The sequence below is a fragment of the Pygocentrus nattereri genome, chromosome 9 (assembly GCF_015220715.1).
Source record: "Pygocentrus nattereri isolate fPygNat1 chromosome 9, fPygNat1.pri, whole genome shotgun sequence".
NCBI classification, from domain to species: domain Eukaryota; kingdom Metazoa; phylum Chordata; class Actinopteri; order Characiformes; family Serrasalmidae; genus Pygocentrus; species Pygocentrus nattereri.
This window is the reverse complement of record NC_051219.1, coordinates 3,163,137-3,300,636: the sequence shown is the minus strand read 5'-3', so window position 1 is coordinate 3,300,636 and position 137,500 is coordinate 3,163,137. Positions and strand designations below refer to the sequence as shown.

Genomic DNA, 137,500 nt, shown 5'->3' with positions numbered 1-137,500 from the left:
TGCCGAGCCGCTACCATCAGCAACGGAGGCATCAAGTAAAAGAACGAGGGTCGTCACCAAGGTTACCAACATCTTCGCCCAGCGTTGTTTTTCCACCCAACCTACCAGATTCAGCTAATCATCCCTGCTGCAGTGAATCCGGAGTGTTAAAACTGGGAAACTCTGAGCTCTGAAATGTTCCACAACTGTCCAGTTCAGTAAGAATCATAATAAAATCCAGAGCTATACATTTCTCTCCGACTTTATGGAATTTTTATTTTTTAAAATGTACAGTAACAGTGATGCTAAGGCGTATGTAACGTTACAGATCCAGCCAGGTGCCTGCAGTAAAGTCAAATAATGAGGCTTAACTTATAAAGCGTTTGACAAGAATCGTAGTCGGTCCATCCATCCATCCATCCATTTTCTAAGCTGCTTCTCCATCAGGGTCGCGGGGGGGGTGCTGGAGCCTATCCCAGTGGTCATCAGGCAGAAGGCAGGATACACCCTGGACAGGTCGCCAGTCCATCGCAGGGCAGACAGACAGACAGTCACTCACACCCAGGGGCAATTTAGCATCTCCAATTGGCCTGACTGCATGTCTTTGGACTGTGGGAGGAAACCCACGCAGACACGGGGAGAACATCACACAGAGAGGACCCCGGTCACCCGGCCGGGGAATCGAACCCAGGCCCTCCTTGCTGTGAGGCGACGGCGCTACCCACCGCACCATCATCGTAGTCGGTGAACAGGTCAAATCCGAAAAAGACAAAATACACAAAAGATCAAACATAAATGAAAGACACGAAAGGCAAAAAGGCAACGTGAGAAAATCCAGAAACACAGTCAGAACGCAATAAGAGAAAGAAGCATACAGGAAACACTCAGTAGCTCTACTATGAGAAGCAATCTAGTCTTAAGCCTGGGCTTATAAATTAAGCTAGATCTAGTCACATGATACACAGAGCAGGTGAACCAGGTCAGTGAATAAACACTGATTTCTTGTATAGCTGTTTTATCACCTGTCTGTAAAGCACTTTGAGCTGAAAAGTGCTATAGAAATACAAATGATTCTTATCATATTAGTATTCAGGTGACTGGGAATAGTGATGGGTGGATTGCGGAGGTTCTACAGTCACATGATCTCCCAGGAGATTTTGAATAGACTCTCTTGGTACTTGGCACTTACCATGTAACCCAAAATAATTACAGAAGACTTCAGTTTGTACCGCACACTTACCTGGTTAATGCACAGAACCTGATTCACATTTCAGTGTAATTTGATTAAACTGTATTGGAACTTGCCAACATGTTACCCCACAATCGAATCCTGGATTCGATCCTAATCTCACAAGCACTTCAACTCAAATTCCGCTCTGTCCCACTGTTTTACAGTTTACAGCAGTGGTCACCAGCCTTCCTCCGGGTGTCCTACCCACTCAGTGGACGTTAGGAAGATTAAGGTCACTCATCAGGCTGTTAGAGGTGGCATTGCTAGCCTGACCTAAGGAAGGACATGTGGAAACACTGTGAAGAACGCAGCACCTGTCAGAATATATACACCGAGGATTATCTCAGTAACTACCATCCACAGCAGAACCAGAACCAGATCTTTTTCACAGAATGAGAACCCATTACACTCCTAAAACTGAAGGTTCTTGGCTTAGATGTACAGTTCTAGGACCACTGAGTTGGTTCAGTAGATTTACGTGATGGTTCTTTAAACTCTAGACAGATCCTTTTTACAGATCAGCACTTGGAAAACTTGTTTGCTAAAGAACCGTCCATTGAGAACCACAAGCATTCTTTGTGGTTCTTCCAAAGAACCTTTTCTGACACCTTTATTTTTTTATTTTGTGGTAACACACTCGGCTAACTTGGTAGAAATGTTTCTGGCTAGCATGGAAAACACCTCAAACCACTGTTCTTTGTCAAAAATGTAAATGTTTGAGGATTTAGAAGTCTAGTTCATCGTTTTCTTATCCACTCAGTGAGCAACCAGCGGGGTCTTGTTCTAAAAGGGACCCCTGCCCAGACCACTTTAACAGAACTTGAACGACACTGAAAGATATCTCCCAATGCCCAAGAGAACCACCAAGACTGGAGCACATGGGATTTTGAGCCTTGTTTTTCCCCGGAGGAGAAAACTTGAAGGTCCGATAAAGCAAAATGTCTATTCTATCAAACTTCTTCTCCAGATGATCATGTGACCTTCACTCTGAATCAGACTGAACTGAAATCCATTGAACTCATTATTTATCCCAGTGGCTAAAATCACTGAGTGCATCCAGACTAATGTGGAAAAGGCTGCTGCTGCTTCACTCCCTGGTAGTAGCTGTAAATCTTTCAGTGGAAAGCTTCCATTCCTCCACTGACAGAGACAGCGCTGCACCTGACAGCCCTCAAGTCACATTCCATATAAAAGCCCGCCAGAGCCGGCTAAAGGCCCCCCGAAGCTCAGCTAATCCTCCCGGAGCAGATTTGATCCTGGCTGATCTCGATGGAGTTAGCCGAGCTGAGGGACAGAAGAAGAGGCTTCTGTTGGGCAGCTGGAGAACAGCCTGTGAGAGCCCAGTCCAGTGCAGTCTGGAGCTCGTCGCCGGGCCATTATCCCCCTTTCATATGTCTAGTCGTTTCATGCATATATCCTTAGAAATAATGAATATGATCTTCTAAGCCGCTTCTCCTTCTGGGTTGCGGGGGGTGCTGGAGCCCTTCCCAGCGATCACTGGGCAAAAGACAGGAAACATCCTGGACAGGCCGCCAGTCCATCACAGCGCAATTTAGCACGTCCAGTTGGCCTGATTGCATGTCTTTGGTCTGTGGGAGGAAACCGGAGAACCCAGAGGAACCCCCACGGTGAAAGTAATTTAAACATATGTATGTAATTCATTTAGTAATGGAGCACGGAAGTGTGAATAGCCGAAACCCACACTCATAAAAATATTGTCACTGCAGTGAAATAACGACCGTATAGTTCCAGCTTCCATACAGCTTGGACAAAGACATCAGTTCAAAAAGCAGCGAGTATCCCGTCAGAGTGTTACGGAAAACTGTTGCTACATCCGGCATCTGTCAGTGTATGAACTGACGCTTGTTAAGATTTAATCTTCTGCTGTTTTGGGATCATTTTGGTCTAAAATTTATAAAGCTGAATCTCCAAAGTGAGCGGTGTGAGCCACGGTGAAGTAATCCAGCCTCTGAGCCAACAAACAGAGTGAAATTAAACCCCAACAAAGAGAATTAGACACAAAATGCCAAGTCACCAGACGACTAGACGTCAAAGTGTCATCATGGGAGAGTAACCGCCCTCTACTCACAGTATAGATAATAAAGGTATTATGTAGCATTGCTTTTTTATCTCTTCAGTATATGAATGAAGAAGTGACAAATATGACTGAGTGCAACTGTTATTTGTTTACTTAACTGCATTACCTGATGTGAATTAATCAACACGCTGTGTTGCCAGTTTTTTTTACCATTGTCCTATTAATGATCAATATTGATAATGAAAGGTTTTGGTCAGTGGGGTTGGAGACGTAGGCATGATGGTCAGTGGGGTTGGATGTAGGCATGAGCATGAAACCTGCTCAAACTGGAGAAATAAACATGCTTCTGCTTCTACGCTGACTATAGCAAAATATATATATAGTATATAAAGCACAGATTATTTTCGTGCAACTTAAAGCCATTTAACTTAAAGCCATCCTGGTATTTATATCATCTAACTCGATAGATTCAATCGTCTGTTTGTCCCTGCTGGGCCAGGGGGGTTACATGGGATGTGCTTTAGAGCATCACAGATCACCATCCATTGTGTGAATATACTGCATATACCCAAAGAGGGTAAGTGATTAACTTATTGCAGTCACTGCAGTTTGCGGGTTCTCCAGTAGCTCAGAGAGCAGTTCTCCAGGTTTAGTGAGCCTCAGATGCAGTTCCCTCTGATGCGACGGGAGTGGAACAGGTGGGCATTTGAGTTCTGAGGTCTGATGAAAGGTCTATTCAAATGATATTTCAACTGAAATTATATCAAACCTACTACCAAAGGCACCCTGAAGCTGAGCAAATCCTCTTGGAGCAGATTTGATCCTGGCTGATCTTGCTGGAAGTAGCCTGGTAGAAGACCAGAAGAAGAGGCTTCTGTTGGACAGCTGGAGAACTTCCTGTGTCAGCCCTGTCCAGGGCAGTCTGGAACCAGTTGCAGGGCCTCCACCCACCTTTCATGTAACCTGCCTGGATGATAGTCCAGCCACTCAGCCTCAACCTGAACCAGCAAGAACCCAACAGAATCCCAATCACACCTTCACTGAACTGGGCAGCTCGAACTTTGACTATGGTGAAAAATTCTAAGACTGACTGATGTTCACAGCTGAGGTTGAATATAAACCCAGTTTTCCATCCCTGGTCTCTTTGTCTCTGGGCAAGGACTCACTGATTAGCAACACTGTCAGAGGGAGCCCCTAGTGGTCAGACTGGGTGCTGCCACATTTACAGTGGAATAAAAACACTGCGCTGGGCTTTTTCACTGCTTTGTTTACTGAGCTCATCTGTATATCTTAGACTGGACTGTTCTCATTGGCTGAAATGGCTCTGCTGTGGGTCCTTTAAAAAAGACCCAACAAAAATTCAACTCAAAAGTGCATCACATTCAGGACTTCAGCTGACAGGACTAATGTCCTTATTTCCATATAAACACAGGAAAACAATAAATAAGTCAAATATTTCACTTTGATCCACAAGCAGAACATTCTGCCTTTGTGTAAATTGATAAAAATAATTAAAAAATAGGATTTTTGAGCGTATCTGCTGGAGATTCTGAAGGAAATATTCTAATGCTTTGCATCCATGCTAATAATAGCAGAGTAGGACTGGATAGAGGAAACGTAAAGGCACAGTATGTGACTGTAATGTCATCTTTTTGGCACATTTCCAGTGCATGAAGGAGATTTTATCAGTCAGATCCCTTCTTTATCTTTAGTATTCAGTAACATTAAGTAATACTAGCAGCCTATAGCTAAGTCTAATGTTCTGATAAGCTGGACGAACTCCACTACGCTACAGAGCCTGTGAAACGATGTGAGTCTATAAATTAGTGTTAATCTTATAAAAGTGTTACATTGGTGAAGCTCTCAAGGCGCAGTGTTTTCTCTGTGATGTTTCAGTAGATCCAGCTGTGCAAGCTCTCATCGGGCTCAGAGCTGAACTGAAGGCCGCTCTATGCCGGGGCTCTTTATTGAGAGAGTTACCATCAAACTGAATTATCCCAGCTCAATCACATAGTATTGCCTATTACAAGCTTTAAGGATCCGTATTTCATCTGAAATAGCTAGAAATGTTTGTGTGAATATTACTATTACTATTACGATCACATCGGAGTGTTTGCCCAAATGAGCAGTGTAGAGGTGTTTTATTACCTTATTTGCCTTTTCTGTTTTAGTTGGATGGAAGAAAACCAAGCTAGTTGGTCAGCTGTGTTCTGTAAGTGCAGACAATATAAACGCTATGCTCAGAGAAAAGTACTGTGGTGCAGTTCCTAACAATGATGATGAGATACTGTCACATTTCTCACTCCTACTATAATACGTCTCTTTAAATAGTCTTTATAGTCTGACTTTGTCCTCTTTGCATTTCTTCCTCGGCCTTTCTGATAGCTTGCTTACTTTGTTTGTTTCACGGATCTAAACTGATTCAAAAGACAATATTCCAGAACACTGGAATGCTGTACGGATGCTTTTAATGTTTACATAGTTGAATTTATTTCTCCAGAGGTTTTATCTGATCTGGAGGAGGTCATCAGGGTGATGTGAAAATGGATTGTTTTTGGGCTTCAATTCAATTGAGTTTAATTAAAAAAAAAAAAAGTGGGACTGAAATCTTCTCAATTATTGTTTTAATAAAATATAATTTTTTCATCTGGCAGCACAGGCATTCCTATTTGTGCACACTTCAGCTATTATTTATTTAATTAATTAATTTATTTATTTATTTATTCATGCATGCAAAAGTTTAGAAAGATCGGTGCAATTCCACTTTAAGAAAACCAGACAGTCATTAGTTGTATCCGTACACATTTTAATGAAAACAAAGGACTTTCCTTATACAGTGTTAATAAACAGCATTCCATTACAAAACAACAGGAGTAAATAATCTTATAAATTACTAAAGCAAACAAAATGTCTGTCTATTTACTATGTTTAACTGTGTGCCTAAAGCAGGGCTAAGCTTGGTTCTTCCTCAGCGGTTGTACTTGGTGACCGCAGGCCAGCCGGTGTAGAAGCGGATCCATTCGAAATAGTGGGCCACTTTAGTGTAAACGCCGGGGGAACCAGCCTCCCCACACTTCTGCCCCCAGCTCACGATGCCCCACACGTACGACAGCCCGCTGGCATCCTCACACACCAGCGGACCCCCAGAGTTGCCCTGACACGAGTCCACATCACCTGAGCAGGTAAAGACAGGACAGATTGAGAAAGGTGAGACTGAGAGACACACCAAATGTGTCCATTTAAATAAATTTATTTATTTATTTTAGCCCATTTGAGAACCTTAATGACAATCGCTGTGTTTAAAGTGACATGAAACCAGACCCCGGAGGGGCGCAACCATCATTGGCATTATTGTCAGGAGATCTGGAGAGAGACCATCTGAATGGCAGCACATATTACTCTAAGACCTGTGTATATATATTGTTCAGCATTAATGGTGCCTTCATAGGTGTGCAGGTCACCCATGCCATATGCCAAACGCACCCCCATACCATTACAGAGGCTTTTGACTTTTGAACCATGTGCAAGTACAACTTGGATTTTCCCTCTTCTCTTTAGCCCAGAGGTCGCAGCTTCAGGAATTTCCACAAACAATTTCAAATTTTGATTCGTCAGACCACCGCTCATCCTTAACGAGCTTGGGCCCAAAGAAGGCGGTGGCGTTTCTGGATCCGGTTTATATATGATTTATTCTTTGCATGGTAGAGTTTTAACTTGTATGTGAAGATGCAGCGATGACCTGTTTTCACAGACAGTGGTTTTCATGTGGAGTCCATGCAATGATTTCCACCACAGAATCCTCTTTTTAATGCAGAGCCCGAAGCCATCCAGTATTGGTTTTCATTCTTGTCCCTTGGCAGACAGATATTTGTCTCGATTCCCTGAATCTTCTAATGATATTATGCACTCTAGATGAGGAAATTCCCAAGTTCTTTGCTATTTTATCTTGAGAAACATTATTCTTGAATTGTTGCACCATTTACCCAGGCAGTCTTTTACACAGTGGCGAACTCCTTCCCTTCTTTACTTCTGAAAGACTCAGCCTCTCTGAGATGTTCTTTTTATATCCAGTCATGTTCCTGACCTGTTGCCAATCAACCTAATTAGTTGTGAGATGTTCCACCTGGTGAGCACACTTGCCCGCAGAAGAGGGCAGCCCTATCCATGGAGCCTGGGGAACGGTTGGGGGTGAGGTGCCTTGCTCAAGGGCACTTACAGTCATGTCAGCTCAGGGGATCCACCTGACAACCTTCTGGTCACAAGGCTGGTCCAGCCTACAGCTGTTTAGCCCCACTCATTTAGCTAATAGCAGCTGAGCTTTTGGTACACAAACTAAACACACATTGAAATAAAATTCAAGAGAAATGTGGAATTTAGGCCCATCAGAGTGCAAGTGAATAATACTGAATTATTGCTCAGTACAGGCTGACATCATCATCATCTCCAAATGGAAAAACAGTAAAAACATCTGAAATACACACACAGCAGACCCTGCTAACCCATACCTGCACATTCCATTCCATCCAGGAACCTCTCCTCATAATACGTCTTGCAGTTTCCAGTAATTGTCACATTGGCCCATTTCAGAGCACCTGTACTGACTCCCTCTGTAAGAAACAGGGAAACAATGATCAGCTTCCTCAAGTCCCTCAGATACGTGTACACAGTTAACATAATTCACCCCCGGAGCATATAGTCCATACCTGGAAACTAAACAGCAAAAAGTGTTTTTGTGATGTCACAAAAAACAATGCATTTACATATATAGCCATTCCACCTACAGACGTGCAGCCTTGCCTATTCACACTTTCAGCCTAAAATGTCAGCCTAAAATTTCATTTGAATGAAACATTTGAAGACAGGGTCAACCAGAACAGAGGTCATTCATAAGTTTGGGTGCTCCTGGTCAAATGAGGTTTTGTTGATTTTTCTGAGTGAAAATTCATGTGCACACATTTTACTGCACAATTGCCCTTTGAAATTTAACATATTGGGAAAAATGTATCTTTTCAATATGAATGGAACATTTTATATTTTATGCTTTTTACATTTTTTTACTTCTTTTCACGTAGAAAGTTAACAGAACATGTAAGGACGTTCAAACCTCTTGTGTGAACCTTAAAGGCAGAGTAACAAAAACAGCCTGGTTAATTCCATGGAATAAAGAGAGTGTGGAAAATGGCCATTTAAAGAGGAATTCCAATTGGTTTTGGTGAATAAACCCAACTAGACTTCATAAGAGGACCTTATTGATGCAAAGTATAAAGTTTAGGGGGGTCTTTTAGCTATAATACTGGTTGGAAGACATAGAAAGGAATGTCCTATTTATACATATTTTATAGCTCCATAAATAAAACTATGTTTTGAGAGCTTAATCTCCTTATCCAAAAATATCATTTAACATTAAAAATGTGAGGTTGAGGTCAGATTTGTATTTGCCAGCTACTTGATTTCATTTTCACCATTTAAGGTGGAATGGGAAAATCTGAACAAGAAGCCAGCGAATGTCTTATCACGAAATGTTACCAGCATTAAAAGAATAATTAGGATATTTTGATTAGTAAGGGGGTAAATAGTAATATTGTGCTGTGCTATGAATAAAAACACAACAAAAGGTTTATGTTACGCTAATGATAAGCTCAGTAGGACCGTTTGATGGGTAGGATACCTTGTTAGCTAGCCATTTTGTGTTTGAGAACCCAAATTTTGACAAATGGAGGATCACACTTATTATTTAGCGCAAATAAATGCAAGAAACGGTGAATCCTCATCATCAAAGAAGTGGAAACAAACAAAACTGGGACAGGCTATGGTAGAAAATAAAGATGAGCACTGGTGTGGCCTTTCCCAGGTGACAATCACTGACGAGAGACAAATGTTTTCAGAGTGACACCAAAGTAGCATGTTTTCTTCTGGACAGGTAATTTATTGTAGTGGTCTACCTGACGGACACCATAGGTCCTGCTACATGCTTAGAAAGGGGGGGGTGAGGGAGGGACTATTCATTTGATAGAAATCTGCAACCTCACCGCATGATACCACTAAAGATTACACATGGCTCCTTTAAAGAAAATCACATAATATACTAAAAATGTAAGTTGTGTTCACGGCAGCTGCTGTTTTTAAATGGTGCAAGGACTAAAAACAGAACAAGGTATAAAAGCCTCGCTGCTGTTACCGTACCTTTGTTTCCTCCCCAGCCGGAGATGGTGCAGGTGTCTCCATCCTGGAACTGCAGAGTGGACCACGGCAAACACACGGGCCGAACCGCAGGGTTGGGCTGTAAACACTCATTCGACTGCCTCAACTCCTCCAGCTGCACCAGCGCGATGTCGTTCTGGTAGGTGCGCGGGTTGTAAGCATGGTGGATGATGATGTTCTTCACTGCAGCGACGTCTGTGGTGCTCAGCAGAGGATGCCTCTTCCACAGAGAGAACCATATCCGGAATGATGCAGGTTTCGGACTGCAAAACAAATAAAAAGACAGTTTTCCTTCCATAAGCCAACAGTAACTGACCAGCCAAGGCATTTTTAGTGTCTGAAGTTTCCTTCCTAAATGTAGGACTAGAGCTATGATGCTAAGCTAGCTAGCCTGTAATGCGAGACCATACCCAGCCAGTTGCCACAGTGCTAACTGCATGCCTAAATTGTTACCCACCCTCATGAAGCTGTGTAGAGTTGCTCAGTAATGACTTCAATATGTATTTCTGACAGAGTCTTTTATTTGTAATAAATGTTTACATCAACATTTTAAGTGAAACTGTCATTACATGCCCTAATAAGCAGTGACTTAATCATTAACTAATTACCAATAAATTTATATTATATACCAATGCATTACTAAATGCTACCATTTGAATTATTAACCAGTATTTGATAATATGTATATATAACATATTACACAGTAATAAAATTCATGATAGTTATGATTTAAACGTTTACGTCTGTTGTCTGTGTCTAAACGATTAAGTTATTTACTGTACTACTGCTTTATTACTCAAAACTCTTCCTTAATGCATAGTTAACCATTATTACGTTGTTAATAAAACTTTAATAACAATTAATAATCATTCATGTAAGACATTACATTTAAACATTATGCATTTATGAAAAGCATTTACAGCCTTATGATGATTTGTGTGTCCCTAAATGGTAAAACGTATTCATACAGTAATCATTGTGTTTTATTATTAGTGGTGAAATTATAGATTTTATATATTTTTATTTTTTATCCTTTACAAATGATTAAATAACATTAATAGGGGCTCCTTATGACGTGTTCCTCTATTTTCCAACCTCTCCTTAGAATTACACAGCCTGGTCTTGTTTCTGAATCTTTTAGACTGATATATGTAAATGAGCCCTGTTCTGATTGGCTATAAAGTAAAAGTTCAAATGACTTACTTTTGGAGTAAGAGTGGGAAAAAAGGCCAAACTATCGCTTTAAGGGTAACAAAGGGACTTTTTCGTACCACAGAACAGATGACACATTTATAGTTCTGCTCACTGGCTGGTTACCTGACGCAGTGGGCAGCGGTCAGAACCCAGCAGCCCCCCAGGTATACCCCCCCACAGCGGAACTTGCCCTTCTCTTGCACTGCCACCTGCCACTGGAACTGCCACTGGAACCAGAGGTTTCATGGTTATCAGAGGTCAAAAGGCAAGCTAAGTGTATAAAGTCTGAGTCTATAACGCCTGTTTGCAGTTTAAACACTACTGTCCAAAAGTTTGATATTGATGTAAACAGTACAGAAACAATTTCAGATGAATGTTAAATATTTTTTGGGATGTAATTTCTGAGTAATTTCCTGTCTGTTTCTCTACAGCAGATCTTAATGGGTTAACAACCATTATTGTTGCTTGATAACTGCAGACCCACTAGTGGCCACAGGTGTATAAAGCCGAGCCCCTCGGCCTGCAGACTGCTTCTACAGACATTAGTGAAAGAATGGGTCGCTCTCAGGAGCTCAGTGAATTCCAGCGTGGTACCGTGATCGGACGCCACCTGTGCAGCAAGTCCAGTCATGAAATTTCCTCACTACTAAATATTCCACAGTCCACTGTCAGTGGGATTATAACAAAGTGGAAGCGATTGGGAATGACAGCAACTCCGCCACAAAGTGGTCGGCCACGTAAAATGACAGAGCGGTCAGCGGATGCTGAGGGGCATAGTGCGCAGAGGTCACCGACTTTCTGCAGAGTCAATCACTACAGACCTCCAAACTTCATGTGGCCTTCAGATCAGCTCAAGAACAGCGTAGAGAGCTTCATGGAATGGGTTTCCATGGCCGAGCAGCTGCATCCAAGCCTTACATCACCAAGCGCAATGCAAAGCGTGGAATGCAGTGGTGTAAAGCGCCGCCACTGGACTCTAGAGCAGTGGAGACGAGTTCTCTGGAGTGACCAATCACGCTTCTCCATCTGGGAATCCGATGGATGAGTCTGGGTTTGGCGGTCGCCAGGAGACGGTACTTGTCTGACTGCATTGTGAGTGTAAAGTTTGGTGGAGGGGGGATCATGGTGTGGGGTTGTTTTCAGGAGTTGGGCTCGGCCCCTCAGTTCCAGTGAAAGGAACTCTTAAAGCTTCAGCACCAAGAGATTTTGGACAATTTCACGCTTCCAAATTTGTGGGAACAGTTTGGGGAGTTTGGCCCCTTCCTGTTCCAACATGACTGCACACCAGTGCACAAAGCAGGTCCATAAAGACGTGGATGAGCCAGTTTGGTGTGGAAGAACTTGACTGGCCTGCACAGAGTCCTGACCTCAACCCCATAGAACACCTTTGGGTGAATTAGAGCGGAGACTGTGAGCCAGGCCTTCTCGTCCAACATCAGGGTCTGACCTCACAAATGTGCTTCTGGAAGAACGGTCAGAAATTCCCATAAACACTCCTAACCCTTGTGGAAAGCCTTCCCAGAAGAGCTGAAGCTGTTATAGCTGCAAAGGGTGGGCCGACATCATATTAAACCCTATGGATTAAGAATGGGACGTCACTCAAGTTCATGTGTGTGTGAAGCCAGACGAGCGAATACTTTTGGCAATAGTGTGTCTAAACCTCAATGACTTACTTTCTCACTTGCAAAGACAAAAATCTAGTTTGCTTCTGGTTTTGTAAATCACACAGCTGAAGTACTGTGTTATGACAGCTTTGAGAAGGTTTTGGTCTAAAAAATATATTAATGGCAGAATGATACCTGCAAAGAGCATGGCAAAGAAATCACTTCACAGCAGACCTCTCAGAATAACTCTGTTTACATCTGAACACTGAAATTAGTGCAGTTCTGTACTTTTATGCAAATTATGTTGCTTGAACATAAAGCAGGTGTTCTTGACTCGCTCTCGTATACTAAAAATGGCATACGGTAAGATCCACCCCTGCTGTGAATCTGTATAATGTGTGTGTTCTGACCGGTAAGGCCTCCTGTCCTCCCACCATCCGTTTTCTGCGGATTGGTCGGGTCTCCTCCTCCTTCCTGTAGACATAACTGAAGTTCGGAATCCCACATTCCAGCTGACTCTCAGTGTAGTTACGAGCCTGCAGGATATCTAACACACACAGAGGCCCACAGCCAGTGAGTTAGCACCGATTTAGCATCTCTGAAAACCTGGACTGTGAAGTTGAAGAGATACGTACCCTTTCTTTGGCTCCGCCACACAAGCTCTGAAAATCAAACAGGACATATTAGAGTTGCTCAGATGCTGGAAATTGGTGCTTTATAAATAAACTTCACCAAATTCACTATTTATTAATCTTCTGGTTCATCCAGGTGGTCTTTAGGAAACTTTAACCAGGCTGAAATGTTCTTCTTGGAGACTAGTGGCTTTCTCCAGATGTCCCACAGGTAGGCTGTTCATATAAATTGGGTTGTTGGACGGTGTGCGTGTGATGCTGGTGGGGTTTCTCCAGAGATAACAGGGGGTTAGAGGAGCTTTAGAGCATCCACACCCAGGGGGCTGTGGGGGTCTTTATCTGGCTGTAAGCGCACCTGCACCGTATTATGTAATACTGGCTCTGCTGAGAGAGGAACTGAATCTCACCAGTTTGAGCAGGTCCCACTGCAGCGGTGGGGACTTCATCTTCTCCTCCGAGACAGTCTCTGATCCCATCCCGAACAGCGTGGCCCGGAATACACACTCCAGACTTACAGTGGAACGCCCCGCTCTGGCACTCTGAACACACAGCAGTCAGATTAGAGCTGGATAAGCAGGAAAACAGACTCTTTAGAGCAAAACTCATCAAACAGCTGCTGAACAGCTGCTTACTGTTAAAACATATTTAGGCAACAGAGCACATGAGGGAATATATTACTGCAGATTACATCACAGCTGTGATTCTGTAGCAGGCATGAGCCTCCACAGTTTTACGGATAACTCTACCAAACTGGTTCAAGGCCTTGGACTTTAAACCCTTATGCTTTGAGTGACCTTAAACCTTAATTATATGGATTTTATTCAAATAAATGGTTAGACATACCAAAACAATAACAATCCCATTGAAATGTTACAAAATGTTTCAGTGGTGACTGTTTTGATAAGGACAGTTGTAACTCAAAAATGCTAGCCTGAACATCTGGACACACATAAAATCATCATATTTTTAATTAAAACACAAAAAATTTACTTAAATGCAGAAAATATTTGTGTTGTTAATTTGTAATTTGTAATCTTTTCAGATTTTGGGGCACATTTACTTTAAACCAATGGTATCGAGCTGCTCCCTATGTGGATATGAGGGACAGGGATGCAGTCTCACTTCATGCCAGGTCTGAATACTTTGTTGATGTCGGGTTTTTTGTAAATGATGCAGTTTAAACTATTTCAGTTGAATAGTCGATAGTTCTGTAAAAAACTAACACTGTGAAAAACCCCTGAATGCTGTATCAAATGTGCTTATTGGCAGTTCCTTCCACCAAAAAAGTACCTTTCTGAGCTACAAATGGAGCCACTAAAGTGTTCCAATATCAGGTTCAGCTCAGCTTTTGTATTATTTTCCGGATGGAGCTGAACGTGGTTTTGTTCCAGTCTGTGAAGCTGGAACAAAGCCCATCTTATTTGCTGAACTGTAGTCTATTTGCAACATGCTGACAGAAGACCAGGCGTGTGCGGATGAATGAGAGGATGGTTTGATGAAAAGTGACCAAAGCAAAAAGGGACAAAACACAAATCGTAGTCAGAGTCCAAGCAAAAGATCACACACAGTTCAAAAGACAGAGCAGAAGTACCGAAGGGGAAGGCGAAAGACGTAATCAAAAACGAGGCAATAGGGTCAAAAACACGGTCGGACAATCAGAATCAGATAAAGAGAAAACTCAGCAGCTTCGGGGAAACGACGCCTCGCTCTGAGACGGACTGAAGCCCGGCGTACAGACTCTGGTCTGCCTGTCCTCTGATTGAACACAGGTGGTAACACTCAAAGCTCAGGAGATTGTGAGCGCTGATAGGAGCGCAAGCTGGAGTCCAAAGTCACATGATCTCCCAGTGTATTCTGGGAGTTGGAGTTTGTGTCCTTTCTTTTTTGAATATGTTATGATCTGCCAGGTCTAAAGTGAGCTGGTGTGAAATGATATATATAAAATATTTATATATTTGAATTGAGGCTCTAGAGCTGATAAAGAACTCACCACTGCAGCACATCTCATCGCTGTTATCTCCACAGTCATCGACTCCATCGCAGGTGTGTTTCCACAAAATACACTTCTCATTCACGCAGCGGAACTCCGGACACTCGTCGTCATCTAACGCGGAGAAAAAGAGCCAGAATAGATAAAACGAATGCATTCATTCATTCAATCATTCATTCATTCATTCTGACAAAACTCATCTCTGATGTGTTGATTAATTTGCTTTCTGACAGCCAGGAAGTGCTGGGACACTGGGTGTTGATATGGACCCTTACAACATAATTATTATAATAGTGGGTTCTGATGGGGGAACAGCACCTTGGGGTGTCTTGTAGCAGGTAAAGGCAGCAATCTCAGTGTCCTCCTCCACATCCTGAGGCTCATTGATGGTACATTCAGCCAGGGAGTACTCAGATCCTGTGCAGCTCACACTCACACACTTATAAGGCCATCGATGGCCAAACTCCAGATCCTTAAACATCATCTTCTGAGCAGAAGCTGCACCTCTAATTTGAAAGAAAAGAAAATTAGGAAAGCTGCTGCACTGATGGGATTACATGACTGTACAGATGTGATTATTTTAACATGTGGGTGGCTTTACGTGGCTGTACAGGTGTTAAAGCCCAGATGTACAGGCTGGTGTAGGTGACTGTACAGGTAGAATCACCTAATTCTACAGTTGTGTTAATTTGGCTACACAAGTGGGATTACCTGGCAGTACAGGTGGGATTACCTGGCTGTACAGGTGGGATTACCTGGCTGTACAGGTGAGTTTGTCTGTCTATACAGAAGAGATTATTCAAGTTTACATCTATAATTACCTGGCTGTACAGGTGGGATTACTTGACTGGGCGGGGGGTGTTTACCTGGCAGTACAGGTGGGATTACCTGGCAGTACAGGTGGGTTTGTCTGTCTATACAGAAGAGATTATTCAAGTTTACATCTATAATTACCTGGCTGTACAGGTGGGATTACTTGACTGGGCGGGGGGTGTTTACCTGACAGTACAGGTGGGATTACCTGGCAGTACAGGTGGGATTACCTGGCAGTACAGGTGGGATTACCTGGCTTCTGCTTTCAGGCTGCGACAGAGAACATTAGCTGCAGCCATGTCCCACGACTTAGCTCCACAGATCAAAGCTCTTCCTTTTATGGTTTCCACCTGAACGACATCTCGATCACCGGATTTCTTTAGCTCCGCCTTAAAGGCATCTGTAACACACACACACACACACACACTCACAGTGACACACACAGACACACAGACACAGTCATTCTTCTTTCTCTAAATCTCCAACACACACTACCACTCAAAGTTTGGCATCAATATTTTTCCCACATGTTGGGTGCAGACGCATGAAGTTTTAATAAAATGAACATCCAGAACGTCTCGTATTCCATCTGTCTCTCACCTTGGTCACAGGAGCCGTAGTGAGAGAACACCGCTGTGTTGCTCCTGCAGGCAATGGCTTGTGCCTGACAGTAGGAGATGTAGGACCGTCCATTCAGTCCACAGACAGATCTGCCCAGGCGTGGACACTGATAGGGCAGCTTACAGACGCACTTCCCGTTGAGGCAGCGCCTCCACGGTGGGCAGAACACTTTAGAACAGGACAGGCGTGTGTACTTTTCTTTCAGACACTCCTGAGACAAACGCTCAGAGCTGGGCTGTAGATCAGGGCCTGGTTTCAGGGGCTGTGGATCTGGGTCTGGTTTCGGGGGCTGTGGATCTGGACCTGGCTGTCCTGCAGGTTTTGATTCTTTGGGTTTGCCTACAGGTCCACTAGGAAGAGAATCCTCTTCTGGACTTTCCTAGATAAACAGAACATGTACAGTTTTCAAAGAGCAATAAAACGGTTCGTTTCATCTTCACAAAGAACTTCCCTAACTGCCTCAAAAGTTTGGGTTCACTGAACCCAAAGTAGTATGCAAGCAGAACAATCCCGGGGGCACCGTTAGAAGGGACAGATCAGGGTCTCATGACGTCTGTCTCCACACTCTGATAATAATGCAAAAAATGACCAACCAAAAAAGTAACTTTAAAGGGCCTGTTTTGCTTCAGGGATGTCACTGAAACAGTTTATTTAATATATATATACACACACACACACACACACACACACACACACACACACACACACTTATTCAGTCTATAGCAGCTTAAAAGAAGCAGCCCAGAGCACTCTTTGGATGAGGCTCAACACAAGACATCCAGTCAGAAGAAGGCATTACATGCAAGGGCTGTTCGTTAACTGGTAGTCGGAGGCCCCACTGGCCCGGTCAGTCACTCATCCCGGGCGGAAGCCGGGGTGAAGGCTGATTAATTTTTTAAGCACTCAGGAAATGATCAGCAGAAAAAGAGTTATTTATGTTAGTTTTCGTTGTCATAATCACTATTATTGCTACAATCCATGTAAAATAATCAAACTGATGTTAAGGCCAAAGGCTTTTCCATTGTGTTTAAGGTAAAAAGGGAGGAAGGGCATAAAAATGCCATTTCTTTTACATTTATGATAGATTTAAGCTGCATTTGGGAGAACTTTAATGAACCTCACTTTGATGCCTTTACAGTAATTAATACCTGTGATCAATAAGAGACCAAAGACCAGATTTACACTGGCTTATTTTCATTATTTCCTCGTAAAGATTTAGCATAATCACTCTCAACTGTTATCTAATGACTCCAGCTCAGTAAATTAGGAGTAACTTGTTTAACTTAAGGTCAGAGTTTACCACAAACTGCAGAGTAAACAGAAATGACCGCTTGTCCAAACGAAGAAACCAGCTTATTGACCACTAAAACACTGACATTCACAGCATTTTGCAGACGCTCTTATCCAGAGCGACTTAAAATTTGATCATTTTTACATAAGTAGGCCAAGGCGGTGTTAGGAGTCTTGCCTTATTGGTATAGTGTAGGGTGCTTGCCCAGGTTGAGGATTGAACCCCAGTCTACAAGGCAGAGGCGATAACCACTACACTAACCAACCACCTACTTACAGCATGTGCACACCGCTGGAGGAGCAGAACGAGGAGAAGGACGAAGGTGGTCCTCATATTTGGTATGTCCTTTATTTCCTTCTTTCTTGCCTTCTTTTCTTCTCCCTTTTTCTTGTGAACTCTTTCTCTCCCTCCCTCTCTCCCTCTCTTTTTTTCTCTCTCCCTCTGTGTTATCTAACTGGACGCAGCACATCTGGACACTGTGATGGGCTCCAAAACTGGGTTCAACAAATCATTAACTCTGATCAATACAGACCAAATATCACCTACAGTGTGTGTTTGCCTGGAACATGCAGTCAGATATTCCAGCAAAGCAGACATTAAAGGGGCCTCATGCAGTGATGCTGTAGTCGTCTTGAGTGTGAGATTGCACAACACTACAGAACAGAAGAGTCCCACCCAGTCAGCCAATGAGCCTTTCTACCAGCTCCACACCCAATGCTCCCCCGAGTACTAACACCTGGTTCATGTTACACGCTCACCTGCCACTCTGTAAAAGCTCACCCCCCTCAGCTCCTCGTGCTGCATTGTCCCTACTCCACGTTCTCTTGTTCTGCCACAGTCGTGGGGGGCAGTCGTGGACTGGAGGTTGGGGAACTGGCCCTGTGACTGGAAGGTCGCCGGTTCGATCCCCAGTGCCGACAGTCCATGACTGAGGTGTCCTTGAGCAAGACACCTAACCCCCAACTGCTCCCTGGGCGCTGTGCATAGGGCTGCCCACTGCTCTGGGCAAGTGTGCTCACTAGTGTGTGTGTGTGTGTGTGTGTGTGTGTGTGTGTGTGTGTGTGTGTGTCTGTGTGTGTGTGTGTCTGTGTGTGTGTGTGTGTGTGTCTGTGTGTGTGTGTGTGTGTGTCTGTGTCTGTGTGTCTGTGTGTCTGTGTGTCTGTGTCTGTGTGTCTGTGTGTCTGTGTCTGTGTGTGTGTCTGTGTGTGTGTGTGTGTGTGTGTGTGTGTGGTGTTTCACTTCATGGATGGGTTAAATGTGGAGGTGGAAGCAGCAGCTACTTACCTTCCCTGCCAGAAAGACCAGCATAGCTGACCACCATCAAAACAAGTGTATGTTGTGTTCTAGATGCAGAGGTTTAGAAACTGAGTTTGTTCTACCTGGTTCTGAATGCTCTGGGGGGCTCTCAGGCACACGAGGTGGCACTGTCAATGCCAGGGAAACTCCACACCTGCCAACGCTGCTGCCAAGTGTTCCAGAGGGCACCAGTCGAGCAACTCCAGCCTGGGCTCATCATCGCATGACAGTCCCGCTTCTCTACCCACGCCTCCTGGGCTTAGACACAGCCACCAGATCTAACTTCATCTTTGACCCTCATGGCTGTGTTGTAAGCGGGGCGCTGCGGCAGTGGAGAGGCGGAGCCTGCCCCTCCTCTGATCATGTACAGCTGTGCTGGTATGGAGGAGGAGCACAGATGCCTTCATCTTTATCTGTCCTTGAGTAAAGCTTGCAGCCTATAGCTGAGCATAGTCTGATCGGATCATTTAAAAATGGCTAAAACAGCAAACCTGGCCTGAGCAAGTCCAGCTCGAGACTACATGCCATTTTCTGATTAAATCAGTTGTGCACCTCCTGGCAGTGATGGTGTGAGGGACAATGCAGGGGGAGTTCGGGAGGCCTGCTACTACGTTATTCAGGAGAGACAAATACAGCAAAAGATTCTTTTTATAATCAGACTACAGTGGAGCTCAATATCTGCTAATATGTTGAGTGAACATTATTAGTCCCACAACGGGGAATTTTCACCTCCACATGTCAACCCATCCATGCAGTGAAACCACATAAACACTAGTGAATACACACACACACATTTTTATTTTATTGAAAGAAGCAGCCCAAAAGATGACAACTGCTCACAGCTCCTTGGTGCAACTTTACAGAATAAAAAGAAACGGACAGTTCAAGAGACATATTTCCTAAAGTATTCGCTCGTCTGGCTTCACACACACATGACCTTGAGTGACATCCCATTCTTAATCCATAGGGTTTAATATGATGTCGGCTCGCCCTTTGCAGCTATAACAGCTTCAGCTCTTCTGGGAAGGCTTTCCACAAGGGTTAGGAGTGTTTATGGGAATTTTTGACCGTTCTTCCAGAAGCGCATTTGTGAGGTCAGACACTGGTGTTGGACGAGAAGGCCTGGCTCACAGTCTCCACTCTAATTCATCCCAAAGGTGTTCTATGGGGTTGAGGTCAGGACTCTGTGCAGGCCAGTCAAGTTCTTCCACACCAAACTGGCTCATCCACGTCTTTATGGACCTGCTTTGTGCACTGGTGCTCAGTCATGTTGGAACAGGAAGGGGTCGTCCCCAAACTGCTCCCACAAAGTTGGGAGCATGAAATTGTCCAAATCTCTTGGTGCTGAAGCTTTAAGAGCTCCTTTCACTGGAACTAAGGGGCCGAGCCCAACTCCTGAAAAACAACCCCACACCATGATCCCCCCTCCACCAAACTTTACACTCGGCACAATGCAGTCAGACAAGTACCGTCTCCTGGCAACCGCCAAACCTAGACTCGTCCATCAGATTTCCAGATGGAGAGCGTGATTGGTCACTCCAGAGAACACGTCTCCACTGCTCTAGAGTCCAGTGGCGGCGCTTTACACCACTGCATTCCACGCTTTGCATTGCGCTTGGTGATGTAAGGCTTGGATGCAGCTGCTCGGCCATGGAAACCCATTCCATGAAGCTCTCTACGCTGTTCTTGAGCTGATCTGAAGGCCACATGAAGTTTGGAGGTCTGTAGTGATGGACTCTGCAGAAAGTTGGTGACCTCTGCGCACTATGCCCCTCAGCATCCGCTGACCGCTCTGTCATTTTACTGAGTTGCTGTCGTTCCCAATCGCTTCCACTTTGTTATAATCCCACTGACAGTGGACTGTGGAATATTTAGTAGTGAGGAAATTTCCCGACTGGACTTGCTGCACAGGTGGCGTCCGATCACGGTACCACGCTGGAATTCACTGAGCTCCTGAGAGCGACCCATTCTTTCACTAATGTCTGTAGAAGCAGTCTGCAGGCCTAGGGGCTCGGCTTTATACACCTGTGGCCATGGAAGTGACTGGAACACCTGAATTCAGTGATTTGGATGGGTGAGTGAAAACCTTTGGCAATATAATGTACGTTGATGAGTCAATCTGAAAAAAATACATTCACTTTGGGGAGTACTTTGACTTAGAACATCCTTTTTGTATCCCTCTACCAGGAATAGTTGAACATTAATAAATTACATTTAAGACTGAAATCCCAAAACTACTGTAAAGCAGTGCCTTAGACAACAGGACGTCAATTCATAACCATTTCCTGTAGTAACGTTCTGTGAGGTTCCTATCACCACCACTGTGAGCAGTTCTGACTCTGTAGGTTTCTCTAGAACAGAGCATTTCACCCCAAACCGCTCTGAATGAGTGTGTTGATATGTTAGACATTTAAATATGGAAAAATTGGAAAAAATTGGTGGAGTTGCTTGTAGGTTTACTTTAATACATTTAGCTCATCTTTACAAGTTTATTAGTCATCACCACAGTTTCTGACTTATTATTTACTAAGAGCTTGACCATTTGCATGAATTTGCTTGGTAAGTTCAACTTTTGTTATTAAATTATTTTCCTATTTTATTACTGAGCACCGCTAAAATGACTAACTTCTTATTTATGAATCACTAACGAATGTGTGTGTCATTTTTAGGTAAATACAACCTGGAACCATTGTCTTACCATCTTATTACAAATTCATCCCTACAAACACCAGCTCATTATTCATTATGAAGTGGAAAACACACAGGGAATATTTTGGTAAGTCCAACTTGTTACCATGATTTTACCATTTTATTCCGGACTTGTTAACGCTACAATTACAATTTCATTATTTCATAACAACTATGAAACTGACATTTAATTTATGGACAAATACGACTCGTTACCACGATACTACCCTAACATTACCCGCTTATTAGCGATCTGTAAAGTAAGTGCTACTTGTATGTTTTTTCTCAGAACAGAGAATTTTACATTAAACCTGTTATGTATGAACCTAGAGATGTCCCACCAATACTTACCACCAGGGGGGCAGACCACAACTAGGGTATAGGGATTCTAAATGTAACCATAGCCACCTTTTAGTCCAATAAACCAGTGAGTGATCCAACAAGAAGTTTGTGCTCTGTGTGTCGAGTAATAATGTTTACTTAGTTACACTATAAGGAACATAACAAAACCTCTCTGGAAGGTTTTAACGATTTAATTAATTCAACATTTTAACAATTTCATTCATACTTATTAATGTATTCGTTCAAAATTTATTCAGAAATTTAGAAAGATCAGCGCGATTTAAATGTAAGAAAACAGGGTAGATTCTTCAGTTGGTCTGTGAACATTTTAATGGAAAGAAAGAATTTTTTCAGTTTTTTTTAATACAGTGTTAATACAGTGTTAATAAACAGCATTCCATCCCAAAACAAGCATCCACAGACGTAAACAGCCTCATAACCTACTAAAGCGACACGTCACCTCCGCCTGTTTACTGTGTAGATCTGTGGATGAAGAGTAAGGCAGGTGTGGTGGGCTCTGGAGACGCCTCATTCTTCCTCAGTGGTTGTACTTGGTGACCGCAGATCTGCCAATGTGGAAGCGGATCCATTCAAAATAGTGGGCCACTTTAGTGTAAACGCCGGGGGAACCAGCCTCCCCACACTTCTCCCCCCAGCTCACGATGCCCCACACGTACGACAGCCCGCTGGCATCCTTGCACACCAGCGGACCCCCGGATTCACCATGACATGAGTCTGAATCACCTGAACAGGTAAAGACAGGACAGATTGAGAAAGGTCATAAGGAAATACAGCCAAGGCTTTTTTAATGAACGCATCTTTATCTTCACTACTGTAACCCCTTTAAGAAAAAAATAATAATAGTATTAACAAAATAATAATAATTATTATTCCAGTGAAGTTGGGACGTTGTGTAAAACATAAATAAAAACAGAATACGATGATTTGCAAATCCTTTTCAACTTATATTCAACTGAATACACTACAAAGACAAGATATTTAATGTTCAAACAGATAAACTTTATTGCTTTTAGCAAATATTCCCTCATTTTGAATTTGATGCCTGCAACACGTTCCAGAGAAGTTGGGACAGGGGCGTGTTTCCCACTGTGTTACATCACCTTTCCTTTAACACTCAATAAGCGTTTGGGAACTGAGGACACTGATTGTTGAAGCTTTGTAGGTGGAATTCTTTCCCATTCCTGCTTGATGTCCAGCTTCAGCTGCTCAGCAGTCCGGGGTCTCCGCTGTCGTCGTATTTTGCGCTATTCAGCCTACAGCAGTTTAGCCCCGCCCATTCACCCTACAGCAGTTTAGCCCCGCCCATTCACCCTACAGCAGTTTAGCCCCGCCCGTTCAGCTACAGCAGTTTAGAGAAAATGTGAATATTGTTGCATTACTGCTCAGTACAGGTTACAAACTGACATACATAATCAGTCAATTATCTGCAAACATGAAAAGAGCAGAAACGTCTCAGATACATACACACCAGATCCTGCTCACACATACCTGCACACTCCATCCCATCAAGGAACCTGTCCTTGTAGTGGTCCTCGCAGTTTCCAGTAATTGTCACATTGGTCCATTTCAGAACGTCCGATCCCACTCCCTCTGGAAGAACCACAGAGAAACACAATAATCCGCTTCCTCAAATCACTGGAAACCGTGACAACAGCATTACAGAGACACCAGAACAGCCTCCATCCACTCCTTCATCCCTCTTGTGGAATATCACCTAGTAATGGTCTAAATGGATTTTACATCTTGAGATTAAAACATATGGCTAACATATGAAACTCCCATCACGTCGCACCAACAGGTGAAAAGTACATTTACTTCGTTTTTTTAATAAAATCGTTTGTTTTTCTGGGAAACATAATTAAAGTTTCAAAACATGTAGTTCACCCCCAGTGCATATGGAAACAAAGCGGAAAAAGAGCCTGTTCTGTCACAAAATCCAATGTATTTACACACATCTTCCCATTCGACCTGCAGTTTAACCCATTTACATGCAGGTTTCAGCCTGGAATTCCATTTGAATGAAGCATTTCAATGCAGGGCCACTGAGTCAGCTGAAGCCATGAACTGATCCAAGAACAGTTCTCTACCAACCACAAACTTCACACTACCGGTAACCCACCCCCCACAGACCCACCCCCACAGACATATTTTTCCAATATGCTAAACAAGTAGATAAGCCACTTGATAGAATTGAGCACTAAAAATGCCATATTCAACTGAGCCTAACTTATTTACACTTAGAAAATCAAAAGAGCATGTTGTTTGACCAAGGATGGTCAAACGTCTTGTATCAGCCTTAAAGGCAGAGTAACAAAAACAGCCTGTTTAATTCCAAGGAATAAGACAGGTTGGAAAATGGTCATTTTAAGAAGGAGTTATGGCTGCTTTTTCTGGATAAACACACACAAACATCACAAGAGGGCATTAAGGTAGAAAAGCCTTGCTGTGGATGCTGTACCTCTGTTTTTGCCCCAGCCGGTGAGGGTGCAGGTGTCTCCATGCTGGAACTGGAGAGTGGACCACGGCACACACACAGGCCGAACTGTAGGGTTGGGGTGTAAACACTTTTCAAACAGCCCTAACTCCTCCAGCTGCACCAGCGCGATGTCGTTCTGGTAGGTGCGCGGGTTGTAATCTTTATGGATGATGATGTTCTTCACTGCAACGGCTTCTGTCGTATCCAAAGGTTTAGTCTTATGCCACAGAGACAACATAACCCGGAATAACTCGGGTTTCGCCCTGCACACAAACACAACCACTCAGAAGGAATAAGTTCATTAAGAGAAAAAAAGCTAAGACATAATGAAATTTGAGCCACGATACACGCAAAGTGACCGGTGACGATTTTCCCATTTTCATTTGTTCAGCATTTACATCATTCACAATGCACCATGACAAATTTCACGCAAATGGCCGGAGTGTTGACCCATCACATTGCTTGTGGCGGGGTACCTGACTGTGTCCAGCCCACAGTCCTACGCTGAGATTTAACGCTGGAAAGCACACAAAGCAGGAGATAATACATTAGATACCAGGTTTAGACGGGTTTGGGACACTGAACTGGTCTGTAAGTCAGCATGCACCTCTTCAGTTTTAGCAGTTCCTCACTTTCATGAAAGTGCATTCTTAACTTCAACTAAGCATGGCTAGTTTTGAAAATAGAAATATCTAATAAAATAGAAAAATCTAAATTCAAATCCAAAACAAGCACAAGTGGGTCTTTATTCTTCTCTTTTATGTATGTTTTTAAAATAAATATTATTATTATTATTAATGTTATTATTGTTATTTTTAGCAGTTGCAATCCTGAAATCTGGGGGGCACCCTCAGCGCCCCAACTTCCCCCCATCCCTGCCCATGAATGAATGCTGAAGAAATAATAACGTAAAATAACATTTCAAAAACATTTCCTGAACATGCTACAGTATTTATACAATAACATTACGCATTTATGAAAAGCATTAACAGTTCATCCATCCATTTTCCAAGCCCTATCCCAGCGGTCAGCGGGCGGAAGGCAGGATACACCCTGGACAGGTCGCCAGTCCATTGCAGGGCAGACAGACACAGACAGTCACTCACACCCAGGGGCAATTCAGCACGTCCAGTTGGCCTGACTGCATGTCTTTAGACTGTGGGAGGAAACCGGAGAACCTGGAGGAAACCCACGCAGACACGGGGAGAACATGCAAACTTCACACAATAGGACCCTGGTCACCCGGCCGGGGAATTGAACCCAGCACTACCCACCGCACCACCGTGCCACCCTAGCATTAACAGTGATTTTTTTTCTGCTTTCGGAAGAAAACCTTGTATCTCCAAAATGGTGACTTTGCAGGAGAAGGAAAAACCTACTTTACTTTTAATGTAAGTTAATGGAACCAGATTTTTTTATATGTTATTTTGGGCCATGTCCTTTGGTTCATTTATCATGAAATGTAATGTATAATGTAATGCAATGTAAAGGACAACAGGCACTTTCAAATTATGTCAAAAACTGAAAAAGTAAAAAAATGGAGATGCAAGGTTTTGTTCTAAAAACAGTGATTTGTATGTTGCACTAAATAAACAGTTAGTAAATAGTACAACTTAGTAATGCAGTAAGTATAAGACAGTTATTAACTATCATTAACAAATAATTAATAAAAGTTACAGGGGCCTGTTATTATGAGGTGTTATTTTCCATCCTCTCAGAATTACACAGCTTGGTCTTGTTTCTGTACCTTAGAGACGGGCCGTTTACATATAACAGTATGTAAATGACCAGCCAGTAAACGACTGGCTGGATTGGGTCTCATTCATTGCATTTGGAGTTAGAGTGGAATAAAAGGTCAAACTATCGCTTTAAGGGTAATGAAAGATCACCACACCACAGAAAGAAGATGTGTTGATAATTCTGCTCACTGGTTACCTGACGCAGTGGGCAGCAGTCAGAACCCAGCAGCCACCCAGGTAGACCCCCCCACAGCGGAACCTGCCCTCTTCCTTCAAAGCTGCCTGCCACTGGAACTGCCACTGAAACCGAAGGTCGCCAGAGGTCAAAATACAAGCCAACTGTATAAAGTCTAAGCCTATAATGTCTGTCTGTAGTTTAAACACTACTGTCCAAAGGTTTGATATGTATAAATTGAATTCTGTGAGCATCCTCTGTATAATCTTCGGTTTGTGTCTTCAGCGGAGATTTTAGTTATATGATAACTCACATTATTTGCTTTTTTCTGCAGGCCTCCTAGCGGCCAAAGTGCCATCAGATAGAAACTAATGTTTTTAATTAATGAGATCAATTCCCTGTAACTCTGGCTTCCGATGAACTAGTGAACTGTTGTTTTTCTGTGTGAATATTGAGCTGCTAGTGGGCAACGAGGAGTGAAAACGGAGGGGTGGGAACCCACTGCTGTGAAAAACAATTTAGACCACCGGGCCAGACTGAAAAGGAACAACTGCAGCTTTCTTCATATGTAAACATCACTGACGTTCTATGTTGTTTGACATACATTTGCATGTTATATGTTTAAGGTATATATTTTATTTGATTTGTTGCTGCAGTAACAATTGAAAGCTGAAATCCAAGCGGCTGATGTTATTTTTCTGCCCCAAACCACAGACTAGCGTGCTAAACACTACTAAAAAAGTGCATATATCATTAGAAGTGCACTCATTAGTGCAGTAGGTGTAGTATAGAAATTTGAGGTTTGAGACGCAGCGCTAGATCAGCTTCACAGTCGCCAGCGTCTTGTTTGAAATTTGTTCTATGCTTTAAGAACCTCAAAGTAACTGCAGGAATTCAAATAAGAAGCTGGTTTTTGTAAAATTTTACAGATGAGAATTTTCTGTGCAGGTTATAGGATCTAGTCCACCAGAGTCCACATGTTTTTTTATGTTTTTCGTGGTCATTCTGGTCTACTGTGCGTGGTGTTTCTCCACATGGAGCAGTGTTGATCTCTATCAGAGACACAGCGCGCCTACCAAAATGGTGCGGGGTGTTATGGGATGTTCTTAGTGGCCTAATTGAATACTATGAATAGCATGTGCAGCTTCTGACCGGTAAGGCCTCCTGTCCTCCCACCATTCGTTTACTGCGGGAGCGCTCTCTCGTCCTGTGCACGTAATCCAGGTTTGGAATACCGCATTCCAGCTGACCCTCAGTATAGTTCCGAACCTGCAGGATATCTAACACACACACACACAGCAGGGCATCAGTATGTTAACACAGATTTACACAGTTCATCTCTGAAAACCTGGACTGAAAAGTTAATTAACAAGATATTTACCATTCTTTGGGCTCCGCCAGACAAGCTCTGAAAAAAAGGACATGTTAGTGTCTTTTTCCTCTATGTGTGTGTGTGTGTGGGTGTGGGTGTGGGTGTTTGTGTGTGTGTGTGTGTGTGGGTGTGGGTGTTTGTGTGTGTGTGTGTGTGTGTGTGTGTGGGTGTGGGTGTGTGTGTGTGTGTGTGTGTGTGTGTGAGTTTTTACCGGGGATGTTTGTGCGCAAGTTTATTCAGAGGCTGCTCTTTTGTGGAATTATAAAAGGTGATTCTCCTAAAATCTCACACAACATGAAAACTATGCATCAGAACTGAGAAGCTCTTAGTGTTGGATGAGAAATGGTTCCTATAGCTCAGTTCAGGGGTCCAAACACTACTGAAAACCCTTACTTAAATAAAAGTACTGTTACTTTAGTGATAACGTACTTGAGTACAAGCAAAAATATCAATAAAGGAAATGAGTAAATAAATTTGTATATCCGCAAACACAATCTGAGAATATCTCTGAATGGAAGAAACTAAAGCAGAACCTGAGAAATCACATTTACACCATTCTGTGAACTGTGTAAAGAACAAAGTTTACATTAACCTGCATACACTTCATGATTAAATGAGGCTTCCTAGTTTCTGTTTCCAATAAAAAAAAGGTTTGGAATCCCTGAAAGGCTGTGCAGACTTTTTGACTTTCCTTTTGAAAACAATTACTGTCTGGGGACTGAAGACACCGAATGATTCATTTTTAAAGCAGAATTTCTTTGCAGTTCTCTGTCTTCAGCTGCGCAATAGGACGGGCCCTTCATTATCATATGCTACACTTCCTAATGCACCACACTCTTTTAATAGTAAACAGGCAGGGAAGTCCAGCTTCTGCTCTCTCTGACTATGCATCCATACTGTTGTAACACTTGGTGTTGTCCTGTAGAAAAAACATGGATTTCTGAAAAAGACGTTGTCCAGAAGGCAGCGTATGTTATTCCAATATGTGTATACATCTTTCAGCTTTAATCCTGCCTTCACAGCAAGTTGATCCGATATACCATTCCATGACAGACCCTGGCTTTTGAACTTTATGCTGGTAACAATCTGGATGGTCCTTTTCTTTTTCTTGGTGCTAAACAGTTTTCACTGGATCACAGGAATATACAGATACTCTCTGTATGGTCTATCATACAGCTAGTATGAAATTAGTTTTAGGCTCCCACAGTATATGAGTATGTATGTAAATATATATACTCATATACATTGATTTAAATTACTAGCCAATATCTGTATGACGATGAGTTGAGCCCATTCCCCCTTACAGAACTCTTTTATCTTGGTGGGCTTTCCACCAAGTCTTCACTCCTGCCACAACTCAATTCTATAAGATTAATATCTGAAATTTGACTCAACGATTCCAAAATGTAAAATTTCCTTTAACCATTCTTTGTAGGTTAACTAGTGGTGTTAGAATCGCTGTCCTGCAGGACTCAGCTTCTGTTGAGGCTCAAGTTAATGGGTAGATGCCCTAACATTTTCATGTAGAATTTATTGATACAATGCAGAACTTTATAGTTATATAAAATATATAGTTGTTGGGAAAGGAAAACGGCAACGGCAGCTCTGTGACAGGGCTCTTTACTGAAGGGGTTGCTGTAAAACTGATAAATACAGACTCAAATATATTTAATTTTAGTCTGTTACAAGCATCAAATAAAACAGATGCAATGTTTTTACAAACTAAAAATGTCTGTATTTCTAGAATGGCCAACAAAATTCATGTGCATTGTTGTGAACTTTGCTGTGAACTCATGTGCATTTGCTGTTGGACTCACCTCTAAATTATGCACAAAAACAGCTGAACAACCTCATAAAGTGGCCAGCTGATTTCCCACAGATGGGCTGTTCATTAGTTATGTTACATTCATTGTAGTACATATATAAATAAACGAGATCATCAGACATGTGCGTGTGATCCTGGTGGGGTTTCTCCAGTGGTAACAAAGGCTTAAAGATGCCTCAGAATCAACAGCACCCAGGGGGCTGTGGGGGTCTTTATCTGGTTGTAAGTGCACCTGCACCGTATTATGTAATACTGGCTCTGCTGAGAGAGGAACTGAATGAATCTCACCAGTTTGAGCAGGTCCCACTGCAGCGGTGGTGACTTCATCTTCTCCTCCGAGACAGTCTCTGATCCTATCCCGAACAGCGTTGCCCGGAATACACACTCCAGACTTACAGTGGAACGCCCCGCTCTGGCACTCTGAACACACAGCAGTCAGATTAGAGCTGAATAAGCAGGAAAACAGACTCTTTAGAGCAAAACGACTCAAACAGCTGCTCAACAGGAGTTTAACTTACTGATGATCGAGCAGCAACTCCCACATTTCATATCATAATGAATAAACGTAAAAGTCTTTAAAAACAGTGTGACGAGGTTTATCACCAGTGATACCCTGAAAACTACGTCTGGGCTGATTTAGGCTAAAATTCTTTTACTTTGAGTGATTTTATAGATTCATTATGTTTATTTTATTAAAGCAAATGACTGAACATTCCGTTTTCTCACTTCCAACAAAAAATCATAACACTACCGCAACGTTACAGCAGTGACAATTCGACAATTCGGTCGTTTCTCAGGTCATCTTCAGCAGACCTCAGAAACACTAGCCAGTATGTGATCAAACGCAGCTTTGAACACACAAAATATAATAATTTTCATTATTTAAATGTAGAAAATATGTTCCAGTAGTGACCATTCTTTATGTTCCACATTGATTTTCAGACTTTGGGACACATTTACTTCAAATCAGTGAGATCTAACTGCTCATCATGTAGCCATGAGGAAGAGGGATGCAGGGGCACGGCTAAAATAAGGCTCCACCTATGGACTAACGCTTTTTATTATGATTTTTTTTATTATTGTTTTAAAAATTAATTGAGCTTCACTTTAACAGAAATACATAAATAACATGGAAAAATACAAAAAAGTAATAGGGCTTAGGGTTTGGGACAGACACCTCCCAATAGAAGCTACCTTATAAATTATGGTTTTGTGTAGATTTAGCTTATTACCACCTCAAATGCATTAAGGGTTACATAGATCATAACATAAACCTTGTAAGATCTGAATTCTTTTTTCTTCACAGTGGGGCTACAGTTTGAACTAATTCAGTAGAATGATCCATATACAGCAGGTCTGCATATCAAAGAAAGTGAAGTAAATAAGTCTCAAGTGTTGTATAACATGTGCTTTAATATTAGTGCCACGATTAGCCCCTCCCAGTCCTGTCCATGTGTTGATGTTCTGGTTTATTCCATGTGCTTTTGTTTTGGTGTTCTAGTCCTGCCCCTTGTTTGGTTACTCCGCCCCTGATTGTCACCACCTGGTTTCCACCTGTCCCTCGTTAACCCTGTTGTATTTAAGCCCTGTGTTTGCACTTTGTCTTTGCTGGTCTTTGTAGTTGTAAGTTACTTGAATCTCTGTCTGAATTGTTATCCGCTGTGGTGTTTGTACTGTTCTAGTTTATGTCATGTCTGCCCCCCGATATATCCGTGTTGGCTCATTGACCCTGGAGTGTCTCGACCCTGACTTTGGATTTGCCCTCAATAAAAGTCGCTTACCTCTGCATATGCGTCTGCTACCTCGCTCCTCGTTACAATTAGCTCTTTCTTCCACATTAAACATTACCCTTTTTAGTTACTGTAACAGGTTCAGCTCAGCTTTGTCAGTGTTTTCCAGATGAAGCTGAACGTGGTTTTGTTCCAGTGAGTCTGTGGAGCATCCACAGCCCTTCTTTTTGCTGAATTCTATTCTGTTTGTTTCTGGCTGGTTCCAGTTTCCTTAGTGGTTCAGCCACTGAAAAGCTTGTCTAGGATCTACAGGTTCAGACTCTCTCTTCTTCAGAATCTGACCGAATGGGCTGCAGGTCAAAAATCTTATAGAGCTTATAAAATGTACAGTTCTTTCTGTATATCGCTGCTGTGGGAATGAAACCTCGCAGCTCCATTTTTGTCGTTTTTCAGTTTTTAGTGTAATTTCAAAATGCGTGTTGTCCTTCACATTATGTGTAAATATCATGATGAACAGACCAAAATAAATGTCCCAGCATCACTTTGAAAAACGTCTGGTTCCACTGACTTACATTAAAAGTGAGGTATATTTTTTCCTTGTCCTGCAAAGTTACCATTTTGGAGATGCAAGGTTTTGTTCCAACAGCAGCGATATACTACTTTGTAAGGCTGCCTGAATTATTTACTATGATAGGAACTGCCAGGTCTAAAGTGAGCTGGTGTGAAATGATATATATAAAATATTTATATATTTAAATTGAGGCTCTAGAGCTGATAAAGAACTCACCACTGCAGCACATCTCATCGCTGTTATCTCCACAGTCATCGACTCCATCGCAGGTGTGTTTCCACAAAATACACTTCTCATTCACACAGCGGAACTCCGGACACTCGTCATCATCTAACGCGGAGAAAAAGAGCCAGAATAGATAAAACGAATGCATTCATTCTACCAATTAAGAGTGAAGGTTAAAACTGGTAGCCACTCACTGCATTCTGGAAATAATTAATATTATATTTTTAAAAAGGGCTCATTCTGTATTTTTCTTTAATTGAATATTTGAAGAATGTAAACACAAATAAACTCCTCTCTCATGTGTTGATCCTTTGAAAACAGCTCCAATAACTCCAATAACTCCAATAACACAGATTGACGCAGGAACGATATTCTATATCACTTCAATGGAAATGGGCGGGGCTAAACCACTGTAGCCCGAATGGGTGGTATTATTGTGTTTGTGGCATCTCAGCCATGATAAATTCAAAGTGGGCTGCTTGTGCAGCTTAGTGTCATTTATTTAAAAAAAAAAGCAAGGAAATTGGGTGTTGATATGGGCCCTTTAATTTCAGCATAATTAGTGCAATAGTGGGTTCTGATGCAGGAACAGCACCTTGGGGTGTCTTGTAGCAGGTAAAGGCAGCAATCTGAGTGTCTTCCTCCACATCCTGAGGCTCATAGATGGTACATTCAGCCAGGGAGTACTCAGATCCTGTGCAGCTCACACTCACACACTGAGATGGCCATTGATGGCCAACCTCCAGATCCTTAACCGTCATCTTCTGAGCAGAAGCTGCACCTCTAATTCAAAGAAAGAAAAAAATAGGAAGCTTGCTGCACTGATGAGATGACCTGGCCATACAGGTGGGATTACCTGGTTTAACTGGCAGTACAGGTGGGATTACCTGGCTTCTGCTTTCAGGCTGCGACAGAGAACATTAGCTGCAGCCATGTCCCACGACTTAGCTCCACAGATCAGAGCTCTTACTTTTACAGTTTCCACCTGAATGACATCTCGATCACCGGAGTTCTTTAGCACCACCTTAAAAACATCTGTAACACACACACACACAGTCATTCTTCTTTCTCTAAATCTCCAACACACACTGCCATTAAAAGTTTGGCATCAATATTTTTCCCACAGGTGCAGATAAATGACAAAATGTGATAAATGTACACAGTACCACTTTCTATGAATGTCACATTTGTAAGCCTCTATAAACACATTTATAACATGTTATAATGTATTAATAAGGCATTATAAACATGGTTATAAATATATATAAAACAAACCTCTTTATAGCCATGTTCATTATACGTTATGAACTGTTAATATAATGCATTATAAGTAGTGTTAATAACATGTTATACTGTCAGTGCCAAAGAAGTCAATCCCAGCTAGGAGAGTGTAAAGACAGATACCAGGCTAACGGTGGTGCACATTAACAGTGGTGTACATTGACTTTCCCACATTGGGTGAAACACTGAAAGCAGCACTAGTTTAGACTCCCACATTTGCAGCCTGTGATGAGCTTTATTCCATCCATCCATCCATTTTCTAAGCCGCTTCTCCGTCAGGGTCGCGGCGGGGTGCCGGAGCCTATCCCAGCAGTCTGTGTGTTTTAGTGTTTCAGTAAATCCTTCAGTAAATACTTCAACTCAAAGCCTCACACTTAACACTGGAGGAGGCTTTAGTGCAGTACAGTTCACTTTACATAGACCGGACAAATACGACAATTCATAATGCATAATAAGGATGGCCATAACATGTAATGCATTTTTATAAATATTTATAGTTATTTACAAAGGTGACATTCATAGAAAGTGTTATCATATATATATATATATATATATATATATATATATATATATATATATGGAATTTAATAGGACGTTGGTGCTCTGCAGCTTCACTTGCTTCAAATAATTAGTAGGAAACTATTAATAAAAATGAAAAAATACACATAAAAGATATAGATGATTCTAAAATGACTGGAACAGCTGAAGAACTAATAAAAATGAGTAATTATTAACAAACGTAATAAAAACATGATCCAGAATTAAACTCTAGCTAAATTAACATGCAGAATAAACCTCTAATAACATTAATATCAAGAATAAAGTTTTAAAAAAATGAACATCCAGAACGTCTCGTATTCCATCCATTCCTACCTTGGCCACAGGAGCCGTAGTGAGAGAACACCGCTGTGTTGCTCCTGCAGGCGACTACTTGTGCCTGACAGTAGGAGATGTAGGACCGTCCATTCAGTCCACAGACAGATATGCCCAGGCGTGGACACTGATAGGGCAGCTTACAGACGCACTTCCCGTTGAGGCAGCGCATCCACGGCGGGCAGAACACTTTAGAACAGGACAGGCGTGTGTACTTTTCTTTCAGACACTCCTGAGACAGACGGTCAGAGGGGGATATCCTGGGCTGTGGATCTGGGCCTGGTCTGGCAGAGTGTGGGTTTACTTCAGGCACCTCCTCGTGAATAAACAGAACATACACAGTTTTCATATAGAAACATGAGACACTCTCCACTGTTAAAAACAACGAAAAAAGATGTTTTAAACCACAAAGGAATCACCCCAAATGTCTTAAAATTTTGACCACTATTTGGATGGAAGATCACTCTCAGCATTGCAGTGATGTGTTGGTGGTGTGTTGTGCTGATACAAGTGGATCAGACACAGCAGTGCTGCTGGAGTTTTTAAACACCTCAGTGTCGCTGCTGGACTGAGAATAGTCCACCAACCAAAAATATCCAGCCGACGGTGTCCTGTGGGCAGCGTCCTGTGACCACTGATGAAGGACTAGAGGATGACCAGCACAAACTATTTACACTACACAACATTACATTTACACAAACTATTGTACTATTTACACACTAGTGAATACACACACACACACAAGGGGGCAGTGAGCAGCCCTATCCATGGCGCCCGGGGAGCAATTGGGGGTTAGGTGTCTTGCTCAAGGACACATCAGTGATGGACTGCCCGTGCTGGGGATCTTCCGGTCACAGGGCCAGCTCCCTAACCTCCAGCCCACGACTGCCCCCAAAGTTACACCGACTTATTCTCATAATTTCCTCATAATCGTTTAGCACGATCGCTCTCAACTGCAGCCAAAACTGTTATCTAATGACTCCAGCTCAGTAAATTAGGATTCATTTAAGATCAGAGTTCACCACAAACTGGAGAGTAAACAGAAACGACCCCTTGTTCAAATAACAAACACGCTTAATGACCCCTAAGACCGGGTGGTCACTACACGGCTTTAAAAATCCGAACAGATTTCTAAAACAGAGACCATCACAAACGTAGCGTCAGTTTGTCACAGAACGTCCTGTCTTTTTGTGGCGAGGGCGCTCAGAGTAGAGGACAAAGCAAAGAGAGGGTAACATGAGTTTGGGCTACAAATAAGAACTCAAACTCCCAGAACTCCTCAGATCACGACACAAACAAAGCTAAACATACTGGACCCGTCTGGACTTTTATGCGTAGCAGAGACGCAAACTAGGGATTAACACGGGTTCAGAAGTGTTGATGTCTCAGTGAGACCTGGAGAAATATCTCACAACGAACTGTCAGCCGAGCGTGCCTTGATCTCAGGATCCATCCATTATAAATATTGTAACAGCTCTTATTTGCCTGTGTTTCACATGCAGCTCGTCTGGCTCAGGCAGTGTGCAAGCTCATCTCTTCTCCTTCTTCCCCGATCTTCGAGCTCTCTGACTGGCTGTTGATTGATTCATTCACTCTGACTTCCTCACACTGCAGGACTCATGAACGTTTTGAGTTGTAAATATCAGAAATGTCTGATAATATCAGAGGGTCTCGGATCACTTCAGAGTTTGATCTGAGGGCTAAAGATTCGACAGTCGCTGATTGAGCTCCCAACGTGGAAAATCACTTCGGACTGAGCAAATCTGGGTTAAAATCGCTCACCAAATCTTGTTGGCCCAGACTAAAACACTTACAGCACTGCCACACTGCTGGAGGGAAAGAACAAGGAGAAGACTGAAGGTGGTCCTCATCTTTCTTCTGTCTTGTTTCTCTTTCTTTCTTGCCTTCTTTCCTTGCTTCGTCTTGTGGAGGCCCTCTGTCACTCTATTATCTCACCGGACAGCATGATGGGCTCCAAAACTGGGCTCCACAAATCATTAACTTTGATCGATACAGACCAAATATCACCTACGGAGTGTGTTTTACTGGAACGTGGAGTCAGATGTTCCAGTAAAGCAGCAAGAGTCATTATCACAGGACAAACAGGAACTATGTGACAAAAATAGATTTTCACACTAGTCTTTTGTGATGCCCTGGTGGGAGTATGACAGGTGACAGGTGCGCAAGGTGTTCTTGTAAAGCTACTGTAGACACAACAGTTAAACCAGTAACACGTATTTAATAACTGCATAAATGTTTCAGAAAAATGAGATTACAGGCAAATTCATTCTGAAACCATCTTCATGATGGTTCTCAGTGGAGAGTCTGTCAGATGAGATCACACCACACTCACTGTACATCGGAAACCCTACCAGTATATGATGTGCCACTGCCACCTACAGGCCAAATGGTTGTGGTCTAAATGTTCAGTAGTAAGTCAAAGCCACATTTGAGAGGTCACAAGCATTTTTATTAAAACAGACTGTGATCAAAATAAAATGCAAAGACGCAAAGATAGGGTTTCCATCCCTGTTTGGAAATATGCAGCTGCACTATATCAATATGTAAATAAAAATGAATAGCTTTGATAGCTCACATGCTCCTTCAGACTGATTAAAAAAAAACGTACATTTACAGGTTTTTCCTCTCCTGCTCAACAAACTACACAGCTGTACAATTAACAATAAAAAACAGAATAAAAATAACAGGCCAACTTGCTCTGACAAAGGGGTTTTCTACTGAGGTAGACAGGTCTTTACTGCCTTAGTTATATATAACTATACTATGTATATATACTGTATGTATAATACACAGCTACTTGGCACCTTTTGCTTTATTAAGGTAGAACATGGCTAAATAAAGCTTGAATCATGTGTTGTTTCATGGTATAAGACCATAAAGGCTTCAAGCCAAGGTTGAATCTGCGGTTTATGGCACTGTTGTAAATGCTTCCCTCCGAGCGTGTTCGGCTGGCCAATGACGTTGCGCGAGCAGCAGTTCGAAAAGAAACAGTAGCGCTTTACAGGCCTTGGAGGAAGCCGTCACCCTCCTAGCTCTGGTAGGATTATGTGATCAGTGGAGTCCTAGCTAGTGGGGGCAATTGGAGATGACTAGAAAATTCAAAATATCTCTAAATAATTTTCTTTTTCATAAACCAGATCTTTGGCAATGTAGACCAGCACTGTGTCTCCCTCCATTGTGCAGGAGAAACTGATTGGGGCTAGGATTGCATACAGAGAAAACAGTGGCTCGGCTTTATGGACAAAAGAGATTCTGTATTTTAATGCAACATCAAACTATATTGACATAAATTATATGCATCCTATAACTTGTTTAAAATGTATCTACATAGTGTTAAAAAACAATATACTGCACAGTATCTCTTAAGGTGAAATCTTTAAACACCTTTCTTTAGTTTCTTTAGTAAGTAAAAGCACTCATTAAGCATTCATATTTTCAACAGGTACAGTGATAAACTTCCATAGTTTATATAATGTGCCATACGTCCTTTCTGATGTAATCTCTATGTAGGCATCGGAATTTGGCACAATGGAACCAACAAGTGTTGGAATTGCATTTATACAAATATAAAACTCCTAGTTTTACAGAAACATGTACAGTGATATCGTCTAGTGGAACAGTCGTTAAGTCTAGTAGCACCATGTTCTTGGTCTTGGTTATAACTTTGAAGCAAACCTTGACATGTAGACCTCAATGTGGTGTGATAGTATAGTGGTTGGATAGTGTAGTGGGTAACATCTCTGCCTTCTACACTGTAGACTGGGGTTCAATCTCCACCTACACTATACCAATAAGTGTCCTCGGGCAAGACTCCTAACACTGCCTTGGCCTACCTGTGTAAGAATAATCAAATTAAAAGTCGCTCTGGATAAGAGCGTCAGCCAAATGCCATAAATGTAAATATCCTAAATTATTCAAATATGTTGTTAACAAATTAAGTTGTTTACTAGAAAAATCCACAGCTTTATTCAAGATGTCTGGGCCATATGGGAGTCACCATCATTGTGCAATGCACATTGGGTGACATCAAATTGTTACACTGGAGGTAAACAAGAAACTTCCATTTAGCTTTAAAGCTTTTCTATCAATAAGAAGAGTGGAGAAAACACCTGTGAGCAAACAGCTCAACCGGAACCATGTCCGGCTAGTGGGTAGAAGCTTTCTTTCTTTTCTGCCTTCTTCGATTTTCCCTGAGCTGTCACCGTGCGATGCAAGTCCAAATATCTTCACTGACCATCAGACTCAGTATAAATGTGTGACTGGTTATAGATCATAAAGTTTTATAGTTTTTTAGCACCATTTTCATGCTCGTGGAACCTTAAAAATAAGGAACGTGACTTGCAGACGGCACGGTGGCACAGTGGGTAGCGCTGTTGCCTCACAGCGAGGAGGGCCTGCGTTTGATTACCTGGCCAGGTGACCGGGGTCCTCTCTGTGTGGAGTCTGCATGTTCTCCCCGGGTCTGTGTGGGTTTCCTTCGGGTTCTCCGATTTCCTCCCACAGTCCAAAGACATGCAGTCAGGCCAATTGGACATGCTGAATTGCCCCTAGATGTGAGTGTCTGTCTGTCTGCCCTGCGATGGACTGGCGACCTGTCCAGGGAGTGTCCTGCCTTCTGCCCTATGACTGCTGGGATAGGCTGGATGGATGGACTTGCAGACCTGAATGTGGGATAAATATCCTAAACTATTCAAGTATGTTGTTAAAATGACACAATTGTAAACACAAGTTGTTATTTACAACAAAAATCCACAGCTTTATTCAAGAAGACTGGGATATATGTGGATCACCATTGTTTTAGATGTCAAATGGGAGGACATCTAAATGAGAGAAGCTGCAATTAAACTTAAAAGCTTTCCTGCACTGTTAGAAATGAAAGTTCTGTGCAGGTACATTTTTCATTCATCAAGGTACAAACTATGGAAATGTTCCCTCAAAATGTATAGCAGTGGTTTTAAGATCCAATAAACAATAAAAGCCTGGAGACGAGGCGGGGTGTGCTGTCAGTACAGCTTAGAAAATAAAATTTCAGTGGATTATGGTTCAGTTATGAACCCTGACTAAAGGTACTGAGATGTAGCTTTGAGGTAGCACCCCGGTGAAAGGAGGGGCACTGCCCCAGTGACAGTTTAGTAAATTAATTTCTGGGAGTGTAGACGGCAACCGAGCTTTGAGCGATTACCTGAAAATGACCTTACAATCTAACTAGTTTAGGCAGCTGAGCTGAAGTGATTAGTTTAGCTAATGTTGCTGCCTCTGATATACAGACACTGTGCTGTTTAGACAACACAATAAAGCAGGAATTATGCATTTTGTAGTGTTTGTGTATGAAACTTTCAGCATATTGGTCGAGTCTGAGTGTAAAAAAGGTTCGACCCCCTCATTTACAGCAAGAATCCTACTAAAAATGGGGATACACTCATTTAAAATTAGATGTGGGCAATACAGCAAAAGTGTAACATCTCGATACTTACTAAGCTTTCACAATGCGTTATATATTTTACAACTAATGATGACAGAAAATTACAGGTTCAGTTAGATATTCATCAAAGTATGCAAGTTTGCAAGAGGCAAAACCAGATGCTTCAGGGATGACAATATGTCAAAATAACTAAAGAAACTACTAATTATTACTAAAAAAAATCTAGAAATAAAGGAATCAAAAATGTATAATACCCTAAAATCCTACACTAAAAACAAGTAGTGATAGACGAAGTACGCAAATCATTCACTTCAGTGAAAGTAGAGATACCCAAGGTAAAATATCACTTCAGTGAAAGTAGAAGTCCTTACTCTAGACCTCCACTTAAGTAAAAGTACTTGCCTTCACTTGAAGTATTTGCCTTCAAATGGACTTAAGTATGTCACGGTTGGCTCCTCCCACTACTCGATGTGCTTTTTCTGTTCGCTTTTTGATCGTCCACCTGCATTTGTTTTTCCGTCTAGTCTGGCCCCTTGTTTCGTGACTCTGCCTGTTCCACCTGTCCCTCATCATCCCTGTTTTATTTAAGTCGTGCGTTTGCCCCTTGTCCTTGCTGGTCTTTGTTGTTTGAACTGTTGTTTGAATTGTTGTTTGATGGATGTATGTTTTAATTGTTTGTAAGCCTGTTCTGATGTGCTGTTTGTATAGTTTGGATTTGTTTGTATTTCGCCATGTCAGTCCCTCAGTCTATCCGTGCTGGCTATAAGAACCTGGATTGTCATGACCACGACCCTGGATTTGCCCTTAATAAAAGTCGTTTATCTCAGCGTATGCGTACGCCTCCTCTCTCCACGTTACAAAGTATCAAAAGTAAAAGTACTAAAAGAGTAATTCTGGCTCTGATGTCCTGTTATCATTTTTATAACCAGACTGGCTTCATGAACTCATTTCAGGTGAAAGTCCTCCAGCGTCTCTCTTGGTAAACCAGTCTTTTAATAGAACGTCATTAATTAGTGACGCTGACGTCTATTAAAATGATCATAAGCACAAAACACTGAAGGTAAACAGTTTCCATCAGGGAGAACCGAGTGGCTCTGAAATCACTTTTTACACACAAGCAAAGTTTCAGTTTCAGATTTATTTACAACTTAGTTCCAAGTTTAAGTTGAATAAAAACTGGCTTTAAACTCAGGATCACAGATGAGCTCCTTTACTATGTTGATCTGTAGGCGTCTGTTCATAAACATAAACCAGCCCAAACTCATTTACTATAAAATGAAATGGTGTTTGTAGAAATTCAGAAAAATTTCGCACCAGTCTCGACTGCATATGTGGACATATTTCTATATTGAGCTCTATTTACACAAAGTTAGGTTAGTTCATCATTTATGTTGAACAGACTCTCCCAAAGTTTTACGCTGCTGCGCTGACGTTGAACCGCGTGCTGCACTGGGTCGGTATGACCAACAGGTCAAAACCAGCTCTAAACAAAGTGACCGCTGGGCCCTGATTGGCGCTCTGGCTTTGCGCTTCTTTCGTTTTGACATGTTACGTTTTTATACACACAGAAACCAAAAACGAATGATAGATTTCTCAAAATGTAGGAGGAAAAAGTCGGATATTAGACTCTGAAATGTAGTGGAGTGAAAGGAAAAAGTCGTCCAGAATGGAGAAACTTACATTTACTCAGTTACTCAGTTACTGTCCACCACTGAAAAAAAAAACAAGGTACGGCAAATTTATTTATATAGCACCTTTCATGCACTGCTATCATTCAAAGTGCTTTACAAATGAGACAATACACTTGTTAAAAAAAGTAAACTCGAATAGAAAAAACAATTAAAGGCACCATTAAAATCAGGATTCAAACAATATGTAAAAAAGAAAAACATTTAAATTTACAAAACTGAAATTAGCCTCGTTAAATGATCAAAATAAAAAAGTTAGATTAAGATTTTTAAAAACAATTCAGTTTTATTTAAAATAATCTAACAATCAAATTGAACCAAAGCAAAGCAGAGTGAAGAGTGATGGGCTGCTCTCGACAGGCTCAGACTTCTGGGTCAGATCAGAGGGAAGAGAGTCCTGAATGTCTCCAAGGTGGTGGCTTGGTGACCTATTTTCTATGGATGGGCAGTGCCGTGTGATCAATCACATACCTGCACACAATGCAACACAAGAGGGAACATTGAAAATGGCAGCACAAGGCACACGAAGGGAATATTATGACCAGGGATCGTAAAAATTAGCAGTGCCTATAGAACTCAGAACATGATTGAGTAAGGAGCAGTTGCTTGACTTGAATAATCAAGTTGTCTTGGCTTCCAGTGTGTCACAGTTCAGGGGCTGGATCCTTCAAAGGATGTGTTCTGTGAAGACGTGTCCTTCGAAGGCAGCTTAGACCTGCGAAACTAATCCAAAATGAGACAGTCTGATCTCTGTTTGCATCACAACACTGCTCTTCCTGCCCTTACCACTGCGCCATGCGACGCTGCTCCTGTCAAGTTCTTTTAAAGTTCTTTAAAGATGGGGCTTAATTTAAGTTTAGTTGTCTGGAGATGCTTCAGTGCCAGCTACTGATGAGGCTGTATTTGTATCATTAACCATTCGCCTTAGTTTAAATCCAGTATATATATAATTTTATTTATTTATTTATTTAAATATTTATTTATGTTCACAAATTGTCACCGGCACATAATGAAGCTTGGGGTATCTTGGCTAGTGAAGGATACACCTGTTGAATCCTTCATTGCCGTGGAAAAGAAGGACACGTTTCTTGGTTGCATATGAAGGAACCTTCAAAACGGCCTAGTCGCATCACTGTGACACAATCGGCCTTCAAATGCAGCCTCCAAAGGACACAGCCCCTGAATTGGGCCACACGGTCACTCTGAAAATGCCTCTAATCATTATTTTTTATTGTCTTATTGTAAGTGAATATGTGTGTGTAAAGTCACTAAGTCATTCACTCACTGTAGTTTCTCCAGTTTACAGTGTGGATCCTCCAGTAGACCAGAGACCTCCTTCACTGCTGAATTTCCTGGTTTGTTCCACTTCAGGTTGAACTCTCTTAGCTGTGATAAGCGGTTTGATTTCAGGGCTTTAACCAAAGTACCACTTTTACCTGTAATCCTGCACTCAGACAGTCTACAGAGAGAAGGAGAAAAACACCTCACACTAACAGCTCAACAAGCACTTGAGAAAAATGGTATTACAGTGTCATGATTATTGCCTTTTGTATATTAATGTATATTTACTTAAACTCCATAAAATTTCAATTTTTCCTGAGTGGCGCAACTGTCTAAGCACTGGCCCTGTCATCAGGAGATCTTGAGTTCGATCCCTGGTAGAAACATTACACATCACATACTTTGTGTGTGTGTGTGTGGAAACCCATACTCAGTAACACAGTAACATACCCTAATTTCTGCAGTTTACAGTGTGGGTCCTTCAGTAGATCAGAGAGCTTCTTCACTGCTGAATCTCCTGGATAATTCCTGTTTAAATTCAGTTCTTTCAGCTGTGATGAGGGGTTTGATTTCAGAGCGTTAGCCAGAGCAGCACAGCCTTCACCAGTAATACTGCACACAGCCAGCCTGCAGAGAGATGCATAAAAAGTCACAAGGCTCAGGAAGCACTTGAGAAAAACGGTATGCCAGACCAAAAGAGACATTCACTGTGCACTGTTCTTTGTCAGGAGTGGTATTAACAAACACTGCTATATTAGGGTTGGGCATGCTAGCTAATTTTGATATTTACTTTAATGAACTTGAGAATGGTTTGGAGACTGTGGCTCTGACTGAGATGAAGATGCTGAGATTTTTGTTGGGAGTGACAAGGCTGGACAAGATTAGAAATGAGCAGATCAGAGGGACAGTGAAGGTGGAGCAGTTTGGAGATAAAGCCAGAGAGGCCAGGTTGAGATGGTTTGGACAGGTGTTGAGGAGGAATAGTGGATATATTGGGCAAAGAATGTTGGAGATGGAGCTGCCTGGTAGAAGGAGAAGAGGTAGACCTCAGAGAAGGTTTATGGATGTCGTGAAGGTGGACATGGAGATGGTTGGTGTAAAAGTAGAGGAGGCAATGGATAGGGCAAGATGGAGGCAGATGATCCACTGTGGCGACCCCTAAAGGGAGCAGCCGAAAGAAGAAGACTTTAATGAACTTGAGTATTGTATGTATTGTATGTAATTGGTAGCTGTTCATGGGCACTCTCAAGATGCCATTCAAAGAGGTATCCGGAATTGTCATTACACTGAAAAAAAAACATAAAACCTACCAGAAAGATAGCAGAAATTTTAGAAGAGGGCAAATCAACAATTTGGTACATTATGAAAAAGAAAAATGCACTGGCTGGTTTAGCAACTCCAAAAAGCCTGGAAGACCATGGAAGAAAACTAAAGTGGATGATCACAGAAAAAAAAAAAACCTTTCACAACATGTAGTCAAGTCAGGGACATTCTAGTGAAGGTTGGCATATCAAGATGCCTTCATTAATGTAAATCGCCTTCAGTTTTGTCTTCATTAAGTGAAAAGCATGCTCACTTGGATTGAGGTCAGATGATTTGATCGGCCGTTTAAGAACAATCCATTTCTTTGGATTGTCCTATAGATTTTGCAGCATTTGACAGAGTCTGAGTGGAAAGTATACCTTTATACATTGCAGAGCTCATCCTGCTATCTCTATCAGCAGTCACATCAATGAACACCAATGATCAAGTTCCATTGGCCACCATACATGTCCATAACACTGTCTCCACCACATTTGACAGATGATGTGGTATACTTTGGATCATGAGCCCTTCCTTTCCTTCTCCACATTTTCTCTTCCCATTAAACATTTAACAGTATACTTTATATATGTATGGTATCATGGACACTTTAAAATACCGTCAATATGTTTAAAAAAAACTGCCTATTTCACCCATAGACAGGGGACACAGCAGCTGTGCTTTAACAAGCTCCCACTGGCACTACCATGTGGCACTTTGATCATATGTTAAGGCTGATATACACAGAATGTGATATGAAAATGTGAAATATTTGGACACAATTATTTTGCCTCAAAACTATACACACCAGACAACAAATCTGCCAAATTGTTTGTGGATTGCACAAAACAGGAAAATATGAAAGTGTGATGGATGCTTTCCACTTTGGAAAAAAAAGAGAAACAAGAGTTTCTACACCTCATTTCAGGAGCTAAAACCTCATGGATTTTTCTCATCTCTCTGTAACTCGGTCTTCAAGAGCATACAAGATTTGATTTGCTTCTCACAGAATGGGCAATCTGTGACAGCGGGCAGGATGCTGACCACTTTGGAAAAGTAAGAGGAGAACATGGAGTTCCTCAACCTCAATTCAGGAGCTAAACCTTTCTCTTACAGCTCGATCACCGTAACCCAGTCTGGGCTGATTTTAGAGATGCAGCTTCACATGAGACGGAGCACAGATGGGCCAACTGTAATCAATTGCTCTCACCACATATCAAGCAAACAGAGACACTGGGCTACTTCTGAAGATTGTGATCAATGTTGTGAAAATGTTTCATTTGATGTAACAGAGCTAGTCCAGCAACTTGGTTGTTGTCATGCCAAAAGCAGAGGCAACCGTGACTGGTCGTTGTGTATGATTAAGCTGTATTTACAATGCAGCTAATGTTGCTGTTTATTGTCCTCAGATTCAGTTTCTCCAGTTTACAGTGTGGATCCTCCAGTAGACCAGAGACCTCCTTCACTGCTGAATTTCCTGGTTTGTTCCACTTCAGGTTGAACTCTCTTAGCTGTGATAAGCGGTTTGATTTCAGGGCTTTAACCAAAGTACCACTTTTACCTGTAATCCTGCACTCAGACAGTCTACAGAGAGAAGGAGAAAAACTCCTCACACTAATAGCTCAACAAGCACTTGAGAAAAATGGTATTACAGTGTCATGATTATTGCCTTTTGTATATTAATGTATATTTACTTAAACTCCATAAAATTTCTATTTTTCCTGAGTGGCGCAACTGTCTAAGCACTGGCCCTGTCATCAGGAGATCTTGAGTTCGATCCCTGGTAGAAACCTTACACATCACATACTTTGTGTGTGTGTGTGTGTGTGGAAACCCATACTCAGTAACACAGTAACATACCCTAATTTCTGCAGTTTACAGTGTGGGTCCTTCAGTAGATCAGAGAGCTTCTTCACTGCTGAATCTCCTGGATAATTCCTGTTTAAATTCAGTTCTTTCAGCTGTGATGAGGGGTTTGATTTCAGAGCGTTAGCCAGAGCAGCACAGCCTTCACCAGTAATACTGCACACAGCCAGCCTGCAGAGAGATGCATAAAAAGTCACAAGGCTCAGGAAGCACTTGAGAAAAACGGTATGCCAGACCAAAAGAGACATTCACTGTGCACTGTTCTTTGTCGGGAGTGGTATTAACAAACACTGCTATATTAGGGTTGGGCATGCTAGCTAATTTTGATATTTACTTTAATGAACTTGAGAATGGTTTGGAGACTGTGGCTCTGACTGAGATGAAGATGCTGAGATTTTTGTTGGGAGTGACAAGGCTGGACAAGATTAGAAATGAGCAGATCAGAGGGACAGTGAAGGTGGAGCAGTTTGGAGATAAAGCCAGAGAGGCCAGGTTGAGATGGTTTGGACAGGTGTTGAGGAGGAATAGTGGATATATTGGGCAAAGAATGTTGGAGATGGAGCTGCCTGGTAGAAGGAGAAGAGGTAGACCTCAGAGAAGGTTTATGGATGTCGTGAAGGTGGACATGGAGATGGTTGGTGTAAAAGTAGAGGAGGCAATGGATAGGGCAAGATGGAGGCAGATGATCCACTGTGGCGACCCCTAAAGGGAGCAGCCGAAAGAAGAAGACTTTAATGAACTTGAGTATTGTATGTATTGTATGTAATTGGTAGCTGTTCATGGGCACTCTCAAGATGCCATTCAAAGAGGTATCCGGAATTGTCATTACACTGAAAAAAAAACATAAAACCTACCAGAAAGATAGCAGAAACTTTAGAAGAGGGCAAATCAACAATTTGGTACATTATGAAAAAGAAAAATGCACTGGCTGGTTTAGCAACTCCAAAAAGCCTGGAAGACCATGGAAGAAAACTAAAGTGGATGATCACAGAAAAAAAAAAAAACCTTTCACAACATGTAGTCAAGTCAGGGACATTCTAGTGAAGGTTGGCATATCAAGATGCCTTCATTAATGTAAATCGCCTTCAGTTTTGTCTTCATTAAGTGAAAAGCATGCTCACTTGGATTGAGGTCAGATGATTTGATCGGCCGTTTAAGAACAATCCATTTCTTTGGATTGTCCTATAGATTTTGCAGCATTTGACAGAGTCTGAGTGGAAAGTATACCTTTATACATTGCAGAGCTCATCCTGCTATCTCTATCAGCAGTCACATCAATGAAAACCAATGATCAAGTTCCATTGGCCACCATACATGTCCATAACACTGTCTCCACCACATTTGACAGATGATGTGGTATACTTTGGATCATGAGCCCTTCCTTTCCTTCTCCACATTTTCTCTTCCCATTAAACATTTAACAGTATACTTTATATATGTATGGTATCATGGACACTTTAAAATACCGTCAATATGTTTAAAAAAAACTGCCTATTTCACCCATAGACAGGGGACACAGCAGCTGTGCTTTAACAAGCTCCCACTGGCACTACCATGTGGCACTTTGATCATATGTTAAGGCTGATATACACAGAATGTGATATGAAAATGTGAAATATTTGGACACAATTATTTTGCCTCAAAACTATACACACCAGACAACAAATCTGCCAAATTGTTTGTGGATTGCACAAAACAGGAAAATATGAAAGTGTGATGGATGCTTTCCACTTTGGAAAAAAAAGAGAAACAAGAGTTTCTACACCTCATTTCAGGAGCTAAAACCTCATGGATTTTTCTCATCTCTCTGTAACTCGGTCTTCAAGAGCATACAAGATTTGATTTGCTTCTCACAGAATGGGCAATCTGTGACAGCGGGCAGGATGCTGACCACTTTGGAAAAGTAAGAGGAGAACATGGAGTTCCTCAACCTCAATTCAGGAGCTAAACCTTTCTCTTACAGCTCGATCACCGTAACCCAGTCTGGGCTGATTTTAGAGATGCAGCTTCACATGAGACGGAGCACAGATGGGCCAACTGTAATCAATTGCTCTCACCACATATCAAGCAAACAGAGACACTGGGCTACTTCTGAAGATTGTGATCAATGTTGTGAAAATGTTTCATTTGATGTAACAGAGCTAGTCCAGCAACTTGGTTGTTGTCATGCCAAAAGCAGAGGCAACCGTGACTGGTCGTTGTGTATGATTAAGCTTACAATGCAGCTAATGTTGCTGTTTATTGTCCTCAGATTCAGTCAAAGATTACAAAATCTATAACACAGTGCTTCACACTGCAGATGGATAATGACCACAAAAGCAGCCCAAGAGTTCTGAAGCCAAATAAGTGGATTGTTCTTAAATGGTCGAGTGAGTCACCTGACCTCAACACAACTGTACATGCTTTTAACTTACTGAAGACAAAAGTGAAGGCAAGAAAAGGCCACAAACAAGCAGCAACTGAAGGCAGCTGCAGTAAAGGCCGTGAGAAAAGCAGCTCAAAGGAGGAAGTTCAGCATGTGGTGTGATGTTCATGGGTTTCAGACTTCAGGCAGTCAATGAATGTAAAGGATTTGCATCCAAGTATTAAAAATAATCCTTGTATTTATAATGCAAAATTGCACAATTATGTTTGAGCCTGTTAAAATGGAGGGACTATGTACAAAATGGCCATAGTTCTTAAACAGTTAATGCAGTATTTTTGTTAAACCCCTTGGATTACACTTCAATCACATCCCGACTCCTCATTTAAAATCCATTGTGATAGTGAACAGAGGCAAAATAACAAAAATTGTATCACTGTCCAAATAATAGGACCTGACTGTACCTGGATGAATGCATAAATAATGTTGAAATAAACTCATAAAATTTATAGGGCAAGAGTTTGAAAATGCACTGTAACATTCTATGCAGCATACCTACATTTTATACTGCGCATGCTACACTATGAGGTGTGGCTTGGTGTGTCCAGTGTGTGGTGGCCTTAGAGCATTCTGAACTCATTCAAAAACAGTTCCATGTGATAGGCAGCTTTAAATTCAACACACAAAATCTCACTGTACATGTGTATATGAGAGTATGTTTCAACAATCAAAATATATATTATTGGTTTATATTATTCATTTTATTTAGCATTTTGTTGTTTTTTTTTTACAATATTCTCCTGTAATGGCCAGCATGCTGATAAACATTATTTTTGTGTATGTATAGACAATAAATCGGTAACTCACTCTAGTGTCTCCAGTTTACAGAGTGGATCCTCCAGTAGATCAGAGAGTTCCTTCGCTCCTGAATCCTTTAGTTCATTGTTGTTTAGATTCAGTTCTTTCAGGTGTGTTGAGGGGTTTGATTTCAGAGCTTTAACCAGAGCTACACAGCCTTTATCTGTAATGCTGCAATCAGACAGACTGCAAAGAGAGGAAAAATAAGACATTCACCTAAGTGCTTTAGATATTTGTGCTTTCTTCACTGCTGGTCACTCTGTTTTGCAGACATTGAGACTTTGTGAGCCAGATAAAGGTTCTGTATTGGTTTGTGAACTACACAGCATCCCATATGTTTAACAGTGTTGTTGAAGCAGTTAGTATCAAATAAACCTCACATTTGCAAAAACTCCTTTACATATACATAGTTACTTAGCAATTATTAAATTCATACAGAGACTATCATTACTACTGTACAATATGTGTTTACTAATATTAAGCAATGCTAATGTTAACACAAACACAGAGATCATCTATTTCAGCAGTGCAAAGCACAATAAAAGAACAAACAAACAAAAAAAAACAGCAAAAGTATTGCTGTGTGCTATTTACAGATACATAAATAGAAGAAGTGAAGATATAAAATACAATTATACTGAAATAATCATAAAAATGTGCAATACAAAGATAAATAAGTAAAATTGCATAAATATTATGCACAATGTAGTGGTTTAGGTTCATTCTGCTGTGGTGGTTTAGCTCCTAAAAGGATTAAGAAGTTTCATTCATGAGTCACAGCAACTCAGCTATGAAGTGGAAGACCACATAAAGTTACAAAGCAGGGTCAGTGAGTTTCTGTCTGTTTGTAGCACTCTTTGTAGCACAATACCGAGAAGATGTTTGTAGCACAATACTGAGAAGTATTGGCAACCTTGTCTGTTGCGTTCTGCGCATTCTTTTCCTGATTGTATCTTCTGTGTTTATGATATTTTTTCCCCCATTATCAATTCTCTCTTTTGGACAACCCTTTGGATGTGGTCCTTAGTTTATCACTCATTTGTCTTTTGGCTGTTCATGATTTTGATCTCGTTTACTTAATGTAAGGTAAGGGTTATTGTTGTATTATTGATTGAGCATGTCAACAAATGCTTAACTTAATACAAGTAAGCATTATTATAAGGTGTAACCAATTTACACCACATGAAGTTTGAATACAAAAAATGAATGAATTTTTATCAGACTACAGAATTCTGAACTGAAATCTTAAGGTTTATAAGACAACAGTATACAATGAAATATTATTAAGCACTTTAGGCTTTACAGCTGCCCACAGAGACAAACCAGTCTGCATTATTTGACTAGTTGACTAGTCAATGCTACTATACATAATCACTCTTTTACTTACTCCGTCACATATACAAACACAACACTGAAAGAGGGTTTCCAGATGTTCTACGAATAACTCACTGTAGTTTCTCTAGTTTACAGTGTGGATTCTTCAGTAGATCAGAGAGTTCCTTCACTCCTGACTCTCCTGGATCATTCCAGCTTAAATCTAGCTCTCTCAAGTGTGATGATGGGTTTGATTTCAGAGAGTTAATCAGAACTGCACAGCACTGACTTGTAATACTGCACATTTCCAGGCTGTAGAGAGAAGAAAAACTCATCACACTTGAATCACACATCTGGCAGGATCATCTATCAGGGATCAGCTTAATCAGGCTACTGGTAGTTGGCCCCTCCCATTTTCTACATCTGGGCTGCATTTAGCCTTGACAAAACATAGTAAAATGTTTATTTAAATGGAAGCAGTGCCTACATGGAAGTATTGCCCCTCTCTGTGTCATTTCTGAAGGGGTTTTACTTGGATACTTTTTCTGTATTTTTCGGACTTTCTACCCATTTTTGAATTTGATCTGGATTTTACCCATTTGCTCTATGCTGCTACTGCCATTCTCCAGTTGTTTGTTTAAGATAGTGTTTACTGTTTGTATTTTAAACATAATTAAACTCTGCATTGTATACCTGTGTCCAAGTGTTACAGAATATCTAGCCACAATGGATGCAGCAGATTAGCCCAGCTTATTTGAGGTAGAACCTGAGCATAGTAGAGTCATACAAATAATGCAACAACTAACTCAACTCAGCTCTGTTTTTAATGTTTGTTCCCAATACCTGGATGCAGAAGTACCTACTGCACCTAGCCTTTCTGATGATGCCAAGGTCATGTTAAGACTGTGCACAATCATCCTAGATGAGGAAAGGAGGTTGGTGAACAAATTCTGAAATTAAAGCAATGCTGAGATTTTCCACAACCAGTACAAATATTTTATAATGTCTGATGACCTTGAAAATGACCCAACCATTTTCAGTCCTTCATTAATGAAGTCCTGAGATATGCTGGGGAGATTTGCAGTCCCAAATATTAATGATATCATCATATTCTCAGCTTCCTTACCCAAACACATGCAATCCATCCATGGATCCATCCACACATGGATCGACAACTCAGCTTTTTCCTCAGCTTTGTGAATTTTGAACAGGTGGTTCATCCATGGCTTCAGTTCAATTACTGTACATCTCAAGTATCAAGGACAAATTTAGTCCCCACAATACAACCAACACAAGCACCCAATTCTACCATTCGTGGTGGAAGTGGATACCTCTGAGATAGAAGTGGAAGACCTCCTATCACAACATCAGGGTGAGTCAGCTAAATTATACCCCTGTGTATTTTCTGACTCCTCCCCTGATTGTTACCACCTGTTTCCCACCTGTCCCTCATCTTGCCTCTGTTACATAAGCCCTGTGTTTTGCCCTGGTCTGTGTTGATCTTTGTTTGATCTGTTTGATCATGTTTGTTGTATTGGATGTATTGTATTCTCATGGTGTTTGGTTCTTGTTTGAGGTTCTGTGTTCATTTTTGTCATGCCTGTCCCTCTTGCTTTGTGTGTCAACTGTTTGAACCTGGACCATTTTGACCATGACCCTGGATTTACCCATAATAAAAGTCGCTTATCTCAGCACATGCGTCTGCCTCCTCGCTCCCCAACATTACAGACATCTTATCAGTGTTTCACATATTAAGATTCAGCAAACTCTCAAACTTTATACTACAAATAAAATATTGTATATTAATAATGTTACCTATATTAACTAGATAGATTAACAATACAGAAGTGTCAATACTTGGATAAGCAAGAGGGAATGAAAGTAAAACAAGCTAAGAACAAGGAGTTTTACAGCAATAAGAGCTCAAAAAAATAATTAAAAACTACAGAGAAAATGAACTGCTTCAGATTTGAAAACATCCACAGGTGTTACTTTCTACCCTTCCTCAGTGAAAAGACAACAGCCCTGGGATATACTGAGACAGTTAGTCAGTAACTCACTGTAGTTTCTCCAGTTTGCAATGTGGCTCCTTCAGTAGATCAGAGAGCTCCTTTACTCCTGAATATCCTGGATTATTCCAACTCAGATCTAGCTCGCTCACGTTTGAGAGGTTTGATTTCAGAGCTTTAACCAGAGCAACACAGCCTTCTTCTGTAATACTGCAGTGACCCAGTCTACAGAGAGAATAAAAACCCCTCAGACTTACAGCTCAACACACACACACACACACAATATTTATTAAGTGACCCTTGTTAGTCCCACAAAGGGGAAATTTCACCTCCACATTTAACCCATATGTGCAGTAAAACACCACATACACACTAGTATCCACAGCACCCGGCGAGCAGTTAGGGGTTAGGTGCCTTGCTCAAGGGCACTTCAGTCACATATTGTCAGCTCAGGGGATTGGACCGGTGACCTTCTGGTCACAGGGCTGGTTCCCTAACCTCCAGCCCATGACTACAATGATGAACAATTAGGGCAACTATTTCAGGCCACACAATAAAAAGCACATATGCTGAATGACCACCTCATAAAAAACACTTGTCGATTCCTACACCCATTGTCCATGTATCAGCACCACCTAACTTTTAGGTGCACTGTGTAATTTTATAATTCTACTGTAATTCTGTTCTACAATGGACCATGCATTTTAACAGCACGTATGTTCTACTAACATGGTCCGCTTCTACAAATAGTGAAACAGTGAAATATTTATTAATGAACATACTCACACTGCTTTTCTGGATGCTTTGACCACTGGCAGAAGTCTCAGAAGACATTCTTCTGATGGGTCATACTTTCTTAGGATAAACTCATCTAACTGCTCTTCTGAGTTCAGTAACACAAACACCAGAGCTGACCACTGAGCAGGAGAGAGTTTAGCTCCACTGAAACCACTGTTATTGCTTCTATTCAGGTACTTTTGTACTTCCTGCACTAAAGAATGATCATTCAGTTCATTCAGACAATGAAACAGATTGATGGATTTCTCTGCAGAGGGATTCTCCCTGATCTTCTTTTTGATGTACCAGACTATTTGTTCTTTACTGTGTGAGCTCTTTCTTAGTTCTGGAAGTAGCCTTTGTAAGAGAGTCTGATTGGACTCCAGTGAAAAGCCTAGGAGGAAGCGAAGGAAAAGGTTCAGGTGTTCATTCTCGCTCTTTAAAGCCTTGTCCACTGCACAACTGAGGAAGTCAAACATTTGCGGCTTTTTGAAGAAAGCAAAACATCCAGTGGCTTGCTCCAGCAGCACATTTCTGTGGTTAGAGATGAACGAAAAAAATGCATATAAAGCTGCAAGAAACTCCTGAACTGTCAGATGAATAAAGCTGAAGACTTTCTCCAGGTGCAGTGCAGACTCTTCTCTGAAGATCTGAGTACAGACTTCTGAGTACACTGACACATCTTTGATATTAATGCCGCACTGTCTCAGGTCGTCCTCATAGAAGATTATATTGCCATTTTCCAGCTGTTGGAAAGCCAGTTTTCCAAGTGCCAGGATAATATTTCTAGTCTGGTGAAGATTGGTGTCTCTATTTCCTCTGCATTTTTGGCTGCTGTGCTTGATCTGGAAGTTCAGGAAGTATGTGAACATTTGAGTCAGAGTCCTCGGGATCTCTCCAATCTCAACTTCACTCAACATCTCCTCTAGCACAGTGGCTGAAATCCAGCAGAAGACTGGTATGTGGCACATGATGTAGAGGCTTCGTGATGACTTTATGTGTGTAATGATTTCTTTTGCAAGCCTCTGATCACTGATCCTTTTCCTGAAGTATTCCTCTTTCTGAGGATCACTGAACCCTCGTATCTCTGTTACCAGATTAATATGCTGAAGAAGGATCTGACTGACTGCTGCTGGTCGAGTGGTTATCCAGAGAAGAGAAGAACTGAGCAGCTTTCCCCTTATGAGATTTGTCAGCAGCACATCTACCGAGGCCGATTCTGTTTCATCAGATAAAATCTCATTTTTTTCTAAATGTAGTGGAGGTCGACACTCATCCAGACCATCTAAGATGAACATGACTGTGCAGTCAGCACAATTTATTAAGTCTATTAATCGAAATTGTTTGGTTTGTGGAAAAAAGAGGTGAAGAAGATCCATCAGGCTGAGCTTTTTGTGCTTTATCAAATTAAGTTCCCTAAAAGGAAGTGGAAATATGAAGGTGACATCCTGATTTGCTTTTCCTTCAATCCAGTCCAGAATGAACTTCTGCACAGAGACTGTTTTTCCAATTCCAGCGATTCCTCTTGTCAGCACAGTTCTGATGGGTTTGTCTTTTCCAGGTATGTGTTTAAAGATGTCATTGCATTTGATTGGTGTTTCTTGTTTTGGTCGTCTCCTGAATTTTGTTTCAATCTGTCTCACCTCATGTTCACTATTGACCTCTCCACTCCCACCCTCTGTGATGTAGAGCTCTGTGTAAATCTTATTCAGAAGCATTGAGTTTCCATCATGTGACAGTCCTTCCTTTATACTTCTAAATGTCTTCTCCAGTTCAGATTTGTGTGTTTGTTTACACACAGTGATGTATTCTGGTGAGACGACATACAGCAAACATCTTTCAGTGTTAGAAATGTTGATCTTAAATCAAAATCAAATCAACAAGGTCAAATCTACTCATGTCACTCCATTGCTGCATTACTTACATTGGCTTCCTGTAATTCACATCAAATTCAAAACAGGTGCTTTCATAGAAGGCCAAACACGGATAAACTCCCTTCCCAATGACAATTGTCAAAAATTCAAAGCTCAAATTGCAGCTCAAGTTTCAAGTACAGCTAGGTTTGACCTGCCATTCTTCAAGACACAAGAAAGACCAGAATTAAGACTCTTCTCTGTTCTGGCATTCAAGTGGTGAATCAGACTTCTACTGGCTGTCCGAACAGTCCCTCCCTGACTGTCTTCAGTCATTGACTGAATACAAATCTTTTTGTAAAGCATTTAAAGCTTGTGTCTTTCTGCTGTAGTGTTTTCCTTTCCATGTTTCAGCACTGTCTGTTGTTTCTGGCAGTGTAATTGTATTGTTTGCATGTTAAGTTTGTACTTAAAAAAGAAACAAACTGTGTTGCACAGTATGCATTGCTGGTCAGATAGCTCACTAAGACTAACCTAGCTGTTGGTGAGTGTTTGCCGATTTAATGACTTGCTGCTTTTCTCCTCCTTTGTTTTTGTGCTGTGAGTGTTGGCTTGCATGATATAGGTAGTGAGAGTGGATGATAAAAAACAATACAGAAATAGGACCCCACCATGACAAAAAGGGACTAAGAAATCCGTGAAGGGGAAACATAACAGTTCTATAAACACAACTGCAGTATAGACTTTCTGAGGAGCCCTGGTCAAGTTATACACTTTCTTGAAGTAAAATGAGGACTGTGCATAAATATGGCCACCTATTACAATCACAAAAGGTATATTATTTAAACTTAAGAATAATCTTCTGAAATTACGTTAACATCCTTGAATATTATTTAAAAATAACATCTGGTTTAAATCTTAAACTGTAAGCTGTAAATCAATAATTACCAAGAGCAGAAAGATTGCTAGATGGCTCCAAAAACTTTGGAAGCTTTGATTTCAGGCAAAGGGATTCTTCCTAATTAAATAAGCAAAATAAAACTCAAACTTCAAAAACATGTACATGACAATTTATGCTTTTTCAATATATTAAATTCAGTAAATAGATAATAAATTGCCAGGAATGAAATCATATTAATGTTTGTTCCATACAGAGATTTAAACTTCTTTACACTTCAGTGAAAGTGTTTAATTAGACAATCGGTGCTCAAACAAACAAGTGTGTATGTATGTAAATATGCACCACGTATGTGTTATGTAAGTATGCACAATTAATAGACCTTGGCTTTTAATGTTGCGGAACGTATGCGCCAACTGTGACAATTGAGGGGGATTCTAGAAGCTTCTATTAGGGCTCTTTTTATTAGTTATCTTGGTTTATTACTCTGTACTAACATGTCTGGTAGACTTCTCAATTACATGTGTTGCATTTTTTCTGTACTTTGAGCTCAGTGCAGTGGAAAACATTACATTTACATTTATGGCATTTGGCACATGCTCTTATCCAGAGCAACTTACAATTCAATAATTTTACACAGGTGGCCAAGGTGGCGTCAGGAGTCTTGCCCAAGGACTCTTATTGGTATAGTGTAGGGTGCTTGCACTGGTATGGGATTGAACCCCAATCTACTGGTGGGGGGATTGAACCCCAGTCTACAGTGTAGAAGGCATAGGTGTTAACCACCACACTATACTATAACCACAGACATGTTCAAAAGATAAACTATTTAATAAACATTGCAGTGAACAACTAGTAAATAAGCAGTGTTATCTACATATGGACCTTCAGACTTGCCTTTAGTGAGAGCAGAAGCACCAGGAGAGCATCCAGCCTGAACTGAGCTGCTGCTGGAAGTGGGAGCTTCCTGAGCTGGAGGGGAGATAAAGAGAAAATCAGGACTTAGTAACACTTTCTGTGCTTACCATGTTTATAAAAATTCATAAATATATTCACTGGCGGCTAGATAGAGTTTTTAGAATAGTCTCTATTTATAAGTATTGGATTTATAATTGTTGTTGACTAATAATAATTATTTTTGGGGTCTGAAAAGATGATGTCTACTATATTTGTAATGGTCTAGCCACAGGAGGTGCCACAAGTTCAGGGAACTCTAATTCCCAGAAGCCATCAGGCTGATTAGGCCCAACATGGCATGCCTGTGGACAGCAATGCTTTTGTCACACCTTTGTAGAAGGGTGACTGGTACAGTACTTAGCCCAGGTGGGTATTTATACAAAAAGAAATGAATAGAAAGAAAAGAAAAGAGGGCTGAAAACAAGAGTTTGCCCAAAAACAAAAAAGGGGAAAAGACGAGGGGTAGGGGGATAAATTGCCCCAAAACTACTTAAAAGTCAAAGGCTTGAGGAAGAAACGGCTCCAAGCCATGCTAAAAGTGTTTGTTCCACAAAGAGTAAACAGGTGAAACATAAAGCTGATCTTATCTTTTATTCCACTTTCCTATCCCAGCCTTTGTTTGAGCACGCTGCTTTCAGCGTCCCCTTTGTTTGCCCTTTCCCGCCATATTTTAGCCCTATTTGTTGAGGTGTTTTTCCCAGTTTCGTCTGTGCTTCCTGGTGTAGCAGTAACTCCTTGGGCCACCTTTCAGTACCTCAGCAGTCTGGCTCTGAGCCACCTCACCCCAATGTAGACAATCACACCGTTCATGCCCAATTACCTCATTAATCCATTTAAGACCCTTTGTCGCAGGTTTTCCTCTCTGCACTTGGGTTCCCCTCCCCCATGTATTAATATGATTTGTTTTCGCTTTTTGGCAAGCACTGTTTTTTGTTTGTTTGTTTGTTTGTTTTGTTTTATCAAATAGGGTAAAATTTGGTTTGTTTTTAGCTTAATTGTTTTTGCATAGTTGTTGACCTCAATGAACTGGATAATCATACAGTTTAATCTCAGAGCTGTGATCTCAATGTACAAAAAACGAGAATGTTACCCCCACACGCATGGAACATACTTTTTTTTTTCAAAATCTTCATTCGTTTTTGAATAAACTAAAGAAAACTGATTTATTATCAAACATACCTTCCACATACATCCTGAGATCTCTGCTTACCTCACCTTCAACTTCTCTTTCATTTATCATTTCCTGTTATTCCCTTACTTCTGTGTCTGTCTGCCTCTGTTGCTCATTCTCTCCACTGCTCTTTCACTTTCTCTCTGTGACTCTGTGAAGCTGTTTAGCTGTTTTACTGTGAAATTAATTGGCTCGTCTCCTTGGTTATAAATTGCACATCTTTTTGTTTTGTTTTGTTTTTTTTGTTCACTAAGCCTCTCGTTTATGTATTTTCTTTTTCCCCAAAAAATCTTCCATTTTCAAGCAAAATTGATGCCTCTCAATGTGATTAGATGGCAATGATAAGGAAATTATTCGGATTGTTATTCAAATTGCAGAGTTAAGGTTTTCCACAAGGGGGGCTACAACCACTTAGATCACTTTGTGTGCATCACTGAAATAGAGTAAACCAAACACCAGCATGAAGTGAACAGTAACACAGGAATAAATTGTTTATATGACAAGTTTATTAATGAGACTGACATTAACAGTGGGTAAAGCTGTAGTTATTCAGAAACAATGTTCCGTATTTTGCTGATGTATGATGTTTTTATTTGCTGTCCTTCACTGGACAAAAAAAAAAATCTGTCATTGTTTTTCACATAGTCATAGGTCAGGGTTCATATATAATATAATGTGTGTGTATCTATCAGTTGATCTGTCTGTCTTATAGATAATAATATATGATGCAGTATGATTGGAAAAAATATTTTTCTTACAGCACAGAATTATATTGAATTAACTTGGTTTGCACTGATTGATCAGACTTTTCTAGCAGGTGTTAAACTGACCCTCTGTCTGTTACAGTGAAACCACCCATGGGCTAAACTGTAACACCACACCTCCAGTAATTTTTGGTGGAATTGTACATCAATGGTAGGAGCTAAAAACAAACTTCAAATCTCAGACTTCTCAGACTTTATCACTCACCTCCGTATATGTTGTTTATAACCGTCAGTGATCCTTGAACAGTGTTTCCATCGATCACAGGAGCACAGGTGGTTCCTCCTGTCTGAGCTGTGATGTTAGTCTGGGCAGGAGTTCCGTGATCTGGAGTCTGAACTTCCATTGTTTAACGGAAAGGCCTTTGGTCATCAAGCCAGAGAGTCAATTCAGGCTGGTCAGGCTTCAGTACCCATGTGTCTGACTTTTCTCTAAAAGTTGAATACGAGGTTTTCTTCACAAAACACGCTGCTAAACTGACTACGTTTGTCACCACAGGAGAAACTGCAGCACTTCCTCTGTCAAAAAATGTGAAGTGAGTATTGTTTCTTAAGCAAGAACTTCCTGTAATTTGGGAAATTTTGAAGGATGTACCATGCAAAAAAATAATAGACGGTAAAAGAATAAACTGTCATTTATACAATTTGTCCCCCACATGAAATTTGTAATGGAAAGAAAAACACATTGTAGGCTACATTACACCTGTTCGGTAACACTTTAGAATACTGGTTATATTAATGTATCATGTATCTTCTAATTCTAAATGCCCCCCACCAGTAAAGTCAAGATATGTGTGTGTGTTCGCGCATGTGTTTGTGTGTGTGTGTGTTTGTGTGTGCATATATAGTATATATACATACAGTACCTCATCTTTGCTTCAGAATATCAGAGTAAATGTTGGAATTCATGTTTCCCAGTGCCGGCAGCACTCATGCAGCTCCAGACCAAGATGCTACCACCACCATGCTTGACTGTAGGCAAGAGACAGTTGTCTTGGTACTTCTCACCAGGGCGCAGCCACACATGCTGGACACTATCTGATCCAAACAAGTTTATCTTGGTCTGACAAGAACAATGTTCTGTTCACTCTGTTTTTTTTTTTTCATTTCGTTTTGTTTTGTTTTTTGTTGCTGTTCTGTGATGGACCGGCAACCTGTCCAGGGTGTATCCTTCCTTTTATCCAATGTCAGCTGGGATAGGCTGCAGCAAACCCCACGACCACAAGGAATAAGTGGCTTAGAAAATCTGTGTTTTTTGTTTTTATGTTGCTGCTTTTGTTACACTAGACCAGGTCAAAACAAGGTCATAGATAACAAATTCAATCAGGTCATAACATGGTAACTTTAATAAAGGTCTCCAGGTGCATTTCGCAATAAATGTCACCTTTTTCGGAATTCTTTTCATATTGCAGATCAGTGTCATTTCTCTGACCTGTTGTATGAAAGTCAAAGAATCAGTAATTAAGCATTACAATTAAACATTTGGATATATTTTATTAAATACTATGACACATGAACTAAATTACATTTTAAAACAAAAACATTCGAATCCTCACCTGTGTATGAATATATTATAAAAGCATAAAAAAAACAAAGAGCAACTTCTTTTCTGACTCTCCAGGTTTGAGCTCCAGATTCAGTTCCCTCAGATGTGACAGGAGTGGAACAGGTGGATGATTGAGTTTTGTTTTTCTTCCATTGAAATAGCTTGAGTAGAGAACTTGAAATGTCTGGTCTATCAAACATCTTCTTCAGATGACTGATGACTGAATACACTTCATTTGTCCCTGAGAGTCAAGTGAATAACAACACTGAGTACAACCAGATTAATGTGGAAAAGGCTGCTGCTGTACCATTCCTTGGCAGTCACTGAAAATCTTTGAATGGAAAATGTCCATTTCTCCACGTATAGAGACAGTGCAGCACCTGACAGCACCCGAATCACATTCCATATAGAAGCAACCCAGACTCAAGCAAAGGTATCTTTAAGCTCAGCTAATCCTCCTGGGTCAGATATGATCCTGGGTGACCTCTATGGACTAGCAGAGGAACAGGAAGACAGAGGTTTCTATTGGACAACTGGAGAATTTCCTCTCCCAGCCATGTCCAGTGTAAATTGGAGCCTATTGCATCCACCCATCTACTTCTCACTGATTTCAAGTGAAACTGGATATAGAACATCATGTGTCCAAAGTTTCAGTTCCTGAAAGACAAAACTTCCCACAGATTGCATTCACTTTCCTACTAATCTAGTTTATATATTAAATAATATGTACAAATATTTTGTAAAAACACAATTTCCCTGCCTTTTTCTGAGTAAACAACTGCCCACATGTCTGGCTGGATGCTGAAGGATGACTGACTGTTGAGCCCTCCTGTTACCCGCCTCAGACCAGCTGCCCCAGCTACCGCCACCTGCCTTGGACTAGCTGCCCACCCTACATTGAAGTTTTCATAGACTCCCAGCTATTACTACTACTAATACTACTGCTATTAATATTAGTAGAATAATAACTTTGTAGGTAGTTTGACCAGAGGAGGATGGGTCCCCCCTGTGAGCCTTGGTTCCTCCCAAGGTTTCCTCCTCAGCTCTGAGGGAGGTTCTCCTTGCCACTGTTGCCCCTGGCTTGCTCACCTGGGGGTTTTTACATTCGTGTTAAAACTTTGTCCTTTCTGGAATTCTGTGAAGCTGCTTTGTGACAACATCCGTTGTAAAAAGCACCACAAATAAATTTAACTGATACATCCATCCATCCATTCGCAGAAATAACGGATTAATGGACAATGTACAGATTTGAGCAATGAGAATAAAAACACATGTAAGCGTGTAAAATCATGCATTGTGATCGTATGGGGGGTTCTCTCCTCATAATCAGCGGTGTGAGAGGGGTCTTCTGTGTAGGATTTCAGAAGCTGTAAGACAGAAAACGGTAGAATTATTGAATATTACATCTGTAAAATACATAGTTATTCTGCATTTAGATTCACACATATATACACATACATGCATACATACATATATATATATAATTCATCTAATGAGTGAAGATGCGTGATTAGCCTAAACTGTTACAGCACCTTCCCAAAAAACAACTTAAATAGAAGTTCAAACTAATGCGTTCAAAAACTACTTAAGCACTTAGTAACTCTTAGACAAGCAGTGGAAAATTTTAGTACATCCAGCATCTTTCAGTGTAGAAAATGACGTGCTACTTTCTAATCTTTTTTTTTTTTGATATTTTTGGTATAAAATACGATGGTAAAACACCAAAGTTAGAGGTGTAAACAGTTAAATAAGCCAGGAGCTGTACCGACACAGCAGAATGAACTTGAACCCAAAAAAGAGAAGTAGGTAGTAAATATTAATGACTAAAATGAAGTGGAGTAAAAAGAGAACTAAAATTTAAAACATTTTATTCTCTGAAAAGTCCATCAAAGTTTACTTGAGTATATGCTATGTATTATGTAACCTTGATTATTAAATATGAATTTATGTATGCATTGTGTGAACAAAAAATGAATGAATCATATATATAATATTTATGACTATATGATGGTGGCCTCCTGTGAAGCATGTATGTGTGTGTGTGTGTGTGTATAGACAGTAAGTGAGTAACTCACTGCAGTTTCTGTAGTTTACAGTGTGGGTTCTCCAGTAGTTGAGACAGCAGCTTCTTTTCTGACTCTCTTGCGTTACTGAGCCCAAGATTCAGTTCCTGCAGATGTGATGGGTTTGATTTCAAAGCTTTGGCCAGAGCAGCACAGCCTTCACTTGTAATACTGCAGTTATACAGCCTGTAGAGCAGAGAAGAAAAGAAACAGCTTTTTTCATGCTTACAGATACAAAATTATTAGACACAAGCAATATACCCCCATAGCATGCAGCATGCAGAAGAACTAACTAGAATATTATAAACATTACCTCCCTGCATCACATACAAACACACAGGACAGTTGTTATGACAAAGCAAATAAAACCAATGATTATACATCAACTTTGAGAAGGTGATGATCTCACCCGAGTTTCTCCAGTTTACAATGTGGGTTCTCCAGTCCAACAGAAAGCAGGTTCACTCCTGAATCCTGCAGTTCATTGTTACTTAAGTCCAGCTCTCTCAATCCTGAGGAGCTTGAGAGGAAAGCTGAGGCTAGAGCTGCACAACTTTTCTCTGTGAGATTACAACCCCACAGCCTGGCAGAGAAATGATGCTCATATCAGAAAACTGATCCATCACAAACAATTGTGTACATAGTGTGTGCTAATAGCTCCTCTTTGGGGCAATACTCGAGCAGTTATGAGTAAATGAGTGATTTTCAAAGCCAGGTTTACATGTTACATGTTACATGTGTGTGTGTGTGAGCAGAGAGTAGGTCAGTAACTCACTGTAGTTTCTCCAGTTTACACTGTGGCTCCTCCAGTAGATCTGAAAGTTCCTTCACTCCTGAATCTCCTGGTTTATTGAGGCTCAGATTAAGCTCTCTCAGATATGAAGGGTTTGATTTCAGAGCTTTAATCAGAGCAGCACAACCTTCCTCTGGAATACCACACCATTCCAGTCTGCAGAGAGAAGAAAAACTCTTACAGCTCAACACAAACGCATCAAAATAAAAAGAAACGCAGTACAAAAGCAACATTCTGTGGCTCACAAAGCACTGAATTTGTTGATGAGCTGGATTAGGTATATGGAAGCAGGGAATAGTTGAAATCATGGCATGCTGTAGGTCCCTAGGATTCTGATTATTGTCAATATAGGTAATCACATTATTTGGTTAACCCCTGGGAAGAATATATTACCATATATGATACGATATTATGATATCATAGAAACATGAGATTGTACTGATAATACAGAAACACAGCAACTAGTGTGAAATGAATGCTATTAAATTATGAGCTAAAGGATTATTTTAAGGCAGTAGTACTGCTGCTAACAAATTAAAAAAGAAGGAAGAGAATAAAATGCCCCTACAAATGAGCTAATGAGCTAACACTAGAGCTAACTAGTGCAGCATTAGATGTTGCAGAGGACTCTGCAGAATTCATATTGGGGGCAACATCATGTATTGCTTTAGATGTGAGGAGGACTTTTTGTATTATGATTGGCCATGCTGTTGTAACACATGCAGAATGTTGCTTGGTGTTGACCTTGAAATAAGTATGTACATACTCATGGGCTCTAAATACACTACTGTAACATGACAGACCTTTTTGAACTTTATCATGGTTACAATGTGGATAGTTCTTTTTTTCTTTGGCCAAAATAACACTGTCTAATAACAATGTCTTTCTACTTTTTATTTGAACAATGTTCCAGTGATTGTTGAACATTGTTATTAAAATGATGGGTTTTGTCAAATTGGGGAGCTATGACCTAGCTTTGCTTACAATGTACTAGGGTTAGGGTTAGGGTTAGGGTTAGGGTTCCTGGATTCTCCTTTAATACCCAAGTATGAATGAATTTAAGATGTTTTATTGCATTTAACAATGCCAAGCCTTAATTGATCTAGGAATGCATCTAAAAACTATAAATATTAATAGATAGAACATTAAATATCTTACATTAATTTAGTTTTAGTTTCAAAACAGGTCAAAGTGTGTTTACAAATCACAGCATTCTACATACCATTCCAACTTGAATTGTAGTTTATACAATGCAGTGTCTAAAGCAAATGACTAGAATAGAGCTAATTACTCTTTGTGTGTGAGTAGAGACAGTAAGTCAGTAACTCACTGTAGTTTCTCCAATTTACAGTGTGGATGTTTAAGTAGATTAGAGAGCTCCTTTACTCCTGACTCCCCTGGTTTAGTGTGGTTTAAATACAGCTCTGTAAGATGTGAGGGGTTTGATTTCAGAGCTTTAACCAGATCAGCAAAGCCTTCTTCTGTAATACTGCAGCCAGATAACCTAGAGAGACATACACACAAATATACAGCTTAACCAAAGATTTGGACCTGCCCTTAGATATTCATTAGGCAATATCTGTTAGCAGTGTTAAAAACAGCTCAAAATGTATATTTTACTTTAGGATTTCACAAGCTCTTATTTGACATTTTGTCGTTTGTCTAAATTTAATGAGTCACAACTGTAAAAACATTAAGTACAAGTTTTTCCTTTCTTGGAGATTTTTCTGAGAAGATAAGAATAAAAGTACAGAAACTCCACAAATACATGTGGTTTAGCATCAGTGTTGGGGATTGCAGTGCCATGTGCTATAGGGAGTTTGCTAGGTGGGGCTGCCTAACACTTGAGTAACTTTGCATTGAGATCTCTTGCACCACTAACTGGATGAGCATTAGCTGTGTGGATTCCACAAATGCTCACTGCCATTTTCTTTCTCTGTCCCTGCCCACAGTGAATTCATCCAATGCTGAATGGACCCAGAACTGTACACTCAAGAACCTGTCTCAGCCAACTCCCCCACCCTCTTCTGCCAATGCACTCCCACCATGTTCTACAGGAGGTTGTTAGATGTTTAATCATTATTTGATTAAGCTAGAGTAGTAATCATAATTTAAATTCCAATTCATCGGAAGCTTCAGTTTTCAATTCTTTTTGCATTATATCTTATGTACTCAGAAATATCTCCTGAAAACCAGTATGTATTTATGTGCTATTTTGACTGGAAATAAAATCAATCAAGGATAGCCTCTGACTTTTGCAAATTTGGGCAAATGCTTCATCTTCATTTTCCATGTAAAAAGTTTTTTTTTTGTACTTCAACTAGTCTCAACCGCAGATGCTCTTTTCCAAGAGTAACACAGATCATTTGAATGTGAAAATATCATATTGTTCTTCTCTGCATTGCATCTACACATCCTTTTAAACTCAAATGCACAGATAATGGCACAAGTGAAATGAAAGTTTTTTTTACATCATTTTAGTTTAATTTGCATGTATGTGTGTATAGAGAAAATAAGTCAGAAACTGACAGTAGTTTCTGCATTTTGCAATGTGGATCCTCCAGCAGATCAGAGAGCTTCTTCACTCCTGAATTTCTGAGTTTATTCCAGTTCAGATTCAGTTCACTCAGGTGTGGGGTGTTTGATTTTAGAGCTTCAACCAGATCCGCACAGCCTTTCTCTGTAATATTACAGTCATACAGCCTGCAAAGAGAAGTTAACTGGTTAAAACTTTCTTTGTTCCATTGAAATATGGAGCTTCACTTGTTTCACAAGTTCTTATTGGTAATTGTCTGTTTATGTAACTCTGTATACTGTTTGCATTGTATGTCTAATTTTATAAAAACAATATCTTAAAATCTGTTTCTTTTTAAAAGCAATTTCAAGCAACAATCACATTACACTATGGACACATAGCTATAGTGTAAAAAGATACAGTATGTTAGTGACTCACTGTAGTTTCTCTAGTTTACAGCATGGATCCTCCAGTAGATCAGAGAGCTCCTTCACTGCTGAATCTCCTGGTTTACTGTTATTCAAATTTAGTTCTCGCAGATGAGAGAGGTTTGTTTTTAAAGCTTTAACCAGATCAGCCCAGGCTTCTTCTGTAATACTGCAGTCAGACAGCCTGCAAAGAGACGAAATCTCAATCTCATAATATGAGTTCCAAAGCTGTTCTTTGTGCCACTTCCCTCTATATGTGTTTGCAGTGTCTCAAATAAGCTGTGAATACACTTCATTTTATTGGGGTTTGGTCAGGGGACAGGGATGAAAATGCCAAAAATTAGATTTTTTGGTCGCTGAAACATTTTTGCATGGACAAAAATGTACAGACAAGACATATGAATAACTGTCCTATAAGAAGATCCAGCCACAATGCAGATTTTGCTTTTTCACAGAGGCAGCCAAATATATGTAACCGAACATGGTTTTCAGGGACTTTGGAGAAAAAAAACAAGACCAATACTCCACCACACTGAAAAGTGGGATCCTTTCTGTATAACCCTTCTTCTTTTTTGTGCTAAACCTGTCTTGAGTTTTTGTTGACAATGTTTTATTTCTATCTCTGCTGACTAAAAAACCCAATTCCAAGCTCTTAGGTGGAAACTATTATGTGGAAAGATGGCATCAAATTGTGGTTTTGAAGACTAAATGACCCGAACATGCTACCATTGTCTGCAAATGTGTGTGTGTAAAGAGACAGTAACTCACTGCAGTATCTCCAGTTTACAGTGTGAACCCTTCAGTAGATCAGAAAGCTCCTTCACTCCTGCATCTCCTGGTTTGAGGTCATTCAGACTCAGCTCTTTCAGTTGCAAGAAAGGGTTTGATTTCAGAGCTTTAAACAGACAAGCACAGCCATCCTCAGTAATACTGCAGCTACACAACCTACAAAGAGAAGGAGAAAACTCCTCAGAATTTCTCAGCACCCACTATGCAAACCTACCATTATACATATTTCTCTTGCACACAAACATATACATATACATTTGTGGTCACAAATGTGATGTTTGGATGGCTTACTACCACAATGTGCTACCAGAAATACCCTGTAGAGAAGTGTAACTGTTTTTTTTTGTTTGTTTATTGTGTACTACCATATTATGGCATGAACTAGTATATTGAATGACACAGGTGTTATATTATTTTTTTACTATTGTTTTTAATACACAACTATTGTGTATTTCTACTTATTCGGTGTATTTAATATATATATTATTTAATTCTTATGTGTTCTATTTTCTTCTAAGATTATATGAGGTGAATGGAGGAACAGCAAAGTAAGAATTTCATTGTACATTGTAACTGCCTGTTTCTGCTGTGCATATGACAGTAAAACTCTTGAACCTGAACTTGAGGAGCTGTTTGGCTTTCTGGATGTGTCATGCTGCATCCGATATTCACAATAGTTCACCTTGATATTCCAAAGATTATATTGATGAAAGTAAATATAAAGCAGCCTCTGAATTTTTGGAATTTTTTTATCTTAATTGATCTTCACTTCAGATACTTTTCATTTTGTGGTGCTATGTTTTGACTCTTACTGAGAGTAGTTAATTTTGTAAAACGATACATTTTGTTAGCCTATATATAAATATATGCCACAGATTCTACATTCTCCTGAATGGAATAACAAATACAACACGTTTGACATTTCATAAGCTCTGTTTTGTGGTAATTTATTCCTTGTAGGGCTGCAGCAATGTTTAACAGTGTGTGTGAGAGAAATCTGAAGAATGGTAATGGAATGTGTGAATGTCTATGTAAATATGTGTGTGTATGTGTTTGCAATCTACATTCAGATGAGAAAGTGATCATTTCACCTCAGTGTTTTCAATTTACAGCGTGGTTTCTTCAGTCCAACAGAGAGCAACTTCACTCCTGAATCCGGTAGTTTATTGTTACTGAGGTCCAGTTCTCTCAAGGTTGAGGACTTTGAGCAGAGAGCTAAGGCGAGAGCTGCACAGCTTTTCTCTGTGAGATCATAATGATGCAGCCTGGGAGAAAAGACATCAGAAAGCCACAGTCTCACACAAACATCCAAAGCTAAACAAAAAAGTGGGGTACATTTGGATGCGGCGTCTCTTCACAGATGTGTTTGGGTCTTATTGCAGGAGAACAGGGAGATAAACTAAAGTCATGTGGTAGGAAATTCTTCTCTCAATCTGGCATTTATTAATAAAATACATACTCAAAGGAAAACACAGCCTCTGTTTTTGACAAACAAAAAATAAGGTTTCTTATTGATTTCGTGTGTAAAGAGTTTTCAGCAAGGTTCTGGTCACTGATGTTTTTCGGCAGTATTTCTATTACTGGGAGTGACCTTTGCTTCTAAATACATTTAACATTCTGGCATTTTCATCAATAAAAATGTCACCAGTAAAATATGTGCTCTGTGGCTGCCCCAAACACTGTAAATGGGAGAAAAAACAAATAATCTGGACCCATCAAATATAGCCATACCCATAACAAGCTGCAAACCAACATTGTGATAAGAGCCCAAGCTATTTAGTTCTCCTATGAAATTACTGCAAGGCTGCCAATGATGCTGTTATTTATGTAGGCTTATAGCAAAACAACAATAAAAATACATACATTGAAAAGAACATGGAGGCAAGAGTGAATATAGGTATGGCTTTTCAGTGACGACCTTGCTAAGTTGGCTCTAGGATTGCAGAGGGTCAAACTATAGCTAATGTTATGTAACTAGCAGCTATTGTATTAGCTTCCAACCATGTTAGCACTTCTATTGTTGAGGCAGCCACATGCCTACATTTAGAATCTGAGGCATATGCACAGGGTGATGCTATATAAATATATTTGTTTGAGTTTTATTGTCAGTTATTGTCAAGTACATTCTGCAAAATGACTGATACCAACTAATGCCCATGGAATGTATTACTATATATATATATATATATATATATATATATATATATATATATATATATATATATAAACAGTGCACTGAAACCTTTATAAATGAAAATACTTACACACACTTTCTGGACGCTTTGACCACTGGCAGGAGTCTCAGGAGACATTCCTCTGATAAGTCATATTTGCTTAGATCAAACTCAACCAGCTCCTCTTCTGAGTTCAGTAAGACAAACACCAGAGCTGACCACTGAGCAGGAGAGAGTTTAGCTCCACATAGACGATCATCACCTCTTCTGTTTAAGTATTTTTGTACTTCCTTCACTAGAGAATGATCATTCAGTTCATTCAGACAGTGGAACAGATTGATGGATTTCTCTGGAGCAGGATTCTCCATGAGCTTCTTTTTGATATAGCTGACTATTTGCTCTTTTCTGTACGAGCTGTTTTCTTTTTGTGGCAGTAGGCCTCGTAAGAGAGTCTGATTGGACTCCAACGAAAGGCCTAGAAGGAAGCGGAGGAAAAGGTCCAGGTGTCCATTCTTACTATGTAAAGCCTTGTCTACTGCACAGTTGAGGAAGTCAGAAATTCGTGACTTTTTGAAGAAAGCAAAACGTCCAGTTGCTCGCTCCAGCACATTTCTGTGCTCAGAGATGAATGTAAGAAATGCATATAAAGCTGCAAGAAACTCCTGAAAGCTCAGATGAACAAAGCTGAACACCTTGCCCAGGTGCAGCCCAAACTCCTCTCTGAAGATCTGGGTGCAAACTCCTGAGTATATATACACTTCTCTGACATCAATGCCACACTCTCTCAGGTCGTCCTCATAGAAGATCACATTGCCATTTTCTAGCTGTTGGAAAGCCAGTTTTCCCAGAGCAAGAATAATCTTACTAGAATGGTGAGGATCAGTGTCACTGATTCTTCTGTATTTCTGGCTGCTGTGTTTAATCTGGAAGTTGAGGAAAAATGTGAACATTTGAGTCAGAGTCTTGGGGATATCTCCACTTTTTGTTTCACTCAACATCTTCTCCAGAACAGTGGCTGAAATCCAGCAAAAGACTGGTATGTGGCACATGATGTAGAGGCTTCTTGATGACTTTATGTGTGTAATGATCTTTTCAGCAAGGCTCTCATCACTGATTCTTTTCCTGAAGTATTCCTCTTTCTGAGGGTCACTGAACCCTCGTATCTCTGTTACCTGATTAATATACTGAAGAAGGATCTGATTGGCTGCTGCTGGTCGAGTGGTAATCCAGAGAAGAGAAGAACTGAGCAGCTTTCCCCTTATGAGGTTTGTCAGTAGCACATCTACCGAGGCCGATTCTGTTACATCAGATAAAATCACATTTTTCTTGAAATCCAGAGAAAGTCGATATTCATCCAGACCATCTAAGATGAACATGACTTTATAGTCAGCACAATTTATTAAGTCTATTAACTGAAATTGTTTGGTTTGTGGAAAAAAGAGGTGAAGAAGATCTATCAGACTGAGTTTTTTGCCCTTTATCAAATTCAGCTCTCTAAAAGCAAGAGGAAATATGAAGAGAACATCCTGATTTGCTTTTCCTTCAACCCAGTCCAGAATGAACTTCTGCACAGAGATTGTTTTTCCAATTCCAGCAACTCCTCTTGTGAGCACAGTTCTGATGGGTTTGTCTTTTCCTGAGAAGATGTTGAAGATGTCATTGCATTTAATCGTTTTTTCCTGTGTTGTTTGTCTCCTGGATGTTTCAATCTGTCTCACCTCATGTTCACTATTGACTTCTCCGCTCCCACCCTCTGTGATGTAGAGCTCTGTGTAAATCTTATTCAGAAGTGTTGAGGCTCCACTTTGTGACACTCCTTCGTTAATATGTTGAAATTTCTTCTCAAGTTCAGATTTATGTGATAGTTTACACAGAGTAATGTAGTCTGGTAAGAAGAGACCAACAAGAGTAAAAATTACATTTGGTAGCATTCAAAGTTTCCATTTGCCAGATAATTTACGTCAAACTGCCTTTTTATTTTTCTGTGATCTCTAGAATCTCCACAACAAAATCACTAGACGAATTATTCTTAGATTCATATAAAAATAATTTTAAAATTAAGCCAGTTTTTTGGTTGTTACAAAATCTTAAAACATTGAATATTAGACATCATTAATCACTGTGCCACTGTAGTGCATCCAGAGAATCTGAAACGAAAAAAATCAAATTGACGCATTTTCTACTTACCTCAAATGCAGTCAATCAGCCAAGACTTGTTTAATGTTCAGTGTCATGTTTGCTTTAAATTACTTTTTTTTTTTTATTATTACTGTTTCTGCTTTCAAAGTCTGAGAGGCTGGTGCGCTGGAGCATCATATGTATGTTAGGAGAGTAATACCTAAGTCTTGTTTACTGTGAGCAAGTTAGAAGTTGCATATCAAATAGCAATCAAAGTATGAAAATGAAGTGTTGTGTTCCATCTTGTATAAACAGAGCAAGTAAACCTGTAGAGTCTGGTACATTACCACCAATTACCCTACACTGCATCAGTGCTCTGAATTCTCTTTGGTCTTCTTATGCAGAATGATAACAAAGGCTACATTTGCACAGCAGGTAAAAGTGGCCCGAATCTGATTTTGTCACCAAATCAGATTTTTTTGTTTAGCTGTTTACATTATCTTTTAAATATGATCTGTATGTGACATCAGTCTAAAACGATTGCATTCCTAAACCGACCCGCATGCACAAAGCATTGCTGCAGATCGGACCCAGATCGGATTTCAGTACCACGTATGAAAGCGTCTCGAATCGGAATGGAAAATGTTCACACTGACGCTCAGATGACACATCGGTGAGGAAAAAGATTCGATATGGGCCACTTTTACCACTTTTAAATTGTGCAAAAGGAAGAAGTGAATGTAGTTATCCCAAATGGCTTCCCCTTCTCTTAGCTAGTTTTAACTGTCTAGAATCATACTGTGTTCGAAACCACATCGACTTATCTGTGTGACCTGGATTTTGACCTGAATGTAGTTTGTGCTTTTTATGCATGTTTTTACAGAAATTGTTTGGGTGACCCCTGACTTGCAGTCTTTGTTAGCAACATTAGCCCAACAACTGCTGTTCTGAACTAAAAAGCAAAGTTGGACACCAAAAGACACCATCTTGGCTGATCGACTACACTTTGATGAGGGGAAAATCATATAAATTTGATTTATTTGGCCAAATTGTTCTTTTAAAGCTGTGAAGGGTTGGACAGGCGAGTGAAGCTGAATGCAAAGCGAGTAGAGATATAAACCACAGGAGAATCCAAGAACTAAACAAAACATAGATAAAAACTAGGATAGAAACAAAAGGAAAACAAGTAGTATAAAAAACAAGGAGTAAAAGAGTAAAAACAATGTTATGCATGAAACAAAGAACTTGCTTTAGTAATAGCTGGGGGTAATGATTAAAGGGTGGAGCTCTCAGCAACACACAGGAGAAGGAGAGATGCATTCACTCTTGGTATAGTTTAGGTGTAATGCAGTGTGCTCCAGAGAAAAAAAACAGCATGTTGCAGTGAATAACCATGAATATCCTGTGATAATTACACACAGCTAGTACCTTCAGTGAGTGAAGAAGCATCAGGAGGGCCTCCATTATGAACTGTGCTAAAACTGGAAGCATTCTGACCTGGAGGGAAGATAAATGGAAAATCAGAGCTTTCTCATATGGGGGATTCACCACTGTGTTTTCCAATGCAGTGCACTAAAATTGCCCCACCACAGACTGCAAAATATTCACTCTGTGGTCTCCAAAACGTCTCTTTAACGTCTTCATTTGTGAAAACAACAACTTCCTCAGTGCAATCTGGAAGGCTTGCATAGGAAATACCCCAGCAGACTAAAGGGACATATTTACATGTGAGCGTGCAGAGTGAGATACACCTACTATAAAAAGCAGCTTCCAGTATTTGAAAACTACACCATTTACCAATAACAGCTAAATGTACCACAGAGTGAACACGAGAAGTGTCGCCTACTACAATTTACCACAAAACGAGGAAAGTTACAATGGTTGAAAAATCCAGAGGTGCACCTTAAGACTGATTCTGATTTGAAAACTATCAACATTTCAGTCAAGAACACTAGCTATTATCTATAAGAATCCCTGAAAGACCTTCTGAGACAACAGTTACCAGTTTTTGGAAACAAAGGCGTGAGTAAAAGCTGGAGTGATATTTTTGCAGTTATGCATGCCATTTAATGTGCAATAGACACTATGCAAAAACCAATATATAAATATAAATATGCAAAAGTTTGAGTGCCCAAGGATTTCATGTTTTGTTAATTTTTAGTAATAATAAGGTAACATTCTCTATAAAGAACAGATTTCTGCACATTTCAATGCAGGACTACTGTTTATTTCCTGAAGTTAACATGCAAGTTTAACATGCAAATTTAAAATGCAAGCTGTAAAAAAAAGTGTGAAAAAGTTCTGGCACGTTTTATATTTCAAGTTTAACTTTTTTCCAATACGTTAAACTCAGCTAGTAGACAGAAATGAAATTGCGTTCAAATTGAAAGTGCATTAAATCCCTGTAGAGAATGTGTTGGCTTATTTTCACGTTTAACTGGGGTTTACAACTTTTGCAAAAAAGTATAATTTACACTCATGCATGCAGAAAATGTGAGCTGTGTTCCAGTTTTAAGGTTCAGCTGGACAAACAGATTCATTGACCTGCAAAGGTTTTCTCAGATGACTTCGCTTACCTTCGTATATGTTGTTTATGTTCACCGTCAACGAGCCTTGAACATTGTTTCCATTGATCACAGGAGCACAGACGGTTCCTCCTGTCTGAGCTGTGATGTTGGTCTGGACAGGAATGATGTGATCTGGAGTCTGGACTTCCATCTTCTGATGGAAAGGCATTTGGTCACCAAGCCATGAAGTAAAGTTGGATTGTTGAGACTTCAGGTATCATCTTTCTGATTTTTCTCTAGGCATGATTTATGATGTTATCTTCTCAAAACCAATGCTACTGAGTATTTCACTTTCAATTCAGCAGACTGAGTTTGTTACCGCAGCAGGAAGTGCAGCACTTCCTCCGTCCAAAATGTGCACAAAGGGTAAGCAAAACATGATGTCTTAAGCAAGAACTTCCTTTAAGTTGCTGAATGCAAAAGGATTATTACTTAAAAGAATCAATGAATGCTTACTTTCTTTCGATACTGTTATGTAATACGTTACTATTTTTACTTACTGTGTTTTCATACTCTACATTCTTCACTTACTGTCTTTTTATTTTTTCTACAGCGAATATGTTTTGGTTAACTGTTAATGTGAAAAACTAGAGAGACTGCATCATCAAAGGAAGGTTATTCCATGCTTGTGCCTGGCTAGTGCCCAAATCCTTTGGTTGGTGGAGTAACACTGGCCTTGCTAGTTAAGTACATTTACATTTACGGCATTTGGCTGACGCTCTTATCCAGAGTGACTTACAATTTGATCAGTTTATACAGGCAGGCGAAGGTGGTGTTAGGAGTCTTGCCCAAGGACTTTTATTGGTATAGTGTAGGGTGTTTACCCAGGCGGGGCATTGAACCCCAGTCTACAGCGTAGAAGGCTGAGGTGTTATCCACTACACTAACCAACCACCGTAATGTTAAACATGCTACTGAGAAGGCTTTTTAAGTAACTCACCAACACACTGATTTCTGTGGGATTTGACAGTTATACCATACAACTCAAAAGCAAACTCACAACACATTTGACTACAACTGTTGCGGCAGAGTTTCAAGTGAGTTGCAGCATGCTTTACATTAGGTTCATGTAGGTTTCAAGCAACTAAAACTGCATGAAGGCTTCACCATGTAAAGCCAGCCTCAGGGTTCAAAGGTGGAAGAGGTCCTCTAGTGGAAAGACTATGAATATGAGGTGACCTCTGTACATATTCACAATTTGCAAAACACCCCCTGGTATTTTATTTTTCTTTTTGGGGGGGGTCTTTGCTGGATGGTTTCTCCAGTGTTGTCGGGCTACTAACTCACTTGCCAAAGCAGCACTGATTGGTTCAACAATTTTTCTTCTGGAGATGCTCTTTTCTAATTTGTTAATGTGTTCTTCCACACATTATCTGAGATCTTACACATCTTGTCTTTTGTTTTTGGTTTGAGAAATGAGCAAGAATTCACTCTTTCCAGCGAAGCTTGGGTATTTGGGCAATTTTTTCAGAAGAATAAATATACAGTGGCATCAAGCTTTTCAGAGGTCACCCAGGCAGAGTTACAGACAGGTGACCCAATCTGCTACAGCGCCACCCTAAGGCAGAGCAGTGCTGCAGCTCTCGTTAGTTAAGAACACTAATTACAGATGCTCTGCGATTGTGGGCAAAGCAGCTAAACAACGACCTGTATTTGTGTTTGAGCGTCTAATTTTCCCTAATAGATTGCATAACGTCATGATAAGTTTTTTCAGGGAGGAGGAGGAGGTCTTGGATTCCCCAGGACTCCCTGTATTCAGCACCCTGTTCACAATACAAAAAGATTTGTCTGAGTTAAAAGTGCCTTATTTTTACCACCGTGATGCTCCTAGGAACCAATCACAAACCAATTGAAAGAGGGGTTCACAGTGACTCTGAGTATAGCATTGAACCTCCAACAGTTCAGAGCATTCATCAGGGGTCCCAACAGTCCAAGAACAAGGTCACTAGCATCACCAGATCTCACGCTGTGTGTCTTTTTTTTTGTGGAGGTACGTTAAGGATTCTGTTTATGTGCCACTCCCAACAACACCAGATGATCTCCAACATCGCACTGAGAGAGCCGTGAGTACAGCAACACCCGACATGCTCAATTGAGTATGGGATGAGTTTGGCTATGGTGTTGATGTCGTCAGTACAGCTGGAGGAGGTTCATGCTGAGCACTTGTACAATTACATAATAAACTTTATAGTCACTTAAACCCTTTGCAACTTACTGCATTGTACTGTAATGATTTATGATTGAAATAAATAATTTTGAAACAGGTTCAATCTTTTTGAATCACCCTGTAAATTATTGTGAGGTTTCTCTACAGTTATTACTTTTAACTTATACATTTACATTTATGGCATTTGGCTGACGCTCTTATCCAGAGTGACTTACAATTTGATCATTTATACACAGGTAGGCAAAGGTGGTGTTAGGAGTCTTGCCCTGGTGTGGGATTGAACCCCAGTCTACAGCATAGAAGGCAGAGGTGTTAACCACCAACCAACCAACCAAACTTATATACCTACTGGACACACTGCATCGCACCGTGTCAGAAAAACTTTCTTTTAAATTCTGCTAAATTTATATAAAAAGAGGACAAAAATGAAGTTGAAGTTTCTCTTACCACTTTCTTTGTGGTATACCTTTCTCTGTGATGTAGCTGTGCTTTGCAAGCAGGTATAATAACCTACACTTTTCTCAGTTAACTAAAATATATATTTATAGGTAGTAAAAATTATTTTGTTTTTTACCATAAACAAACATGTTAGGTGGGTTCTGTACGAAATTAAACCAAATTACAGTTCAATTTACTGGACAAGTGGGTCAGACACTGCTGGTTGTCATGCAGGAACACGTGTAATCTAGAGTTGCTCTGTAATTTGTCTTACATCACTGCAGCTCAACTGGAGGGGACTTTCACAATCACATAACACAACTTACAACAAACCACAATAGTACACCTGGTACCACAACTGTACCAGATTCCACAGTGCTCCCCACATCCCCTAATACTGCACAGTAAGTCCATATGTTGCTACATTTGTACTTATTCAGCAGTTATTTATATAACAGAATGCACTTTTGAATAAGTATCACACTTGACTGAGGGACAAGAGTTCCTATTAAGCTCTGAAGCACCTATTTGAAGGCTGTATATTGTAATCGCCATAGAGCACATGCAGTGGATCAGACAAAACACTACACGCTAATCTTTGCATTCTTTTCTTATAGGCTGTAAAACCATCCTCCAAAGATGAACCCAGGCTCTGTATCAGTCTAAGCCATCTCATCCTTAATTTCGCCGAAAGGCAGCTGTACCATGTTGACGCGCAGAATTGCATCAGACTCTGGATACTTTAGTGTAAAACAAAAAGACCTTGACCTGCGAAGGAAATGAACATGTTGCTGTGTCTTATTCAAGGACATAGCCTGTTTTATTTTCTGATTATGAATTTATAATGGAGGTGGATAATCTCCTCAGTCTACTGATAGGAGCATTCTACAGGGAGATTCGCTCGAAAGAGGCCCCGAATATTCTGTAATATCCCTCTCTAGGCTGGAGCAATCTGAACCAAACAATGTGCAATGTGCTCTTCAGGATATGGAGCTATGAACGAGCCAGGACGCCTCTGCATCGGAGCGATGAGGCCTCCGTTGGGAACGTCTGGGTACATGCACCGCGCCTTCGTGGTAGGAACCTATTGGGCCACCAATTCGTTTAAGCGACGTCCGACTGAATTCAGGAGGAAACATGGTGCTTGTGACGTACCCTCAGAAAATTTCATCCATAAGATGGAAGGGACACTGGAAACGACGGGATCACTGATCCCTTCTCATGGCAGAGGCCGTCTGAAAATTTCGCAGGACGCAATCGATGACGTGCAACGTCGTCTGCAGCAATTGCCAACAAAACCTCTGAGATGCCTCGCACAGGAGACTGGGAGGTCTTATTCCACATTATTTTGGTTCCGATTGCTTCATCCTAACGGGAGTTACAACAGAACACTTGGGGCCTCTTTCAAATGATTCTCCCTGTAGTTGAACCTTTCTACTAGCTTAGTAACACCCTGTTGAAAGAGATGAAGGTCATTATTATGCATCAACAGAGTTAATAACATAGAATCCTCAAAATATTTAAAAATGAAATGATTTCTTCCTGAGCTTTACAATAATATGTATACAATGTAAATATAAGCAGAGAACTAAGACATTGTGGTGCTCCAACATTAGTAATAATGGATAATAATGAGGTTTTTTATTTACTTACACTTGCTGTACTCTATTAATAAGGAAATCCTCCTACCAGTAAATAAGACATGGATTAATATCTAATTGAACCATTTTTGACAGTAGAATATCAGGGCGAATGGTGTTAAATGCAGATGAAAAATCCAGAAAAGGTGCTCTAGCATATGAATGAGATTTGTCGAAATGTCTTGACTCAAAATGGGCCTGCGTCTCTGGTGCTACGACCTTGTTTGAAGGCAAACTAATATGAATCAAATTTGACCTTTTTTTTAATCTTAGTAAGATGCTGAACCAGGATCCACTCACAAGATTTCATAACTACTGATGTATTCGCTACTGTGTGAGAATCACTGTGAGATTTATTTATTTATTTATTGCTTGACTGATGTAACCCTGTCAGTGTTTTCAGCTCTTGTCTCTGTATGTTTTGCTTTTTACATAAACTTTATTAAATAATTCAAATACATAATATCCACAATCACATGAATATCAGTGTATACACAAATGCAACAATAAACGCAGTTACACACAAACTTAAGATGAATTGAAATGAGAAAAGTCCAGCAGAGTCCAGGGACGTTTTGATTTTCTGTCCATGGTTTGCAGTCGTTTAAGTTCAGAAGTTATCTGTTTAAACGTAACTTCTGCAGGGATTTGAGTCTGTTGTATCACCATTTTACACCTCGTTTTCCAAAGTTTAAAGATTGTGTTTGTAACCCAGTCAACCAATAAAAGTCCTTGACGTTCTTTGACGAACTTTCCTCACAATTTTCGAACATTATGGACTTAACATTTATCCCAGACTTCACACCGAGAGCTTTTAGTCTTTTCCCACATCCTCAAATCGATCACAGTGAAGTAACAGGTGTTCAGTAGTCTCATCTTCAGCACAGCCAGACGTTGGACACATTTTCGTGGTGACGTAGCAGCTCCACTTAATGATGCATCTCCCCACACTTATTAGCCATGTTCTCAGAAATGTGTCTGGAGTGAATGTTTCTGATACATATTATACTCTCTGTTTCATTAAGGTGGATAAAGACCTCCACAGATGTGAGGTGGATAAAGACCTCCACAGATGTGAGGTGGATAAAGACCTCCACAGATGTGAGGTGGATAAAGACCTCCACAGATGTGAGGCGGCTAAAGACCTCCACAGATGTGAGGTGGCTAAAGACCTCCACAGATGTGAGGTGGCTAAAGACCTCCACAGATGTGAGGCGGCTAAAGACCTCCACAGATGTGAGGTGGCTAAAGACCTAAAGACAGATGTGTTTGCTTATAATGTTATAGATATTTTGTGCTAAAAACATTCCATCTTCCTCTCTTTACCACAGTGCGCCCTCTACAGGACAAAGACGATATGATCCTTCAACAGCAGTTTGGAAAAAAAAAAAATCTAAAAATACATTTATTTATATATTTATTTATTTACATATTTCTACATATATATTCCTACACTTTTTACATTTGTGAACAACATAGAAAATTCGACTCACAGGGAAACCAAAAGTGCTGTTTCTCAGCTGTGACTCATCAGACACGCAGGTGCGACGTTGTCCGGAAAGGGGCGGGCCTTACGCGTCAGGTGGGCGTGGTGACGACAGGTGAAGGCTCCAGATCAGCGCCTGCCTCCACAGTTCAGAGTGGAGTCCGGAGGAAAAGACGGGAAGCTCCGAGGGTCGTGATTTAAAGCCACAGCCAGACTGACCGCAGAGCTCGGTGAGTCCTTTAATCCCTTCAGCAGAGCGTTTCATCCTCGCGGTCCTACCTGTTCAGGCTGCTTTCTCTTCTCTGGGACCTGGAAGATCTCAGTCTGCGCTGACAGGCTTTTGTGCGGGCTGTGGTGAGTGGAGTAGAGAGGGTGTTTACCTGATTGTGTAACACCATCAGCTGCAGCAGTTTCTTTAGGAGTTAACTGACCAAAACATCCAAAACTCGGACTAGTCTGGACTAATGTGCAGTGTCTCCTCGTCCCAGTTACGCTGATTGCAAGAAGCTCTGGGCTGTCATATAAACACTGAACACCGTTGAGCTTCAGTGCATGAGAGGAGGTGTGCAGAGCCTGATGAGGCCACCCTCCAGTGAAAGCTTGTTGCTTCAGTTTAGTACATTTCCACAAACGCAGCAGAAAAGAGGACCGAGGACTGCAGTGGAGCTTCTTGCACCATCCAGGGTCTATCAGCATTGGAACTGAAGTTTGTCTCTGTTTTTGAAACCAGCTTTTGGTCAGCTTAAGCTTAAGACTGGTCAGCAGTAAAGTGGACCAACACAGCGCAATGAAGTTAACCCCCTAAAACTGGGGGGACTGAGAACTTAATTTAAGTGACTCCGTAGATTATTTAGATTATTTACCTATAAATCTACTTCATTATGAAGAATAAGCTGTTATGAGTGCTGCACCTGTTCCTGTACTGCTTATGTGCGGAGAAACTGGTGTAAATCCAGGAATGATTAGCTTTTATCACTCCGTCATGTGTGTGTTGGAAACCTCGGTGGGGTCGGGGAGTGGGAGGGGGTGTCTGAGACGAGCGTCAGATCCTGGATTGAGCGTCAGGCCTTAATGTGCGTTTTCCCTGTGGGTGAAGGTGGTGGAGACTGGTGGGGTTTGGAGGTATTTTAAGCAATGAGATCAATACCTGTCCGTTTTAGCTTCTAGATGGATGCTATTATGGTTCTTTCCAGAGGAGTTGAATCTGTTCCAGGACAGTTGAAGGTTAGGACGATTGATGGCTGGAGTGTGGCCTGGGTTAATGTTTAGGGTTTGAGTCTGAGATCCGTGTTGGATGTTTGATATCATATCCTGAGTAAGTCTTGATGGTTGGGCTTTGGTTCAGAAAAATCCATTTCTTTTGGCTGTTTAAGGTTTTGGCTGAGTTTTATTAGCCTTTCCTTTCTAAACTTATGAGGATCAAGTGATCACATGAAACATACATATTCATTTTACTTTCTCGTAGTAAAAATTGCAATGTTGTCACTGTTGGAGCGAAACGTCTTCTATTCCAGTTGGTAATTTTACAAGAGAAACGAAGAAAAATCTTAACTTGGCGTATCGAAGTATCGAAAGTATCGAATTTGGTCAATCGTTGGTCAAAAAAGACAAAAGTTAACTGGTGTTTTAAATTATGTTCAAAGAGTAAATAAATGATTAAATGGATATATTAGGCTTTGTTCTTGTAGGGACTGTATAAACACCATTGTTTAAACGGTTTAACTGCCATTATAACTTCGTATCTCAATCAGTCGCCTAGTAAAATGTGACTCATATGAAATGCTGCATTGAAAGAATGGCAGCTGGCTGTTCAGTTCAGTGAGTCATCTGCTGATTCCGATAATGGCTAGTTCCAGTTGTGAATCTCTAACTACAACTTACTAAATTTCCGTTTTTTTTAAACGTTTCATGTCCGAATTCATGGTGAAGTTGATCATTGACCATGGCCCCCACAAATGGCGGAACGAGACTGTAGTGTCGATACGGTTTTCAGCTTGAAGACACAGATTTATCTTCCATTACGTTGATTTTCTTGTACTGTGTTCGGATTGCTGCCCCATTGCTAATGTATTGGTGGAGTTCAGGATGTAGGCCGTAAAAATCCTTAGGAAGGCCTCACTCTGCATTATTATCTACTGAAGTCACATGGAAGACTTTTACGGCTCTCGTGATCTGCAGTGCTTCTGGAAGCTGGCTCAAAGTTTAACGTCTGTCAACACGAAGGATTGATTTGCAGCGTTTTTCTCTATTGATTTTTTTTCTCTGAAGCTTGCAGAACGAGAGAGAGAGGGAGAAATGGAAGGACGTGAAGGCCATGCGGAGAGAAAGAATGTGACCATGTGAGCAGAGACAGGTTTCAGTGGGTGTGTCTGCTGAGGTTTACCTTCGGTCGAACACGCACGGTTTCTCGCACCTTAAAGCCTTTTGTTGCGTTCCTTCTGACAGACACGCCTTTGTTTGCTGCCTACACACACATCACCCACAGTCTGTCTACACCCGCACATATACGGTCCTGCCCGCGGCATCTATAGAGATCATGGCTGGGTGAAGGTGTGGCTGTTCCTAAAGCTCAGTTTAGAAACAGCCCCACCCTTCCTCTCCAGAAGAACTGCTGTGTGTGGGAGAGCTGAAGTTCTGAAGAGCTCAGCTGGCTCTAAGTACGTGAGCTACAGGCTATTCACTGATTTTCATAGAAAATCAACAGAATGTAATTTGATGAGGGGCTTGAACACCAGACAAAGTGCACCAGACTGCCAGTTACTTGGTTTGGTAGCTTCTGATTGGTCTAACTTGCCTACAGGTGATGGACAAGCTGTGTGTTCTTAGGATAAACGTCCGCACTTCAGACACGTTAAGATGCTGTAGATAATCTAGGCTAAAATAAAAGCTGCAGCTCTTATGGTTGGGATATTGCAGCCCTTCAAACTGCAGTTATAATATCATAAAACTCTCTCTCTCTCTCTCTCTCTCTCTCTCTCTCTCACTCTCTCTCTCTCTCTCTCTCTCTCTCTCTCTCTCTCTCTCTCTCTCTCTCTCTCTCTCTCTCTCTCTCTCTCAGAGTGTATGTTTGCCTCTGATGTGTCTCAGAGAAGCTCGTGCCGGTCTTCACCCTCCCAGCTGTTAGTTAGTGGGAGGAATTGGACGTGACTAAACTTTTAAACTAAAATAGTGAGATAAATAACGTCCCGTGACCACAAAAATCCACCGCAACCCTGAAACCATGCATCATTTTTGTGTATTCAAATGTGTTCGTTTTCCTAGAAACTCTGCTTGCCAGTCTGATTTGCCTAGTGGAGTTTAAATACTGAAGTATCAACTTTTCCAAATGAAACGTTGACAATTTTACATTAAAGCATCAAAAGTAAAGTCATTTCAGTGTATTGGTTTCATTGGAACTGAATGTGTATTCGCTGTTGAAAGAAATGTTGTAATGAATATTTATAGCCTGGGAACATAAACACACCGGCATTATAGAAGTAGGTGATGATGGAGGCTTAATATTGGCGCATTTTAATCATGTAACGCCTGCAGCTTATTTAATCGTACAAGCTTAAACTGGCTTTGCTGTTTAAACTTAACGCATATATCCTGATGTGTTTCTTACTCTCTGCATGAGTTTCACATTTTCATGTGGTTAAAAACACATTGAAGCCTTTATTGAAGTGTTGCTGTTAGTGTCAAGATGCCAACCTTCATGTTACTTGTTGTTAGAGAGAAAACGGTCAGTGGTCCCTACGTAATCATAACTAATCGGTGGTAAACAATCATATTCAAGGATAAGGGAAAATATTCTTAACTTTAATGGGCGTTAATGTACCAGGGGTTTATTTCAGGCCATTTTGGAGCGTTTCTGTTCCTTCACTCATCATGAAATGTTAACAGCTTCCATTCAGAGATTTTAATATGATCATTATTCACATGCAGTGTGTTTGAGAGTAGGGAATTCCTGAGGAATTCCTGCAGATCGGTCACTCGCCAGCAGCTGGACGCTGAAGTGGCCATCACACCCGATGATGATGATGATTAGATGAGCCGGTTCCTCTGTGTTGATATGATGTGGTGATACTGGAATGTGCGCGTAGTATCTGTGAAAAGCAGGAACGTGAAAAGTTGATAACCCTTTCCGAGACTGTTTAAACAGTACAGCAGAGGAGGAAGTGACCAATGGCAGCCCTGGAATCTAACCTGCTGAACCAAATATGGTGATTAAATCGGCTTCAGATGCGTTCAAAGCGTTTTTCATTGGCAGCCGCTGGAGTTTAAATGAGAAGTGATGAGATCCGTGAGGTTAATCCAGCGTGAACCTTGATGAAGTTCATTGAGTTGAGCAGTTGCTCTGCATGACTCTACAAGTTCACCTCTGATATTACCAGTTTGGCTTTGACTGCGCCTGAAATCTGCCTGCAGCACTGAGCGCAGCTCACCAGCCGCGTTTACAGAACCTTGCCGTGTATGATGGGTATAGTGAATGTGATATTAATGTAGGACCTCATTCTGAACATGGTTATAAGTTCAGCTGTGTTCATTTGTGGGAATGCTAGCGTTGTGGGTTCTCCTTGTTTATTGTGGCACTATTTGGATGAAACCTTGTATCTCCATATTTGTCTTTTTTTTTTTTTTCATTTTTTTGACATGATTTGAAGATGACCGCTGCCCTTCACGTTGCGTCAAACTTTCCTGTTGAATGGACTAATAGAAATGCTCCAAACATTGACTTCCATTATAAGTGAATAACCTTGTTTCTCCTGTGAACTTGCCAGTTTGGAGATGTCGATTTCCGACAGCAACTGTATGCATGTTTTTATGATTCTGGTACATTAAACCACGCAAATGTCACGGAAGGAGGTGAGCGGAAAAGAAATGCATGACAAATGTGAGATGTGGGCACATTAAAGAAGAAATACAGCCTGTTTACATGTTGAAGTAACCTGTATTTCTTGTCTGAAACGCAGTCTGGATTCCATTTACACGTTTCGCTCTAATGCGTCCCCAGCGCGTTCAGACGAGATCAGGGATACGTTTCCCAGAAGCATAGTTGGGACCATGCAGTTGCAATGCAGGTGTTTCCCTGAACCACAGCTGGAACAGTTGGGGTGACTAGGTCAGATCGCCGTGTTGAAAGTGCATCATTTCCATTTCGCTCTTGTTCCCTTTCTGCCCCTTTGCGATGCGAGTCGACAAGCTCTGCTTGGAGGCTTTCGTCGGCCTGGAGTGAGTGAAGGCTCTTGGTTTGGGCCTGACTTCAGCCTCGCGTGTCCTCCACGCGTGTCAGTTTCATTGTTTGTTGTCTCACCTGCTAGCCAGCATTCAGCAGACACCCCTACGTAACTGTATGCCGGTCAAAACCACTTCTGTTCACACTTGTGTTAAACGTGGTCAGTCCTTGTTTCTGACCTCCTCCGAATGTAGTTTGAATGATCCAGTCATGATCTGATCACAGAGCATCCTGGGAGCATTTACACCTGCCTACCTTAAGGCAAGGTGTAAACAGGCCCATGTTGGACGGTTCCCTATGACTCTCAGGGTTTCAGTGGGAAAGGAAAATGTGGGACTCTGTCGTCTTGATCTGTTGAACTGCAGTTTATTTTAATCTCACTGGGCAGTTTGCCAATGTTCCAGTTACTTGAGCATGTTTTAGAAGTATTCATTCTGTGACAGGAAGTAGAAGAAGAATTCTTACCCCTCCCTGACATCCATCACTTCTGTTTCTCATAGATCTCTCTCTCTCTCTCTCTCTCTCTCTCTCTCTCTCTCTCTCTCTCTCTCTTGCCCTTGCCCTTGCCCAGGTCAGCGGAGAACCAGGAAGAGCAGCAGAAGCTCACAAGAGGACATTTTCTGTGGACTTTTCCGTCCCTCTGAGGAGATTACTGACCTTTTCAGGACGTCTGATAGGCCCCCACTGCTGCCTGTAGGGGGTTCCCTGTGTGTATGTGTGTGTGATGGCGGTGTCTCAGCTTCCTGACTCCGGAGAACACAGTAACAACAGCAGCTACCAGCACGTTGAAGTGACGGTCACAGACAGTCCCCACATGCAGACCACGTCCTCCAGACTGACCCACCCTTCACAGGACATGCAAGACAATGGCCAGCAAGGCAACGGCAGGTCCTCCCGGTTGTCCCGAGGCTTTGCGAAAGTCTTGCGTAAGAACCAGGATTACATCCGGATCCGTGTTCCGGAGTCCAGGCTAGACCAGCTGCCACCGGAGTGGTGGAAAACAGGATTGAGCTTCATGTGGGCGGGGTTTAACCTGTTCTGCACCACCGTCATGATCACCGTGGTCAACGACAGGGTCCCCGATAAGTCGGTGAACCCACCACTGCCGGATAAGTTCTTCGACTACGTGCCCCGCGTAGAGTGGGCCTTCACCATCACTGAGGTCAACGGCATGATCCTGGTCATGGCCTGGTTCGTCCAGTGGCTCCTTCTCAAACACAAGTAAGGGTTTTAGATTTTATTCTTCTTAAACTAAACATTTTAAGACATTATTAGCTGAGTAGTAATAATATTCCAGGTCATTTTATAGAAACAATGATTCTTAGTCCATATTTTTGGTTATTTTTCCTGCTCCTGTTCCTTTCCACTCATTAGAACCAAATAAATGATTGTGTGTGTGTGCAGATCCATCATTGGCCGGAGGTTTTTCTTCCTGATGGGGACTCTGTATCTGTACCGCATCATCACCATGTACATCACCACACTGCCTGTTCCCAGCATGCACATGAACTGCGCTCCGAAGGTGAGGGCAGTCACATGGGTCTCTTTCCCCCTCAGTCACTCCCTCCACTCCATAACACATTCTTCATCACTCCATCACTTCACTCCTTCTTCCATCCTTCCATCACCCCCTCTGTCAGCCCCTCCACTCCGTAACATCCTCAATCCCTCCATCGCTCCCTCTTTTACCACTTCCATCCATAATCCTTCCTCAGTCGCTCCCTCCATCGCTCCATAATGTCCTCAATCACTTCACCAGTTACTCAACATCCCATCCCTTCCTTTTTTTTCTCCTATTCTTCCATCCTTCCTCCTGTGCCCCCTCTATTGCTCCATACCTTCCTCCATTCCTCCTCTAATACTCCCTCTATTACTCCATAACATACTCCATCCCTCTTCCAATACTCCCTCTATTACTCCATAACGTCCTCCATCCCTCCTCCAATACTCCCTCTATTACTCCATAACGTCCTCCATCAATCCTCCAATGCTCCCTCTATTACTTCATAACGTCCTCCATCAATCCTCCAATGCTCCCTCTATTACTCCATAACGTCCTCCAATGCTCCCTCTGTTACTCCATAATGTCCTCCATCCCTCTTCCAATACTCCCTCTATTACTCCATAACGTCCTCCATCCCTCCTCCAATACTCCCTCTATTACTCCATAACGTCCTCCATCCCTCCTCCAATACTCCCTCTATTACTCCATAACGTCCTCCATCAATCCTCCAATGCTCCCTCTATTACTCCATAACGTCCTCCATCCCTCCTCCAATGCTCCCTCTATTACTCCATAACGTCCTCCATCAATCCTCCAATGCTCCCTCTATTACTCCATAACGTCCTCCATCAATCCTCCAATGCTCCCTCTATTACTCCATAACGTCCTCCATCAATCCTCCAATGCTCCCTCTATTACTCCATAACGTCCTCCAATGCTCCCTCTGTTACTCCATAACATACTCCATCCCTCCTCCAATACTCCCTCCGTTATTCCATAATGACCTGCATCACTTGATTCATTGCTTCATAATGTTCTCCATCACTTCAGTCATCCATCCATCCTTATCTCTATCCCTCATCACTCATCATCCCTCCCTCCATCCCTCCTCACCTGCTCATGGGCCGCCATCATGCTCCAGGTGTTGTAGTTCTGCAGGCGCTCCTGTGCCTTTGTCTCTGGTTGCGAGGCCTGATGAGCACCAGTGTGTCTCTACTGTACCGTCTGTGTGATGACTGAGATGTGCACTTAGCTCAAATCCAGTATTTGTGAGCTGTATTAGCCTCGTAGCTGCAGCGTACAACTAAAACAGCGTTCAGTGCCAAAGACAATGTCTTACTACATTTGGGGTGAGAGGAGTGTTCATTATTTGATTGTATATTTTTTAATGTAAAAATGTTGTTGCAGAATTAAGGTGCTGGATCATGAGGGTTTCTCTGTGTGTCACAGCAGGTCTTAGTGTTGAGGGTCCTGTGAGGAATTGGCATTACAAACTGCCTCTGGAGCTAATCTGTAATTTACCTACAACTGTACAGTCAGTCAATCTCTCTCTCTCTCTCTCTCTCTCTCTCTCTCTCTCTCTCTCTCTCTCTCTCTCTCTCTCTCTCTCTCTCTCTCTCTCTCCCCCTCTCTCTCTCTCTGTCTCTCTCTCTCTCTCTCTCTCTCTCTCTCTCTCTCTCTCTCTCTCTCTCTCTCTCTCTCTCTCTCTCTCTCTCTCTCTCTCTGTCTCTCTCTCTCTCTCTCTCTCTCTCTCTCTCTCCCCCTCTCTCTCTCTCTCTCTCTCTCTCTCTCTCTCTCTCTCTCTCTCTCTCTCTCTCTCTCTCTCTCTCTCTCTCTCTCTCTCTCTCTCTGTGTGTGTCTGTCTGTGTCTCTCTGTCTCTGTGTCTGTCTGTGTCTCTCTGTCTCTGTGTCTGTCTGTCTGTCTGTGTCTCTCTGTCTCTGCCTCTGTCTCTAGCTCTATGATGACCCTATAGGTAAAGTCCACCGTGTTCTGCAGTTGTTGTCTGGAGGAGGTCTGTCCATCACTGGTTCTCATATGATGTGTGGAGATTTCCTTTACAGCGGACACACCGTCATGCTCACGCTCACCTTCCTCTTCATCAGAGAGTGTGAGTGTCTCCCCATCATCATCATCATCCTCCCTGCTGTGATGTGCATTATTAACAGGAAACCTTAGTTTGTTGGGTGTTTCTGTGTTGACCGGTTACAGAGTCTGCACTTCTCCTCTTTTGACATTTTTCCCAGGAAATAAAGTTTATAATGTAGGTCTTACCAACGATTCAGGCATCAACAAACAGTTCTGCCGAGATTCAACAGAAAGAACGTTAGAAAGTTGAACTTTTAAAATATTTCCATTCTACATCGTCAGACGTTTTGAAATGATGATTTTTTATTAGCTAAAAAATGTTTGGATGGAATCGAAGCCGCTGTCGCTGAACTGATATGAACTAGGACCTGAATTCTCTACACATTTGCCCCATTTTTATGGAGCAGTGACCCAGAAATAGTTCCTCTACAATTACAGCGTGTGTTTGTAATCACTGGCGAAGTAACCGCCACGTCCACCTCCGTGTACGTTTGAAGACCCCACTGTACGTCTGTGGACTAAGAGCTTTACAGGTTCATTTATTTTTAAGGTTTTTTCCCTTTCTGCAGACTCCCCCCGCTCCTTGTGGTGGTATCACCTGATCTGCTGGTTTCTAAGCGCAGTGGGCGTGGTCTGCATCCTGCTGGCTCACGAGCACTACAGTGTGGATGTGATTGTGGCCTATTTCATCACAACCCGACTCTTCTGGTGGTACCACACCTTGGCCAACAACCAGGTGAACAAAACCAAACAAAACGCACACAAGTACACTGGTGTAGTGGTATAGTGCAGTGGGTAACACGCCTTCTATGGCATAGACTGGAGTTCAGACCCCTCCCTGGGTGAGAGGAATAGGAGTCCCTGGGCAAGACTCCTAACACCGCCTTCATCTGCCTGTGTGAAATGATCAGATTGGAAGTCGCCCTGGATAAGAGGGTCTGCCATAGGGCCGACATGCCATTAGACCAGCTGCAGTAGAGATTTAGTTATGCACTATAACCTCCTCTCGATATCATCAACAACATGGCTTATTAACATGTTATTACAGATCGCTATAAATCAGGGTGGTAAGGATGTTTGTCATGGCCAAAGTTATTCCTTCATCCTCTCGCTTGGTGTGAGATGTTTTTATGCTGCTTTAACCTCACTTATTGTTTTTATTCTCATTTACCTTTTAACTTTGTTTTAGCAACAACATATAGTGAAATTCTGTGAAATACATGTTTAAAAATGTTGTTTATTGTTAAACATTTGGCCACCTAAGACGAAGTGGCCCCTGCTACAAATACTCTAAACGCAGTGTTGGAGGTTGAGTCCCATATAAATATCATGCAGAGCAATAGCATTATAATAACCTCTCTCTCTCTCTCTCTCTCTCTCTCTCTCTCTCTCTCTCTCTCTCTCTCTCTCTCTCTCTCTCTCTCTCTCTCTAGTCTCTGAGAGACTCTCCTCACAACTATTTCAACAGAGTGTGGTGGAGGTTCTTCTTCAGGTTCATGGAGAGGAACGTTACAACCACGGTTCCTTGCACGTTCTCCTGGCCTTTACCGCTCCCCGCAACCTGCTCCAAAAACCCCTGCAGGAGATACTCCATAGTCCAGAGCGTCCGTGAAGAGTGAGAAAACACAAACACCCACGCGCAGCTGTGTGCAGTTGTACGCAGACCTTCACACGCTCCTGGTCAAATTCCACGTTGTGTTTATGTTCCAGGTGGAAATAAGTTAATCCATCCTCGGAGAACACACTGAAATATTCAGGGTTTTCCTGCTAACTGTAACGCAAAATTTCTCTTTAAAAATATTGGAAAAAAAATAAAACGCACATTACAAAAAGCAACTTTTTTCCAGGATATTAGTTGCAGTGAATAAACAGTGATTGTGCGTTAAAATGTGCAGAGGTGTGTCTCTGTAGGTGATGTGTTCACTTATTTACACTCGACAAAGGCACACCTGGACACCTGCGTGTGACTATTATGGTGGACTGTCCATATGGCACACAGCAGTGTTTGAGACTGTAAGGCTGCTAGTGTGTGTGAGTGTGTGTGAGTGTGTGTGAGTGTGTGTGAGTGTGTGTGAGTGTGTAGACAGACTAAAAACAATGCAATACTACTACCACACCTCATACCTGTGAGCATTTTGTTTGCTGTAAAGCTGTTAGAAAAAAAATGTTGTGCTACAAAAGTAAATATTTAAATTTGTATAAATGCCTAAAAAGTAAAGCAGATATATATTGACTTCCGTATGAAGCTCCAGATATATTGACTTCCGTATGAAGCTCCGGTATGATGATGCTGTTGTTATGCCGTGTGGATATAAAATATTACAAATAGATCTCTTCTTCCATAAACAGAGCAGATGGGGAAAAAAACCGCTTCCTATTGTGCGAGAGATCAGATTATGGCTGTTCCCAGATCTCGGACTCTGCTGTAGAGGCTGAAGTGTGTTTTATCTGAATTCTGAGCTGCGTGTGTGGATTTGTGTTCGTGCTCCTCAGTCCTGATCTGTGTTTACCGCTAACGACGCTGGAGACCGGTCAGTCAGTCATTCACTGACGTTACCGGCTCTTTATCACCGTGTACTGTGTTCATTTCTCTTTAGTGATCCGTTGCCTTCAGCTGTGTTTAATATTAATGTTGTGTTTGTGTTGAATAATAAACTATTTTTGTATGAAGTCATATTGTGTGATATTAATAAAAGAAACAACTATATATTCATTTAGAAGACGAGGATATCAGGTGGGAACCCTCCGAGCCTTTTAGACCCTCAGAGAAGGGCAGGTGATTTCTGTAAAATTAGCCAAATTCTTTTGTCATTTTAAGTTGAAAGTTGATTTTAAGTTGACATCACATTTGTGTTTAAACTCAAAGGATTATACTAATGAAAAGCTTTGGTTGGAGACAAAGAGGTAAAGTCCTTTAAAAAGCCCAACAGGAATCAGGATTGTTTTCTCCGTGTTCTCTACGTGGAGACAGCCGAGCGAGCTCTCCCGTTGGTTAGGACTTCAGGAGCGGGACCGAAAGCCTTACACGTTACGTTAACTACCAACATAATTGGGCCGTGATGGAGGGATCAACCAATCACGTTTTGATTAGCAAAGGACGTCACTCTAGTCCTTCTCGAAGTTGGAGATACTTCACCGAGTGTGAATGAGTTCCTCAGCCGGTTTCAGGTGGTTGCAGGAGTCTTTACTGAGAGCGTCACTGTAAACCTCATACAAGCTGAGATATATATTAATGTCTTTTACCAGCTTCATAATATTAGCTTAGTGCATATCTTTGTTTTTGATGGAGTGTTTAGATGTTTATTTCTCAGAAAACCATATTGTGATGTAATTCCTTGTGATCCAGTAAGATCTCGTCAGATTTCCCACTGTTTTCTGTTGGCTTGCTCAACTGTCTCTTGTAGGTAAATCAGTTCAAAGGACCAGGTTCAGTTCAGCTCCTTTGTTGGTGTAATAAATGCCATGTGGCGCTTCACCTGTGGGTTCCCAGGTCCATTAATGGAAACCTCCAACTCTGAGCTAATCTAATCACCTGCTTTACTGAACGGAGGTGTCGAGGCCTGTTCTTTTTCTTGGCCTGGAAAGGTGAATTTGGAGCAGAAGCTCCTTATTTGAGCTGGGTGAAGACGGATACAGGGCTGGCCTGGAATTCTGAAGAACCCTTCCACCTTCAGCCAACAGTAAACTCTTCCAGGCATTGATCTCAGCTCTGCGTAAACAGCTTCCTTTCTCTTGGACTTCAGACTAATCCAGACTGTTCTCACTCTAATCTCAACATGCGTCACCAGTGACTCACTAAAACCAGACAAAAGCGCTGAACCTCCTAAAGAAAACACTGTAATACTGAATTCAGTCATCCGTACCGATCAGCCTTGTGCTTCACTCAAATTCCTTCAAAGTTGTTTGATGCCTCTGATGACATTTAGGCATAAAAATGCCCAAATATAACAAATGTACAGGACTCACTGTACAATACGGCGTCGGTTCATGCAGTAATAAGCTTTTATTCAGGTTTAACCCTCAGATGACGTGACGTAGCAGTAAGTGGAGCAGCACTAAACGGAGGTATGAAGTTGGAGTTTGGACGACGGCGATTAAAACTCCTTACCTTTCGACCAGATGTCTCGCGCCGTCAGTCACCACCTCTGCAATTCCTGTGAAAAAGTTTTCGCACCCCACCACCTTCCGATCCCTTCGTGCTCCCTCTTCTATGATTCACTGGTCACTAACAATCCATCAGGAGACCTGCTTCCCTGCAGGGTTTACTTCCAACCTGCATCTAACATACTGCCCATTGCCTTGAGAGTAATACATCATCTGGTCCAGCCAATCAAGGACTTCTGAAGAAATGAATTGGCTGAAGCAGGAGTTGCAGATTGCGGTTGAGATGAGATTGTTGTTGTTGTTGTTGTTGTTGTTGTAGTAACCTCTGCTGCTGGGCTTTCGGTTTGACCCCCAGTAGTGCCGTGTGCCTCAGAACACTGTTTCGCCAACAGGCTATTCATAAACATTCAGTGTGTGCAAAAGTTTAGGCACCCCAAATACACATTGTATTGATTTCTCTGCAAATGTTAATACATTATATATAATATATGTCGCTGTTGTAGGAAGAAAAGCTTGTATCTCCTTTTTTTTTTTTTGTCAGAATTTGAAAATACCTGTTGTTTATATTGTGCGTAAATTTCATGAAGAACAGACCAAAAGAAACGGCACAAAATGACTTGGAAACGTCCGGTTCCACTGACTTTACATTAAAAGTAAAGTAGGTTTTCACCTGTGTGTGTGTGTGTGTGTGTGTGTATATATGTATATATATATATATATATATATATATATATATATATATATATATATATATATATATATTTATATATAAATTGTGGCTCAGTCAGTTTCATGCTGGGAGCAGTGATGATCAGGAATTTTAACAAGACTTCTTTGTTATAAATAATGGTGTGTATATAAGAAAACTAACTGCTTAGATTCCTTTATGTAATTATTCAGTAACTATATGGAAAACTGTTCAGACTTCTTTATTCTTAAGTTAAAGGAGTGAGGAAGGGAAGCCTGGACCTCCTGATGGCTCCAGGGGGTTTCAGGGGTTAAACCAGTAACTTACTCCTGGTTTTCAACAGCTGAACTGCCAATGCAAATCCTGTTCATTTGAAATCTAAACCCATGTCTGTGTGAAAGGATCTGCACACTGGATCACTTACAGTCGCCACCAGAGGGCACTGCCGAGCTAAACTTAGGGCCTGCACACAATAACAGAAGCCTGTCAAATGAAGCTTGTATATCTCAAAACACTGAAACCCGACGCTGAAGGGGAATTTTCACCATTTTCCATAATTCGTGAATAATTGCTCTGTAAACGGAGAGATTCAGAGGGTTTGGTGTGAAGTGGTTCAGATGTGTTTACAGTGGTGGTGATGGGAACCAGGTGTCGCCATGACTACAACACAACTATAGACATTTTATTTACCATCCAGAACCACCAGAGAACCTACACGAGTCTTCTGAGCTTATCTGGAAAGTTGATGATGGTAAAATGGTGTTTTTAAGTTTCTTTGGGGACTATTTTGCCTCACAACAGTTACCTGAGTAAATCTGATCAAATGGTCATGTAAACAGCTTTTCCTAGATCGGAGTGAGGTCTGGAAATCTGATTAAGAGGCTGGATTTTAGCTCAGTAATCAGATTTCGTGGTGCTGTGAACTCTTACTCTGATTTCCTTCCAATTTCTCTGTCTGAGCACGTGCGAAAACAGACGGCGGTACCGGAAATAAGCGAGCAGCGTTTAACACGGCACCTGCAAATGGCAGCAAAACACTTTTGGAGTGACGCTGAAATGAAATACACTCTTGACCAAATGAAGGATTTAATTATTCATCATCTTCTAGAAGATGTTCAGAATTTCAGGTGAAATGTTTGAGAGAAAAGAAAAAAAGCTGCGACATGAAGTTTGAGTTTCATGTTACATTTGCGTCACGTCTCATTCTAAGTTTATTGGCTGGTTGTAAAGAAGAAATCTGATAACTCTGATTGACTCATGCAGACCTGGAGTTTCCTGCTATCTGACCACTGGAGTGCATGTAAACAAAGGGATTCCTGATAACATCTGATTTCCTGCGACTGTTCGTAAACAAAGATGATTAAGTGCATGTAAATGTGTTTCAGTCCTCAGGCAGTGAATTCAGAATCGTTTCCTGTAGGAACTTTCTGCGATGGAGCTTTTAGAAGGGGACGTCTGGTTCCTATCACCACCACTGTGAGCGGTTCTGACTCTAAGTTTCTCTGGAACTAAGCCAAACCACTTTGTTTACATCTTAACCACTGAATTATGCAGAAAAAACCCGCTGGAATTCCTCTTTAACTTAAGAAAACAGGGCCGAGTCTTTAGTTGGTCTGTGATCAATTTAATGGAAACAAAGAAATTTCCTTGTACAAAATCAATAAACAGCATTCCCAAAACAAGCATCCACAGACGTCAACAGCCTCATAACCTACTAAAGCGACACCTCTGCCTGTTTACTGTGAAGATCTGTGGATGAAGAGTAAGGTGGGTGTGGTGGGCTCTGGAGACGCCTCATTCTTCCTCAGTGGTTGTACTTGGTGACCGAAGGCCAGCCGGTGTGGAAGCGGATCCATTCAAAATAGTGGGCCACTTTAGTGTAAACGCCGGGGTGACCAGCCTCCCCACACTTCTCCCCCCAGCTCACGATGCCCCACACGTACGACAGCCCGCTGGCATCCTTGCACACCAGCGGACCCCCGGAGTCGCCCTGACATGAGTCCACATTACCCTCCAGATCACCTGAGCAGGTAAAGACAGGACAGGTTGAGAGAGGTGAGGCTGGGAGACGCACAAAGTATGTTTATTTTTTAACCCCTTTTGTTTTAGGCCACAACAACAATAGCTGTGTTTAAAGTGACTCGAAACCGCTGCAGCCATCAGTGGCTTTATTGTCAGGACATCTGGAGTTTGACCCATGGCGATGCCACAGCCATCCGTAAACAGAAGTCCGAGAGCATAATAGAACTCTCTAGTCAGTGTCATGCCCATATCATGCCCATATCTCTATGGGAAATATAAATGTGCTCTGTGGTCAAATGTTTCATAGCGGATACACACACACACACACACACACACACACATCTTCTAAGGGAGTGCTGGAGTCCTAGCTGTCATTGGGTGGAAGGCAGGATACACCCTGGACAGGTCGCCAGTCCATTGAAGGGCAGACAGATATCTAGCATTCAGCCTACAGCTGTTAAGCCCCATCTAATCCTGTTGATGTGATGTGGAGTGTTAAAAAATTTAATCTAAGATTAAATCTAGTGCTATTCTTAGGGGTTAGGATGCAGCAGCCAATCAGATCAGAAGTCATTTACATATATATCAGTTTTAAAGGCACAGTAACAAAAAAAAAACCCAGCATGTTTAATTCTAAGAAACGGAGGCTGGATGATGGTAATGTTGGTGCTTTTGGTCCACACTTTAAAAACACTCACCGCAGTGGCAGAAATACAATACAAGATAAATGTAGTACACACGTCTTTTAAAGAGTGCATGTGGATAACAGTGAGTTAAGACCATAAACTGGCCAACACTCATCTGCTAATGTTACATGAGTAGAAACAGGTCTTACTCAGGGAGTTACGCCCTCACACATACACACACCACAGCTCACGCTTGCACATACCTGCACACTCCATTCCTTCGAAGTACCTCTCCTTGTAGTATTTCTCGCAGTTTGCCATTATACTCACGTTGGCCCATTTCAGAGCGTTGGTAGAGCCTCCCTCTTTAAACACAGAGGAACATTTGAAAACAAAAATCAGCCAAAATAGATCCAGATAGTGTGACATCATCATTACAGAGACGGCAGAACAGCTTCCCTCGACCCGTCCAGCAGGATCTTAACTGGTAATAGTTTAAATGTATTTAATACGTCAGATTCAAGCATAACCTTATCGGAAAAGGGAAAAAAGAACATATTTAATCCTTATGGATTAAGAATTTTCCTTATTTTCTTCAGTTCTTTTTTACATAAAATACCTTGACATACCATTTAATCACACAGCTTTTAAAATATACCGTTCACCCTGCTGTGCCTGTGGCTCACATATGGAAACTAAGCCGAAAAACAGCCCATCTGAAATGTACATATATCCACCTATTCAGACTACAGCAGTTTAGCCCCGCCCACTCACACTGAGGTTATAATTTGAATGAAGCATTTGAACACGATAGCCAATCAGAACAGATGTCACTCACATCGCCACTGATGGTTTGTGGCAAAGAAGTTCAGCAGATTTCAATGTCATGCAAATAAATGTGGTCACCACACTGTTTAGCCAATCAGGCGAGAGTAGAGGAGTAATTTGACTCACTAAAATCGCCGAAGAGAAGTACAAATGGCCTAGAAATAATAATCTTGTAATAAATTTACAATAATCTCAAGATAATAAGTTATATATGAACCAGATTTACGGTATTTTCACCTGTCAAGAGACTGGACAAACATTATGTAAATGAACTGCGTATTGACCAATCAGATTGTTGATGTGTGGCGTGGTAACCGATCGTGGCGTGATCGAGTTTTAACAGTGGAACACACCAGGCAGCAGATATGATGATAAAAACGCCGTCATGTCAGATTATTTTTATTTTAAGGCCTTCTCTGTGTACATCAACATCGGTGCGTTTTAGAGACGAGCCCCCAAGCATGTAATGAGAATACAACTTAACCTCTTATTCTCCAGGGTGTGTTTTGGTTTGTCCATCTGAATTTATGCCACCAAATCGTAAGGCAAATTATTCATATTTATGAAATAAATGTAATTTAGATTTATTTATTTATTTATTTTTAAGTTCCCCTCAAATGAACAGAACGTGTGTTTCATGATCTCCACATTTCACTACATGCTTACAATTTACTGCTGAAAGCCAAAAATCTCCGCCGCTCTTTGTGTTATTCTATAAAAGTGATGTTTCCAGAGCAGATCACTGAAGAGACGCCGTCTGTTTATAGTTTAGAGCCCAGATTTGGGGAAAACGGGTCGACTTTCAGTAGAAAAACAAACTGAGTTCAGCTTCTTTTATTATAAGGGTTTAAAATGACGTCACCGTCTATTAGACTGGAGAGAAGAGCTACAGCCTCACACGACGCCCAGCTTCTGAATGGAGCTTATGGAATATGAACGTTATGAAGAACACGACCAAGTGGGTTTGGAACCACCGGTGGTCCCGAGGAGTTGAAAAGGCAAAACAGTGCAGATTAATGTATATATTTGAAAGTATATAAATAAAAAGAGGAAAGCAGGGTCTCTGGTCTCAGGGTCTTCAGATCTCTGTATTATTATTATTATTTCTCAATAATGTGTTACGTATTATTTATGTTTTTGGCTGTTGCGATTCTGAAATCTGGGACTTTCCCTCTTCCTGCCAGAAGGAATTCCTCGGCTTGGTTAGTGTAGTGGGTAACACCTCTGCCTTGGACACTATAGACTGGGGTTCAAGCCCCACCTGGGCAAACACCCTACACTACACCAATAAGAGTCCTTGGGCAAGACTCCCAACACCACCTTCGCCTTACTGTGTAAAAGCATCCGATTGCAAGTCGCTCTGAATACGAGCGTCTGCCAAATGCCGTAAATGAAGGGTACTTGCTAAGGTAGGCAGCCTGCTTTAAGGGGAAAAAGATGTGTGTCCATTGAGAGACAAATATTCCCACGCTGTACCTCTGTTTCTGCCCCAGCCAGAGATGGTGCAGGTGTCTCCATCCTGGAACTGCAGAGTGGACCACGGCAAACACACGGACCGAACGGCAGGGTTGGGGTGTAAACACTCTTTCGACAGCCCCAACTCCTCCAGCTGCACCAGCGCGATGTCGTTCTGGTAGGTGCGCGGGTTGTAAGCATTATGGATGATGATGTTCTTCACTGGAACGTTGTCTGTCGTCTCCAACGGATTAGTCTTCTGCCACAGAGAGAACTTAACCCGGAACAGCTGAGGCTTCGGCCTGGGCACAAACACGACCACACAGGATATTCACAGCGAAGTAAACGACTGTTTTCACCCTCGTTATTTCTGATTTGGCATTCCTTTAATTCTGCACCGGAGCTTTGAAGCTAATGTTGCTAATGAGTAATGGAAGCTCATACCCCACCAATTAGCACGGCCCAAACATTTGGGTCGCTCACTCGCTGCTGTTCAGTAGCCCTTACTAGACTCAGTGTAGGAAATGGGGCAAGACTAATTTCACTGGGGCTTAATGTAGAAAAGACCATGTGTTGATAGTTCTGCTCACTCATTGGTTACCTGACACAGTGGGCAGCGGTCAAAACCCAGCAGCCCCCCAGGTAGACCCCCCCACAGTGGATCTTCTTCTCCTCCTGTATCGCCACCTGCCACTGGATCTGAGTCTGCAAACCAAAGGTCACCAAAGGTAAGAAAAAACAAGCCAAGCTAACTGGATATAAAGTATAAGCCTATGAAGTCCAAAGACCGATATTGTTCTACAACAATGTAAAACCACTTTATTTTTGGGTAAATGCTTCACATGGATTCCTAAATTTGTTTATAGAGGAGCTTTAATGGGTAAGCAATGGCTCAGATGTGTAGCCTTTTTCTGCAGGCCACCTAGTGGCCAAGCGCCATTGGGTAAACACTGCGTGACATTTTTTATTTTGAATAATTAGAACAAATAAAACAAACTGTCCCCGTAACCGTTATCTGATGAACTAGGACGCTGTTGTCTCTCTCGTGTGAAATGTTGTGACTCTGTGTTGAGCTACTAGCGAGCAATGAGGAGAGCAAGGGGAGCGGAGAGAACGCCCTGCTGTAAAAACAGCTCTTCATATCAAGCAATCCTGTTTACCTCACGCAAAAAAACATTTTAACACAATAGTAACACTTCTGTAAATGTTGACTTGCTCGTGAATTAAGATCTTCTTCTTCTTCTTCTTCTTCTTCTTCTTCTTCTTTCGGCTGCTCCCTTTAGGGGTCGCCACAGCGGATCATCTGCCTCCATCTTGCCCTATCCATTGCCTCCTCTACTTTCACACCAACCATCTCCATGTCCACCTTCACTACATCCATAAACCTTCTCTGAGGTCTACCTCTTCTCCTTCTGCCCGGCAGCTCCATCTCCAACATTCTTTGCCCAATATATCCACTATTCCTCCTCAACACATGTCCAAACCATCTCAACCTGGCCTCTCTGGCTTTATCTCCAAACTGCTCCACCTTCACTGTCCCTCTGATCTGCTCATTTCTAATCTTGTCCAGCCTTGTCACTCCCTGATGACGCCACTCCTTTGACCTGTTTTCTGAGGATCTATGAAGAAAAGCTCATGGTGAGTCCACTCAGTTCTCAGTTCTCAGAGATCTTCTCATTCAGCTCACGATCTCATATGAAGCTTGTAGCTGACGTCACTGGTGCGACCCACTTTATTCTGAGGTCATTGTGAAAAAATAGAAACACAAATGGATTAAATTCCATATTTTAGTGGACGTTCCCTGATGGGCAGCGTGTGGTTTGATGCTCTGCAGCAAATTAAAAACGTCTCTGGCGTTTCCTTTATTATGAGTAACACAGAGGACGGTCAGTAACACAGAGACTCCTGTGGAGAGATGGACGTTTCTGTAGAATGACCCAACACACAGAAGCCATCAAGGAACCACTTCTCACACGACACGACTGTTGAATGATGCAGGACGTTGAACGACTGATGGAATTTCCTTTTAAACGGCTCACTGAGTCCCGTTAGTGAGAAACTGCATATTGCACCTGAGTGCATTTAGAGGCTTCTGTGAAAAGGTGGTGCTTCCATTTGAAATTTTAAGCAATTTTTTCTCAAAGTTTCTGTGGTTTGAACCTAAAGCAGGTGTTCGTAACTCACTCCCATGCACTGAAAAAGCCAAGCTGCTGCAAATGCATAGAGTGTGTGTGTGTGTGTGTGTGTGTGTGTGTGTGTGTGTGTGTGTGTGTGTGTGTGTGTACTAACCGGTAAGGCCTCCTGTCCTCCCACCACTCGTTTGACGCGCAACGGCCGTTTTTCTGCCTCCGTCCTGTAGACATAATCAAAATTCGGAATGCCACATTCCAACTGACTCTCCGTGTGGCTACGACCCTGCCGAATATCTAACACACACACACACACAGCAGGGTCAGTCTCTTAGTGCAGATTAACACAATTCCTCTCTGAAGAGCTGGACTGAAAGGTTAATGAGATATTTACCGTCCTTTGGATTCCACAAGACTTTCACTAAAAAACACAAACACAAGCAGGACATATTAGAGTCTTTCCCCTGTACGTGTGTGTGTGTGTGTGTGTGTAGAAGTTGACACACAGGAAAACATTGCTGCCTAAAAGTGACTCTTTTGGAAACACAAAGAAGTTTCTCTCGAAAAGTCCTGGTGGTTCTGGATAGTAAATAAAATGTCTATATCTGTGTTGTCGTCATGGCGACCCCTGGTTCCTATCAACATCACTGTAAAGACATCTGAACCATTAGGAATCAGTGCAATTCACTGAACGGATTTTCTGCATTCAATTGTTGTGAAATCTGGTCACATTCATGTTTTCAAGTGTTAAAAATCTCACTTTTCTGTTATGAAGCAGAAGAAACACGCACGCAGTGAGAAACTGTAGAACGGACTCGGTTTATATCACAATACCTACATTTAGAGTCGGTTATTCATTCAGTCTAATGAGAAACTGTAGAACAGACTCGGTTTATATCACAATACCTACATTTAGAGTCGGTTATTCATTCAGCCTAATGAGAAACTGTAGAACGGACTCGGTTTATATCACAATACCTACATTTAGAGTCGGTTATTCATTCAGCCTAATGAGAAACTGTAGAACGGACTCGGTTTATATCACAATACCTACATTTAGAGTCGGTTATTCATTCAGTCTAATGAGAAACTGTAGAACAGACTCGGTTTATATCACAATACCTACATTTAGAGTCGGTTATTCATTCAGCCTAATGAGAAACTGTAGAACAGACTCGGTTTATATCACAATACCTACATTTAGAGTCGGTTATTCATTCAGCCTAATGAGAAACTGTAGAACGGACTCGGTTTATATCACAATACCTACATTTAGAGTCGGTTATTCATTCAGCCTAATGAGAAACTGTAGAACAGACTCGGTTTATATCACAATACCTACATTTAGAGTCGGTTATTCATTCAGCCTAATGAGAAACTGTAGAACAGACTCGGTTTATATCACAATACCTACATTTAGAGTCGGTTATTCATTCAGTCTAATGAGAAACTGTAGAACGGACTCGGTTTATATCACAATACCTACATTTAGAGTCGGTTATTCATTCAGTCTAATGAGAAACTGTAGAACGGACTCGGTTTATATCACAATACCTACATTTAGAGTCGGTTATTCATTCAGCCTAATGAGAAACTGTAGAACAGACTCGGTTTATATCACAATACCTACATTTAGAGTCGGTTATTCATTCAGCCTAATGAGAAACTGTAGAACGGACTCGGTTTATATCACAATACCTACATTTAGAGTCGGTTATTCATTCAGTCTAATGAGAAACTGTAGAACGGACTCGGTTTATATCACAATACCTACATTTAGAGTCGGTTATTCATTCAGCCTAATGAGAAACTGTAGAACGGACTCGGTTTATATCACAATACCTACATTTAGAGCCAGTTATTCATTCAGTCTAATGAGAAACTGTAGAACGGACTCGGTTTATATCACAATACCTACATTTAGAGTCGGTTATTCATTCAGTCTAATGAGAAACTGTAGAACGGACTCGGTTTATATCACAATACCTACATTTAGAGTCGGTTATTCATTCAGCCTAATGAGAAACTGTAGAACGGACTCGGTTTATATCACAATACCTACATTTAGAGCCGGTTATTCATTCAGCCTAATGAGAAACTGTAGAACAGACTCGGTTTATATCACAATACCTACATTTAGAGTCAGTTATTCATTCAGTCTAATGAGAAATTGTAGAACAGACTCGGTTTATATCACAATACCTACATTTAGAGTCGGTTATTCATTCAGTCTAATGAGAAACTGTAGAACAGACTCGGTTTATATCACAATACCTACATTTAGAGCCAGTTATTCATTCAGTCTAATGAGAAACTGTAGAACGGACTCGGTTTATATCACAATACCTACATTTAGAGTCGGTTATTCATTCAGCCTAATGAGAAACTGTAGAACAGACTCGGTTTATATCACAATACCTACATTTAGAGTCGGTTATTCATTCAGCCTAATGAGAAACTGTAGAACAGACTCGGTTTATATCACAATACCTACATTTAGAGTCGGTTATTCATTCAGTCTAATGAGAAACTGTAGAACGGACTCGGTTTATATCACAATACCTACATTTAGAGTCGGTTATTCATTCAGCCTTAAAGAAGCATAAATTCAAATTGTTGCCAGCATAAAGTTTCAAAGTCAGGAGCAGCATATGCTGCCTTCTATATGACATCTTTTTCAGGGACATCCATGCTTATTTCAGCATTCTGCATGTACTACAACAGCTGTGTTATCAGCTAATGTGGGTGATACGCTAGACTGCCAGACCTGTTTGCTATTGAATTATGACACACAAACTACAATAACGAAGGCCTGTATGGTTGCACAGCTCAAGACTTAAATATGTTTAACTGAAGAACTGCAAGAAAAAAAAATACAGTTCTCAAAACTGAATCACTGTAGTACAGTGCTAAACCTGCTCCTGCCCCAACATTTTTGGAACATATTGCAGGCATGAATGCATATTTACAAAAACAGCATGGCAGCCTGGAGCAAAGGAGCTTGGCGGTGGAGTTGACACACTGTGGTATGATAGTGGGGCCAGCGAGCGAGATGGCTAATTGCATTTGCCTGCATGACCTAACTGATATCTCTACAGTGACCAGCGTGGTCGTGCACAAAGAGGGGCACATCACACAGCTTGGAGGTGACCATCGTCCAGCTCAGGTCAGTCATCAGTTAGGGAGGCAGAGCCAAAGCATGCATGAGCAACTTTCGGGATGGTGCCGATTGAGGGATTGAGGGATTGAGGTTTCTGTGATCAAATGACCACACAGGGTAGTTTATAGAAAATACAACCCACTAGAAGGTCGCCTGTCATTATTTTACTGCCACTAAGATATGAGAGGTTTATCCTCAGGGAGTCAAACTAATTCAATCTGAATGGGGCTTTTAGAACCTCATCAACACCCAGGGGGCTGTGGGGGTCTTTATCTGGCTGTAAGCGCACCTGCACCGTATTATGTAATACTGGCTCTGCTGAGAGAGGAACTGAGTCTCACCAGTTTCAGCAGGTCTCACTGCAGCGGTGGTGACTTCATCTTCTCCTCCGAGACAGTCTCTGATCCCATCCCGAACAGCGTGGCCCGGAATACACACTCCAGACTTACAGTGGAACGCCCCGCTCTGGCACTCTGAACACACAGCAGTCAGATTAGAGCTGGATAAGCAGGAAAACAGACTCTTTAGAGCAAAACGACTCAAACAGCTGCTGAACAGGAGTTTAACTTACTGATGATCGAGCAGCAACTCCCACATTTCATATCATAATGAATAAACATAAAAGTCTTTAAAAAGAGTGATGAGGTTTGTTATCACCACTGAAACTCAATCCTTTAAATATGTATAGACAAATTCCTTTTGACTAAAAACCTTTTGATTCTTAAAATTTTGTTTGGTCTCCTGATTTAACCAGAATTTTATTCTTCAATTTTTAAAAAATATGATACGATGTGCCAGGTGAGTTGGTGTGGAATGACCCATGTGTGAAATATTTCTATATTTATTATTAATTGAGGCTCTAGAACTGATAAAGAACTCACCACTGCAGCACATCTCATCGCTGTTATCTCCACAGTCATCGACTCCATCACAGGTGTGCTTCCACAAAATACACTTCTCATTCACACAGCGGAACTCCGGACACTCGTCATCATCTAATGACGAGGAAAAAAGAGCCAGCGTAGAATTAAAGTGTAAACAGCCAATTCATTCAGTTCTACCGCTCAAAAGTGAAACTGAAAAACAAGTTTGGTACATTGTCAATGTCATTTAAAGACTCAGAGAATCCAGACACAGTTCTGTTTGCAAGGGACAAAGCTAAAATCCAAGACTTGCTGGCCGTGATCTTCAGGCCCTCAGATGGCACTGCATTAAGAACAGACATGATGCGCTAGTGGAAATCACTAACATTTCCACAAAACCATTGTCTGTGAACAGAGTTTGTTGCTGCATCCACAAATTCAAGGTCAAATTCCACCATTCAAAGAACGAACTATATACAAACACAATCCAGAAATGCTGCCACCTTCTCTGGGCCTGAGTTCATTTCAGATGGACTGAGGCAAAGTGGAAAAGTGTCCTGTGGTCCAGTGAAGGCAAATTTTACATTGTTTTTGGAAATCATGGACACCATATCCTCTGAGCTAAAGAGGAAAGGGAACAGTCAGCTTGCCATTGGTGCACAGCTCAAAAGCCAGCATCCGTGATGGTATTGGGGTGCATTAGTGCACATGGCATGGGTGCCTTGTACATCTGTAAAGGCACCATTAATGCTGAACAACACATGCAGGGTTGGAGTAGCAAATAATGCCATACAGACAACGTCTTTTTCAGAGAAGGCTTCGCTTATTTCAGCAATGACAAGCCACATTCTGCACGTGTTACAACAGCAAGGCTCTAAAGTAAGAGTCCAGGTGCTAGACTGGCCTGCATGCAGTCCAGATTTCTCACCCATTGAATATATTTGGTGCATTATGAAATTAACTTTCAAAACTACAGCAGTTGTCAGAAATACTCTACTTTCTGGACAATTTGGGAGGTTGCAATGATTTATTTGCTTCCCAACAGCCATGAACAGAACAACATTGACTGCAGGAAACACACTCTACACCACTTCCGTGGAAACGGGTAGTATTACGGTGTTTGTGACATTACACACACGATGGATTAAACTGGAGCTGGTTTTGCAGCTTAGTAACCATTTATGTTACACGTGTACACTAAATCAAAAGCCTTCATTTTGAGGGGTGTTTAGGTGTTGAAAGGGATTTACATACTGCAGTTATACAATAGTGGGTTCTGATGGGGGAACAGCACCTTGGGGTGACTTGTAGCAGGTAAAGGCAGCAATCTGAGTGTCCTCCTCCACATCCTGAGGCTCATTGATGGTACATTCAGCCAGGGAGTACTCAGATCCTGTGCAGCTCACACTCACACACTTATAAGGCCATCGATGGCCAAACTCCAGATCCTTAAACATCATCTTCTGAGCAGAAGCTGCACCTCTAATTTGAAAGAAAAGAAAATTAGGAAAGCTGCTGCACTGATGGGATTACATGACTGTACAGATGTGATTATTTTAACATGTGGGTGGCTTTACGTGGCTGTACAGGTGTTAAAGCCCAGATGTACAGGCTGGTGTAGGTGACTGTACAGGTAGAATCACCTAATTCTACAGTTGTGTTAATTTGGCTACACAAGTGGGATTACCTGGCAGTACAGGTGGGATTACCTGGCAGTACAGGTGAGTTTGTCTGTCTATACAGAAGAGATTATTCAAGTTTACATCTATAATTACCTGGCTGTACAGGTGGGATTACTTGACTGGGCGGGGGGTGTTTACCTGACAGTACAGGTGGGATTACCTGGCAGTACAGGTGGGATTACCTGGCTGTACAGGTGGGATTACTTGACTGGGCGGGGGGTGTTTACCTGACAGTACAGGTGGGATTACCTGGCAGTACAGGTGGGATTACCTGGCTGTACAGGTGGGATTACTTGACTGGGCGGGGGGTGTTTACCTGACAGTACAGGTGGGATTACCTGGCAGTACAGGTGGGATTACCTGGCTTCTGCTTTCAGGCTGCGACAGAGAACATTAGCTGCAGCCATGTCCCACGACTTAGCTCCACAGATCAGAGCTCTTCCTTTTATGGTTTCCACCTGAACGACATCTCGATCACCGGATTTCTTTAGCTCCGCCTTAAAGGCATCTGTAACACACACACACACACACACACACACACAAACACACACACTGTCATTCTTTGTTCTCCAACTCTCCACTACTATAGAGCTAGAGAACATCAAGAACGAGGCTCTAATAAAATTATCCAGAGCTAGTTCTAAAAACATTACGGGTTATCAAGCAAGATAATTAATTACAGTGCACTAATTAATTACTAATTATAGTGTATTATTTAATATTTAATAAGCTCTTCTTGTTCCAAAGAGCCTGATGTGTTTTCAATACTTCAATATTTTTATTCTCTGGCCCCCCACTCTTTCTCCTCTCTCCATTCCCTCTCTCCCCCACTCTTTCTCCTCTCTCCATTCCCTCTCTCCCCCACTCTTTCTCCTCTCTCCATTCCCTCTCTCCCCCACTCTTTCTCCTCTCTCCATTCCCTCTCTCCCCCACTCTTTCTCCTCTCTCCATTCCCTCTCTCCCCCACTCTTTCTCCTCTCTCCATTCCCTCTCTCCCCCACTCTTTCCCCTCTCTCCATTCCCTCTCTCCCCCACTCTTTCCCCTCTCTCCATTCCCTCTCTCCCCCACTCTTTCTCCTCTCTCCATTCCCTCTCTCCCCCACTCTTTCCCCTCTCTCCATTCCCTCTCTCCCCCACTCTTTCTCCTCTCTCCATTCCCTCTCTCCCCCACTCTTTCTCCTCTCTCCATTCCCTCTCTCCCCCACTCTTTCTCCTCTCTCCATTCCCTCTCTCCCCCACTCTTTCTCCTCTCTCCATTCCCTCTCTCCCCCACTCTTTCCCCTCTCTCCATTCTCTCTCTCCCCCACTCTTTCTCCTCTCTCCCCCACTCTTTCTCCTCTCTCCATTCCCTCTCTCTCCCCCACTCTTTCTCCTCTCTCCATTCCCTCTCTCCCCCACTCTTTCTCCTCTCTCCATTCCCTCTCTCCCCCACTCTTTCTCCTCTCTCCATTCCCTCTCTCCCCCACTCTTTCCCCTCTCTCCATTCCCTCTCTCCCCCACTCTTTCCCCTCTCTCCATTCCCTCTCTCCCCCACTCTTTCTCCTCTCTCCATTCCCTCTCTCCCCCACTCTTTCTCCTCTCTCCATTCCCTCTCTCCCCCACTCTTTCTCCTCTCTCCATCCTCTCTCTCTCCCCCACTCTTTCCCCTCTCTCCCCCACTCTTTCTCCTCTCTCCATTCCCTCTCTCCCCCACTCTTTCTCCTCTCTCCATCCTCTCTCTCTCCCCCACTCTTTCCCCTCTCTCCCCCACTCTTTCTCCTCTCTCCATTCCCTCTCTCCCCCACTCTTTCTCCTCTCTCCATTCCCTCTCTCCCCCACTCTTTCTCCTCTCTCCATTCCCTCTCTCCCCCACTCTTTCTCCTCTCGCCATTCCCTCTCTCTCCCCCACTCTTTCTCCTCTCTCCATTCCCTCTCTCCCCCACTCTTTCTCCTCTCTCCATTCCCTCTCTCCCCCACTCTTTCTCCTCTCTCCATTCCCTCTCTCCCCCACTCTTTCTCCTCTCTCCATTCCCTCTCTCTCCCCCACTCTTTCTCCTCTCTCCATTCCCTCTCTCCCCCACTCTTTCTCCTCTCTCCATTCCCTCTCTCCCCCACTCTTTCTCCTCTCTCCATTCCCTCTCTCCCCCACTCTTTCTCCTCTCTCCATTCCCTCTCTCTCCCCCACTCTTTCCCCTCTCTCCCCCACTCTTTCTCCTCTCTCCATTCCCTCTCTCCCCCACTCTTTCTCCTCTCTCCATTCCCTCTCTCCCCCACTCTTTCCCCTCTCTCCATTCCCTCTCTCTCCCCCACTCTTTCTCCTCTCTCCCCCACTCTTTCTCCTCTCTCCATTCCCTCTCTCCCCCACTCTTTCTCCTCTCTCCATTCCCTCTCTCCCCCACTCTTTCTCCTCTCTCCATTCCCTCTCTCCCCCACTCTTTCCCCTCTCTCCATTCCCTCTCTCTCCCCCACTCTTTCTCCTCTCTCCCCCACTCTTTCTCCTCTCTCCATTCCCTCTCTCTCCCCCACTCTTTCTCCTCTCTCCATTCCCTCTCTCCCCCACTCTTTCTCCTCTCTCCATCCTCTCTCTCTCCCCCACTCTTTCCCCTCTCTCCCCCACTCTTTCTCCTCTCTCCATTCCCTCTCTCCCCCACTCTTTCTCCTCTCTCCATTCCCTCTCTCCCCCACTCTTTCTCCTCTCTCCATTCCCTCTCTCTCCCCCACTCTTTCTCCTCTCTCCATTCCCTCTCTCCCCCACTCTTTCTCCTCTCTCCATTCCCTCTCTCTCCCCCACTCTTTCTCCTCTCTCCATTCCCTCTCTCCCCCACTCTTTCTCCTCTCTCCATTCCCTCTCTCCCCCACTCTTTCTCCTCTCTCCATTCCCTCTCTCTCCCCCACTCTTTCCCCTCTCTCCCCCTCTCTCTCCCCCACTCTTTCCCCTCTCTCCCCCTCTCTCTCACCCACTCTTTCTCCTCTCTCCATTCCCTCTCTCTCCCCCACTCTTTCTCCTCTCTCCATTCCCTCTCTCCCCCACTCTTTCTCCTCTCTCCATCCTCTCTCTCTCCCCCACTCTTTCCCCTCTCTCCCCCACTCTTTCTCCTCTCTCCATTCCCTCTCTCCCCCACTCTTTCTCCTCTCTCCATTCCCTCTCTCCCCCACTCTTTCTCCTCTCTCCATTCCCTCTCTCTCCCCCACTCTTTCTCCTCTCTCCATTCCCTCTCTCCCCCACTCTTTCTCCTCTCTCCATTCCCTCTCTCCCCCACTCTTTCTCCTCTCTCCATTCCCTCTCTCTCCCCCACTCTTTCTCCTCTCTCCATTCCCTCTCTCCCCCACTCTTTCTCCTCTCTCCATTCCCTCTCTCTCCCCCACTCTTTCTCCTCTCTCCATTCCCTCTCTCCCCCACTCTTTCTCCTCTCTCTATTCCCTCTCTCCCCCACTCTTTCTCCTCTCCCCATTCCCTCTCTCCCCCACTCTTTCTCCTCTCTCCATTCCCTCTCTCTCCCCCACTCTTTCTCCTCTCTCCATTCCCTCTCTCCCCCGCTCTTTCTCCTCTCTCCATCCTCTCTCTCTCCCCCACTCTTTCCCTCTCTCCCCCACTCTTTCTCCTCTCTCCATTCCCTCTCTCCCCCACTCTTTCTCCTCTCTCCATTCCCTCTCTCCCCCACTCTTTCTCCTCTCTCCATTCCCTCTCTCTCCCCCACTCTTTCTCCTCTCTCCATTCCCTCTCTCCCCCACTCTTTCTCCTCTCTCCATTCCCTCTCTGTCTCCCACACTCTTTCCCCTCTCTCCCCCACTCTTTCTCCTCTCTCCATTCCCTCTCTCTCCCCCACTCTTTCTCCTCTCTCCATCCTCTCTCTCTCCCCCACTCTTTCTCCTCTCTCCATCCTCTCTCCCCCACTCTTTCTCCTCTCTCCATCCTCTCTCTCCCCCACTCTTTCTCCTCTCTCCATTCCCTCTCTCCCCCACTCTTTCTCCTCTCTCCATTCCCTCTCTCCCTCACTCTTTCTCCTCTCTCCCCCACTCTTTCTCCTCTCTCCATTCCCTCTCTCCCCCACTCTTTCTCCTCTCTCCATTCCCTCTCTCCCCCACTCTTTTTCCTCTCTCCATTCCCTCTCTCCCCCACTCTTTCTCCTCTCTCCATTCCCTCTCACCCCCACTCTTTCCCCTCTCTCCCCCACTCTTTCTCCTCTCTCCATTCCCTCTCTCCCCCACTCTTTCTCCTCTCTCCCCCACTCTTTCTCCTCTCTCCATTCCCTCTCTCCCCCACTCTTTCCCCTCTCTCCCCCCACTCTTTCTCCTCTCTCCATTCCCTCTCTCCCCCACTCTTTCCCCTCTCTCCCCCACTCTTTCTCCTCTCTCCCCCACTCTTTCTCCTCTCTCCATTCCCTCTCTCCCCCACTCTTTCCCCTCTCTCCCCCACTCTTTCTCCTCTCTCCCCCACTCTTTCTCCTCTCTCCATTCCCTCTCTCCCCCACTCTTTCTCCTCTCTCCATTCCCTCTCTCCCCCACTCTTTCCCCTCTCTCCCCCACTCTTTCTCCTCTCTCCATTCCCTCTCTCCCCCACTCTTTCTCCTCTCTCCCCCACTCTTTCTCCTCTCTCCATTCCCTCTCTCCCCCACTCTTTCTCCTCTCTCCATTCCCTCTCTCCCCACTCTTTCCCCTCTCTCCCCCACTCTTTCTCCTCTCTCCCCCACTCTTTCTCCTCTCTCCATTCCCTCTCTCCCCCACTCTTTCCCCTCTCTCCATTCCCTCTCTCCCCCACTCTTTCTCCTCTCTCCATTCCCTCTCTCTCCCCACTCTTTCCCCTCTCTCCATTCCCTCTCTCCCCCACTATTTCCCCTCTCTCCATTCCCTCTCTCCCCCACTCTTTCTCCTCTCTCCATTCCCTCTCTCTCCCCCACTCTTTCCCCTCTCTCCATTCCCTCTCTCCCCCACTCTTTCCCCTCTCTCTCCCACTCTTTCTCCTCTCTCTCCCCCACTCTTTCTCCTCTCTCCATTCCCTCTCTCTCCCCCACTCTTTCCCCTCTCTCCCCCTCTATCTCCCCCACTCTTTCTCCTCTCTCCATTCCCTCTCTCTCCCCCACCCTTTCCCCTCTCTCCCCCTCTCTCTCCCCCACTCTTTCTCCTCTCTCCATTCCCTCTCTCTCCCCCACTCTTTCCCCTCTCTCCCCCTCTCTCTCCCCCACTCTTTCCCCTCTCTCCCTCTCTCTCTCCCCCACTCTTTCCCCTCTCTCCCCCTCTCTCTCCCCCACTCTTTCCCCTCTCTCCCTCTCTCTCTCCCCCACTCTTTCTCCTCTCTCTATTCCCTCTCTCTCCCCCACTCTTTCTCCTCTCTCCATTCCCTCTCTCCCCCACTCTTTCTCCTCTCTCCATTCCCTCTCTCCCCCACTCTTTCTCCTCTCTCCATTCCCTCTCTCTCCCCCACTCTTTCCCCTCTCTCCATTCCCTCTCTCTCCCCCACTCTTTCCCCTCTCTCCATTCCCTCTCTCTCCCCCACTCTTTCCCCTCTCTCCATTCCCTCTCTCTCCCCCACTCTTTCTCCTCTCTCCATTCCCTCTCTCCCCCACTCTTTCTCCTCTCTCCATCCTCTCTCCCCCACTCTTTCTCCTCTCTCCATTCCCTCTCTCTCCCCCACTCTTTCCCCTCTCTCCATCTTCTCTCTCTCCCCCACTCTTTCCCCTCTCTCCATTCCCTCTCTCTCCCCCACTCTTTCTCCTCTCTCCATTCCCTCTCTCTCCCCCACTCTTTCCCCTCTCTCCATCTTCTCTCTCCCCCACTCTTTCTCCTCTCTCCATTCCCTCTCTCCCCCACTCTTTCTCCTCTCTCCATTCCCTCTCTCCCCCACTCTTTCCCCTCTCTCCCCCACTCTTTCTCCTCTCTCCCCCACTCTTTCTCCTCTCTCCATTCCCTCTCTCCCCCACTCTTTCCCCTCTCTCCCCCACTCTTTCTCCTCTCTCCCCCACTCTTTCTCCTCTCTCCATTCCCTCTCTCCCCCACTCTTTCTCCTCTCTCCATTCCCTCTCTCCCCCACTCTTTCCCCTCTCTCCCCCACTCTTTCTCCTCTCTCCCCCACTCTTTCTCCTCTCTCCATTCCCTCTCTCCCCCACTCTTTCTCCTCTCTCCCCCACTCTTTCTCCTCTCTCCATTCCCTCTCTCCCCCACTCTTTCTCCTCTCTCCATTCCCTCTCTCCCCCACTCTTTCCCCTCTCTCCCCCACTCTTTCTCCTCTCTCCCCCACTCTTTCCCCTCTCTCCATTCCCTCTCTCCCCCACTCTTTCTCCTCTCTCCATTCCCTCTCTCTCCCCACTCTTTCCCCTCTCTCCATTCCCTCTCTCCCCCACTATTTCCCCTCTCTCCATTCCCTCTCTCCCCCACTCTTTCTCCTCTCTCCATTCCCTCTCTCTCCCCCACTCTTTCCCCTCTCTCCATTCCCTCTCTCCCCCACTCTTTCCCCTCTCTCTCCCACTCTTTCTCCTCTCTCTCCCCCACTCTTTCCCCTCTCTCCCCCTCTCTCTCCCCCACTCTTTCTCCTCTCTCCATTCCCTCTCTCTCCCCCACTCTTTCCCCTCTCTCCCCGTCTATCTCCCCCACTCTTTCTCCTCTCTCCATTCCCTCTCTCTCCCCCACCCTTTCCCCTCTCTCCCCCTCTCTCTCCCCCACTCTTTCTCCTCTCTCCATTCCCTCTCTCTCCCCCACTCTTTCCCCTCTCTCCCCCTCTATCTCCCCCACTCTTTCTCCTCTCTCCATTCCCTCTCTCTCCCCCACCCTTTCCCCTCTCTCCCCCTCTCTCTCCCCCACTCTTTCTCCTCTCTCCATTCCCTCTCTCTCCCCCACTCTTTCCCCTCTCTCCCCCTCTCTCTCCCCCACTCTTTCTCCTCTCTCCATTCCCTCTCTCTCCCCCACTCTTTCCCCTCTCTCTCCCCCACTCTTTCCCCTCTCTCCCTCTCTCTCTCCCCCACTCTTTCCCCTCTCTCCCTCTCTCTCTCCCCCACTCTTTCTCCTCTCTCTATTCCCTCTCTCTCCCCCACTCTTTCTCCTCTCTCCATTCCCTCTCTCTCTCCCCCACTCTTTCTCCTCTCTCTATTCCCTCTCTCTCCCCCACTCTTTCTCCTCTCTCCATTCCCTCTCTCCCCCACTCTTTCTCCTCTCTCCATTCCCTCTCTCCCCCACTCTTTCTCCTCTCTCCATTCCCTCTCTCTCCCCCACTCTTTCCCCTCTCTCCATTCCCTCTCTCTCCCCCACTCTTTCCCCTCTCTCCATTCCCTCTCTCTCCCCCACTCTTTCCCCTCTCTCCATTCCCTCTCTCTCCCCCACTCTTTCTCCTCTCTCCATCCTCTCTCCCCCACTCTTTCTCCTCTCTCCATCCTCTCTCCCCCACTCTTTCTCCTCTCTCCATCCTCTCTCTCTCCCCCACTCTTTCCCCTCTCTCCATTCCCTCTCTCTCCCCCACTCTTTCCCCTCTCTCCATCTTCTCTCTCTCCCCCACTCTTTCCCCTCTCTCCATTCCCTCTCTCTCCCCCACTCTTTCTCCTCTCTCCATTCCCTCTCTCTCCCCCACTCTTTCCCCTCTCTCCATCTTCTCTCTCTCCCCCACTCTTTCCCCTCTCTCCTTCATCTGTCTCTCACCTTGGTCACAGGAGCCGTAGTGAGAGAACACCGCTGTGTTGGTCCTGCAGGCAATGGCTTGTGCCTGACAGTAGGAGATGTAGGACTGTCCATTCAGTCCACAGACAGATCTGCCCAGGCGTGGACACTGATAGGGCAGCTTACAGACGCACTTCCCGTTGATGCAGCGCCTCCACGGCGGGCAGAACACTTTAGAACAGGACAGGCGTGTGTACTTTTCTTTCAGACACTCCTGAGACAAACGCTCAGAGGGGGGTTTCCTGGGCTGTAGATCTGGGCCTGGTTTGGGGGGCTGTTGATCAGGGCCTGGTTTGGTGGGCTGTGGATCAGGGCCTGGTTTGGAGGGCTGTGGAGGACGGCCTGGTTTGGAGGGCTGTTGATCAGGGTCTGGTTTGGAGGGCTGTGGATCAGGGCCTGGTTTGGAGGGCTGTGGATCAGGGCCTGGTTTGGAGGGCTGTGGATCAGGGCCTGGTTTGGAGGGCTGTGGATCAGGGCCTGGTTTGGAGGGCTGTGGATCAGGGTCTGGTTTGGAGGGCTGTGGATCAGGGCCTGGTTTGGAGGGCTGTGTAGGTCGGCCTGGTTTGGAGGGCTGTGGATCAGGGCCTGGTTTGGAGGGCTGTGGATCAGGGCCTGGTTTGGAGGGCTGTGGATCAGGGCCTGGTTTGGAGGGCTGTGGATCAGGGCCTGGTTTGGAGGGCTGTGGATCAGGGCCTGGTTTGGAGGGCTGTGGATCAGGATCTGGTTTGGAGGGCTGTTGATCAGGGACTAGTTTGGAGGGCTGTGGATCAGGGCCTGGCTTTCCTGTAGGTTTTGATTCTTTGGGTTTGCCTACAGGTCCACTAGGACGAGAATCCTCCTCCGGACTCTCCTGGATAAACAGAACATGTACAGTTTCCATAGAGCAACAGAAGAGTTCACTTCAACTTAACGAAGAATTTACTCAAATGTTTGAGTTCATTGAACCCAAAGTAGTATGCAAACAGAACAATACCAGGGGCACCATGAGCAGGGACAGATCATGATCTCATGATGCCACAGTCTGACAATAACACAATGATCACAAAATGACCAGCAAAAATAAGAACTTTAAATTGAATTTCCTCACTTTTTTCCAGTAAAGAGGTGGATGTGGTCTGAAAACACTGAACTCAAGTTACAGCTCATAAATGGAAAACCAGCCTGTTTTGCATCAGGGATGTCATTGAAACAGTTCATTTCTCTAGTCTGTTCTGTCTATAGCTTAGCCCCACCCACTCTTACTGAAATCAAAAGAAGCATTTCAGTCCAGACTGCTTTTTGACTAATGTCCAATACAGGGCATCCAATCAGAACAGAAGTCATTTACATAGTCGAGTTGAAAAGGTACAGTTAAAAAAAAGTTTCATTTTAAGGGAAATAGAGATGCTAGAAAATGGTAATCGACCCAAAGCCAACCTGGCACAGACGTCATGAAAATGGACCTCATTGAAAAACTGTTTTGGATATAATTTTATTCTTTAATAAACCACTGATGTTTGATTATGGGCACACAGAACAGTGCTGAAAAAAAAAAATCAAATTGAAGTAAACAAATGACTCCCCTGTATTACTGTGTATTTTAGTGTTAGGGATTTTTGTTAATTATTCTAAATATGGGGGCAGGCTGTGGGCATTTACAAGCCCAGTTCCCAAAAAGTTGGGACATTGTTTAAAATGTAAATAAATGTAAATAAAAACAGAATACAATGACTTGCAAATCTCATAGACCCATATTTTATTCACAGTAGAACACAGACCAGATATCAGATGTGGAAAGTGAGACATTTTACCATTTCATAAAAAAACATTAACTCATTTAGAACTTCATGGCAGCAATACATCTCAAAAAAGTCGGGACAAGGGCAACAAAAAGCTGGAAAAGTAAGTGGCACTAAAAATAAAAAAAGAGGAGCAGTTTGCAGCTGGCTCACATGGCTGGGTATAAAAAGAGCATTTTAGAGAGGCAGAGTCTCTGAGAAGCAAAGATGGGCAGAGGTTCACCAACCTGTGAAAAACTACAGATTATCACAAAAGTGAGTAAACCCCTCACATTTCTGCAGATATTTAAGTTTATCTTTTCATGGGACAACACTGACAAAATGACACTTTGACACAATGAAAAGTCGTCTGTGTGCAGCTTATATAACAGGGTAAATTTATTCTTCCCTCAAAGTTACTCAATATACAGCCATTAGTGTCTAAACCACCAGCAACAAAAGTGAGTAGACCCCTAAGAGACGATTCCTGAAGTGGCAATATTTTGTGTGGCCACCATTATTTTCCAGAACTGCCTTAACTCTCCTGGGCATGGAGTTTACCAGAGCTTCACAGGTTGCCACTGGAATGCTTTTCCATTCCTCCATGACGACATCATGGAGCTGGTGGATATTCAAGACTTTGCGCTCCTCCACCTTCCGCTTGAGGTTGCCCCAAAGATGTTCTATTGGGTTTAGGTCTGGAGACATGCTTGGCCAGTCCATCACCTTACACTGTATGTCTAAAAATTATAGAACAATTTCAGAAAAATGTTTCTCAGCATAAAATTGTGAAGACTTTGGACATCCCACCATCTACAGTATGGCCATATGTCAACACAATCCAGAAATGCTGCCGTCTTCTCTGGGCCAAAGACCATTTAAAACGGACTGAGGCAAAGTGGAAAACTGTTCTGTGGTCAGATGAATCAAAATATGAAATTCTTTTTAGAAACCACGGATGATGTGTCCTGCAGATTAAAGAGGAAAGGGACTATCCAGCTTGGACCAGAAATTGGTCTCCTCACTTCCCAGATGTTTACACACTGTATTTAAAAGAAAATGAGATGCTACACAGTGGTAGACATGGCCCTGTCCCAACTTTTTTGAGATGTGTTGCTGCCGTCAAGTTCTAAATGAGTTAATGTTTTTCAAGAAATGGTAAAATGTCTCATTTTCAACAGTTGTGGGCTGGAGGTTAGGGAACCAGATCGGAAGGTCACCGGTTCGATCCCCAGCGCTGACGGTACATGACTGAGGCGTTCTTGAGCAAGACACCTAACCTGCAGCTGCTAACCGGGCTGCCCACTGTTCCGGGCAAGTGTGCTCACTACCCTCTAGTGTGTATGTGTGTGTAATCCGGAGGTGAAATTTCCCCGTTGTGGGGCTAATAAGGGTCTCTTAATCTTAATAAGTGATCTAAGTTCTACTGTGAATAAAATATGGGTCGCATTCTGTTTTTATTTACGTTTATTTACTTACACAGTGGCCCAACTTTTTTGGAACTGCATTTGGAATGAATGACCTGTTCATTTATTGGCAGTCGGCAGCTCCACTGGCCCAGCCAATAATCCCTGGTCCCTGTCAATAAGAGGGTGGAAGATTGTGAAGATTCCAAGGTCCCTGATGAAATGGGGGCCCACATAGATTGTACCTTTTTAAGCTTACTGAAACATTCACAACCGAAGTGCTTTGTTTATGAACAATAATTCAAGGCTAGTTTTTGGATGTCAGCAGCAATGAAGCTTCCGTTCTATCATCCACTCCACTGTCAGCAAACACACATCTCGATTGTTGAGGAATTCCACTGATTTGGCTCCTGCATCCACTTCAGTCATTCAAAAATACCATAAAAATTAAAAATCCGTGATGAAGGGAAAAAAGTCCTTCTCAGTCACGTAGCTCCAGCTTAAAACTACAAAGGCAAACTTCAGACACCGAACATGGCTCAGCTTTTCCACTATGCTTGGAGTAAGAGTGGAGGAACTTGGGTAAATCTGATGTTTTGTCATTATAAATTGTATTTCTAGTCTATGTATGTTAAATTTCAGCTACATTTGGGAAAACTCACTCTGATGCCTCCACAGTAATTATATACCTGTGATCAATAAGAGAGCAAAGACCAGATTTACACTGACTTATTCTCATTATTTCCTCATACGGATTTAGCATAATCACTCTCAACTGTTATCTAATGACTCCAGCTCAGTAAATTAGGAGTAACTTGTTTAGTTTAAGGTCAGAGTTTACCACAAACTGCAGAGTAAACAGAAATGACCGCTTGTCCAAACAAAGAAACACTTACAGCATGTGCACACAGCTGGAGGATCAGAACGAGGAGAAGGACGAAGGTGGTCCTCATATTTCGTATGTCCTTTATTTACTTCTTTGTTGCCTTCTTTTCTTCTTCCTTTGTCTTGAGGACTTGTCGTCTCTCTCCCTCTGTGTTACCTAACTGAACACAGCACCACAGGACAGTTCAATGGGCTCCAAAAACTGGGCTCCACAAATCATTAACTTTGATCAATACAGACCAAATATGACCCACAGAGTGCATTTTACTGGAATACGTAGTCAGATGTTCCAGTAACACAGCAAGAGTTACATTATCACAGGATAAATTTATGTGGCAAACATTTATATATTTGCAATGATATTAAAGGTGCATTTAACATATAAAACGCAACAACTGGTGTAAACATGCCAACTTTTCTCATGCAGTGATGCTGTAGTAGTCTTGAGAGTTTGAGATTTTATGGTTAAAAGACTAGGAAAGCCCCCTTCATTGATGTATACAGGCCACCCTCAAGTGGATACATGCTGGGTATTGCAGTGAGAGAAAACTGATGGACCAAAACCGTTCACAAAATGGTGAATTCTGACAAACAGATGAGTCTGAGGGATACAACGCTGCACTACATAACACTACAGAACTGTAATGAGCCCCAGCCACCCAGCCACCTACCCAAGCTCTTAACACAAAATAAAGAAAGCAGGAAACAAAACTGGACACAAGAAGAGGATTTAAGAGAAGACATCCCTTCAACAAATGGCATTGCTAGATTGGGGAGCTATAGATAACCAGATGTGAAATAGGCTGACCATTTGAGGTTGACCACTCTCCACAGCCCCCAAGAGGGACAACAACATACAAATGAGATTAACCCAAAAGGCAAGAAAAAAGACATTACAGAAGTTAATAAAAGCAATATAAAGTAAAATAAAATAATATTTAACACCAGCTAAAACAGCACCAGACAAGCATAAACCAGCACTGACCACCTTAGACTAGCATGAACTGTAACAAGTCTCACTCAGCCAGACACTCTCCCCATTTCTACTGGCTCCACATCCTCAGCAGCACAGACCCAACACCTGGTCCTCATTACCTGAACACCTGGTCCTCATTACCTGAACACCTGGTCCTCATTACCTGAACACCTTGCCCTCATTACCTCAACACCTGGTCCTCATTACCTGAACACCTGGTCCTCATTACCTCAACACCTGGTCCTCATTACCTGAACACCTGGTCCTCATTACCTCAACCTGGTCCTCATTACCTGAACACCTGGTCCTCATTACCTCAACCTGGTCCTCATTACCTGAACACCTGGTCCTCATTACTCCAACACCTGGTCCTCATTACCTCAACACCTGGTCCTCATTACTCTGAACACCTGGTCCTCATTACTCCAACACCTGGTCCTCATTACTCTGAACACCTGCTCCTCATTACTCCAACACCTGGTCCTCATTAGAGTAGCACCTGGTTTTCATTATATGCTCACCTGCCACTCTACAAGATGTTCCCCTCAGTTTCCTTGGATGCCTTAGTTCTGCAGCTGGTTAGCAAGTTTGTGTGTTTCCTTTACTTCCTCTTTTTTGTCTGTTTTCATTTCCTGTCCTTTTCATTGTGGTTTCTGTGTTAGTTCCTTCTTTCATCACTGTCATCCCTGCTGAACAAAACAGCACAGACCATTGAACACTTATTCCTGGTTTTAGCTGGTCTGGTGCTGTTTTAGCTAGTCACCCCGCATGGTCATGCTAGTTGTCCAGCATGTCAGCATCCAAAACAGAACATATGCTAGTTTTCTGGTGACCAGCCTAATAATGTCCATTGCTGCTGACAAGCATGCTAGTATCCAAAACACAACATGCTCCTAATACAACTATGCTGGTTTATGCCTATTTTCTAGCAGGAAGACCAGCACTTGACTAAAAAATAAATAAACAGAAATAAATCAATAAATAATTATAATAAACTAAACAAGATAGGTCACTTCAGCTTAGACCAGTAAGGAATTGCTAGTGTGAGCCTACAACACCCCAGTCTGCCTCCATAATCCACCTTTCCAAGTAAAGGATCCAACAGCCTTCTGGGAGGTTGGTGGAGAGAATGCTGCCTTGGTCTCGTCAAGTTGGAGAACATCACTGTGAGAACATCTCTTTATTTGTATTTAACTCACCTTGACATTCTGTTGTTTAAGGCCTGTTTTCATGATCCATTTTTCAGCTGGTTGAGAGGTGATATCACTCAGATCGTTGTCTCTAGCACCAATGTGTTGGTCTTTGTCCTTAGAAGGTCTGGCAGTCCAGGAAGTGGAATACATCCCCGAAGAATATCAACATCAGGCACAAGTCTTCAGTAAGAAAGGTACCACTAATCTACCACTTCATCAACTATGGATTTGTGCTACCTGGTGCCAGGGGGACACTCCTCCCAAATCCAGATTAGAGTAAGGCCAAAGAGATTGCTGCTTTGGATAAATACATCCAGGAGGCCCTCAGGTAGGAGGTTACATCCTTAGGTTTCATGATCACAGCTTATGGTGTACACGTGGTGGAGAGGAAGGTTCCCTTTTTTGCCAACTACTACAGGAGATTCATCAAGAACTTCTGCACAGCAGTGGCACATCTCACCTCCCTCTTCAAGGATGCTCCATGCTGACTCAACTGGTCACCTGCTGCAGAAGAGGTGTTCTGCCATGTACAGCTCAAATTCACTGCAGCTCCCATTCTTCACAAACCTGATCCCTCTGTACCATTTATCGTAAAGGGGAATGCCTCAGTTTTCAAAATGGGGAGCCATTTTGTCCCACTGCCAGGGAACTCCTCTCAAGATGTTCCCAAATAGTTTTTACTCTCAGAAGTCAAAAACTCTGCAGCCGAAAGGAATTACAATGGGAGGAACCTGAAGCTCCTGGCTATCAAATTGGTGTAGCGTTATTGGGTGGAGGGGACCCTTCAAACTTTTGTCTGTACAGACCACCGGAACCTGGAGTAAATTGCAGTGGCCCAGTACCTATCCTCGATAAGCCAAGTGGGATCTCTTTTCCACAAGGCTTCGGTTTACCATCTCTTACAGACAAGTTTCCAAAAATGGGAAAGCTGATTCCCTGTTATAATCTGGAACAATCCAGTGCCAAAGAGCAGGCCTTGATTCAGTGCATCTTCCACCATTTCAACAACTAAGATGCAACACCTTTAAGTCTGTAACAAACACTACAGTTTTGACCAGTTGTGTACAGTATATTGATATGAAGTCCTATTGCTTCTTTGCATATTCCAGTGGTGGTCCTGCTGTGGTCCCTCTCCTGAGGCAGTGATAGACATTGAATAGCGTTGTGAAGAATAAAGGTGACAAATACTGTTAGGTGACTCTGTAATACAAACTCTGAAGACTTTATGTGTCAGATCTTCCATTTCAGGTCCCGCCATATGAATGTGATGTGATTAACGCACTGCCAGCAGTTTACTGACACAGGGCTTGGCTGAACTGACCAACTTGCTAAATACTACCAAAACAAGATATAATTCTGCTCAGTGATTGGTCAACCGACACTGGCAGGGCAAAGGTCACAGGGCCACCGGAATCACAGAACCAAATATGACCTGAACTATTTATTCAGCTTGTAAGCTTAGTAATAGTCTGGTAAACTAAAAAAGTTTTAAGTCAGAAATAGCAGCACACTCCAGAGTTTGTGCTGCAGTGTGGCAGCTTTGCCTCTGTGTTGTACAGCATGTGGTGTATTCCGTCATACGCTCATTATCACACCTTTTATTTACACATAAATGGTTATTCTCCTTCATGCACAAAGATTCCTGCACAAATTATTTCATATCACGACAGTAAATTTCCGATAAACTGCTAAAAACTGGCCACATTGCTCCTTTTACTTGGCAAGTGAGATAATCTTAAAGCTAGGTTATGTTTCACATGTTGAGAATGTCAGAAGTTTATTATAAAATTTATATACAAATGTTTTTTCAAAGAAAATCACTATATTGGCAGATAAGTTTGCTTGTTTAAAGCATGTTTTATATATTCTGCCAATATAATGAGGAAGCTTTACTTGAGAAATTGACTAAAAACAAAAAAATCTAGAAATAAATTAAACATTCTTATAATAAACATACAACAATCTCAACATATCAATATCAAATACTTTGACTACACTAAAAGATCATTTCACTTGCCAATATACAAACTATATATCACTGTTGTCGGAAGAAAACCTTGTATCTCCATTTTTGTCATTTTTCAGTTTATGACACAATTTGAAAATGCCTGTTGTCCTTTACATTGTGTGTAAATTTCATGAAGAATGGACCAAGACTTAGAAGGACGTCTGATTCCATTGACTTACATTAAAAGTAAGGTATGTTTTTTCCTTCTCCTGTAAAGATACAAGGTTTTCATCTGACAACAGCGACATACTAAAATATACAAAAGTTGGTACAGTAGGTCAAAAAAACAAAGAAAACAGAAAGTGGTTCTTTATAAATGTATTTTGACCTGTATTTGAGCGAGTACAAAGACAGGATATGTAATGTCTTACATAATCAGTTTCAGTGCTTTTGAAGAAATAAAGAAAATGAAGAGATGCTTAAATTTAGATGTAATTTTATTTCATTGAAGCAAATTTTCTGTATTGTAGGCACAGCATTTTTCTTATGACTGAATAAGAATTGAATTAGGCTTTATTTCAATGCTCTATTTTAAAGATTTATGATTGTTGATCCTTTTGATAAATGACAATCTGTACCCTTGAATCAAAATCAAACACAATATATTTATATAAGAGCGGAAAACAATTCATGTATTTAATGAGCAAACGTACACTCAACAACCATAAGGCTCACTGCAGATATCACCGATATTAGACTGGAAAATGTGACCGAATGATATGAAGCCTGTGCTTTGGTGTGTTTCTTGTTGGGTAAGTCAAAAGTGTTTGTGCCTCTCAAAACAGCTGACTGTGAACTGCCTCAGCTACCTGGAACAACCAAAGGAAGCGCAGACAGCTCAATCTGTCTTCCTAAGGGTATGAGGGAAGGTGATGTTTACATCAATGTAGCCACAATAAGGCACAAGCTGATCGCTGGATGCAAGTACTTTGCCGAGAGGACTGATGTTACCAGTGTGAGAGGCCATAGTTGTAGTATGACTGTGGCAGCGTTGTGACTTGTAAACCTGTGTCTAGGAAACAGCTACAGTTTCTTCCTACAATATAGACTTTAGCTGCTCACTTTGCTCCAGCCAGACCTTTCGGTAATGTGGAGCTGATGTGCTTGTATTCAACTCTGCACTTGGCAGTAAAAGGACAACTTGTACATGCATCAGCCCCCATTTGTCCCAGGCTTGGCTGGGCCTAGTTGAAAGAAACAGGATGGAATGAACCGACACAACATTCCTCTGAAAGCGGTTCCTTTCCTACGAGTTTTCTTTTAGAAGTTACCAAGGAAGGATCTGGGGTGCTGTTGCACTTAGAGTCAACGTGGCCTTCCTCACCACAATGAAAGCAATACCATGGCTTTGGTTTGTTGTTAGGCTTTTGAGAATCTTCAGTCTGTACAGACTGATTTCTACTCCTTCTACTACTGGCTGGCTCAGCAATTTGTTTTTGTAATTCAAAGAAACTTTTCTGACAAATTCTTCGCCTTTAAATGTTCAAGGTGGCTTTGGATTTCTGTGACTTGTCTCTTCAACTCTTTGACTGTTTACTGTTTGCTGGTTCAACTTCCTGTGCAGAAGCACACAGCAGATAAGAAGCAGGACATGACTTAGCAGTGCCAAGATGCTTTTTCATGCAGAACTTATCTGCAATGTGTTCCGTTCATATCATCTTCTTCCGTTCGTAGCAGTAATAAGAGTTTGGAGAATGGAGGTGTGTTTTTTTTTTGGCTTTTGCATCATCTTAACAGCCTCTGCAGACCTGTCTCAACAGGTGTCGATCAGCTTCGTTTCATAGCTGAGGTCAGAACTCCTTGGACACGGTTTAAGAGCTGGGATGGCTTCTGTCCGGCCTCCGGTTGAGTGTTCAGGAATTTACCAAACAGTTCATCACCATCCTCCACAGCAATAAAAGCCAGCAGTTCAATATAAGCTTTGGGTGAGGCTTGCAGACCCAAGGATTTAATGAGATCTGCATGAGGAGGCAAGAGGCCATCAGTGGTTTTTCTAGACTCAACGCTGTTGCGCCAAGCATGGTGATCTACTTCATTGCCAGGACGAGGGACTCTTTCAGAGAAAAACCTTAGTCTGAGGGATGCATGCAGGGAAGGCATGGCTTCCTCACTCCACACTATGTAGTGTCACTACGCACATGTTCAACCACAACCTGCTGAACTTCTGGGGGTTTTACATCGGTCAGTGAAATCATGGACAATGTTTTCATATCAATGGTTAGAGTTCTTGTGGCCTCACCTGTTTTCTTCTACTGCTTTTATTGTGTTTGACCAGAAGTCGCAATCCAAATGCTAAGACAGGCCATTTTGTCCTTTCAGCAAAAACCAAACCACCTTGGGAGCCACATCTTATATCCATTGTACCATCTCGGTTGTAAATCTGTCTTAGTATGTGCTGATGTGCTAGCATAGGATAAAAAATCTAAATGAAAACTCAGACTCACTTTGCTCTGCTTTAAGCTTCAGCTCAGCTATAGTCGCTTCTCTCGCATCTCCAGCAGGAAACATTTCCTCGAAAGTGCCATCATTTCTTGTGAAATTTTTCTCAACGTTTGATTTTTTTTTATGAGGCTGAAGTCGCTTCTCATTTGGCAGCTTGCTAGAATTTTCCTGTTGCACCTCAAATGGGGCCTGAGACACCAGAACATAACTGCAACACCATTTAAGGTGGAACAACAAAATTCAAACAAGAAGCTGGCGAAAACTAAGCAACTTCAGCTTCGCAACCTTTTAGTGTTTGTCATTTTCTCGTTGCAGATTATCAGGAAAACAGCTGGAGGGATTAGAAACACAAATATGTCCATTCATCTCTTCATGGATGTTCGTCTTAAATCTCTCTCTTTACGCTTCCGTTAGCTACTAGCTGGGCTGTTGTCTGTGTTGCTATGGTGACCAGCCGTCTGCGCTGATCTTCAGGGTTAAAGGGTGAATCAGCAGTTCTACATTAACTCCAGCGTTTAAGACCATTTACTGTTAAACTGTGTTGAAGGATCAGCAGAGCTTTATTTTACTGTAGAGGAGGATTATTTTATTATTACCTACTGATCTGATTCAGCTGTGGAGCCACAAGGGGGCAGTAAAAGAGCCACATGTCGCTGACCCCTGTATTAGACTGTGGAGCATTGCTGTGTTTCAAGAAGACTAATGTCTGGGTTTTGAAGGCTTACACAATGTCTTATCTTTGCTTTGTGATACTGACTCCCCCCAAACTTCATCAAAGGGTTTTTCCACTCAGTCTAGTTATGCTCTGCTGTTCTTCAAGATAACCCTTGGTTGGGATACCAGTCACACTAGTGCTCTAGTCTAATACACAATGCCAGTCTGACTGGGCTGTTTGAAGCTGTATGGCCAGAGATTAACAGAGCATCTGAATTCCTCCAGTTAGGATGTCCTCAGAGGGCTTTTCCAGAAGCACCAGCAAATCTGTATTTCCAATAACAAGCTTGGCAGAAATAACCAGGCGACTTGCCTGTCATTGTTTTATTGATGAAAATGAACATAAATAAAGGACAGAATACAGTCTGAACAACTTTGTGGAAGAAATGTTCTGTTTTAAATGAAGACAACAGGCACTGAGAACAGCATGAAAAACAAAAACTGCAGAAAAGAATGAACAAACAAATGAGAGAGAGAGAGAGATAACCTTACACACTTCTCCCACCTACTGCCACCTGGTGGTAAATGAAAGTACAGCAGTGGCCTCAGCACCTGCAATACTTCATAAAACCCTGACGGTAAAGCTGCCCAGATTACTGGCAAATACATCCAGCCCCCTGGAAAAAAAACCCCACATAATTATCTTCTTCATTGTACTTATAGGAAATGATGAATAATGAAACTGTAAGCACACTGAATTACTCAGAGGACAGAAAACGGTCCCCCTCCTGCCCTGTGAACTGAAACTCACTGGCTGCATTTGAATAAAACGTGAAAAACAAAAAATGATCTTAGCCACAACAGAAGCTCTTAAAACGAGGAGCATGATCTGTTCATTCTATTAGGACCGATGATTCATCTCTCGAGTCTCCGCCCACAAATGTGTTTTCATAGATGCTGTTGCTAGACTGAACAAGCTTTACAGAACACTGGAACAATGGGATAAAACATCCCATTCAACCTGATAAGAAACTGTATTTTACCTAAATGTAGGTTTTGTGATATAAACCGAGTCTGTTCTACAGTTTCTCATTAGGCTGAATGAATAACCGGCTCTAAATGTAGGTATTGTGATATAAACCGAGTCCGTTCTACAGTTTCTCATTAGACTGAATGAATAACCGACTCTAAATGTAGGTATTGTGATATAAACCGAGTCCGTTCTACAGTTTCTCATTAGACTGAATGAATAACCGATTCTAAATGTAGGTTTTGTGATATAAACCGAGTCTGTTCTACAGTTTCTCATTAGACTGAATGAATAACCGACTCTAAATGTAGGTATTGTGATATAAACCGAGTCTGTTCTACAGTTTCTCATTAGGCTGAATGAATAACCGACTCTAAATGTAGGTATTGTGATATAAACCGAGTCCGTTCTACAGTTTCTCATTAGACTGAATGAATAACCGGCTCTAAATGTAGGTATTGTGATATAAACCGAGTCCGTTCTACAGTTTCTCATTAGACTGAATGAATAACCGACTCTAAATGTAGGTATTGTGATATAAACCGAGTCCGTTCTACAGTTTCTCATTAGACTGAATGAATAACCGGCTCTAAATGTAGGTATTGTGATATAAACCGAGTCTGTTCTACAGTTTCTCATTAGACTGAATGAATAACCGGCTCTAAATGTAGGTATTGTGATATAAACCGAGTCCGTTCTACAGTTTCTCATTAGACTGAATGAATAACCGACTCTAAATGTAGGTATTGTGATATAAACCGAGTCCGTTCTACAGTTTCTCATTAGACTGAATGAATAACCGGCTCTAAATGTAGGTATTGTGATATAAACCGAGTCTGTTCTACAGTTTCTCATTAGACTGAATGAATAACCGACTCTAAATGTAGGTATTGTGATATAAACCGAGTCCGTTCTACAGTTTCTCATGAGGCTGAATGAATAACTGACTCTAAATGTAGGTATTGTGATATAAACCGAGTCTGTTCTACAGTTTCTCATTAGGCTGAATGAATAACCGACTCTAAATGTAGGTATTGTGATATAAACCGAGTCCGTTCTACAGTTTCTCATTAGACTGAATGAATAACCGACTCTAAATGTAGGTATTGTGATATAAACCGAGTCCGTTCTACAGTTTCTCATTAGGCTGAATGAATAACCGGCTCTAAATGTAGGTATTGTGATATAAACCGAGTCCGTTCTACAGTTTCTCATTAGACTGAATGAATAACCGGCTCTAAATGTAGGTATTGTGATATAAACCGAGTCTGTTCTACAGTTTCTCATTAGACTGAATGAATAACCGACTCTAAATGTAGGTGTTGTGATATAAACCGAGTCTGTTCTACAGTTTCTCATTAGGCTGAATGAATAACCGGCTCTAAATGTAGGTATTGTGATATAAACCGAGTCCGTTCTACAGTTTCTCATTAGACTGAATGAATAACGTACATAACCTAAATGTAGGTGTATGTAATGCTCTAATCCAGCAACAGTAGCCATAAAAAAATGCAATGCACAATTTATCATTTAATATTGCTGTGTTTATAGGAATATTGCAGACGTTAACATTTGTCACGGTCCTGTAAAAAGAGCTCAAAAAGTCAAATGGTAACAACATAGCAACACAACAAAAACTGGATCAATAAAAAGCAAAACAAGAGCATAAGGAGTTACAGGAGAACAGCATTAAGTACAATAATAAACATTAACATTTCAAATGCAACCAGTGGCTCCAACCTTCAATCATTCACTACCGCCACCTGCTGGACACACACTCTGATAGGTGGCTCAAAACACCGAATTTAAGCAAATAAAACAATTCCATCATTGGATTTTCCTTCAGGGAAAAGTCGCAATAGTCGTCTGTGCGAATCGATCATGCTCTACAGAGGAGACAGAGATGTTAGATGGTTTCTGCTTATCAGTCGTTAGTTACTGGTCCCGATGCTGGGAATACAGCTAACACTCTATGACATCAGAACAGGAATTAAAATCCATTTTTCACCCAAAAGCGTCGGCGTCACAGCCTGAGGACTACGGTCTTAAAGCTACAGCCGGTGGACGACATTCATTCTAGCTTTGTCTGGAAAACTACTGTTCCTATTGACCTTAGCGGCCGACTCTGAGGTGAAGTTAAAGTGGACTGACGGCTGAAAAGCAGTTCATTTTTTAAAAACCAAGTTTCTTCCGTATATTTATAAGCTGGGATATTCCAATCCTGCTCACTAACGTTCCTACAAGCAGACCTAATGAACATCCTGGGGTGTCATGAATGCACTTAAGTGATGAAACGAACACAACGTGCATGTTCACACACACACACACACACACACACACACACACACACACACACACACACAGACCGACATCTTTTGGCCTACACAGGTTTATGGTTTTCCATACCACGGATGCTGCGGCATGTTTATAAAGAATGTTTTGATCTTATGATTGTTTTATTTCTATTGTGCAATTGGTCTTTTTAAAAATACTACCTACAGTATTTCTATGCGTCTTTGTAGTAACACTAAAACTCTGCTAAATAACACGGACATACCCAGGCTATAACCCTGTTACGGCACATGATGTCCAGTAATGTAACAAGGTGTCCGGTAATGTAACACTTCACTTGAAGGGTGTCTATAACACACTCATAACATCCTACATACATGGCAGTCGTGTGCTGGAGGTCGGGGAACTGGCCCTGTGACCGGAAGGTCGCCGGTTTGAACCCCAGGGCCGACAGTCCATGACTGAGGTGCCCTTGAGCAAGACACCTAACCCCCAACTGCTCCCCGGGCGCCGTGGATTGGGCTGCCCACCGCTCCGGGGAAGTGTGCTCACTGCCCTCTGGTGTGTGTGTGTGTGCTCACTAGTGTGTATGTGGTGCGGCACTGCACGGACGGGTTAAACGCGGAGGTGGAATTTCCCCGTTTGTGGGACTAATAAAAGTATCACTTAACTTATAAACACAACATGTTCATGAACTTTATTATATAACACTTTGTTTTACATGATATTAACATGGACTGCTGTGTCATTTTACTAACAGACCTTATTTTTTCAAAATAAAAGCCCCCATTTTATTTTGAAAATCTATATTATTTTCAATGAAACTCATTTCTGGACAGCCAAAATAAAAATAACCTCGCTTTACCCCTTCGGTCACTAAGTGCTTTGACACTCTGAAACATAGCGCTTATGCCTTCGACTTCTTTTTAATTGTTTGTGTTTTTCTTAAGCATTCTGCACTTTATTTAATCTCCAGTTTACTTTAAAACGTTACTGTGCCAAGAGGTTCATTCAACAGCCTCTATATATTTGATATACTGTTATGCATCATAGGTGTAACTCTGTAGGGGTTACAGGCCAGCACTGTCATCTCAGCGAGCAGTAAAGTCTCTATATAACCCAGCAGACATGCATGTTACGCGGATCTTTAAACTGCAATGCAACATAGTTTAGTTACATTCACGCGTTTATCCGGCATCAACAGGCCACGAGTTTTATGGCACCACTACACTAAGAGGCAGCCGAATGACAGTCCAGCATATTTATAGCCGCATGTAAAGAATCAAATGCAGTCCAATAAATGAAATCCAATGAAATCCAATGAGAAAACAAACAGTTAAAAAGAAGCTAAACGTACAGGCGCCATGTCCTCAAAGCACTTAATGACCAAAGCGAGGTCATTTTTGTTTCGGCTGTCCAGAAATTTCACTGAAAATAACATATAATAATAAATAATGAGGACTTGTTGTCATTTCATTTTACGATTAATGTAAATTTGTAATGTAATGTAAATTTATGTAAAACATGCTTTATGAATGTCGGTTTGAACATTCATGAACACGTTATGAAGTGTTTATGTAAGATGTTATGAATGTGTTATAGACACAGTGTCAGGTCACTACTGCCAGTAACTGTCATGACAGCTGTTTAGTAAAAAGCACAAGCTGTCACTGCATCAAACGTTATGGTAGCAGTAATAACGCCGTAATATTCTGTTACGCACTGTTATTACACTCATGCCCGTCACGTTTACGACGTGGTTACGTCCGTGTTAGAAAGCAGAGTCCAAGCAAAAGGTCACCGCGTTTTTTCTCATCGCGTCAGTTTTCTAGCTGTACAGTACACGGAGTTACAGTCGTAACACAGACAAGGCAACTAGCAGCCTGCAGCTTATGGCTTAATCTTCTTTAATGCGGTAATTACATGACTTGTTGTGCTATGCAGGGTCGCAGGAGCCTCTGATCATATATACATACAGAACAAGATAAATGCTAGACCAAGAAATTCAATTCTATTAAAAAAGCTCAAATAGCCTTTAATCAGCCATGCATTTAAATCCCATGTCCAGTAGCCAAAAATCGTTATTTTACAGAATCTGATCTGTGATCAAATTTGGTCTAAAGTTACACCTAAAGTTCCATCGACAAGTAGCCAATGTTGTGTTTTCATTTCATAACGTTTTCATACTTTTATTTGGATTTTCTAGGTTTTTTTGATCAAACTGTGTCTCATTTTATTACCGGCAGAATTTAATGTTGCATTTAAGTGATAAAAACTCAGTGAGTCTGACTGGAGAACACCTGCACTAAAGAACACGTGACCTGGACATGTTTATAATTTATTTTAATTTAGAAATTAAAATGAAATAAAACGCAAACGAGATTTATCCGTGTGATTTTGTGCATGCAGATTTTTTGTGATTCCCAATTAGCGTATAATATTCTGATATTCCTTTATTTATACAGCACACGCTCTCTCACTACACAGTAAATAAAGCAATAAAAAGGTTCATAACACAGCTGATGTTTGCTAATTTAGGCTAAGTTTATTCATTGTAATTATTTAAAATTAAAAATATATTAAATATCTTTACACTAAACTCTTATTAGTGTCTAATCATTATTAGGGCTGGGTATCAAAATTCAATACTTTTTTATGGTACAGTACCAAAGGAAGTACTCCACTGCTACAGAACAGCGGCGATGTCTGTTATAATGTTATAACCGTGCGTTTGTTATTCACATCGGCGCTTCTTGATTTGTATTCAGCAGATATTCCCACTAGCAGCACTGCACACGCAGTTCTAGGTTAAGCCACACCCACTTTCAGTTTGTAACAGACCTCTGTTGTCCTGCTGTAATGGTCGAGGGACAGTAGAGGGAAAACGTACACAGGCCAAAACGTTCGGCTCTGGAAAAGCGATTTTTGAAGTTCCTAATATGGACATTAACTATGGAACGGCGGGCAACTTCTGGGGTATATATATATATTTTAAAGTATCAGAAACAGGAGAGTTCAGGAATCGGTACTGAATTAAAGGTATTAACATTGATACCCGGCCCTAATCATTATTGCTTTCAGATATTTACCTTGTTCTCGATTTTAAAGCTGCATCAACAGAGCAAATTTACACTCAGTACGGCAACGACTTAATGAAAAGCAGACAGACAGCAGATGCGGTAATCTCTTGACTTTCACCTATTGCACTGTTCTCCCAATATAAGCGACTATATGAAGTACAAAAGCTGCAGAAAAACAACAACAACAACAACAACAATAATAATAATAATAATGCTGTAAAAGGCATGCAAAAAGAGACCGTAGAGTACGTAAAGACACACATGGTAACAAACACACACATATAAACTCACAGAGGCACATACGTCACGCGTGAGACACACACACACACACACACACACACACACACACGGATATTTGGTCTAAAGTAAAGAGAAGCAGCCGTGTTTCCTAAGTGGAGAATTCTCAGAGCAGCTCTACCAGAACCAAATCAGCGTTTACAGAACTAACGGGACACGTCCACTACAGCAGCCTCTGACTCCGGTCCGAGGCGAGGTACGAGTGTGTGAGAGAGTGGAGGAGTGACCGCGGACCTCTACCTTTGAGCCTGCCCCCTCTGAGTGCGGCTGGACAGAGAGGACGCTGGCTTTGGTGTGTAACGTGGCTCTACGTGTCGTACGGTTACCTCCGCTTCTGCTCCTGTGATTATCTGCTGCCACAGTACTGTAAAGGTAGTTTGTCTGGTTTCCACGGCGACTCGTGATGCTGCGCGAGCTAAATGTTCGAGTTGGTCGTGCTAGTGATGCATCCGACGGTGGTCCGCTCCTCGTGTTGTGTGTCTGGGCTGTTGCTATGGCGAATTGACCGGGGAGCCCTTCAGGCTGTTCAGAGCCGCGTGGATCCGGAAATGAAGCCGAGACTCCATGGAGTAGTCCTTATAGTTCAACCTGCAACAAACAGGAGAACGGACTCCTAGTATAAACACGTGTGTGTGTGTGTCTTTGCATTGTTTTAAGGCTTCATGCATTGTCTGTGTGTGTGTGTGTGTGTGTGTGTGTGTGTGGACTCACTTGGCGTCCTCTATGTACCGCGTTGCCTTGGCGACGTCTCCCTGCTGTTTGTACAGTAAGCCCAGCTCATAGAGGGTGAAAGGGATCAAGTAGTGATCATAACGGATACGCTTCTCACTGCAAACACACACACACGCACACACACACGCACACACACACGCACACACACACACACGCACACTTATTGAATACATCACAACAGTTTGTAAACACTCATAATAATGACCACATGGCTGCTCTATATTGTGCCTTATTGAGAAAGCAGCGTGAATGGGCGGGGCTAAACTGTGACATCACAAAAGTAGTGAATTCAGATTTCTATTTCTGGACTGTGGAGTGATCAGTATGATTTTAAACTTTAACGCTGCTCATGTTTTCACGATGTGGAGCTCGTTAATTACAGCCGTCGCGTATTTCTCACCTCGAGAGAACCTGTGTGAAGCACAGCTCGGCCTGCAGTAGCCTGCCCAGGTGCTTCAGACACAAACCCTTCAGCATCTGCACCAGACACTGGTCATCTGGGTGGAACTCAGACGGGTCTGACCACACGCGCACACACACACACACACACACACACACACACACGCACACACGCGCACACACAGTCAGTGCATTTTCTCACATATTTAGTAAACTTGCAGTATTTTGTACAAACTTGTTATTTTTGCACCCAATAATCTGATCATAATAGGATTTTCTGCAGTTATCGGATTATTAAGTTAATTGAATGCACTCAGTGAGGCTTCTTGCCAGCTACACATCCTCTCAGACCCACAGCGCTGAGTCGTCTTGTTTTTTGACTCTCCTTCATAATGAAAGTGGATTATCTCAGTTATTAATCTGCTTTCCTCACAGACGAGTCCTGAGAGTGAAATCCCTCGTACTGAGTGGCTGTTTGGCGTGGAAGCTAAATAAAGGCAGGGCGACCTCCCTCCGGCAGCCTGAACTCACTGGGGTCAGCGCGGAGCTCCTCCTCTGCTTTCTCGATGGTGATGAGCAAACTCTCGGTGGCGTCCGCCCGCTTTCCCACGATAGTGAACCCGTTCCACACATACATCATTTCCTGTTACAACAGACGAGTCCGTGTTAAAACAGGGCTCTTCCTGTTGTTTGAACAGGCGTCGCAGTGCTTTCTGTGTTCGAGGGGAAGCTTTGTGGGAGCATGTGTGAGCGAGGAGACTCACCAGCGCAGGAACGATGAGCTTAACGGGGTTCGCTGCCGAGTATCGGCGAGACTTCCTGACCGCAAACTTCTCTGTAGGGATGGACTTACCAGCCAAGCGCTGCTTTAGACCCTCGACCTGCCTACACACACACACACACGCACACACACACGCACGCACGCACGCACTCACACACACACACACACACACACACACACGCACACACACACACACAGTTAAATGCTGCTTTAGAACCTTTAAATGTCCTATGTTTATACAGTTTTTGAGCAGGCGGCACTAGAACTGTCACATTTATTACATAATCACCTGATTTCAAACACTTAATCACATTTTATTCACACATCCTCTCCAGCAGGGGTCCCTAGTCCCAGTCTGGGGTTCCAGAAACAACTGCACACTACCATCTTAAAGCGTATGGCACAAACGGTGCGCCGTGATTAGAAGCCCATTCATAAATATAGCATGTATAGTACAGTACTATGTGGGTTTGGACTGGGATTGGGAACCCCTGCTCTACAAGGAACTTTCACATGACATTTTCCAAACTTTTAGTGCACAATTCCTATTTATGTGCTGAAAATGAAGCCTGGCATAACTTTTGCATTGGCCATGTTATGCTTATTATTTTTTAAATGCAGCGTATTTAACAGTATAAATTAACAGTAATTGTGCAATAAAATGTTTGTTTTCACTTATTTTCAGTTAGAAAATCAACACAACATGGAATTTGACCAAGGTGGCCAAACTCTTGCATATGCCTTAATGTGCGTGTAACATACATCTACACATGCAGACACGGGTGAACACAAACACACACCAACACACCGAGGCTCACCTGAACAGGTCCACCACGTTCTCGCCGGTCTTCTTCACCTCCTCTTCGCTCATCATGCTGAGGATGGCAGCTTTCTGATAGACGTAGATCGCCTGCAGCACAGAACGAATCAACGTACACATGATGGCATGTTGGTCCTCCTCCCTCTCCCTCCCTCTAATGTTCTCTCCGATTTCTTTACAGCGTGACATGCAGTCTATCACATCATCTGCATCTCACTGTGCATCTAACGCTGCTTCATCAGCATCTGGGGCACTTCAGGAAGCGCAGGAGAGTCCTGTCTTCCTCTGACCTTCCTCATCTCTCATTAGTGAATCAGAGAACTTTTCTGTCTTCGCTTATTTCATTTCTTTTTTTAGAATTTCCACTGTTTTAACATCCTCAGCATTACAACGTGGTTTCCCTTAACCACTGGCCTAGCTCAAGTCTGCCCAAAGCGTGGCCTGCAGGCCAAAGCTGGCCCATGAGGACGACCAGAGAGTTTCCCTAAACCAGGGGTCGCAAACCAAACGTTATTTTTATTTAGCCGCTTTGACCTTTCAACCAAAATTAATCCACATTATTTTATGTCCATTTTACCATCTTGGCTGTAAATGTGTCTCAGCATGTGTTAATGTGCTAAATGAAAACTCAGACTCACTTCGCTCTGCTTTGAGCTTCAGCTCAGCTACAGCTGCTTCTCTCGCATCTCCAGCAGGAAACTTTCCCTCAAAAGTGGAACCGTTTCTTCTAAAATGTCTCAACCACTTTCTATGAGGCTGAATTCAGGATCTCATTCTCCAGCTTCTTGTACAAATTTTCCTGTTCCACCTTAAATGGCGCCTGAGGTGCCAGAATGCAACTGCTGCACCATTTAAGGTGGAATGGGAGAATTTGAATGAGAAGCTGGTGAATTAAAAGCTGGCGAATGAGAAGCGACTTCAGCTTCATGACGTTTTGTGTTTCAGGTTCTCACTGCAGATTAAACGTATCAGGAAACCAGCTGGAGTGACTATAAACACTAATCAGTCCATTCGTCTCCAAATCATCAATGTCTGTCTTAAATCTCTCTCTTTGCTGTTTCGTAGCTACTAGCTGGGCGAGACTGTTGTCTGTGTTGCTATGGTGACCAGCCGTCTGCGCTGATCTTCAGGGTTAAAGGGTGAATCAGCAGTTCTACATTAACTCCTGCATTTGAGACCATTTACTGTTAAACTGTGTTGAAGGATCAGCAGAGCTTTATTTTACTGTAGAGGAGGATTATTTTATTATTACCTGCTGATCTGATTCAGCTGTGGAGCCACGACAGGGCAGTTAAAAAAGTCACATGGGTCTCTGGAGCCGCATGTTGTCGACCCCTGGCCTAAACCAAACCCTCATCCAGTGAGAGACAATTTATTACAGAAAATTCCTATTTTCCTTTTAAAATTTAAAATTTTAAGCAATTTCCCCAAAAAAGTGCACATAAATGTCTTTATTTGTATATATTCCCTTACCATTGAACTTTGGCCCCGAAGGTTTGGCCTAGCTTACGATCATGCATGTGTTTGTATGTGTGTTGTGTGTTATTTTGTACTTGTATTGCTGTATCTGTGAGCACCAATTAAAGCCAAAATATTATTGCCTCCATTAGGATTTCAGTACAACACTGCTACAACAGAGACACAACAGCATATATGTGTGTGTGTGTGTGTGTGTGTGTGTGTGTGTGTGTGTGTGTTACCTTAGACCAGCGGCTCTCCTTGCAGAGCAGGTCAGCGTAGCGGTAAGCTTCCCTCCACTGCTGCTGGAACGAGTGGCACCACATCAGCTCCCAGTAACACAGATGATGGATCTGCTTCCACTGCTGCTGAGCGTTAATACATTCCACAAACTTCACCTGCGCCTGAGGGAGGACGGGAGAAACGGACGGGAGGGAGGAAAAGGGACGGTGGAAGATAAGGAGTGGTGCTCATATGGACAGCATCACACGTCACAGCAGATAATGGGATCGAGGCTCTGACTCCTCAAAAGCCCCGATCTGAGTTCAGTCACACGGAAACCCTCTCAGCTGCTGCTCCCGCTTTACCTTCTCAAAGTGGCCGCGCAGCACAGCTATCCTGGCCGAATAGAAGAGGATGATGGAGCCCTGCGGACGACAAAACAGCGGCTCTTCGTCAGGCAGAACGGCCGATATAGGATGACCTGTCTAACTTTGTAGTAAAGCCAGAGAAAAACAGGTCTAACACCAGTGAAATACTCCTGACACCGAACTGTGGCTTTACAAAAGCTCAGTCTTCAAATTTTTTAAACGGAGTAAAAAGTAAAACCCTTTATTTGAGGTGGACCTAATCGCTTTACACTACCATTCACTCAGAGTCAGGGAGGCTTTTTCATTCTCCTGTAAAGTCACTGCTGTGTGCCAACAGAGAAGATATACAGCGCTGTGTAAAAGCCTTTAGCACCTAATGTGAAATCAATCTGGGCAATAAGTGTGTTTTATGTGTGCAGTCATGTGTGTGTGTGTGTGTGTGTGTGTGTGTGTGTGCTCACCTTGGGGAATCTGTCCAGGTAAGGCTCTAACAGAGCTTCTGCTTCTACTAGGTTTCCTTCCCCCGTACCTGAAAAACAGCCACTATTACAGCAAGTCCACTATTACACACATCTTAAAGCACGGACACAACAGCAGCGCACAGTTTCTGCCTTTATCTCCATAAACAGGCTGCTTTCTGATCGGCTGTGCTGCAAATCACACTCCCTGTTATTCTGCTCCGTAATCTCAGCGAGATCGGACGGAGCCAAACGAACGCCAGTTTCTGATGAGCGGATCAAATCCATTCTGAACACGAGCTTCAACGGAAGAAACCAAACAAATCGGACCTTTTCCTTCACGGGTCTTAACATTAGGGCCAAAGCCCTAATTAGCTTAAACCTGAATATGACCCAGAAACCCTGAATATTACATCTTAATTACACTTTTCTTTGTATTCAGTTTGAGTTCTGAAATTTTCAGCTGTTTAAATTAATTCCCAGAATTTTCCATTTTACTTTAGACTTTCGTATTTATGTAGATTTTTATGACGTCACAAAAATTCTGAAATTAAAAGCAGGCCATCTCATCTTCAACACGTTCTGTATGGACTGCGATGTGACTGGTGCCGAACGTTACATTCCACATCAAACACTCTTTAAACTCATTTTAATCTACGCTGTAGGACTCACTGCTGAACATGTGCAGGTAGAAGTGTTTACACTGAGTAAAGGCGTGCAGTGGCTTAGGATTTACCCAGGATGAGGCAGACGTATGTGTGGTAGAAGAGCAGGGTTAACGCAGAGAG

The 137,500-nt window shown here is 42.2% G+C and overlaps 8 protein-coding genes across 18 annotated transcripts in view; 2 read left to right on the top strand and 6 right to left on the bottom strand.

Annotated features, from left to right (window-relative positions):
• aimp1b (aminoacyl tRNA synthetase complex interacting multifunctional protein 1b) overlaps positions 1 to 233 on the top strand; it is an 11,299-nt gene extending 11,066 nt beyond the window's left edge. Inside the window, exon 7 of the mRNA XM_037540929.1 lies at positions 1 to 233. This exon is cut by the window's left edge and continues 128 nt beyond it. Coding sequence (XP_037396826.1) covers positions 1 to 39 — 39 coding nt within the window. The 3' untranslated portion in view covers positions 40 to 233.
• A 5,800-nt stretch (positions 234 to 6,033) lies between these two features.
• On the bottom strand, positions 6,034 to 18,038 carry LOC108412190 (complement factor I-like). 2 transcript variants are annotated; one of them, XM_017684121.2, is made up of 12 exons: positions 17,871 to 18,038; positions 16,283 to 16,682; positions 15,935 to 16,082; positions 15,188 to 15,375; positions 14,870 to 14,983; positions 13,287 to 13,418; positions 12,883 to 12,909; positions 12,658 to 12,794; positions 10,767 to 10,870; positions 9,432 to 9,712; positions 7,754 to 7,855; positions 6,034 to 6,422 (listed from the first exon to the last, which is right to left on the bottom strand). In XM_017684121.2, exons 1-12 carry the CDS (start codon positions 17,925 to 17,927, stop codon positions 6,217 to 6,219), a joined length of 1,896 nt encoding a protein of 631 aa, XP_017539610.1. In that variant the 5' UTR covers positions 17,928 to 18,038; the 3' UTR covers positions 6,034 to 6,216. The 2 variants fall into 2 exon arrangements, with proteins under 2 accessions (XP_017539610.1, XP_017539611.1); XM_017684122.2 differs by having other exon boundaries at positions 12,682 to 12,794.
• Positions 18,039 to 22,227: 4,189 nt separating this feature from the next.
• On the bottom strand, positions 22,228 to 36,168 carry LOC108412192 (complement factor I-like). 2 transcript variants are annotated; one of them, XM_017684123.1, is made up of 12 exons: positions 36,023 to 36,168; positions 34,209 to 34,524; positions 32,942 to 33,089; positions 32,650 to 32,837; positions 32,046 to 32,159; positions 29,817 to 29,948; positions 27,713 to 27,739; positions 27,484 to 27,611; positions 26,353 to 26,456; positions 24,400 to 24,680; positions 23,430 to 23,531; positions 22,228 to 22,664 (listed from the first exon to the last, which is right to left on the bottom strand). In XM_017684123.1, exons 1-12 carry the CDS (start codon positions 36,077 to 36,079, stop codon positions 22,459 to 22,461), a joined length of 1,803 nt encoding a protein of 600 aa, XP_017539612.1. In that variant the 5' UTR covers positions 36,080 to 36,168; the 3' UTR covers positions 22,228 to 22,458. The 2 variants fall into 2 exon arrangements, with proteins under 2 accessions (XP_017539612.1, XP_037396813.1); XM_037540916.1 differs by lacking the exon at positions 29,817 to 29,948.
• A 5,208-nt stretch (positions 36,169 to 41,376) lies between these two features.
• Positions 41,377 to 59,715, bottom strand: LOC108412194 (NACHT, LRR and PYD domains-containing protein 3-like). 4 transcript variants are annotated; one of them, XM_037540896.1, is made up of 11 exons: positions 59,615 to 59,715; positions 58,957 to 59,267; positions 56,757 to 56,831; positions 53,118 to 54,918; positions 52,383 to 52,556; positions 50,458 to 50,634; positions 49,018 to 49,194; positions 45,783 to 45,959; positions 43,071 to 43,247; positions 42,625 to 42,798; positions 41,377 to 41,810 (listed from the first exon to the last, which is right to left on the bottom strand). In XM_037540896.1, exons 2-11 carry the CDS (start codon positions 59,093 to 59,095, stop codon positions 41,768 to 41,770), a joined length of 3,114 nt encoding a protein of 1,037 aa, XP_037396793.1. In that variant the 5' UTR covers positions 59,096 to 59,267; positions 59,615 to 59,715; the 3' UTR covers positions 41,377 to 41,767. The 4 variants fall into 4 exon arrangements, with proteins under 4 accessions (XP_037396793.1, XP_037396794.1, XP_037396796.1 ...); XM_037540897.1 differs by having other exon boundaries at positions 58,957 to 59,180; positions 59,615 to 59,712; XM_037540899.1 differs by lacking the exon at positions 50,458 to 50,634.
• A 1,683-nt stretch (positions 59,716 to 61,398) lies between these two features.
• On the bottom strand, positions 61,399 to 74,031 carry LOC108412189 (NACHT, LRR and PYD domains-containing protein 3-like). Its single transcript, XM_017684119.2, has 12 exons — positions 73,751 to 74,031; positions 72,603 to 72,671; positions 69,147 to 70,941; positions 67,974 to 68,147; positions 66,862 to 67,038; positions 66,104 to 66,277; positions 65,680 to 65,853; positions 64,481 to 64,654; positions 63,133 to 63,306; positions 62,767 to 62,940; positions 62,370 to 62,543; positions 61,399 to 61,661 (listed from the first exon to the last, which is right to left on the bottom strand). The coding sequence occupies exons 1-12, from the start codon at positions 73,908 to 73,910 to the stop codon at positions 61,655 to 61,657; spliced, it is 3,426 nt and encodes a 1,141-aa protein (XP_017539608.1). The 5' UTR covers positions 73,911 to 74,031; the 3' UTR covers positions 61,399 to 61,654.
• Positions 74,032 to 79,407: 5,376 nt separating this feature from the next.
• sgms2b (sphingomyelin synthase 2b) lies at positions 79,408 to 90,951 on the top strand. Of its 2 annotated transcripts, none has more exons than XM_017684127.2 (7): positions 79,408 to 79,702; positions 85,264 to 85,908; positions 86,092 to 86,209; positions 88,146 to 88,299; positions 88,847 to 89,013; positions 89,711 to 89,892; positions 90,627 to 90,951. In XM_017684127.2, exons 2-7 carry the CDS (start codon positions 85,412 to 85,414, stop codon positions 90,727 to 90,729), a joined length of 1,221 nt encoding a protein of 406 aa, XP_017539616.1. In that variant the 5' UTR covers positions 79,408 to 79,702; positions 85,264 to 85,411; the 3' UTR covers positions 90,730 to 90,951. The 2 variants fall into 2 exon arrangements, with proteins under 2 accessions (XP_017539616.1, XP_017539614.1); XM_017684125.2 differs by having other exon boundaries at positions 85,259 to 85,908.
• Positions 90,952 to 94,672: 3,721 nt separating this feature from the next.
• Positions 94,673 to 119,054, bottom strand: LOC108412186 (complement factor I-like). Its single transcript, XM_037540906.1, has 13 exons — positions 119,000 to 119,054; positions 117,514 to 117,663; positions 113,437 to 114,304; positions 106,195 to 106,342; positions 105,447 to 105,634; positions 104,171 to 104,284; positions 103,631 to 103,762; positions 100,524 to 100,550; positions 100,290 to 100,426; positions 98,602 to 98,705; positions 98,022 to 98,302; positions 95,981 to 96,082; positions 94,673 to 95,091 (listed from the first exon to the last, which is right to left on the bottom strand). Exons 2-13 carry the CDS (start codon positions 117,568 to 117,570, stop codon positions 94,874 to 94,876), a joined length of 2,376 nt encoding a protein of 791 aa, XP_037396803.1. The 5' UTR covers positions 117,571 to 117,663; positions 119,000 to 119,054; the 3' UTR covers positions 94,673 to 94,873.
• Positions 119,055 to 128,649: 9,595 nt separating this feature from the next.
• LOC108412195 (tetratricopeptide repeat protein 39B) overlaps positions 128,650 to 137,500 on the bottom strand; it is a 27,757-nt gene continuing 18,906 nt past the window's right edge. For all 5 annotated transcript variants that reach the window (XM_037540917.1, XM_037540921.1, XM_037540920.1 and 2 more), the window contains 10 exons: positions 137,449 to 137,500; positions 136,716 to 136,783; positions 136,252 to 136,311; positions 135,907 to 136,068; positions 134,205 to 134,296; positions 133,370 to 133,490; positions 133,137 to 133,248; positions 132,607 to 132,724; positions 132,186 to 132,302; positions 128,650 to 132,062 (listed from right to left, as the gene is read on the bottom strand). The exon at positions 137,449 to 137,500 is cut by the window's right edge and continues 57 nt beyond it. In XM_037540917.1, the coding sequence (XP_037396814.1) occupies positions 131,966 to 132,062; positions 132,186 to 132,302; positions 132,607 to 132,724; positions 133,137 to 133,248; positions 133,370 to 133,490; positions 134,205 to 134,296; positions 135,907 to 136,068; positions 136,252 to 136,311; positions 136,716 to 136,783; positions 137,449 to 137,500 (999 nt within the window). In that variant the 3' untranslated portion in view covers positions 128,650 to 131,965. The remainder of the gene's footprint in view (positions 132,063 to 132,185; positions 132,303 to 132,606; positions 132,725 to 133,136; positions 133,249 to 133,369; positions 133,491 to 134,204; positions 134,297 to 135,906; positions 136,069 to 136,251; positions 136,312 to 136,715; positions 136,784 to 137,448) is intronic.

Bases quoted from the DNA above. Each gene is read 5' to 3' on its own strand.
- sgms2b (XM_017684127.2), top strand. From the start codon at position 85,412: ATGGCGGTGTCTCAGCTTCCTGACTCCGGAGAACACAGTAACAACAGC. The intron at 85,909-86,091 runs GTAAGGGTTTTA...GTGTGTGTGCAG, and splicing joins TGGCTCCTTCTCAAACACAA to ATCCATCATTGGCCGGAGGT. The intron at 88,300-88,846 runs GTGAGTGTCTCC...CCCTTTCTGCAG, and splicing joins CTTCCTCTTCATCAGAGAGT to ACTCCCCCCGCTCCTTGTGG.
- LOC108412194 (XM_037540896.1), bottom strand. From the start codon at position 59,095: ATGGAAGTTCAGACTCCAGATCACGGAACTCCTGCCCAGACTAACATC. The intron at 56,832-58,956 runs GTGAGTGATAAA...TCTCCCCTCCAG, and splicing joins TATAAACAACATATACGGAG to CTCAGGAAGCTCCCACTTCC. The intron at 41,811-42,624 runs GTGAGTGAATGA...CATTGTGTGCAG, and splicing joins TGTAAACTGGAGAAACTACA to GTATGTGATTGATCACACGG.
- LOC108412190 (XM_017684121.2), bottom strand. From the start codon at position 17,927: ATGAGGACCACCTTCGTCCTTCTCCTCGTTCTGCTCCTCCAGCGGTGT. The intron at 16,083-16,282 runs GTGAGAGACAGA...TGTGTGTTACAG, and splicing joins CTACGGCTCCTGTGACCAAG to ATGCCTTTAAGGCGGAGCTA. The intron at 6,423-7,753 runs GTATGGGTTAGC...TTACCTGCTCAG, and splicing joins GGATGGAATGGAATGTGCAG to GTGATGTGGACTCGTGTCAG.
- LOC108412189 (XM_017684119.2), bottom strand. From the start codon at position 73,910: ATGCCTTTCCATCAGAAGATGGAAGTCCAGACTCCAGATCACATCATT. The intron at 63,307-64,480 runs GTGAGTTACTGA...TTCTCTCTGCAG, and splicing joins TGTAAATTGGAGAAACTACA to ACTGGAATGGTGTGGTATTC. The intron at 62,941-63,132 runs GTGAGTTACTGA...TTTCTCTGCCAG, and splicing joins TGTAAACTGGAGAAACTACA to GCTGTGGGGTTGTAATCTCA.
- LOC108412192 (XM_017684123.1), bottom strand. From the start codon at position 36,079: ATGAGGACCACCTTCAGTCTTCTCCTTGTTCTTTCCCTCCAGCAGTGT. The intron at 24,681-26,352 runs GTAACCAGTGAG...GTTTGTGTGCAG, and splicing joins ACTGCTGCCCACTGCGTCAG to GGCGAAACCCGAGTTATTCC. The intron at 23,532-24,399 runs GTACAGCATCCA...TGGTTCTTCCAG, and splicing joins CGGCTGGGGCAAAAACAGAG to AGGGAGTGGGATCGGACGTT.
- LOC108412186 (XM_037540906.1), bottom strand. From the start codon at position 117,570: ATGAGGACCACCTTCGTCCTTCTCCTCGTTCTGATCCTCCAGCTGTGT. The intron at 104,285-105,446 runs GTGCTGTTCCCC...CCTCGTCATTAG, and splicing joins CTGCTACAAGTCACCCCAAG to ATGATGACGAGTGTCCGGAG. The intron at 103,763-104,170 runs GTGAGTTCTTTA...CTGTGTGTTCAG, and splicing joins CGATGAGATGTGCTGCAGTG to AGTGCCAGAGCGGGGCGTTC.